This window comes from Coregonus lavaretus, assembly GCF_964263955.1.
Source record: "Coregonus lavaretus genome assembly, chromosome: 19".
Lineage (NCBI taxonomy): Eukaryota > Metazoa > Chordata > Actinopteri > Salmoniformes > Salmonidae > Coregonus > Coregonus lavaretus.
In genome coordinates this window covers 37,381,501-37,525,679 of record NC_140006.1, presented here as the reverse complement: position 1 = coordinate 37,525,679, position 144,179 = coordinate 37,381,501, and the positions used below count along the sequence as shown (strand labels likewise).

Genomic DNA, 144,179 nt, shown 5'->3' with positions numbered 1-144,179 from the left:
GCTCCATTCCTTTAGTGGTAACTAAAATGCTAATATTGGAAATGTAATTTAAGTTATTGTGCATGCATTATGTTATGAGCATGAGTTTCAAATGTGGGCTAAACTATGCAACACAGACATAAATGAATAGTATATTGCAGAAAAATGGTTTGCTTTATCCACATATACAACTTTTATATATTATCTCAATCCGACAGGTGCGCATATTTGTAAACCAGCTGTATGGTCCTTCCAACATCTGTGCCGGAGTGAATCCAGATTACCGCAGTGATCTAATGGCCATTCGCTTCGCCTCGTTTAACCCCATTCTGGACCCCTGGGTCTACATCCTTTGTCGGAAGAACCTGTTGGTCAAGGGCTGTGAGAGGCTAAAGAAGACAGTTGGACAAGTCAAGGCGGGTCGCGGGCGTAATTTAGGCTGGGTTGGCACTAGCAGTCATCATTCACTCCCGTCGTTTGAACACAGCAACGAGACCAGTTACGCGTCATTACGCACGACCAACTACAGAAACGACTCGGAGAACCAGGTTACCACCAAAAGTAAATCGTTTACAGACTTTACCATGCAACAAGCCTGGAACCTTGACACGGCGCGGGCCAACTTTCATCCGTTTAGTGTCGACAAGACTACTGTGCTCGGTTTCGAGGCGGAGATAGCCACGGTGTCCAAACCGGCCATGATGGCGTCACAGCTCGGACGCAGCTCGCCATCATGGCCGGGACGCGCTTCAGGCGATGTGCTCACCAGCAGGTCTTCATAGCCATGTCAGTAAAGTGGACATAGTCACTTGTACCTTTAGCACACTTAGCTCCTGTCAGTCGGAGAAGTGCCTCTGATCAACTGTTTCCCAACCAATGTAAATGTGTTCATATAGACTTTTACAGCAAATGTCTGAGATGCTGAACACCGACAGCCAGATAGACACAGGTCATTTACCTTGATGTAGCCTACAGGTCAGATTACAAAGACTGGGCTTCTGCACACAGAGGAGATTTTACAAAATGGACCCATTTGGACATTTTAAGATGCACTTTATGAATCTGTAACGTGATTGTATTATGATCATACTCTAAGGGGACCATAGAAACCTACTTGCCTTCACAACAGCATTCTCTTAATGCTTTTTGAATTCAATGAATTTAAGAATTACGTTTTTACACAGTGGTCCATTTTATTTGATCTTCTCGATATATTCAGATATCAGTCTTTGATTGATACAAATATGTATTTTCTTCTGTAAAAGGATGCTCACAACTTAATGCAGACAGACAATAATTCACTGGCTTAATCAAGTATTGGAAATGCTGCTTCTTTCTGTGCCATACCAGTATTGCATGCAGGGAATAGTAACTGAATGTACCAACATGTCAAACTTAGTTTTGTACTGTTTAATATTTTTGATAACATAACTGTGAGTGATGATCAACTTTACTATTTAAATGTATTTTAAAGCTATTGGAAAATTAAGTTCATTAGTCATTACATCATTAGTGTTGTGCGTTTTTGTATTAATGGGGAATTAAAGCAGCTGAACAGCACACCTTGTTTCCTGAAAGATGTTTAACTACATGCACTTAATGAGTCGTGTGTGAATGACATAACAAGCAGGTTGCGGAAAGCACACATTTAAAGCTGATCAAGCGCAAACAGAATCGGTTCCGACAACAGTTCCGAGTCATGGCGATATCAAGTGACTTGTCATCAAGTTTTATGGTCTAATTTATTAAATGAAGCATGGCGCCATATATGTTTTTGCTGTTGTTTATTGCCTTGTTATTTTCCTGAGAACAACATCAATGAACACTTGTGTTGAGAGATTGTCAACCTGATAATGGTCACACACTCTGGGACCATTGATGAAAAGTGTGAAGGAGTGCGATGCCCTCTTGAGACGAATAGTGTGAACTGAACACCTTTCGCTCCATTTTGCTGTATTTATGTATCCAACCTGTAGGGGGAACTATAACACAAGGATGAGTACCTGTAAAACCGCTCTCACTGAAAAGGACCGTCTCCATGGGTACATTTACAATAGTCTTAATTTGCAACTCTCGCCTGTGGACAAGCGAAATCAAAATCCCACTTTCTTTTGTTTTCTTTCCTGTTTCAGGTCAATGCAGATGAAGGATTGAAATGCACCCCTATGATGGTGAGATATAGGACTCCCAACTTGCAACCCAGCAGAGGTGAAGTGAGGGTTAGGGGGTCAACCTTAGAAAGAATAAGAAATCCATTGTATATTTAGAAATACTTTATTCCTACACAGAATAATGCCATTGTACAAAAATAAAGGAAACCATTTAAATAATGATAATAATAATAATAATAACATTAATAATATTGACTGTAATATTGCTCTGAAATACTGAAACAACAATGAAAAAAACTAAACTAAGCTTGTAACCTGGTAAAATCTTCCACCACTGGACTATTAACTTCCTTTGTGTGAAATGAGACATACTGTATGTTGAAGTCAGGATTGGCTAGGTTACTTTCTAAATGTAGTCTGTTACAGTTAGTAGTTACCTGTCCACAATTGTAATAAGTAAGGTAACTTTAGGATTACCCCAACTCAGTAAAGTAATCTGATTACTTTCAGTTACTTTTAGTTTACTTTCCCCTTAAGTGGCATTAGAAGAAGACAAAAAATGAATATTACCAATTGAATGACATCTATTGGAGGATAAATCAATGTTGGAGTTACATAGCTGGCCATAAATGGATGTTGGATTTTACTTTATGGGTTGGTTATGTAGGCTTCTTCTAAGCCATTTCTTTCTACTTTAATACACATAATAATAGGATTAGGCTAAATCTTTACATTTAAAACCAAAGTTTGTCAGATTTTCAGTAATTCCAATTATCTTAATACCTCAAGAATAGGACTTGGATATATGGAAATATAGATTAGCCAAATAGTTTTACCTGAGCATAACCCCAAAACTAAGGATTTATTAACCTACTCTGTTGTTTATGATTTTGTTGTCATGGAGGACTGATTGGGCTCGTTGCTTCGAGTTGAAAAAGGAATGCTGCTCTCATGGAATCGCATGCTTTGAGCACTACCGAAAAATGCTATTTGCACATGAAAAATGAATGCCATATGCTGCATTTATAGGCCTATTGTTTACGTTTTTGTTGGTGACACTTTGATATTTCGAAGCTGTTTAATTAAGTCTATCAAAAGTGCGCTAGTTTGAGCATATGTCCATTAGGCCTACTGAGATTATTTTTTACTCAGCACGAATTATATTGTGCAATAAAATCCCCACTTGTGATGTCATTAAATTCAACTAGTTTTGACAGTATGGAGCACAATACCATAGAGGAGTTTAGAAGGGAGGAACTCCTTTAAACGTTTATTCCATAGGCTGGAATTGCAAGAGCGCATTTTTCAATGGCTGTCTACTGGTCGCAAAAACAATGATTGATAGTCAGCATAAGACTTCTTCAATTCCACCATTATTGGGTTAAAATACACATATACATTTGTGAACAGACATCCACAACAACCATAATCCGTAAGGCGCAAATAGCTAAATGAGAGAGAAGCAGTGTGATTCACATGAATGCGCTATGTAGATATCAATAATAAGTGATATCCGTATCCCCGTAGACTACACCACTGCTGTCTTCCATACCGCTAAGCGCTTATTTAAATTTGATAATCTTTGGATGCCGACAGCAGTCGCACCATTGGAAGACGTAGCTTGCTTGCACTGTAGCATACAAAAGCCTATTCCTGCTCTTTTACCGAGATCCATCTAATACATTTGGTGTGTCATCATAGTGGTCTCTGACCCGCGTGTGTGTATGTCTGTCATAGGTGTGTGTACACGTGTGTTTGTGAATGAGTTAGAGAAAGAGGAAGAATGCTGTAGCATGCCTCAATCTCATTTGATTTGCATTGGATTTGCTTACAATGTATAATCTACTGTGTGTGAGTGTATGTGGATTTCTTTAGATATAGTTTATATATATATATATATATATATATATATATTGACCCAGACAATTATTAAGATTTGAACATGTTTAAGAACTAAGAAATAGAGAAAACTGATGAAATGACTCCATTGAATTTGTTTATACTGCATACTCTAGGTGTGTGTGTGTGTGTGTGTGTGTGTGTGGATTTATTTATATATTGTTCTTAGATTTATATATTGGTCCAGACAATCTATATACCAAACATTATTATGATCTGATCATTTGAACATTCACATGACTTGACCAAAGAGGAACTATAGTACGATACAGAAACGGCTGTAGTTTACAAACGACAATGAGTTGAATCATATATTTGGGCTTAGAACAGGTCAAATAACAATACTATATGCTTTTAAACAATTTAATTCTGAAATGTATTTCAAAATACATATGCTGAAGTCATATTAATGACTTTTCCACATTTTCTCAAAATCCCAATTTTGATTGTCATTATCTATCATACTTCCAATGTCAATCTTAAAATGTCAATGTGGCCTGTCTAGACACTTGTAGTAAATATGTTGACACCAGATTTCATGCATTTACACCAAACTGAATTTGTTCAATGGCGCATTTTGATATTGTACTAAATATAGTACAAGGACATGAATGGGGTAAAAGTAACCCTAGAAATAATCATTTAGTTTTTTCAAAAGTATCTGGAATCTGATAACAATATTTGAGCTGGTAACATAACGGATTACAGTTAACAGTGTTTGTAATCAATTACATGTAATGGATTACATGTAACACGCTACTCCCCAACCCTGGTTGAGGTTCTTTCCACTTGTTCTGATCTTTTTGATGTTTCAAAACAACATCAAACACAATTCAATGACAAAGGACCCAGCAACATAAAGCCCCGAGCAACACAAACCCCCGGGATATGTGATCATGACAATAAATATACATCTACAGTCCATCTCATATGAAACAATAATAAATAAATAAGTCATTTGTAATAAATATGTTGGCTATAATACAGTAATTCAAAGAGATGCATGGCATCTATTTGGTAGAGTTCAAGTGAACATTGAAAAATGCAATTATGGTATGGAATATCCCTGTTTTGAAGGAATTGACATACTGTATGTTGACATTGTCAAAAGTGGTTTGAGCTTGTCTACCTGTGGTCAAATGCAATGAGATATGGTCCTCTTTTAGACCTTTGAGTCAATATTTTCAGCAGTACTCCAGGTCAGTCTTATACATATCCCAACTGCTGTGAATATTCAAATCCCACATTTACATTTACATTTTAGTCATTTAGCAGACGCTCTTATCCAGAGCGACTTACAGGAGCAATTAGGGTTAAGTGCCTTGCTTAAGGGCACATCGACAGATTTTTCACCTAGTCGGCTCGGGGATTAGAACCAGCGACCTTTCGGTTACTGGCACAACGCTCTTACCCACTAAGCTACCTGCCGCCCTACCCACCATTGTGTGGTCACTGTCTTGCCATTCGCTCATGACAGTTTCCCATTGCCAACAAATCCACTTATCCTCAACAGGAAATGGGCAACAGGAAGAGGCGTGGCCTCGCTCCACCATCATAGACACTCTACAGAATCTCCATCCTGCTTTGTACTGGGGACCAGCCCTATTGCATACTTTTCGGAGCAACCACTTCTGCCCTCCCAGAACCCAGATGCTCTCCCTAGACCCAGCCTCAATGGCGAGCCACCATTTGTATATTCTCAGGCAGAGGTGAGTGACAGCCAGTTGCCACCCTCCCCTATTCTTCCTCCTCCAGGCTGGCTCTCTCAGCCCATACACATGCAGCTGGCTGCCGACAGCGACTGGATGGTCTGCCACGTGGTGTGGGCGTCCATGAAGGACACAGGCTCGTAGCGGTCGGGCCGGCAGCAGGGGTGGGCGCTGACTCGCCGGGAGGTCCTCCGCGGCAGGGACCCGTTCTCCATCAGGGCCCTTAGAGCCAGGTCGTAGTTGGTCCTGGACGACTGGCAGGAGCCCACGCAAAACTTGAAGAGGACGATCTCGTCCGAGTCGAATCCCAGGCCCAAGTCCCGCACCTTCATCTCTCGTTTCTCCACCCTGCAGTCTGGGCTGCTGTGCTGGGGCCGCCTGACCTTTCCTTTGGCCTTTTTATCCCTCTCTTTCTCTCTCTCTTTCTCTTTCTCTTTCTTCTTCCTCTTCTTCTTTTTCTTGGCCGAGCCTTTTGGTTCGGCGTCTGAGGGGTCTGAGTTGCGAGGGGAACGTCCCCCCCACCGGCCACTGGGGTGGTCGTCCGCTTCGTCCATCACAGATGGGTCTGAGAGAGAGAGGGAGACAGATTTTGTTGTTTTATTTAGCCTATTTTTTTTATTATTTTTTTTAAAATCTTATTTTAATACAATTTATTGACTGAAGATTAGACAATACAACAGCAAGAGTGTTGTACTTGCATACATGATTATATGTATTATTATTACTACTGAATTGTATTTCATTTCCTCATTGCAGTTTACTTACTTTACTGAAATGCTGTACAATTGCTTTGGCAATATCTACAAATTGTACTTCATGCCAATAAAGCAATCTGAATTTGAGAGCGCGAGAGACAGAGAAAGTTAAGATCAGTGGCTTATACTCTAGAATCGTGTTGCACACCCATCGTTTACTCTTCCCTATTCATGGAGAACATCATGCCTGATTAACAAGTGCAAGGCTTAAATTGAGGGTACTGTTGAACATTGAGAAAATGTCGATCTACAGGGCACTTTATAGTTCCACTCTTACCATAGAGGCCATGCCAAGGGGAGTACGGGTCACTCTCCTCCTCTTGTTCCTCATCCACCTCAGGTAGAGTGTCTGGGAGCTGCCGTTCCCTCATCCCTCCCAGCAGTCCCACAGCCTGGACAGAGTCTTCCCCCAAACCAGCGCCAATATGAGCCCCCTCCACCAGGGGCAGCAGAGAGACAACCACCCACAGCAGCACCTACAGGAGAGGACAGTTCATGACAATTGGTCCACAGAGTAGAGGAACAACACAGGTAACAATATGACAACTATAAATAAGGAGGATGATAAACATGATGATTATGGATGATGAAGTAAATCATGATGAAGTTAGTGGTGATTATGATGATGTTAAAGCTAATAAGCCCCTCACCTTCAAGTTCCTCAGGTGGTAAGGTGTGCCTGCTGACGGTCTGGCGGTCACCCCTGGTCTGTCCCTCCTCCTCGTCCTCCATCTTGGCCCACCTGGAGAGAAAGCAGAACAAGGCCTCGCTCTGTCAATTGTCCCGACCTCAAGAAGCACTCTTACAAGAATAACATAAACTAACTGCACAACATGATGCGTGCGGGCTGCTAGTGTCAGCTTGTCGGTACATACAGGCACAGAACAGCTCCTGTCCAGATAAAGGCTACCTTCAGTCAGATACCTGTCAAAGACGTATTTAGGAGGAGCTAGCGCTGGTTCTGTTAAAGGGGAACACGGTGGACCACATAAAGCGGTGATGCTTCACGGAGATCTCAGAGGAAACCACAGAGATGAGGAGGTGGTGATAAGGGGTTTGAGCGTAGATTAAATGTAGAATGTTTATATAAGAGGGGTACGACCGGGTCTGTGACCGGGTCTGCTGTATGTCAATGATAGCACCGCACGTCTCACCACTGTTACTGTAAAGAACCCTCAAAGGCTCAAACACAAATTTGACTGCCGTTCAGCACATCAGCTAAAGGTCCCTGGTTGGACCCCGGGTTTCGGCACCAACTTTGAGGTGAATGGTAAAGGTAAACGAACAAGTAAATAGCACCGATAGTGCAGATTCACACTCACTGAACTTCAAGACAGATGATGCTAAAAAACCAATGGGTGTTTGTTCCACTTCATTTGTTAAGACAGTCAAGCACCTTTTGCTAGAACAGCAGAGTATTACATTCATAAATTGAGCTCAGAAACGCAACAGAAACCAGTGATATCACCTTTGCATCTCTCTCCAAAGAGCTGAGGTGTCACTTTAGATTCATGTATCCAGCATCCAGCAATACGCTCATCTCCCATCCTACTGGTTCTCTCTGTCCTCTCAGCTTTCCATATATATCTCAGCTGATGTGCCATTTAAGTAAAACCATATGGAACGTTCAGATGTGGAGGGATTGACTAGAAACAACTCGTTCTCGAGATAATCATTATTCGATCTCCTCTAGAAATCTCAAAGCCCATTTAAGTTGAGAGCAGACAAAATTGGTTGATTTCGACATCATCAACAGATGGTATGGCGAAACGAAATTCAGCTCAGAGAGACCAAAAACATTGACACATAACATACCATGATTCTGTGAAAACAACCATAGGCCTATCTATATAAGATGCACCAACAGTAATCTATCATCCACCAGATAGAAGCGATAGCCTGGTAGCTGAACTAGACCGGGTCGTGAAGATCCATGGTCAGGTATGTAAACTCTGCTGCTTCTCAATGTTTCTAAATACAACCCTCAGGGTGCGTCCCCAGTGGCACACTATCCCCTTTATAGTGCACTACTTTTGGCCAAGGCCCATAGGGCTCTGATCAAAATTGGGCTCTGGTCAAACGAAGTGCACTATAAAGGGAATAGTGTGTCACTGGGGACGTACCCTCAGTCTAAATTCCTAGACAATCATCACAATGCTATCTTTACTCAGGACGATGGAATACTGACAAGATAACAGTACAAAGGCTACGACAGGGTCTGTGTGTGCATCTCCAACCTGCTTCAGAAGATTACAGAGGCTTGACTATATCAACATAGTTACTGAGAAACAGTAAGTCAAATCAGGGCCAGGGAGAAAGCAGACGTCAGTCTCTTACACAATGGAACCTGAAAAGCAGAGGGAAATGTGTGTGTGTTTGTGTGTGTGTTTGTGTGTGTGGTGCTTGCGTGTGTGTGCGGAGTAGAGAGCCCTAGAGAGACTGCAATCCAACTCCCTCTCCCCTAACCTGATTTATAAGCTGGCCATTGGGAGAGAGAGAGAGGCTAAAGGGGATTTTTCAACAGATCCCCTCTCGGTCCTTTGAGAGGCCTTGTTTTGAGTCCTTAATGCCACAGCTGGGAGCGTTTAGCCTCCTTTAGCCCTGTATGCTGGGTGTATGTGGGCCTGTCTGCCCGGCTCATTTCAACCCATCGCTCTGGAGCTGTTTACAGCCCAACGCCTCCAGCCCCTCAGGGGGTAGAAGGTGGAGGTGGGCTAGCTGAGTCCTGAAGACCTCCAGAACTCCAGAGCTTCAGAGCCTGTGCTCATGGTGTGTGTGTGTGAAGTGTGTGTATGTGTGTGTGTCTGTGTGTGTGTCTGTGTTTGATGGGCCTCACTGGTCTGATTAAAGGCTTTGGTTTGGTCAGCAGCCTCTTCATTCGATTGCTTGTCACCTTATATTTGTGTTGTTGGTACAGTTTCCTCCCCTTACTGTATACAGTGGGGGAAAAAGTATTTAGTCAGCCACCAATTGTGCAAGTTCTCCCACTTAAAAAGATGAGAGAGGCCTGTAATTTTCATCATAGGTACACGTCAACTATGACAGACAAATTGAGAATTTTTTTCTCCAGAAAATCACATTGTAGGATTTTTAATGAATTTATTTGCAAATTATGGTGGAAAATAAGTATTTGGTCACCTACAAACAAGCAAGATTTCTGGCTCTCACAGGCCTGTAACTTCTTCTTTAAGAGGCTCCTCCACTCGTTATCTGTATTAATGGCACCTGTTTGAACTTGTTATCAGTATAAAAGACACCTGTCCACAACCTCAAACAGTCACACTCCAAACTCCACTATGGCCAAGACCAAAGAGCTGTCAAAGGACACCAGAAACAAAATTGTAGACCTGCACCAGGCTGGGAAGACTGAATCTGCAATAGGTAAGCAGCTTGGTTTGAAGAAATCAACTGTGGGAGCAAGTATTAGGAAATGGAAGACATACAAGACCACTGATAATCTCCCTCGATCTGGGGCTCCACGCAAGATCTCACCCCGTGGGGTCAAAATGATCACAAGAACGGTGAGCAAAAATCCCAGAACCACACGGGGGGACCTAGTGAATGACCTGCAGAGAGCTGGGACCAAAGTAACAAAGCCTACCATCAGTAACACACTACGCCGCCAGGGACTCAAATCCTGCAGTGCCAGACGTGTCCCCCTGCTTAATGTCCAGGCCCATCTGAAGTTTGCTAGAGTGCATTTGGATGATCCAGAAGAGGATTGGGAGAATGTCATATGGTCAGATGAACCAAAATAGAACTGTTTGGTAAAAACTCAACTCGTCGTGTTTGGAGGACAAAGAATGCTGAGTTGCATCCAAAGAACACCATACCTACTGTGAAGCATGGGGGTGGAAACATCATGCTTTGGGGCTGTTTTTCTGCAAAGGGACCAGGATGACTGATTCGTGTAAAGGAAAGAATGAATGGGGCCATGTATCGTGAGATTTTGAGTGAAAACCTCCTTCCATCAGCAAGGGCATTGAAGATGAATGATAGCCAGTCTCCAGATCTCAACCCCATAGAAAATCTTTGGAGGGAGTTGAAAGTCCGTGTTGCCCAGCGACATCCCCAAAACATCACTGCTCTAGAGGAGATCTGCATGGAGGAATGGGCCAAAATTCCAGCAACAGTGTGTGAAAACCTTGTGAAGACTTACAGAAAACGTTTGACCTGTGTCATTGCCAACAAAGGGTATATAACAAAGTATTGAGAAACTTTTGTTATTGACCAAATACTTATTTTCCACCATAATTTGCAAATAAATTCATTAAAAATCCTACAATGTGATTTTCTGGATTTTCTTTTCTCATTTTGTCTGTCATAGTTGACGTGTACCTATGATTAAAATTACAGGCCTCTCTCATCTTTTTAAGTGGGAGAACTTGCACAATTGGTGGCTGACTAAATACTTTTTCCCCCCACTGTACATACGTATACATTGAATTGTAAATTTGCTCGGAGTAAGGTTAGGTTTGCAATGAGATGGGGAGAACAATGTAAGCTATACTTACTGATGAGGGCGGCAGGTAGCCTAGCAGTTAAGAGCTTCGGGCAAGTAACCGAAAGGTTGCTGGTTCGGACCCCGAGCCGACTAGGTGAACAAAACCTGTCGATATGCCCTTGAGCAAGGCACTTAACCTTAATTGCTTCTGTAAGTTTCTCTGGATAAGAGCATCTGCTAAATGACTAAAATGTAAGTGTACAGATATTGTATTAAATAATGACATATATATTTTTAGTTTTTTCCCCCAATTTCGTAATATCCAGTTGATAGTTCAGTCTTGACCCATCGCTGCAACTCCCGGAAGGACTCGGGAGAGGCGAAGGTCGAGAGCCAAGTGTCCTCCGAAACACAACCCTGCCAAGCCGCACTGCTTCTTGACACACTGCTCGCTTAACCCAGAAGCCAGCCACACCAATGTGTCGGAGGAAATACTGTACACCTTGCGACCCTGTCAGCATGCATGTGCCCGGCCCGCCACAGGAGTCGCTAGAGCGCGATGGGACAAGGACATCCTGGCTGGCCAAACCCTCCCCTAACGCGGACGACGCTGGGCCAATTGTGCGCCGCCTCATGGGTCTCCCGGTTGCGGCCAGCTGCGACAGCCCGGGATTGAACCCGGGTCTGTAGTGACGCCTCTAGCACTGTGATGCAGAGCCTTAAACCGCTGCGTCACTTGGGAGGCCTGAATAATTACATATTCATTGTAAATAAACTAAGTTGATATTTGCTCAGGGCTAGCGTGTGTTCCGCCCATGACTAATATATGGACAAATTATATTGCTTGAACATAAACGTGTTTCACATTATCATCACTGAGTTGGGTAGCTAGCTATATGGTTAAATCACTTTGTATTCCTCCTCCGTGAAAGATCTCATACAGCGTAGAGCTAGCTAGGAAGGGCTTCCCTCCTGTGTTCTGTCTCACTTTGAAGGGGAAGTCCAGGGTTTTACAACTTGATGTTAGATGGTTTCTCACCCTAAAAGTAGTCTATGGGCCAGGAGAAACTATAATCCATCACTACTTTAGAATTTTAGTTAGCGGTGGCTGAAGTTAGCTGAAGTTTGTAGTGGCTGAAGAAAACCAAACCATGGATTACAGTTTCTCCAGGTCAATAGACTACTTTCAAGGTGAGGAATCATCTAACATCAAGTTGTAAAATCCTGAACTTCCCCTTTAACAGCTCAGATCCAATCTCTCCAGAACAGAACCCTCTCCCATAATGAAGGCCATTAGAGGTGTTCTATCCTCCAGCTTTACCTGTCACAGACAGAGCTCTAGAGCAAGGGGAACGGACCTCACTAAATCCCCAACACAATAAAAGACACCTGGTGAGAAAGAGGAGATTCAGTCTACTAGCCACTGTCGGCTCTTCGCCTGATCATTACCAGAACACTTATCTGGGTACAGAATCTTCCATAACACCTATGATGATATACACAGCATGCATGTTCTCTATTTCTTCTGGTTCCTGTGCAAACCTGTTCTAATATGTCCAGTCCATCCAGTCAGAACAGACTATTTGTACACCTGGCGGTTTACTACTTGTTGGTTTGCTTTTCAGTTTCTGTACATTTCTGGTAGCAAACACACACACCCATAATCTCCACAGTCCCATACTGTGTGTTCTTATATGTTAAAGTGGCGGGTTCGGGTTCGATTCCCCCCTACTACTCAGACCACACTGACCACAATGCGCCAGATATGCCCTTCTAACTGCCGTTAGACTAAACTGCAGTCAGCAGCGACAGAACCAGAGGATCTGATTACGCTGCATAATCCCCTAATGCCTTCCAGGCTGGAAAGGAGAGGAGGTAATTGCTTGTTAGTGCCAGTTTCCACTCTTTAGCTCAGCTGTCGCCGGTGGAAAACCCACAGAACGCTGCCTAAAATGAGAAACAGATAGCTGGCGATGTTTGCGGCTCACATAACCCTGGTCAGATGCAGGCAATCAGAAGGTGTGTACAACACTTCCCTGGGCTGGTTATCCCTGGAGGAGATGGTAGCTAGAGTATCCGGATAGACAATGTCAGTGGGTTTCTTGCATTGAAGGGTTCCTTGAAAGTTAGTCTCTCGTGAGCAAGATATGGTTTTGGGTTCTACTTACTGGAGACGTTTCTGCTGTATGTAACCATCTTGACATAGTCTTAGGTAAGAGGGCTGTATTTCTCAGGTATGTCACACGAAGATACACAACAGAAGAGCCATTACATATCAGATCAAAGACGGCTAATGAGATATTACTGATCTGTGCTTTCATTCATACTAAGAGATTAGTATCAAAAGTGCTTCATCAAGCTGAACAGCCCCAGCCTGGTCCCAGATCTGTTTATGCCGTCTTGCCAACTCCTAAGGAAAGTGTCACACCACATTGTCACATTTATTTTCATGCTAGGCATTGGCAAGACAGCACAAACAGATCTGAGATCTGGCTATACCAGCGCAGGGTCATTGTTAAGAAGACCATGAGGACTGAAGACTAAGGTAGAGAGAACCAGGGCCAATGTCATTGTTTTTGGCATAGTGGCTCTGGATGGGAGAGAGAGCAGTACAACTGAACCTCAATCGGTCCTTAAAGCTGAGAGCCGCATAAGGTGAAACAGCGCCACTGGTCGCCCCAGGCACATTTGATATTGTTTTTGTTTTGTTTTTGAAAAGGAGGAGATGAGTACCCAGCATCGTAGTAAATACTCTGCTGTTCTATCGCGCATGCAATGATGTGCAATGATGTCTGAGGGGAAAAAACAGTATTGGTTGTTTGAAGTAACCTCTTTGTTGTTGTAATATGCCAAACAGACGTGGCAGTTTCACCACTACGGCTGCAATCAGTGGTGCTGCTCGGAACCAAACAAAGTGGTTGTCTGATGATAAAACTAAACCTAAGGGCTGAATCCTAACTTGAGATGTGTGCTCTTAACTTGTATTTCGCATTAATCATGCATTGATGTTCGGATTGGGGTTTACTGTAAGTGAGCAGTGATTTACCTCTATGGCCCTGAGGTTAGCATCCTCTCTTTAACACCATAGAAGAAAGGTCCAGAAAGGTCCAGAGAAACCCAGGTAATGGTGTTTTTACTGAGAAACCAAAGTGTTTGAAGTAGTATGGCTGGATTAGTACCCTCACCCTCTCAGGCCTAAACCAATGTCCCTCTCAGAGATGCTGTGGAGAGTGAAAGCAGCCCCTCCAACCCATTTACTTTAGGGATCATGGTCCAGGGGTGGGCGTTAGAATGAATCCTCCAGAGGACATTAGCCCCACCCCTAACCTTAACCTTCACCTCAATGGGACTAAGCCACGCCCACAACTTTTCTGATTGGTTTGTTTGTTTATTTGGATCCCAATTAGCTTTTTCAGAGGCAGCAGCTATTCTTCCTGGGGTCCACAAAAAACACAAAAACATGACAAGTAACTAAACACTTATACACTGATAGACAAGGACAGTCACACAAATTTAAAATACAACGATATACAAAAAATATAAATAAATAATAATAATAATACAAACAATACAACTAAACAAATAATGTGTGCTTAGAGTGTGTCTGTGTGTACGTGTGTTTGTGTGTCCCTTCACAGTCCACACCATTCCATGAGAGGTTGTTTAATCTTTTTAAAAAGTAATTTAGTAATTTTTCTGTTTGCTTGAGTAATTGGAGATGGGAGTTCCATGCGATCATGGCTCTTTCTAATACTGTGTGTTGCTGTGAATTCCTTTTGGACTTGAGGACTGTGAAGAGACCCCTGGTGGCATGTATTGTGGGGTATGTATGGGTGTCTGAGCTGAATGTTATTTGATTATGCAGACAATCTAGAATTTTCATTACAGTAATACTTCTCATAAAAACTAGAAGAGAAGCAGTTAATCTCTCGTCAACCAGGAAAGACTGGCATGCATGTTATTGATGTTAGTTCTGTATGTGCAGTTAAGGGTAAGGTGTGCTGCTCTGTTTTGAGCCAGCTGCAGCTTTGCTAGGTCTTTCTTTGCTGCACCTGACCATATTACCAGACAGTAATCAAGATGGACAAGACCAGAGCCTGAACAACTAGTACAGTTGATTGTGTAAAAAACTCAGAACTTATTTTTTATAACAGACATACCCCTTTCCATCTTCACAACAACTTTGTCAATATGACTTGACCATAATAACTGGCCATCCAATGTTATACCTAGGAGTTTAGCTTCCTCAACTTGCTCAATGGTCACACCCTTTATAAACAACTCCAGTTGAGGTTTAGGTCTTTGAGAATGTTTTCAACTAAATACAATGCTTTTAGTTTTAGATGTACAGTGCCTTCGGAATATATTCAGACCCCTTGATTTTTTCCACATTTTGTTACGTCACAGCCTTATTCTAAAATGGATTTTTTTTTCAATAATCCTCAGCAATCTACACACAATGCCCCATAATGACAAAGTGAAAACAGGTTTGTAGAAATTATTGCAAATGTATTACAAGTAAAAAACTGAAATACTTTATTTACATAAGTATTCAGACCCTTTGCTATGAGACTCGAAATTGAGCTCAGGTGCATCCTGTTTGCATTGATCATCCTTGAGATGTTTCTACAACTTGATTGGAGTCCACCTGTGGTAAATTCAATTGATTGGACATGATTTGGAAAGGCACACACCTGACTATATAAGGTCCCACGGTTGACAGTGCATGTCAGAGCAAAAACCAAGCCATGAGGTCGAAGGAATTGTCCATAGAGCTCCGAGACAGGATTGTGTCGAGGCACAGATCTGGGGAAGGGTATCAAAAAAATTATGCGGCATTGAAGGTCCCCAAGAACACAGTGGCCTCCATCATTCTTAAATGGAAGAAGTTTGGAACCACCAAGACTCTTCCTAGAGCTGGCTGCCCGGCCAAACTGAGCAATCGGGGGAGAAGGGCCTTGGTCAGGGAGGTGACCAAGAGCCCGATGGTCACTCTGAGAGAGCTCCAGAGTTCCTCTGTGGAGATGGGAGAAACTTCCAGAAGGACAACCATCTCTGCAGCACTCCACTAATCAGGCCTTTATGGTAGAGCGGCCAGACGGAAGCCACTCCTCAGTAAAAGGCACATGACAGCCTGCTTGGAGTTTGCCAAAAGGCACCTAAAGACTCTCAGACCATGAGAAACAAGATTCTCTGGTCTGATGAAACCAAGATTGAACTCTTTGGCCTGAATGCCAAGCGTCATGTCTGGAGGAAACCTGGCACCATCCCTACGGTGAAGCATGGTAGTGGCAGCATCATGCTGTGGGGATGTTTTTCAGTGGCAGGGACTGGGAGACTAGTCAGAATCGAGGGAAAGATGAACGGAGCAAAGTATAGAGAGATCCTTGATGAAAACCTGCTCCAGAGCGCTCAGGACCTCAGACTGGGGCGAAGGTTCACCTTCCAACAGGACAACAACCCTAAGCACACAGTCAAGACAACGCAGGAGTGGCTTGGGGACAAGTCTCTGAATGTCTGAGTGGCCCAGCCAGAGCCCAGACTTGAACCCGATTAAGCGACGCTCTCCATCCAACCTGACAGAGCTTTTATTTGTATTTATTTTATCTCACCAGGTAAGCCAGTTGAGAACAAGTTTTCATTTACAACTGCGACCTGGCCAAGGTAAAGCAAAGCAGTGCGATAAAAACAACAACTACACAGAGTTACATGTGGGGTAAAACAAAACATACAGTCAAAAACACAATAGAAAAATAGAAAATCTATATACAGTGTGTGCAAATGTAGTAAGTTATGGAGGTAAGGCAATAAATAGGCCATAGTGCAAAATAATTACAATTTAGTATTAACACTGGAATGATAGATGTGTAGAAGATGATGTGCAAATAGAGATACTGGGGTGCAAATGAGCAAAATAAATAACAATATGGGGATGAGGTAGTTGAGTGGGCTAATTACAGATGGGCTGTGTACAGGTGCAGTGATCGGTAAGCTGCTCTGACAACTGATGCTTAAAGTTAGTGAGGGAGATAAGAGTCTCCAGCTTCAGAGATTTTTGCAGTTTGAGCTTGAGGGAATCTGCAGAGAAGAATGGGAGAAACTCCCCAAATACAGGTGTGCCAAGCTTGTAGTGTCATACCCAAGAAGATTTGATGCTGTAATCGCTGAAAAAGGTGCTTCAACAAAGTACTGAGTAAAGGGTCTGAATACTTATGTAAATGTGATATTTCAGTTTTTTTTTAATTATAAATTAGCAACATTTTCTAAAAACCTGTTTTTGCTTTGTCATTATGGGGTATTGTGTGGAGATTGATGAGGGACATTTTTTTCTCTCATCAATTTTTTCCGAAGGCACTGTATTTAAGACCAGTTTATTATTAATCACCCATTCTGATACTGACTGTAACTCCTTATTTAGAATTTCAGTGAGCTCACTGGCTTTGGGTGTTGACATGTAGAGTGTGGAATCATCTGCATACATAGGCAGCAAACTGATTGGGCAGCTGTTAGAGCCAGCAAAGGGTGCTTTACTATTTTTAGGCAGTGGAATTACTTTAGCCTTCTTCCACACCTGTGGACACACTCCTTTAGCCTTCTTCCACACCTGTGGACACACACCTTTAGCCTTCTTCCACACCTGTGGACACACTCCTTTAGCCTTCTTCCACACCTGTGGACACACTCCTTTAGCCTTCTTCCACACCTGTGGACACACTCCTTTAGCCTTCTTCCACACCTGTGGACACACTCCTTTAGCCTTCTTCCACACCTGTGGACACACTCCTTTAGCCTTCTTCCACACCTGTGGACACACTCCTTTAGCCTTCTTCCACACCTGTGGACACACTCCTTTAGGCTTTGGTTAAAGATACAGCAAATAGGGGTGGCAATACAGTCTGCTACCATTCTCAATAGTTTCCCATCAAGATTGTCTATACCTTGTGGCTTATCATTAATTGATGGAGAACAATAGTTTTCCCACCTCTCCCACACTAACTTGACCAAATTCAAAAAAGCAATCATTCTCTTTCATTATTAGATATTTTATACAAAAATATGATGGTTCACTGTTCAATGTTGTCATTTAATTTCTGAGTTTTTCCACTTTACTAACTTCAATGAATGATGGAGATGAATTGGGTTTTCTGCCCATGACATCATTTAAGGTTCTCCAAAGTCTTTTTCCATTGTGTTTTATGTCATTTATCTTAGTTTGGTAATATAGTTTTGTTGGTCCTTAGGCCAGTTCGCTAGGCCCTATTCTAACCGATCAAACAAATGATTCATTTAGGGGATTTCAGCGTGAAAAGCAATGCATGATTTACTTTCTACTAAGTAGGCCACAGGGTCATCGCAAAGTTCAAATGATTTGAACTGTGGTTTGTGTGAATGGAAACAACTGGCTTTACAGACAGTTTTCTGGAGGTATCTCATCGCAACTAGTTATGGACTACCACTTTATTTGACCAAGACACTGCATGTAACGATTCTGTCTTTGTTCCTTGTTAGCTCACTTCCTTGTCCCTATAAGAACCCAAATTCCAAGCGGATTATTGCCATTTAAGAGGGAGTCGCAGAAAAAGAATACTTCGGTGAACCTCACCTTAAATGGGAACTCATTAAGTTGTGTTATGGCAGCGATAGAGGATGACAGGTTTAGTGAGCACTACAATCTGCTGGTTACATAAGCAAGTAAGAGAGGGAGAGTGAGAGAGGGAGAAGGAGAGGGAGAGAGGGAGAGATAGAGAGGGAGAGATAGAGAGGGAGAGAGGGAGAGAGTGAGAGTAAGAAAGGGAGAGTGAGAAATGGAGAGAGAGAGGGAGAGTGAGAAAGGGAGAGAGAGAGGGAGAGAGGGAGAGTGAGGGAGAGTGAGAAAGGGAGAGGGAGAGAGGGAGAGGGAGAGGGAGATAGAGAGGGAGATAGAGAGGGAGAGAGAGAGAGGGAGAGAGGGAGAGTTAGAGGGGGGGGGAGAGGGAGCGAGGGAGAGTGAGAAAGGGAGAGAGGGAGAGTGAGAGAGGGAGAGAGGGAGAGTAAGAAAGGGAGAGTGAGAGAGGGAGAGTGAGGGAGAGAGCGAGCGAGAGGGAGAGAGGGAGAGGGAGAGTGAGAAAGGGAGAGTGAGAGAGGGAGATAGAGAGAGTGAGAGTGAGAAAGGGAGAGAGGGAGAGTGAGAGAGTGAGAGTGAGAAAGGGCGAGCGAGAGAGAGAGGGAGAGAGGGAGAGTGAGAAAGGGAGATAGAGAGGGAGATAGAGAGGGGGAGAGTGAGAGAGGGAGAAAGGGAGAGTGAGAGAGGGAGAGAGTGAGAGTGAGAGAGTAAGAGTGAGAAAGGGAGAGAGGGAGAGTGAGAGTGAGAGAGTGAGAGAGTGAGAGTGAGAAAGGGCGAGAGAGAGAGAGAGAGGGATAGAGGGAGAGTGAGAAAGGGAGATAGAGAGGGAGATAGAGAGGGAGAGAGTGAGAGAGGGAGAGTTAGAGGGGGAGATAGAGAGGGAGAGAGGGAGGGAGAGAGGGAGAGAGGGAGCGTTAGAGGGGGAGAGAGAGGGAGAGAGAGAGGGAGAGTGAGAGTGAGAAAGGGAGAGAGAGGGAGAGAGGGAGAGTGAGAAAGGGAGAGAGTGAGAGAGAAAGGGTGAGAGAGGGAGAGAGCGAGTGAGAAAGGGAGATAGAGAGGGAGATAGAGAGGGAAATAGAGAGGGAGAGAGTAAGAGAGGGAGAGAGGGAGAGTTAGAGGGGGAGAGAGAGAGAGGGAGAGAGGGAGATAGGGAGAGAGGGAGAGTTAGAGGGGGAGAGAGAGAGGGAGAGAGGGAGGGTGAGAAAGGGAGAGGGAGAGTGAGAAAGGGAGAGTGAGAGAGGGAGAGTGAGAGAGGGAGAGTGAGAAAGGGAGAGATGGAGATAGAGAGGGAGAGAGTGAGAGAGGAGATAGAGAGGTAGAGAGGGAGAGTTAGAGGGGGAGAGAGGGGGAGAGAGGGAGAGAGGGAGAGTGAGAAAGGGAGCGTGAGAGAGGGAGAGAGGGAGAGTGAGAGGTGGAGGGAGAGTGAGAAAGGGAGAGTGAGAAAGGGAGAGTGAGAGAGGGAGAGAGTGCGAGAGGGAGAGAGCGAGAGGGAGATTGAGAGAGGGAGAGTGAGAAAGGGAGAGTGAGAGATCGAGAGAGGGAGAGTGAGAGAGTGAGAGAGTGAGAGATTGAGAGTGAGAGAGTGAGAGTGAGAAAGGGAGCGAGAGAGAGGGAGAGAGGGAGAGAGAGAGAGAGTGAGAAAGGGAGATAGAGAGGGAGAGAGTGAGAGAGGGAGAGAGTGAGAGAGGGAGAGTTAGAGGGAGAGAGAGAGAGGGAGAGAGGGAGAGTTAGAGGGGGAGAGAGAGAAAGGGAGAGTGAGAGAGGGAGAGTGAGAGAGGGAGTGTGAGAAAGGGAGATAGAGAGGGAGATAGAGAGGGAAAGAGTGAGGGAGTGAGGGAGCGAGGGAGAGAGGGAGAGTTAGAGGGGGAGAGAGAGGGAGAGAGGGAGAGTGAGATGGGGAGAGAGGGAGAGTGAGAAAGGGAGAGTGGGAGAGAGGGAGAGAGAGGGAGAGTGAGAAATCACACACACACAAACACACACACACACAATCCCTGTCATCACCCCCCCCTCCCCATGTCTAATTTCTTTAAATTCAGTTCAGTGTGGGAAAGCTGACCATTAGTGCGTCTGGATGAACAAACGCCCTGCAAAGCGTTTCCGTGTCGCCCGCTTGTCTTGAGCCCCTCTCGTAATGACCTGCTGGCCCGGTAGTTCAAAGCAGCCCATGACACCATGATGAATGGAGCTGACCCAGCAATTTCAGAAGAATACAGCTGTGGTAACTATCGCTTTGTTCTAAATGTAAGTCTGTTAAATCGGCAATAGACATTAAGAGCAATAATAAATGTATAATTCTGGTATACTTAGCAGTTTGTGTCAACTGCAAGAACGTAAGACACAAATGGAATGGATGGAATTGAAATTCCTTTTAGTCAGATCATGCCCCCTTCACTTCACCCCAAAATACGTATTGTGGCTCAGTGAGTTCGCTAAACAATTCCAGATTGAGGTTGAGGTTGCCCTGTGGCACGCTGGGTTGCATAATCTATCACTCATTACTTATTCTCCTCCATCTCATCTTAAAGGCTCAATCAGAGTGACATTACCCAGTAACGTCAGTCACACTCTCACAGACAAGGCAAGCCAGACAAACCTTCCCTACGTAGCCTTCTACATATACATCTATTAAAGTGGATTTCTAGACTTTACAGAAAGTCATATGTAAAACCAGCAGTTGATACCAATTTTTTTATGATCTAATATTTGCTCACCACTAGGGGGAGAGGCTAGAACTTTAATAACACTTGAGCTTAGTTACTAGCAAGTTAATAACAAATATATAACATATTGATGCCTTTTTTACGTTGCACTGGAACCAACTGCCTATCAGAGGCAATACAGGTGGATATTAAGATGCAATGAGCAATGAAAGAGGAGTGAAGAAGAACCATCAGAGTGTAGAGATATACACCTCCAAACCAAACAGCACCCTTTCATTCCCATAAACTACAAGCTTCTTTAAACAAACCATGCAGGCCAGAGGGAGGTTGTAGTGAAAGGGAAAAGGAGTGTCCAGTTGATCTGACCACTAACCGGGCTGCAGACCTCCATGACCTTTGACCCGAGGAAGTGGAACCAGTGGAGGCTCAGTCCCATTCAAAATCCTATTTTCCCTAACACCTAACCCTAACCCTAACTCCTAACCCTAATTCTAACGTTAACCATAAACCCCCTAAAAATAGCATTTGACATGGTGGGGACCAACAAAATGTCCACAGTTGGTCAAATTGTTATTTGTTTACTATTCTTGTAGGGACTTCTGGTCCCCACAAATGTAGTTAAACACGTCCACACACACACACACACACCACTACCTGGGAGTGAGGTATTCAGTGCCTCACATCAGACATGCATGCACATATTTTTTGGGGGGTATAAAAGCAGAGCTTCGTATTGGAGGATGGACAATCTCATCTTTCTGCTCTTTTGATGATTACTGGTTCCCTTTCTGCAACCCTGATGGACTGACATCTCCTGTGTTTCATTCTGTGGGGACTTTTTTCCCTATACTTCAGAGTAGCTGACTGTGCAGTGGTAAGCCACATTGAGTTTGAAAGTTAGGTTCAAACTCATCCACTTCAGCCCAGTTCCCTGACCTCCCCAATCTACACTGTACTGCTAGGATACTGGATGTCCAGTAAGTGCCTGACTGAACGCTGAGTCTAAAGCCGCCACTGCATCAGCACGTAGCCTTCCCATTAGAGGTGAGTATGAGGTCAACTAACAGAACAGACCAATAGTCGGATAGCATGAAGAGAAAAATGTACGGCACAGGGTTCTGACGACACAGGGTTCTGACGACAGTCCTGAGAGCACCAGAGCATCTGTGTCAATGTGAAGCAGCATAAAAAGGCAATGGAGCGTTTTGCATGTCTGTGTTTGCTTATTGATTATCAATAAGATAGCATGGTCAGATTGAAAGGTGTTTGCCAATCGGACAGGTACAAGCAGCTGAGCACCATGCAGGTAACCCTGAGGAGATAGTGGTGAGAGACTACCTGAAAGAGACCAGCCAAGGCCAAAACACAGTTCTCTAGCACCTGGGGAGGCAATGGAAATCAGGGGAAATGGATACTCCTGTGTGTGAGGTAGTATGCACGCTATGAGGGGGACACACACTGAACATTAGCAGGTGTGTGTGAACGACGCTTTGATATTCAGATTGCAGCCCACCGCTGGAGAGGGTCGCTCACTAAGACTTACTGGCCGCCACTATTTCCTCAAAATAAGAGATGACCTGGCCCTACTAGGGAATCGGCACAAGAACAAAGGTCAAGGATAACATATATTGTAGCCAATCTCGCCTACACTGGGCAGGGCCATTTTCAATTAACACACAGAATTAGCTTTTCAAAGCTCATTTGAAACACAAAGATGAAAGGGCTGTATTAATAATATAAAGGTAGTTAGTGTTCAATAAGTTTACAGATACACAATCAGTAGAGGGTATAATAGATCAACATTTCTGACAAAAATACCAATAGGCCTGCATAAAACATCTGGTGACTCAACAAGTCAGGGCAAAATAGGTGGCAGCTGTGAGCAGAGGGCTTTATATTACAAAAACAGCTGATGTGAAAAGAATGCCTTTGACATCAAACCAGCTATTTAATTGTTGTCAAAGCAAACACTAAGACAAGGGAAATGACGAATGACAGGCAAGGACTGTAGCTTTCATGGCAACCATGTACCATTACACACAAGTAATCGAATAGGAATGTAATATATTTAACCTATATCACAGTTTTAAATGTGTTATATGCCTAGTGTAGTCGTAATGCATTATTTCCTACTCAAACAAATATTACAATTTGTAGAATTCAATAATAAATTGTGCGTTACTTTACCTGCTATCCAATGCGTATTGGTCCAGTCTGCGTGCGCGCCAGAGAGGTCAGACACTTTTCCCCAGCAAGCTCCTGGTCGGCTGTGGAGCATGGCTTGGCGGTGAAAATTCACACAACGATGTCCTTTAAAGGTACATAATTCTCATGCGTCCAACTTTTCAGGGTATGTCCTCTTTGCCTGAAGAAAAAAAAGAAAAACAAAAAACATCTTCAAAGGCTTTGGTTTCAGGAGAGCGCGAAAGGCGCCACCCTCTATGGGGCCAAACCTTTCTGCCCCCACCCTCCCAAAAAAAAATCCTTTCAGTTTCACCCTGCATAGGAACAGAATGAATATAATTCTAATTACATCAAAAGTTGAATTGTACACATAAATACGCACATTACCAAAATATTTATGCTGCAGTCTTGTGAGATAATTCCGTTAATTGTTTCATGTTGGGCACATCTGTGGACATGTCAAACAATGCTTTATCAATTCAAACAAACAATTACATGAACACACTTTATTTTCTGTGTGTGTGTGTGTGTGTGTGTGTGAGAGAGAGAGAGAGAGAGAGAGAAGGGGGGAGTCATAAACATATAATGGAGAAGAGAGGCTTTGGGTCATGTATGATGAGTTACAGGTGACTCAACGTCTCATGTTTCATGCATTGTTAGTGACATGTATTTCCCTCCTCTAAACAAATAGGCCTAAGGCAATATAAGGTTTATTAGGCTATATGTAAAGTTTCTTCCCACAGACTAGGACTTGCTCAGTCTTGCCTCCAAACATTGATTTAAAAAAAGAGTAAACAAAGCGACAGGAACGCGCATAACCTTAAGGCTTTTCCAGGATTATTCCACAATAAAATGTAAAAACAAAAAATGTCCAAGATAGACGTTATGTTTTCGATATAGAACCGCAGCCCGGCTATGTCCTTGGTATGTAAACGTTGCGTCTCTCATTCAGACAGTGTCCATCGATGGCGTTCTTGCCTTCAGAACAGTTTTTTTTTTGTCTTTGGTACCTGTTATTTTTCACAGGTATAGTTCAGGTTAAAAAACTCTTGATGTGACCTCCGCACGTCAAAATCTACTTCACCGCAACTGACGATAAAGTATTTTCAATATTGCATCTCCATGCGTCATGCCATTACGCGGTGGCAGTGCAGCTATTATCAAATCTTCAAATCATATACTGTAGGCTATCCCATCGATCTTTGTTGAGTGGGTATCCGTCACTAAAAGGTATCCAATGTTCTGCGACTTTGCAGCTCTTTGTGTATTTGGGTGCACACTACAGAGATACTATACAATACACAAGCACTGGAGGCGATATGTTCACCACGCTGCTCTGCCTGTCAAAAGCCTTGTGAAACCGGAGCGCACGGATGCTCTTGGGAGTGCCGTGATTTTCCCTGCCGCTCCGCATAGTTGAAATATATTTTTGTTCATGGGGAGGGCACACTGGAATTGTCATATCTGAAAGGGTTTGGATATGGATAAGTAGGTCTGTGTGTAGGTATTGACAACAACAAGGTTCCTAGCAAAAACAAAAACAGGAGGCCTACATATACAGTGAGGGAAAAAAGTATTTGATCCCCTGTTGATTTTGTACGTTTGCCCACTGACAAAGAAATGATCAGCTATAATTTTAATGGTAGGTTTATTTGAACAGTGAGAGACAGAATAACAACTAAAAAATCCAGAAAAATGCATGTCAAAAATGATATAAAATTAATTTGCATTTTAATGAGGGAAATAAGTATTTGACCCCCTCTCAATCAGAAAGATTTCTGGCTCCCAGGTGTCTTTTATACAGGTAACAAGCTGAGATTAGGAGCACACTCTTAAAGGGAGTGCGCCTAATCTCAGCTTGTTACCTGTATAAAAGACACCTGTCCACAGAAGCAATCAATCAATCAGATTCCAAACTCTCCACCATGGCCAAGACCAAAGATCTCTCCAAGGATGTCAGGGAGAAGATTGTAGACCTACACAAGGCTGGAATGGGCTACAAGACCATTGCCAAGCAGCTTGGTGAGAAGGTGACAACAGTTGGTGCGATTATTCACAAATGGAAGAAACACAAAATAACTGTCAATCTCCCCCGGCCTGGGGCTCCATGCAAGATCTCACCTCGTGGAGTTGCAATGATCATGAGAACGGTGAGGAATCAGCCCAGAACTACACGGGAGGATCTTGTCAATGATCTCAAGGCAGCTGGGACCATAGTCACCAAGAAAGCAATTGGTAACACACTACGCCGTGAAGGACTGAAATCCTGCAGCACCTGCAAGGTCCCCCTGCTCAAGAAAGCACATATACAGGCCCGTCTGAAGTTTGCCAATGAACATCTGAATAATTCAGAGGAGAACTGGGTGAAAGTGTTGTGGTCAGATGAGACCAAAATCGAGCTCTTTGGCATCAACTCAACTCACCGTGTTTGGAGGAGGAGGAATGCTGCCTATGACCCAAAGAACACCATCCCCACCATCAAACATGAAGGTGGAAACATTATGCTTTGGGGGTGTTTTTTCTGCTAAGAGGACAGGACAACTTCACCGCATCAAAGGGACAAGGGACGGGGCCATGTACCGTCAAATCTTGGGTGAGAACCTCCTTCCCTCTGCCAGGGCATTGAAAATGGGTCGTGGATGGGTATTCCAGCATGACAATGACCCAAAACACACGGCCAAGGCAACAAAGGAGTGGCTCAAGAAGAAGCACATTAAGGTCCTGGAGTGGCCTAGTCAGTCTCCAGATCCTAATCCCATAGAAAATCTGTGGAGGGAGCTGAAGGTTCGAGTTGCCAAACGTCAGCCTCGAAACCTTAATGACTTGGAGAAGATCTGCAAAGAGGAGTGGAACAAAATCCCTCCTGAGATGTGTGCAAACCTGGTGGCCAACTACAAGAAACATCTGACCTCTGTGATTGCCAACAAGGGTTTTGCCACCAAGTACTAAGTCATGTTTTGCAGAGGGGTCAAATACTTATTTCCCTCATTAAAATGCAAATCAATTTATAACATTTTTGACATGCGTTTTTCTGGATTTTTTTGTTGTTATTCTGTCTCTCACTGTTCAAATAAACCTACCATTAAAATTATAGACTGATCATGTCTTTGTCAGTGGGCAAACGTACAAAATCAGCAGGGGATCAAATACTTTTTTCCCTCACTGTACTTTGAGGAAATGTACTTTCTTCTAATTCACATATCACCCACCCACTGGGCACAGATGTCAATTCAACGTCTATTCCACGTTGGTTCAATGTAATTTCATTGAAATTACGTGGAAACAACATTTATTCAACCAGTGTGTGCCCAGTGGGCATGGACTGACTCCCAAGTTGTTTATGCTCTCTGTCCCATACACTTGAGTGATTTTACTGCATTCTTACATTCTTCATGAACTAACAAAGGATCTAGTACACACACACACACACACACACACACACACACACACACTCGTTTGTTTGCCACCCTCCTCTCAATGTTTGCATAATCACGGCATGGCCTCCCTTACAGACTGTCACCAAGTCTGCTGTAACCCACAGAGAGAGGGATTGATGGAGGGCAGAGAGAGAGAGAGATGGAGGGAGGGCAGAGGGTGCAGAGAGAGATGGAGGGAGGGCAGAGGGTGGAGAGATGGAGGGAGGGCAGAGGGTGCAGAGAGAGATGGAGGGAGTGCAGAGGGTGCAGAGAGAGATGGAGGGAGGGCAGAGGGTGCAGAGAGAGATGGAGGGAGGGCAGAGGGTGGAGAGATGGAGGGAGGGCAGAGGGTGGAGAGATGGAGGGAGGGCAGAGGGTGCAGAGATGGAGGGAGGGCAGAGGGTGGAGAGATGGAGGGAGGGCAGAGGGTGCAGAGATGGAGGGAGGGCAGAGGGTGCAGAGATGGAGGGAGGGCAGAGGGTGGAGAGAGAGATGGAGGGAGGGCAGAGGGTGGAGAGAGAGATGGAGGGAGGGCAGAGGGTGGAGAGATGGAGGGAGGGCAGAGGGTGCAGAGAGAGATGGAGGGAGTGCAGAGGGTGGAGAGAGAGACGGAGGGGGAGGGCAGAGGGTCCAGAGAGAGATGGAGGGAGGGCACTGGGTGGAGAGATGGAGGGAGGGCAGAGGGTGCAGAGAGAGATGGAGGGAGGGCAGAGGGTGGAGAGAGAGATGGAGGGAGGGCAGAGGGTGGAGAGATGGAGGGAGGGCAGAGGGTGCAGAGAGAGATGGAGGGAGTGCAGAGGGTGGAGAGAGAGACGGAGGGGGAGGGCAGAGGGTGGAGAGATGGAGGGAGGGCAGAGGGTGCAGAGAGATGGAGGGAGTGCAGAGGGTGCAGAGAGAGATGGAGGGAAGGCAGAGGGTGCAGAGAGAGATGGAGGGAGGGCAGAGGGTGGAGAGAGAGATGGAGGGAGGGCAGAGGGTGCAGAGAGAGACGGAGGGAGGGCAGAGGGTGGAGAGAGAGATGGAGGGAGGGCAGAGGGTGCAGAGAGAGATGGAGGGAGGGCAGAGGGTGGAGAGAGAGATGGAGGGAGGGCAGAGGGTGGAGAGAGAGATGGAGGGAGGGCAGAGGGTGGAGAGAGAGACGGAGGGGGAGGGCAGAGGGTGGAGAGATGGAGGGAGGGCAGAGGGTGCAGAGAGAGATGGAGGGGAGGGCAGAGGGTGGAGAGAGAGATGGAGGGAGGGCAGAGGGTGCAGAGAGAGATGGAGGGAGGGCAGAGGGTGGAGAGAGAGATGGAGGGAGGGCAGAGGGTGGAGAGAGAGATGGAGGGAGGGCAGAGGGTGGAGAGAGAGACGGAGGGGGAGGGCAGAGGGTGGAGAGATGGAGGGAGGGCAGAGGGTGCAGAGAGAGATGGAGGGAGGGCAGAGGGTGGAGAGAGAGATGGAGGGAGGGCAGAGGGTCCAGAGAGAGATGGAGGGAGGGCACTGGGTGGAGAGATGGAGGGAGGGCAGAGGGTGCAGAGAGAGATGGAGGGAGGGCAGAGGGTGGAGAGAGAGATGGAGGGAGGGCAGAGGGTGGAGAGATGGAGGGAGGGCAGAGGGTGCAGAGAGAGATGGAGGGAGTGCAGAGGGTGGAGAGAGAGACGGAGGGGGAGGGCAGAGGGTGGAGAGATGGAGGGAGGGCAGAGGGTGCAGAGAGAGATGGAGGGAGTGCAGAGGGTGCAGAGAGAGATGGAGGGAGGGCAGAGGGTGCAGAGAGAGATGGAGGGAGGGCAGAGGGTGGAGAGATGGAGGGAGGGCAGAGGGTGGAGAGATGGAGGGAGGGCAGAGGGTGGAGAGATGGAGGGAGGGCAGAGGGTGGAGAGATGGAGGGAGGGCAGAGGGTGGAGAGATGGAGGGAGGGCAGAGGGTGGAGAGATGGAGGGAGTGCAGAGGGTGCAGAGAGAGATGGAGGGAGGGCAGAGGGTGCAGAGAGAGCTGGAGGGAGGGCAGAGTGTGGAGAGATGGAGGGAGGGCAGAGGGTGCAGAGAGAGATGGAGGGAGGGCAGAGGGTGCAGAGAGAGATGGAGGGAGGGCAGAGGGTGGAGAGAGAGATGGAGGGAGGGCAGAGGGTGGAGAGAGAGATGGAGGGAGGGCAGAGGGTGGAGAGAGAGATGGAGGGAGGGCAGAGGGTGCAGAGAGAGATGGAGGGAGGGCAGAGGGTGGAGAGAGAGATGGAGGGAGGGCAGAGGGTGGAGAGAGAGATGGAGGGAGGGCAGAGGGTGGAGAGAGAGATGGAGGGAGGGCAGAGGGTGGAGAGAGAGATGGAGGGGGAGGGCAGAGGGTCCAGAGAGAGATGGAGGGAGGGCACTGGGTGGAGAGATGGAGGGAGGGCAGAGGGTGCAGAGAGAGATGGAGGGAGGGCAGAGGGTGCAGAGAGAGATGGAGGGAGGGCACTGGGTGGAGAGAGAGACGGAGGGGGAGGGCAGAGGGTGGAGAGATGGAGGGAGGGCAGAGGGTGGAGAGAGAGACGGAGGAAGGGGGATTCCTTCCAGAAAGGGCCTGCCTGACATACTTCAGATTCAGGCTTATGACTGCGCTGTACGGCACACACCTTCCCTCCACAAACCACCCCACCTTCCACCCCCTCTACCAGGCCAGCTCCAGCACTCCCTCCAGGGCAAACATTGGGCCCGCAGAGCACAAAGCCTGGGCAAACAGCACCTCGCTCGCCCAGCTCTCCTCTCTACCACACACAAGGCAGAGACAAACGCAAGGGAGGATCCCTGCCCCGCGATCCCTATTAATAGAACCCGGGTAACTATACACACACAGCTGAGCATGGCAGGTTCAACAACATAGTGGAACCTGTGGACCTATGCCAGAGAGGGACCCTAAGGCAAGGGGACACCTGGGTAAGGTGAGACAGATGGGAGGATTACACAATACATGTTTAGTACATTTCTCCGGATGACTCTCTCATACAGTCAGAGACGGGATTGTGAAAGCATACATATAAAGCCGTATCAATGCAGAAGAGCGATATTGAACCATAAGAACAAGGAAACTAATGAATGACAGTTTCAAAGCTTTTTGAAAAGGAGCTTGACAGGGTCTTCTGAGAACATGCCTCTGGCAACAGGCACCATATAGATGCTGCCTACGTATATATGTTTTCTCACGGGCAATTTTACTTTACAGCCGTGACATCAGTGCTTCGGCATTGTCACTTAATAAGAAGAATGTGCTTTGATATGCATGGCTTCATGACAAGAGCCATGAGCAGTATCCTCTGTGACTGAGTGCCAAGCCATCACACTGACAGATGATAACAAACTTGTACGGCATTGTGTGCGGCTTCGCAGCTTTGTGTGTACACCCATTGCTAAGCCCCATGAGCACAAGGACAACACACTCAGGCACCCAAAACACACACACTCAAACACATGCACGTCTTAAGCTGTGCCAACAAGCAGAACGCAGTCACTGAACATAACTTTGGGCAAATGTCACCTCGCTACTGTCATCCACCCTGTAACTCTGAGCCCTGCGTCCTCCAGTTCTCCCAAGAGTAGCCGAGTCAGAAAAATGTAGTTAACTAAGGTTTTGGATAAATGAGACTGCCAAACTGTTATATAAACACTAATTACTCCTTATCGCTCATGAATATGACATACTGACTCAACCTGCAATGACAGACATTCCATACCCATACTTTGTACTACACTAAATCTGATACTTCACATACAGTATAACATGTTTCCCCAACTGACGGCCCGTGGGTGGTTTTATTTGGCCCCCCAAGTTTTCTGAGCAAAACAAATAATTAATAACAATTTTCATTGTTGGACATAAAAGGCTAAAAACACCAGGAAATCAGCTCCAATTGATTTTAATTTTGGAAATCTGTTCCCAAGTATTCCCACGCATAATACAGAGACACGTGATCGTATACAAATGTAAGCAAGGTTTGAAATGATTATGTTTTAGTCAAATATTACATCTGTTTGGGATTCTTGCAGTCAATTTGCAGTCTACAAATGATTTGTAATTATGTTCCGGCCCCCTGACCGTCCGCTCAAGAAAAAAATCGGCCCAACATGCAACAATTTCAAATATTTTACTGAGTTACAGTCCATAAGGAAATTAGTCAATTTAAATACATTTATTCTGCCCTAATCTATGGATTAAACATGACTGGGAATACAGATATGCATCTGTTGGTCACAGATACCTTTAAAAAGGTGTGACCACCATTTGCCTCATGCAGCACGACACATCTCCTTCGCATAGAGTTGATCAGGCTGTTGACTGTGGCCTGTGGAATGTTGCCCCACTCCTCTTCAATGGCTGTGCGAAATTGCTGGATATTGGCGGGATTGAACCCGGGTCTGTAGTGACGCCTCTAGCACTGCGATGCAGTGCCTTAGACCGCCGCGCCACTCGGGAGGCCCATGATCATGCTGTTTAATCAGCTTCTTGATATGCCACACCTGTCAGGTGGATGGATTATCTTGACAAAGGAGAAATTCTCACTAACAGCGATGTAAACAAATGTGTGCACAAAATTTGAGAAATAAGCTTTCTGTGCGTATGGAACATTTCTGGGATATTTTATTTCAGCTCATGAAACATGGGACCAACACTTTACATGTTGCGTTTATATTTTGTATTCAGTATAGTTGATGATCCCTGCAGTATAACATGCCCATTCCCATTCTATAGCCTACTTATACTTTGAAACACATTTATTCATCACACTTTGCATTAAATGTTGCAGATAGTCACTTAAAAGAGAAAAGCCCCTGAGATGAAAAGCTGAATGATTTAACAGTATTGTAGTAATGAAACATCCTGCAAGTCACCGGCCAGCAGCAAGGCAAAGCCATTGTCCTGTTAAGATCCTGAGTGGCACAGTGGTCTAAGGCACTGCATCGCAGTGCTAACTGTGCCACTAGAGATCCTGGTTCGAATCCAGGCTCTGTCGCAGCCGGCCGTGACCGGGAGACTCATGGGCGGCGCACAATTGGCCCAGCGTCGTCCAGGGTAGGGGAGGGAATGGCCGGCAGGGATGTAGCTCAGTTGATAGAGCATGGCGTTTGCAACGCCAGGGTTGTGGGTTCAATTCCCACGGGGGCCAGTATAAAAAAAAAATATGTATTCACTAACTGTAAGTCGCTCTGGATAAGAGCGTCTGCTAAATGACTAAAATGTAAATGTAAATGTAAGATGGCTTCTCGCTCCAGCGCGCCGCCTTTGTGATACTCTTTGAACACAATCTACCCAATTTGTCTGCTGCTTATTTATTGAGTCGGCAAGTGTAAGGAAATTGGTTGGGAAGCTGGCAAAGCTCAGGCAACACGGGATGGGCTTACATTTTCAAAATATTATTCTCTAGGACTTTTAAAGGATTTGCCTTTTGAACATGTTTGGATGTAAGGAATAGATGATGATCATACTTCATTTGTACAGAAATGTTTCTGAGTTCAAGTCCCTGTACTGCTCAGCAGGGGGTTGTCCAGAGCAGTTTCCACGGTTACCGGATGGACGTCTGGGCCGTTGGACCTGACCGTGTCCCACCATGTTTCCAGACAGGATGGAGGGATGTTGAGAAGGATGGAGGGGGTTAGAAGAGGAGTGTAGTGCACCCTCCAGATGTGAGGGACAATTAAGAGAATTCGGTTCCCTTTGGGTTTCTCCAGTTTCATCTAATGCACAGGTCCGCTCACTGCCCCATCCTCCTCTATCCCAAGGTGCCTTTCCTCCTTGGGTCTTGTCCATCTGTCCTGTACAAGTTTGTTTTCTCTTTACAAGTGGGAACCTCCATCGAAGTCACTCAAAACAGTCCCAATTTAGGTCATTTCAGTTCTCGTCAATTTATGAAATGACTCTGGGTGTTTTCATTTCATGAATGGTATTTCAAGTGTGCAGTCTCAAGACTTATTATGGCAGTGTTTATGCAAACAGACAATAAAATACAGCCTACATACTGTATGGCTTTGTTAGCGAGGCTGTAATCCCACCATGATCATGAGCACTACTCGGAATTCTTTAAGGTTGGAAAAGCTAACAAACCAACCCTGTCACTTCCTCTTTCTATTTTATTTTCCCCCAAATACTATTAAGTTGTTTTTAAGGCATAAGCCTTGGTAGCACTTCAACCACTGCAATGGTAATTAGTGAATGTTCCAGTGTTGACAGAGGATACTAGAAGGCTACTATTCCAGATGTTTCTCTGTCTTTTTCTGAAGGGTTCCTGTTGTGGCCGTTTTAAATCGCTGAGGGATGGGGGGAAATTTAAGGAACTAACTCTTTGTGAAGTATTCCTTGAATACGGTTATATTGAGAGTACGGTATAATTGACAGCCCAAAAGTATGTGTGAATGTCAGTGGGGTGCCAATTACAGACAGTATTGGAGGGGAAAAAAGCTTTCCGGAGATCGTTAGTCACACGGTCGATCCAGTATTCACTAAAAAGTCCTAACCTTGACACTGATTAAGTATGTCACCATGGATCGAAGAGAGGGATGGGTACAAAGAGAGACAGCGCGGGTCAGAGAGAGAGAGGAGAGGACAGAAAGGCTGCTCTCCATCTCAGTTGACCCTCTCTAAAGTAAACAGAGTGAAAGACAGATGTTGTTCTCCCGTCTCTCTGCGCACGTTCTTTCCCTTCCAGCCCTCCCTGACTTTTACGAGGAGTTTAGGTTTCGGCCTAGGGGTCACGGCTTTCCCATTCCAAGCCCATGGAGAGGAGGCGGAGTGCAGAACCTGTCGCCAGGAATAAAAGGGGAGTCTGCTGAAGGGGTGCAGGCGCACTACAACTCGGGCGCCACTGGGAGGCGGAGCATCGTCATGGCTCGCCGGAGGGACAGTGAGGTCTGTTGAGTCAGAGTAGTCAGTGCAGTTTTGGTGGCCAGCAGCGCGACGGGCCGGGTGTTGCTGGCACCCTTTTAAACGGCAGGATGGAACAGCACCAAAGGCCCTTTAAAGAGCTCCAGCGTCCACCACCAGCAGCTGTGCACCAGTACTTTCTCACCCCCCCCCATTCTGTTTGCATATGTGTGTGTGTGTGTGTTGTTTAGGAGTATAACTGCAACAGTGTCTCTCTCCTGGTTTGGATGGGTCCCTCAGGGCCACTACAATGAAACTAGATCCTCATATGGGTTTGGCAGGTGAAGGAGAGCGAGAGCGAGAGACAGCGAGAGTGCTAGAAAGGAAGTAAGAGTGGATAGGGGATTGAAACATGATTTCTCCACTCTCAGCAGGTAGGAGGGAATCCGAGGAAATCCTTCTCCACGCTTAGACCCATCCTCTTTATCCTAACACTATGTTTCCTGTGGAGTCTATAAGCTCTAAAACAGAATAATGGACAGAGCTATAGTATGAGGGGTGCACAACAGGAAAGAACACCAGGGCCTTGTAACCCCATAAAGGCCTTACATTCGGCGCAGAGGGTTGCCGGCATACCACAGACCACACGTTGACAGTGCTTCGTGTGTGATAACATAAAACAAACAAAGAAATACACACACACCATCAGTCACCTTACAAAGCGACCAAGCGGTCAACGTATTTATTAACAAGTTGCAGATAGGACAATGTCTTGATATATATAATATATAAAAAGAAACTAACACTTGTGATTTGATCTGTAACGACCTTGCCAGTGATTGATTAGGTTAGGGCAAGGTGATGACTGATTTTGACCTCTCTCGTTGGATGATATGGTGAGGTTTCCTGTATGAGGTCATTGCAGTCTCCAGTTGTAATAATTACATTCTGCCTAGAGACCAGGTTGGGGTCAATTATGTTTTAATTCCTGTCCAATCCAGGATGCACATTATTTATTTTTATTAATAAAAAAATAATGATATAAAATGACTGACTATTTAATCTGTCTATATTTGATATGGAATCGAGTCCAACCCTGCTGAGAGAAGACGAGAGATAAACCTACCCCTGGGCAGATCACCTGCCCGCTGGATACCTCACTTGGTCTAACCTCTCTCTCTCTCTCCTGTATGAGAGGGCCAGTAAGGCTGCCTTTACACTGGCAGTCCAATTCGGATCTTTTTTTCACTAATTGGTCTTTTGACCAATCAGATCAGCTCTTTTCCTAATAATTGGGCAAAAGATCAGAATTGGACTGCCTGTGTAAACGCAGCCTGAGTGGGCCTCGCCAGGTGGTTAGTGCATTGGTGAGCTGTTCTTTGTACCCAAGCAGTGACAGTCTTATGCAGGGTCCCATTTCTGAAAGATTATCATCTAGGTTGGAGGGAAAGGATCAAAGGCTGCATTTACACAGGCAGCCAAATTCAGATAGTTTTCCACTAATTGGTCTTTTGACCAATCAAATCAGATCTTTTCACAAGACAAATTAGTGGAAAAAATATCAGAATTGGGCTGCCTGTGTAAACGCAGCCTAATTTCCCCTAACTAATTTGAAGGGCCTGGATAGGTATTGTAACACCAATATTGTAGGCTAGGTTAAGATTCCTCCATGTAGTTTTTTCCCCATTGAGAACAGAAGGGAGAACATTTTGTTGAGGGAGCCCAGCAAGAGAGAGCAGTGATGCCTCTCCGAAACTGGTTCGTGTTCATTAGAGCACACAAAGGAAAACTATTAAAAACCTTTCGCAATAAAACACAAACATTTGCAATTTGAAGTCCAGGCAGTCAACGTTTTAGTACGTTCTCTTCTATTTCTCGCCAAATGAACACAGCCCTAATTGATCTTACTGAATGACAGGAAGAGAAGTGGATACAGGAGTACAGTAAGTATGCACCTCCATGAAAGCAGTAAAAACACAGACAATATACATTTTTTGTGTGCAACAGCCAAAATGTCATCCAAAAAGATACAAAGAACTAAAAACTCACCATCACCTTATAAAGCTGATTAGCACAGTTTAAAAATAAACAAAATCAGACCCTTTTTGACATAGTTGAGTGTAGTTGCTGATGTTGAGGGAAGCAGCAAGGGAGGCTGTAACCATAGCGTGGTGTCTCATCTTGTAATACTGATCTGTTAGCGCTTGAACTGTAACAACTATCCAAATGGGCCTTTCACTGAGAAACTTGGGACCAGTAAGCTTTCACACTGTAATACCAGTCTGGGTTTAATATCACATTTACATCATTTAGCAGACGCTCTTATCCAGAGCGACTTACACGACCCAAACAGGATAAAACGGAAATATTGAAGTATGGTTTAACATTGTAATACAACTCCTGTGGATGATTTTCTGACTGAAATAATGGACATGTGGGGCCTAATATGATAATACTGACCCACTGAAGTATTGGACCACTTGGGTTTTTGTTGAAATACTGGACAAGTGGCAAATTATTCTGTAACACTTGGGTGTGAACGGGAACACTATTACCAGACCAGTGGGTCTCTCGCTCTGTTATACTGGGCCGTTAGGGCTTCATCTTGTGATACTTGACCACTTGGTCATGTTCATTACAGCACACAAAGGAAAACATTTTAAAAAACAATTTCGTAACACCACAAAAATTCAGGTTTGGAATTTGAAGTCCAGGCAGTCAATGTTTTAGTACGTTCTCTTCTATTTCTCGCCAAATGAACACAACCCTAATTGATCTTACTGAATGACAGGAAGAGAAGTGGATACAGGAGTACAGTAAGTATGCACCTCCATGAAAGCAGTAAAAACACAGACAATATTTTTTTTTTTGTGCAACAGCCAAAATGTCATCCAAAAAGATACAAAGAACTAAAAACTCACCATCACCTTATAAAGCTGATTAGCACAGTTTAAAAATAAACAAAATCAGACACTTTTTGACATAGTTGAGTGTAGTTGATGATGTTGAGGGAAGCAGCAAGGGAAGCTGTAACCATAGCGTGCTGTTGTAATACTGAGGCACCGGCGCAATACTTAATATCATGAACCAAACAGGATAAAACTGAAAAACTGAAGTATGGTTTAACATTGTAATATGACTCCTGTGGATGATTTCCTGCAATCTGACTGAAGTATTGGACAACTTGGGTTTATATTAAAGTCATATTGGAAATACTAGGGTCTCAGCCCAGGTTTGAGTGACATCCACTCAACAACCAATGACACCTCAGTGAGTCATTGAGGAAGCACGTTGTGGCGAACTGGAAGAAGGAAATGATAATGCAACAAAATAATCCAGGCCTCTTGTCTTTCTGGATATTAAAATCTGCAATGATAATCGCAAAATGCAGGGTGGCCTCAAAAAAGGCCTGCTGATATGGAAGCGATAAGGGGGAGAGAAAGGTTTAAAAAAAGGCCTGCTGATATGGAAGCGATAAGGGGGAGAGAAAGGTTTAAAAAAAGGCCTGCTGATATGGAAGCGATAAGGGGGAGAGAAAGGTTTAAAAAAAGGCCTGCTGATATGGAAGCGATAAGGGGGAGAGAAAGGTTTAAAAAAAGGCCTGCTGATATGGAAGCGATAAGGGGGAGAGAAAGGTTTAAAAAAAGGCCTGCTGATATGGAAGCGATAAGGGGGAGAGAAAGCTCAGTTGATAGAGCATGGCGTTTGTAACGCCAGGGTTGTGGGTTTGATTCCCACGTGGGGCCAGTATTTAAAAAATATGTATTCACTAACTGTAAGTCGCTCTGGATAAGAGCGTCTGCTAAATGACTAAAATGTAAATGTAAATGTAAAGGTTTTTAAAAAGGCCTGCTGATATGGAAGCGATAAGGGGGAGAGAAAGGTTTTAAAAAAGGCCTGCTGATATGGAAGCGATAAGGTGGAGAGAAAGGTTTAAAAAAAGGCCTGCTGATATGGAAGCGATAAGGGGGAGAGAAAGGTTTAAAAAAAGGCCTGCTGATATGGAAGCGATAAGGGGGAGAGAAAGGTTTAAAAAAAGGCCTGCTGATATGGAAGCGATAAGGGGGAGAGAAAGGTTTAAAAAAAGGCCTGCTGATATGGAAGCGATAAGGGGGAGAGAAAGGTTTAAAAAAAGGCCTTGTGTGGGTCTGAGGCGAGATATGTACTGTACGCCGATGCCTGGACGGAGGGAGGCTCGCCGGTGAAGGCAGTACTGAGAGAACAGGGGATGGGATGGGGGTCGCTGCAGCTTGTTAAAAAGCACGGTAATAATCTTTGATATTTACACTGTTAAAGTGAATACATTCAGGCAGTACAGGGAGAGGGCGTCTCCTCCCCCCTTTGTAACGAGGTACGTACGTTTGGCACTGCTGTAACTATCTGTCCCTCTGTCTCTTCTGTCCGTCAGGCCTTCCATCCATCCAGCCATCCGATTCATCATCCTCTTCCATATCACTTGTTCGTTCACGCGATTCTCGGGGGTATTGAAACGGTAAACGCGGTTGTCGGATCGTCCGTTGACTGTCCTGAAGACGTCTGATCCAGGCCTATGTCTCTCCTGGCTGTGTCAGACAGGAGCCTGGGTCAGAAGGCACGTATGTGGATCACTCCACTGAGCAGTCCGCTTAACTCTCCTCTTTATAAAAACTTAGGCAGTATGCAGACCACCAGGGTCTGGGTTCTAAGGGTCCCCCCCACCCACATCCAGGTTAATTCCCAGAATCCTCTGTTCTGTGGTTCTTTTGGGAAAAGGCAAACCTATGGGACAGTTAGACTCAAATCCCGTTGGTCAGGTCCGTGATGACGTTGGCCTTCACCAGCTTGCGGAGGAACTCCTTTTCCTTGGATATGTTGTGTGTCCAGGACTGTGGAGATGAAAGGGAACAAGATGAGAAACAAGAAGATTGTCAAAGATCAGTGGGGGGGCGGGGGTCAGGATCAAAGACAAGAAACGGTTCTCAACAACCTATGAAGGACATTTTGGGTTTTCTATTCTGCACAACACTGCATGAAAACAACCTTCTCCAACTCTTTGCGTCAAACCATTTTGACTTTCAATGGGTTTTAAGAGCCTTGTCATATGTAGTTATGTCTGCATTGTTTTCTTCTGGTGAATATGATGGAGTCAGAGTGAGTTTGTAGTGAGAGTGTGTGTGTGTTTGTGTGTGAGTGGAACCACATTGGGTCAATTTCATTCCCCACTATGCTCCGGGACCTCAGTCTGGTCTGCAGCGTGTGTAACAAGAGCCCGTGATTCCTGTGGGAGGCTCTGGGGCCTGAGAGTGGGAGGACCGGGCTGGTCTGGGTTGGGTTGGGCTGAACTGGACCCCAGAGCTCTGCCTGGGTCCAGGCTGTGGGGCCGAGCCTCTCCTGAGAGCCACTGGTCTGTCTGGGTCGGCCTGGCCCCGACTCTGTGACGGATCACACTTGCACACAGAACCACACGGATCCAGGGCTAGGGTTTCACTGCTTTACTACAGGGAGCAGGGCCGGGAGAGCCATGTGAGCAGTAACACCAGGGTGTGTGTGTGTCTTCAGGCCTTGCTGTCTGTGATTTAAGCTGAGAGTCCAGGGATGACGAGCTAGGTCAGAGAGAGGATGAGGCGGAAGCAACCTCCCCCTCTCTTTAACATGCTTGCATCTACAGAACACATACGAATGGTATGTACAGAAATACTGAACAGTGTGGTATTCTACATTCACTCCTGTTCAGTCCCTTCACACGAGCTACAGAAAGTTGAAAAACAAACTAAAGTGCACCTTGATCCATTCTGAGTTTAAGCTGAGTAGCCCTGTTTTAGGAGGGGACTAGTTTATGTTCGACAGAGAGTAAGGATACCACTGCATCTCATCGCTCCCTGAGAGGTGACCATAACACATTACCACCAGTGGAAGCACATGACAGTGTGTCTTTCAGTGTTCCAATGATGATGGACCTACTAGATGAGGTTTCCATTGATTACATGGCTCAACATGGTAAGAGTTCACTGGGAGTTTAGACCAAGATTATCATTCTGAGTTCATACGTCAGCTCCCCTCTGTGACATCTGGCATAATAGAACACTGAGGCAGTCGGGAGTGGAGGACTAAAAGGCTCCATCTTGGGGTCATTTACTTGGACGGGAGGAGGATGAGAGAGCTAATCAAAAAGACAGAAAATGGAACAAAACCCTCGTTAGCCTAATAGGTCTAGGAGGGGGAGCCAATATAGTCTCTCTAATCTGCACTTTTCTGAAAACAATATGGTGGATTTGTCTACTGAGAATGCATTTTCACCTTTCCAGTTCTTTCACGTGTGACTTAGTGTAGACAAGGAGAGGAAACATCACTCCAAGACCGATTTCCAGTGTATTTGAATGCAACAAAAACACGCACCTCTTTGATGGCGGACATCTTGACCGTCTCGTAGTAGTGCAAGGGCGCGTGGGGCGTGTTCATGTCGTAGCCGAAGCCGGCCACCGCCACCTCGTCACAGTTATGCAGGGCCATCGTTATGGCGACAGTCCCCAGGGTTGGAATGTTCTGAAGAGGGAAAAGCACAAAAAGGTGGCCATGTCACTTCTTTATAGTGTATCGTACAGGCAACTGCCAAAATAAAAGGAAAGTCTTGAGTAAATGAGGGATACAAAGTATATTGAAAACAGGTGCTTCCACACAGGTGTGGTTCCTGAGTTAACTAAGCAATTTTCATCCCATCATGCTTAGGGTCATGTATAAAAACACCCAGTTGCCCATTATTTTTGCTACCATTATTTGTGTGACTGTCCTTGTGTATCAGTGTTTTGTTACGAGTCATGTGTTGTATTGTGTTTTTTTGTGGATCCCAGGAAGAGAGGAACCAAATAAACAAACCATGGCTAGAAGAGATCACAGTGACTTTGAAATAGGGGTCTCAAAGGAGCATGGGGCGGGGTGCAACTCAATATCAGGAAAGTGTTCTTAATGTTTTGTACACTCAGTGTATATCCATGTCCTCGTTCACCCACGACTTTCAGAAACATAGGATATTAAAATTGTTCAGGTCCCGTTGATAGGATAGTCTCGAATGGAGCTCATCCAGTGATTGCACATTCGCCAATAGAACAGAGGGCAATGGCGGTCTATTTGCCACGTATGGAGGGTGTGCCGCAATTGCGGAGCCTCCGGAGGCATGCAGAGGCCAAATGCTGCACGGCCAATGCAGACGTCGGGATTGACCATGCAGCGACTTTCAGTCACCAGACCTCAACCCAATTGAACACGGGAAAACGGGAAATTCTGGAACGGCGCCTGAGACAGCGTTTTCCACCACCATCAACAAAACACAAAATTATGGAATTTCTCGTGGAAGAATGGTGTCGCATCCCTCCAATAGAGTTCCAGACACTTGTAGAATCTATGCCAAGGCACTTTCAAGCAGTTATGGCGGCTTGTGGTGGGCCAACGCCCTAAGACGCTTTATGTTGGTGTTTCCTTTATTTTGGCATTTACCTGTATATTGTATCTTATGTTTGGGTGCATTATGGGAACAAAGCATTATTAGAAGGGGGAATGAGAGTGTGTCAAGTAGCCAACACAATTTCCTCTAACAGCAGTAGGTAGTAAAAGCAACCATTGAAAATGTCTATATTAACTCCATCTTCCTTTACCACCACTATCCTTTACCACCACCACTAGTCTGTGACAGACATGGCACCACCATCCCTTCGATCCCTCTCCCTGTGCTCATGGCTTTGTTCTGGGCCAGTTGTTAACTCGTCCTGAGCTGAGCGTGATTAACAATTTGCTTAAACAGGCGCACCCGCACAATGACACAGCGGTTTGAGAGGGCAGACCTCCACTTCCTCAAACCCTAGGGCCTAATGGGGAGGAGATGGTGGTGGTGGGGGGGAGTGAGGAGGGCCTAATGGGGAGGAGATGGTGGTGGGGGGGGCTCTAAATCATTACCTTGATTTGGAGCCCTAAGGGTAGGTGTAGCTTAGCCCGCAAACACACACATCATACAAACACATCACACTAATCAGGGGAAAGACAGGCGGGCATTTTAGGGGAAGGATGTGTCAGGCTGTATCCCGCCTTGATCAGTATTATATGGGACAAGTCCCCCCAACACACACACACTGTCTGAGGGGGCACCAGGGCATCCCACATGTTCCACACATGTTCCTCCTGTACACCAAAGTTCAGCCAGGGGTGTCCTGGTGGCCGCCCCTTCAAGGCAGAAGGCTGTACACACTCCTCGTACCCCTTCCCATCCCTCTAATGCCTGTTGCAGCATGTTCCCTACCCCCTAACCCCTGCACTCCTCTGTAGAACTTCATCAGCCTCTCAAGCTAGTCTGCTGCACAGTTCCAGTCCTGGAGGGGTGACAGCATCTGCTGGTCTTTATCTAACCTATTCCCTTTGATCAGCCAGCCATGGTCTTGGTAAACTAGGTAAGTGGCCTCATGAAGCCAATCAATGCGTTTGATTGATTAGTTACGTGCCAAGGAGAGAAGAAAACCAGCAGAGCCTGTGGCAGTCCAGAATCTACAGTCTCATCTGATGCACCCCTCAAAACCAAAATGAGAACAAAATACATCTATGAGGAGTTAATGAGGTAATACGTCTGAAGCTTCATTTTCCCTCCATAAATCTTTCCCTTTCATCAAGAGCAGGGGTCTGCAACGCGTGTCTCTGGAGTCTTATGTGGCCTTTTAACTACCCCTTTGTGGCTCCATGATGAACTATTCAACACAATTATGTTTTGTTTAGTTTGAAATGCAGTCAGGTGCACCCAATGTCTCTCTCTCTCTGAATCATGAGGTTCATCCATTGCAGCTACTAGAGCGCTAGGTTTTTGTGAAAATTCACTTGGGTTCCTGACCCTTGATCTAGAGAGATGTTTGCAGTTGTTTTAACGGTTTAATTTCCTGTGATGGCATGGCAAGTTGCTGCCTTGCTGTGGTTGTCATAGGAACAGGGGTTCTACTGGCAGCGAGGTTTGAGTTTGGGGCCTGAAGTGTGTCAAACACACTTTGGTTATGAACGTGCGGTCGGTCATCAACTCCCGGGCTGCCTATGGGTTGTGTACCGTTTCGTAGCATGTGTGAGAGAGTGTTAATGTTTGAAAGAGGGATTGTGCCTCTGTCAGGGTGTGCCTGTGTGTATTCTTAAACTTAAAATACATGGGCGTGAGTGAGTAAGAGTCTATGCACTCTTGTACTGCATGCGTGAATGTATGTCTGCATATGCGTTTGCGTGCAGACTGCAAACCGGGCTGAATCTTATCCACCTTAAATCCAGGTGACGTCTACATAGCACCATACATGGTTTCTGCGAACATTCTGAGGGTTCATCTCAGAACATTCCAATGCATAAATTGTTCGATACATTTCTATCGAACTAGAGCGGGTTTCTGTCAGTGTCACTCACCCCTTTCCCCATGAGGCCGTTGTTGAGTGGCAGGCCGATGAACTGGAAGGCAGCCTCCTGGATGAAGTAGGGGTTGAGGATGCGCATCTCTGTGGGCTCCCTGGGGACGTAAAAGGCCACTGACTTCCAGAAGCCCTCTGTACCACGCTAAGAGAGAGGGAAAAAAGAGAGAGGGGAGATTGTGAGTTTCGGGAGGCATTGAAAGTAACAATGTTCATCCAATTTATAATTTTGGGGGTAAAAAGGAGTACTTCTAAGTATGAGGTAGACAGAGGTTTAAACACAAAGAGATTATCTTCAATAACATTGACATAGAACCACAGGTCACATCAGCCTCTCAAAACTTACAGGAATCAAAAACCGTGGATTAATGGCAGCCTTGTTGGGAAACTGAAGGAGAAACATGCTGCTTATAAACACGGCAAGGTGACCAGGGACAATTGTATGGTTAAACAGCTCAAATACAACCTACGCAGATCGATCCAGGTGGCGAGACAAGTTTAGGGACAAAGTGGAGGAACAATTCAGCAGGTTGGACACGAGGCGTATGTGGCACGGCTTCTAAAGATCATGGATTACAGAAAGAAAGCCAGGCATGTCGGGGATACCAACGCCGCCCTACCGGACGAGCTAAACACCTTTTTCTCCCTGAGGACAACGAGGGCTACATGCTTACGGTCTCCACGGAGTACGTTTGTAACTCATTCAAACGTGTTAACCCTCGTAAGGCTGCCGGCCCAGATGGCATCCCTAGCCGCGCCATCACAGCATGTGAAGACCCGCTAGCTGTTGTGTAAAAATTAAATGTAATAAAAAATTAAATGTAAGTCGCTCTGGATAAGAGCGTCTGCTAAATGACTAAAATGTAAATGTAAAATGTGTTTTCTGACATTTTCAATCCCTCTCTAGCTCAGGCCGCTATCCCCACCTGCTTCAAGATATCCACTATCATCCCCGTGTCCAAGAAAGGGAAAGCAATTGAACCGAATGACTACCGGACCGTAGCACTCACGTCATCATGAAGTGCTTTGAGAGGCTAGTCAAAGAAGATCATCAAGGACCTCAGCCACGCGAGCCGGCCTGTTCTCCCCCTTCCATCACTTAGACGCGGGCAATATAGAAGCATCATGGTAAAAACGGACAGACTGGCCAATAGCTGGTAGCCTGGCGGGTAGGAGCATTGGGCCAGTAACCGAAAGGATGCTGGATCGAATCCCCGAGCCGACAAGGACAAAATCTGTCGTTCTGCCCCTAAGCATAGCAGTTAATCCCCAACAACAACCGTTTCCCAGGCGCTGATGTTGATTAAGGCAGTCCCCCACACTTCTCTGATTCAGAGGAGTTGGGTTAAATGCGGAAGACACATTTGAGTTGAATGCATTCAGTTGTGCAACTGACTAGGTATCCCCCTTTCACTTTATACCCCCAGAGCATCAGGCTGCTGAATATCCACCACTAGGCAGCTACCAAAACTTACCCGAATCAAAAACTGTGCATTGATTGCAGCCTTGTCGGGAAACTGAAGGAGAGAGATGCTACTTATACACACAGCAAGGTGACTGGGGACAACTTAAGAATTTAACTGTACCTTGCAAATACATCTGCGACCCTGTGCATGTGACTAATAAAATCCTCTATTGTCGACCATAATAACGACCACGGTAGCGCCCTGTCATCAGGCAGGAAGTGTTACAGGAAGTAAGCCAAATCACACCCTGAACTCAAGAGAGGGTTCTGGGAGCCCTCACACCCCTCTGGGTCCTCCTACTCCAATCACCACAGAGACCAGACTGACTCCACCACACCCGATGGTAAATTAGGCTGAAATCTAAGGGCACATACTTTGGCCCATTGTCTGACTTTATATGCTCCGGAATGCAAAAACATACTTCCCCGCATACTTTACTCAATACACATGGTAAATCTAAAAGCCAGAATATTAACATTCAAATCTGATTAGTAATTTTTCCCAAATATCTGCCAAATCTACAATAATATATTATAACGTTAGCCAAGTAGCTACGGCTAGCTGTAGTCCTCTGTATGTCAACATCCCTCATCAGGCGTATTACAGTAGCTTTCTGCCACAAACACTGGCTGACAGACTTGCCTGCCTGCTTGACTACTTGGCACACAGCCAAAGGGGTCAGCAGATGTAAATGGGAATCACCTGTTCAAATAGTCAGACGCCCGCCCTGCCGCCTTTGATATTGGGGGGGGGGGGGGGAATAATGGGAGGCGCAGTTGGGTGGCTTTGAGCGGCGTGTTTTCAACCAGGGGCCTCCGCCCCCTCAGCAAGCCGTGGCAGGAAAACCTAATCTCTCCTGTCAACATGCTGCTTGTGTTTGGGGATCTGTTTGGCAGGAAGCGCTGTAGAAGCTGTAAGCAATGCTTTTTATTGTGGAAAGCAGGGAAGGTGCCGACTCAAAGACATGGTACACAGACAAGAGTGTCATGTCTGACGTAGGAGCCAGACAAACAAGTAGTAAGAGAGAGTGTTGCAGAAAGGTACATCCAAGAGGACAGCTATTTAGCAGGTAACAGCATTGCTTTTAAATGAACACTGATCATTTCCAATGAAACTACCTAGGCCTATAACACCAAATGAGATACAGGTTTCCGTATCTAATGAAGTTATATCACTCAGAAGCCAGAGAACAGTCTCTGAAGAGGCCCCTGAGGGACAGGAGGTGATTTCCCCTGCGCTGTGACCCCTAGGCCAGTGAGTCAGGAGAAACTCAACTGATGGTCCGTTTGAAAAGATAAAACAGGAAGCTGCAGATTGATCCTGTCCTACTCGCTCACACGCCATGCTAAACCGGAGTCAACCATACTTATACACAGACGAATGCGTGTGCACATACACGCGCGAGCACACAGACTGGGGTGAGCAGGAGTGTGCATGGCTTGTTGGGCGATGGCAGTGTTGGGTTGTGGTTTAGCGTAGAGGAAATGGCTGTTTCCCTTCTCTCACGACAGGTTTATGGTTAAATTAGTCTGGATTATTAGATTGAAGTGTGTGCACGAGGCTGTGCCCTGACGCCGGCACCTGTTAAAACAGCCTTTAATTGGAGAGGTAATTGTTTGCATAGCAGGGAGAGAGAATAGGAGTACGTTTAAGATTTCTCATCCAGACAAGGGCCTCAGCTCTGGCCAAACTACCTCAGTTCCACCAGTGTTGACATTGGCTTACCTGGTGAACATTTTTCAATGCCTAACAGAGGCTCATCAATGAGATAAAATACAGATGTCGCCTTTTGGATATAATTATATTAGTTGTAGAAAAAGGTGAATGACTCAACTAGACCTGGGAGCTCTGGGTGAGTCACCGGCCAACACAGTAATGAAACGTATAACATACCTGAAGACTGCAAACCCACAAAACGGAAAGACATTAACATCATTATATTACATGTCCATCTAAGCTACTATACAGTGTTTAATGAGTCAATACTACATGCCATAATCTCAGTGACATCAATGCTTACATTCCTCTTCCACAGCAGCCACAAGTGTACGTGCTCATTGTGGTGTTTGTTAGGGCTGTATTGCAAAACAATTTCCATGGCAAAAATGAAAACACAAAGCAGACCAAACTCTTCGGGCCAAGGGTATTATAGTTGTGTTTTTCTATTAGTTTTTATTTATATTAGGTTTTCAGATTTTTATTTGAAATTCAGTTTGTTAGTTTTCAGACTTGATTTAGTAGTTTTTATTCAGTTTCAGTAAAACAAATGTTTTGTATATTATTTAGGTTCAGTTTTCGTTTTAAGTGTTAGGGACGGAATGTATGGAGGCATAGGTGGCTAGGAATGATTTACACTACATTACCAAAAGTATATGGACACCTGCTCGTCGAACATCTCATTTCAAAATCCTGGATATTAATATGAAGTTGGTCCCCCCTTTGCTGCTATAACAACGTACACTCTTCTGGGAAGGCTTTCCACTAGATGTTGGAACATTGCTGCAGGGACTTGCTTCCATTCAGCCACAAGAGCATTAGTGAGGTCGGGCACTGATGTTGGGCAATTAGGCCTGGTTCACAGTCGGCGTTCCAATTCATCCCAAAGGTATTCGATGGGTTTGAGGTCAGGGCTCTGAGGCCAGTCAAGTTATTCCACACCGAGCTTTACAAGCCATTTTGTATGGACCTAGCTTTGTGCACGGGGGCATTGTCATGCTGAAACAGGAAACGGCCTTCCCCAAACTGTTGCCACAAAGTTGGAAGTACAGAATTGTCTAGAATGTCACTTTATGCTGTAGCGTTAAGATTTCTCATCACTGGAACTAAGGGGCCTAGCCCAAACCATGAAAAACAGCCCCTGACCATTATTCCTCCTCCACCAAACTTTACAGTTGACACTATGCATTCGGGCAGGTCGCGTTCTCCTGGCATCCGCTAAACCTAGATTCGTACGTTGGACTGCCAGATGGTGAAGCGTGATTCATCACTCCAGAGAACGCATTTCCGCTGCTCCAGAGTCCAATGGCGGGGCGGTGAGCTTTACACCACTCCAGCTGACGCTTGGCACTGTGCATGGTGATCTCAGGCTTGTGTGCGGCTGCTCGGCCATGGAAACCCATTTCATGAAGCTCCCAACGAACAGTTCTTGTGCTGACGTTGCTTCCAGAGGCAGTATGGAACTCGGTAGTGAGTGTTGCAACAGAGGACAGATTATTTTTACACGCTACGCACTTCAGCACTCGGCGGTCCCGTTCTGTGAGCTTGTGTGGCCTACCACTTTGCGGCTGAGCCGTTGTTGCTCTTAGACGATTCCACTTCACAATAACAGCACTTACAGTTGAACCGGGGCACGAACTGACTTGTTGGAAAGGTGGCATCCAATGACGGTGCCACGTTGAAAGTCACCGACCTCTTCAGTACGGGCCATTCTACTGCCAATGTTTGTCTATGGAGATTGCGTGAGTGTGTGCTCGATTTTATACACCTGTCAGCAACAGGTGTGGCTGAAATAGCCGAATCCACTAATTTGAAGGGTTGTCCGCATACTTTTGGCCACGTAGTGTATACGTTGTAGGTTTATAGCAGTGGTACTCAAGTGCTATTTGAGATGGTCGAGTCACACAAATGTCCTAGGTGGCAAAGGTCCAGATGGATATAGTCATTTATCGGCGTAGTAACAAACCCCCATTTCGCAACCCATGTGACCCAAACTGTTTACACCCTTCTTGTTGGCAGAGTTTTAAAGCAAATTTTCTGCAGTTGTTCACATTATGCCATCGAGTGGAGAAAATGTAGTAATTTTTAAGCAAATTTCCTGAAATTCTTCAAATTTTCCACGTCTTATGTGTGTTCATATGATACCAGGAGATGAATCCTGACCGAATTCCAAACATAAAATAATAGCAGTCTCACCTCGTCTTTATCCTGAAATTCTTTGTGGGTGCGATTCAGATGTGTTTTCCCCTTTTGTCTCTGTTCCACACACGCTACCATCTTCTGACAGTACAATAAATTAGCTTTTGTCCTTTCCAGCAATGTACTCAAAATAATCCCATACAGGGCTTTGCCTTTTCAAATCTAATCAAATTGTATGTCACATGCGCCGAATATAACAGGTGTAGAATTTACCGTGAAATGCTTACTTACGAGCACTTTCCCAACAATGCAGAGTTAAAAAGAACGAAATATTGGCTACAAATAAAGGAAATGGTAACAAAAGAATAACGAGACTATATACAAGGAGTACCGGTAAGAAATATGTACATCGCGGCAGGTAGCATAGCGGTTAAGAACATTGGGCTAGTAACTGAAAAGTCGTTGGTTCGAATCCCTGTGCCGACTAGGTGAAAAATCTGTCGATGTGCCCTTGGGCAAGGCACTTAACCCTATTTGCTCCTGTAAGTTGCTCTGGATAAGAGCTTCTGCTAAATAACAAAAATGTAAATGTAGGTATGGGTAAAAGTGACTAGGCAATCAGGATAGATAAACAGAGTAGCAGCAGCCTATGTGAAGTGTGAAAGTGTGTGTGGCGTCAATTACGCATGTGTGTGTTTAACGTGTCTACTGTAGGAACACCTTCCTAAAATTTAGTTGCACCCCCTCTCCATGCTCCCCACAGTTGTGTCAAGTTGGCTGGATGTCCTTTGGGTGGTGGACTATTCTTGATACACTGGGGAAACGGTTGAGCGTGAAAAACCCAGATGTGCAAAGCTGATACAGACATACCCAAGACGACTCAAAGCTGTAATTGCCGCTAAAGGTGATTCTACAAAGTATTGACTCAGGGATGTGAATACTTACGTAAATTATATATTTCTGTATTTCATTTTTAAAACATTTGCAAAAAATTCTAAAAACATATGTTTTCACTGTCATTATGGGGTATTGTGTGTAGATGGATGGGGGAAAAATCTATTTAATCGATCTTGAATTCAGGCTGTAACAACAAAATCTGGAATAAGTCAAGGTATGAATATTTTCTGAAGGCACTGTAGCTGTGACCATCTGGCTACTATCAACAAGGGTTTCTACAAAATAGCAACATTAGCGCAGATAGCTTGGAATCTAGACCATAAGCAATATGCACAGATATGCATTGCCAAACAACGCTACTGCCACCTTCTGGTTTGGAGTATTTTAACAAGGTTGAGTGGCTGATTACTTCTAAGGTCCTTGCTGTGTGAACACAAAAGAGCTGACACTCTGTTCAGAGGTGCTAAGTAATGTCGGCAGGCAAACGTTTGACAATCCTACCGGTGTGTCTGAGCTTTAATTTCTTGGCCTCTCCCTCAATGTAGCCGCTTTGACTCAGTCTCTAAAATCTTCCCACTTCAGCAGTCTCAGTGCAAAAATAAAATAAAAGAGTGCTTAGTTGAACAAATCTGAGTAACAAAACAAATAGATGGCGTTTGGAAAGTCATTTCATATCTACTCTAACTGCCAACTGGTCAACAACAATCTTAAAACAGGTGCAAGCCTTGGTAAGGTAAACACTTTTCTCCATGATTAACAACAGGTTTGTCTGTGGAAGACAGAATGTGTGTATAGATGGTAAACACCATTGAGCCTGAGGAGATACATTCCCAGAAATGCTCCCATTTTATAAAATTATGTTGAGGAGACCTAACAAACATCAAAATGTCAAGTGGTGTGTTTTTTTTCTGGAGACTAACTAGGAATGTCTAGATGCTGTTTGTATTTGCACGAATAGTCTAATACTTGAAAAACATTGACTGCCTCACAAATCACCTGTTGAACGCACTACAACAGAGGCTCTGGTAAGTGGCTCCGTCTAGGAAAAAGATAAACCTACACGAGAGAGTCAAGGGCAGGATTAGAGCAAGACAATGCCAGACCCGGGGAGAATAAGATGTACAGAGAACAGGGGATCAATCTGAGTGGAAGAAATTATGGCAACCAACAGTCTGATGAAAGTGGTGTTTGAGGCTAGGTGTGTTGAAAATACTAAAATGGCACAAACCCCAAACAAGATATCGAAATCCCTCACTGGAAAAAGCGGTGGCGGATCATAAGTATCTAAACACCTGAAGTGTATGGAAGATTTCCTCAAAAAGGTCTGTACATTTCTGACTGATTTGTAATCGCAGCGATAACCCTTCCAACCTCTACGGCCCACACATCCCTCCAGAGAACATATGTGACCTGTTACAGAAAGCTGGGCATATGACGGACGTCACTACTTCACAGGAGAGTCATTTGAAGAAATTCCTTTTTGAAAATGTGAACTTTCATGTCCCTTAATAACAAACTTCTGTCTCCTGTACTCCCTGTTCACCCATGACTGCATGGCCAGGCACGACTCCAACACCATCATTAAGTTTGCCGATGACACAACAGTGGTAGGCCTGATCACCGACAACGATGAGACAGCCTATAGGGCGGAGGTCAGAGACCTGGCCGTGTGGTGCCAGGATAACAACCTCTCCCTCAACGTGACCAAGACAAAAGGAGATGATTGTGGACTACAGAAAAAAAAAGAGGACTGAGCACGCCCCCATTCTCATCGACGGGGCTGTAGTGGAACAGGTTGAGAGCTTCAAGTTCCTTGGTGTCCACTTCACCAACAAACTATTATGGTCCAAACACACCAAGACAGTCGTGAAGAGAGCACGACAAAGCCTATTCCCCCTCAGGAGACTGAAAAGATTTGGCACGGGTCCTCAGATCCTCAAAAAGTTCTACAGCTGCACCATCGAGAGCATCCTGACTGGTTGCATCACCGCCTGGTATGGCAACTGCTCGGCCTCCGACCGCAAGGCACTACAGAGGGTAGTGCGTACGGCCCAGTACATCACTGGGGCCAAGTTTCCTGCCATCCAGGACCTCTATACCAAGCGGTGTCAGAGGAAGGCCCTCAAAATGGTCAAAGACTCCAGCCACCCTAGTCATAGACCATTCTCTCTGCTACTGCACGGCAAGCAGTACCAGAGCGCCAAGTCTAGGTCCAAAAGGATTCTCAACAGCTTCTACCCCCAACCATAAGACTCCTGAACAGCTAATCATGGCTACCCGGACTATTTGCACTGCTCCCCCACCACATCTTTTTACGCTGCTGCTACTCTGTTAATTATTTATGCATAGTCACTTTAACTCTACCCACATGTACATACAGTGGGGGAAAAAAGTATTTATCAGCCACCAATTGTGCAAGTTCTCCCACTTAAAAAGATGAGAGAGGCCTGTAATTTTCATCATAGGTACACGTCAGTATGACAGACAAAATGAGAAAAAAAATCCAGAAAAACACATTGTAGGATTTTTTATGAATTTATTTGCAAATGATGGTGGAAAATAAGTATTTGGTCAATAACAAAAGTTTCTCAATACTTTGTTATATACCCTTTGTTGGCAATGACACAGGTCAAACGTTTTCTGTAAGTCTTCACAAGGTTTTCACACACTGTTGCTGGTATTTTGGCCCATTCCTCCATGCAGATCTCCTCTAGAGCAGTGATGTTTTGGGGCTGTCGCTGGGCAACACGGACTTTCAACTCCCTCCAAAGATTTTCTATGGGGTTGAGATCTGGAGACTGGCTAGGCCACTTCAGGACCTTGAAATGCTTCTTATGAAGCCACTCCTTCGTTGCCTGGGCGGTGTGTTTGGGATCATTGTCATGCTGAAAGACCCAGCCACGTTTCATCTTCAATGCCCTTGCTGATGGAAGGAGGTTTTCACTCAAAATCTCATGATACATGGCCCCATTCATTCTTTCCTTTACACGGATCAGTCGTCCTGGTCCCTTTGCAGAAAAACAGCCCCAAAGCATGATGTTTCCACCCCCATGCTTCATAGTAGGTATGGTGTTCTTTGGATGCAACTCAGCATTCTTTGTCCTCCAAACACGACGAGTTGAGTTTTTACCAAAAAGTTATATTTTGGTTTCATCTGACCATATGACATTCTCCCAATCCTCTTCTGGATCATCCAAATGCACTCTAGCAAACTTCAGACGGGCCTGGACATGTACTGGCTTAAGCAGGGGGACACGTCTGGCACTGCAGGATTTGAGTCCCTGGCGGCGTAGTGTGTTACTGATGGTAGGCTTTGTTACTTTGGTCCCAGCTCTCTGCAGGTCATTCACTAGGTCCCCCCGTGTGGTTCTGGGATTTTTGCTCACCGTTCTTGTGATCATTTTGACCCCACGAGGTGAGATCTTGCGTGGAGCCCCAGATCGAGGGAGATTATCAGTGGTCTTGTATGTCTTCCAATTCCTAATAATTGCTCCCACAGTTTTCTTCAAACCAAGCTGCTTACCTATTGCAGATTCAGTCTTCCCAGCCTGGTGCAGGTCTATAATTTTGTTGCTGGTGTCCTTTGACAGCTCTTTGGTCTTGGCCATAGTGGAGTTTGGAGTGTGACTGTTTGAGGTTGTGGACAGGTGTCTTTTATACTGATAACAAGTTCAAACAGGTGCCATTAATACAGGTAACGAGTGGAGGACAGAGGAGCCTCTTAAAGAAGAAGTTACAGGTCTGTGAGAGCCAAAAATCTTGCTTGTTTGTAGGTGACCAAATACTTATTTTCCACCATAATTTGCAAATAAATTCATTAAAAATCCTACAATGTGATTTTCTGGAAATTTTTTCCTCAATTTGTCTGTCATAGTTGACGTGTACCTATGATGAAAATTACAGGCCTCTCATCTTTTTAAGTGGGAGAACTTGCACAATTGGTGGCTGACTAAATACTTTTTTCCCCCACTGTATTACCTCAACTAGCCGGTGCCCCCGCACATTGACTCTGCACCGGTACCCCCCTGTAGATAGCCTCCCTACTGTTATTTTATTTTACTTCTGCTCTTTTTTTCAACACTTTTGTTGTTGTTGTTTTATTTTACTTTTTTTATTGAAAAATAAATGCATTGTTGGTTAAGGGCTATAAGTAAGCATTTCACGGTAATGTCTACACCTGTTGTATTCGGCGCATGTGGATAATACAATTTGATTTGAAATATTACTAAAATTGTTAAATTACGAGCCTAGTTGGTTTAGCCACGGAAAAAGACAGGGACCTTTCCGCTAGCTTCTATCTATAACATGGCAAAACCGGTGCCCCCGCACATTGACTCGGTACCAGTCCCCCTGTATATAGCCTCGCTATTGTTATTTTTATTGCTGCTCTTTAATTGTTTGTTACTTTTATTTCGTATGATTTCATATTGTATTTTTTTGTGATTTTTGGGGGTATTCTTTCTTAAAACGGCATTGTTGGTTAAGGGTTTGTAAGTAAGAATTTCACTGTAAGGTCTACTCCTGTTGTATTCGGCGCATGTGACAAATAAAAATTGATTTGATTTGAACATGAGCTGCTCAGATAATCCTTGCTACCAGGGGTTTTTGAAAGATATAGCCATGAAGAACTGCAAAAGTGTTGCTACCGCTCTCAACATTGCTGCCCTGTATTTAGCAGGCGGTATCGACAAAGATCAGTTGGAAAAAGTTGTGATGGACTACTTTCTGGAGGACGATCATGCCATGCTGACTCTCTCTGACTCTGAAAATGAATCAGACAATGAGGAAATCCCTGACTTAAGTAAAAATCATTTTAATTGAACCAGACATTGTAGTCTTCCGATGACAGTGATGGGGAAGAAACGGAGAGCAACAGTGTTGTCACAGAAGAAGTTCACCGAGTTTTGAAATCAGTGGAATGCCCGGTGGAAGCGGAGTATGAGAACGAGAAAATTCTGACGTTTGATTGCAAATGCGGAAGGAGTCAAAAAGAGAACACAGAAGGCTGTTGTATAAAACACCTATCTCCAGATTACATCTTCAAACTAAAGCCAACCATGTCTGTGAAGCATTCATCCATGTATACGGGTAAGAGTCCAGCTACCTTTTCAGATATTATAAGTTTCTAATTTAGTCAGAAAGTCATTTTCATTGCAAGTTAAAGCATACTGCTACCTAGCTAATGTTTAGCTGGCTGGCTCGCTAGCTACGGTATGATCTGTGTAGTAATATTATTAATATCTCAGAAATCCGTTTGCATTGCTAGTTATAGCCTACTGTTAGCTAGCTAGCTAACATTGAACCTAGTTGGTTAGCTTTAGTTACCTGCAGATTCATACTACATCATTTCATGCATGGTGGCTAGCCATGACAATCCGTTTGTATTTCTACTGTACAGGTTGGGATTATGGTTAACTGTTTAGCGATCTCGCTAGCTATAGGTCTAAACAAAAGACTCCACTTCGCCAGATGATTACATGACCCATCAACTTAGCCAGGTGTCTGGGGGTGATTACGGCCATATATTGTATTTCATGAACATGTGAACAGGTATAGATAATAGAGATCCATCCACTTAGCTAGATGTATCTTGGGGGTGGTTAGAGCCGGTCTTTCACATGACCCATCAATTTAGACAAGTGTGTCTGGGTAAGCCTAGACTAAGAATGATGAAAATATTTTTATCTGGAATTTGTCTTTCAGCATCAGCAGAACACACCTGACTCTCCTTCACCAGTCATACAAGGAGAATGGTCTAATGCCTCCCATCAAAAAGAGAGCCGGCCCAAGCAAGCATAGGTTACACCTGAAGCATGAGGACTTGCAGCTTGTTGTGAACTTCATCAATAACTGTGCAGAGGATAATGCAATAGTAGTACTAGGACGCCACCCATGACACAAACACTTTGGTGGAAAGCTGCTGCCATCTCATGTGACAAAAGCAGGGGTGTGGTGTCTCTATAAGGAATCGATGACAACACTTGGTATGTAAAGCATAACCAACATACTTTGATTATTTCATTTACCACCAACATGATTTGCACAACTTTTATTGGATCTTACATTATTTTTAAAGTGTATTTTTACCTGGAGTTGTTCCCTTACTTTAGGCTACTACTTTCACCACTTTTAGTCTTGAAATCTTTGGTTGATTACTACACTACCTTATTCACTCTGTTTAGCACATGGCTTTACATGTGAATCCTTAAAGAGATGGGTGGGGCTAAGGCTTAAGAGGTTGTGAACGATGCTGAATGGGTGTGTGAACAAAGAAGTGTAAAAACTGAACTCAAACTTTTCAAGGGCCATTTCTCAAAAGTGGGGTTACAAGTTTATCAACTTTCAAAGCAGAATTACTTTCCCATTGTTCCTCCAATTGCAGTGTGTGATATACCATTTTGAAGCTGAGTCTTTATCCAATGTCAAAAACACAATTTCAAATTTTGGAACATAAGACCGATCTCTAAAGCATATAAAAATATCATTAAAACCCCTAATAGTAGCTCCAGGTGCTTCGCAGGAAATGACTTAACTCTCAGGGTGGACATCCATGTAAACACAATGATATAACATACTGGGCATTCCCTCCATAGATGTGCAATTGACGATAAGCCACTCAAGTTATGCTTTTCTTCTCAATTGGATGAAGGCGACCCCAGACTAGAACACCCTGGAGATGTCTAGCCTATATGGTGTCCTGTTTGCATTTCAGTTCATGTATAGCAGGAACACACTGTTAAAGTGAAATGAGCCGTTTTTATACGGTGCGTGTTCTAGTTAACTAGTCATTGCCATTGCTTGAGGGGCGGGAGGGAGGGAAGGAGAAAAGGTCAACGGGAGAAAGGGAGAGAGGGGCAAGCGAGTTAAGAGCGTTCACATCTGCAGGCCATACACAGATGGTCCCTGTGCAAATTAAAACAAACACGCTTCACCCTGCACCCAGCCACAAGCAGCCAGCCGAGACCGTCAGTCCAAGTTGGACAGGGTAACAGCAAACCAGAGAGAAGCAGGGAGAGGGACACTGCCTCCCTGTCTAATAAACCCCCCATACCCCGTCCCAGTAGCCCTACTCCTTGGGTGTTCTGAAGGTCTGGAGGGCCCAGCTACACCGTAGGTGTACTGTAAGTAATAGCTGTTGGGGTTTCAATGGGCTTAGGAGCGCTTCCGCCATATTGCTTACACCATTCAGGTTCCTTCCCATCTGCAATTACTGAATGGGTAGTAGTCATGACTTTTTTTCTGGACCAGGCTTGAGCAGACCACAGGGATACATAACTAAACCTAAAGGTCTAAATGGCAGCACCAAGCTACAAACAAACCCAATTAAGGTTGTATGGAGGTCATTAGCACTGTGTACACGTTTGACTCAGCGTTTACGAGGTTCAGTGTCTCGCCACAATTTGCCACAGGGAAGGAACTTCTTGAGAAAGATGTACGGAAAGGGGGGGGGGGGGCTTTTGAGGAGCACTCGCCCAGAGAATATCAGGTTGGCAAGACTGAGACCAACGTTCCAGTTACCAAAGATCTAAAGAGTCCAAACTTGGGAGGTACTTTGATGCATATTATTCCCTTTTTTGGGGGAGGAATCTTAAGCATTTGCCAATTTGCTTTTGCTTTTCTTGACGCACACTACGACCTCTGCCCTCTCTGAGGGTCATGGCGGTTTCTCTTCTCTCAGTCTCTCTGGGGTTATCCAGTGTGTGAAACCCGTGCTTCGCACTCCCATGATGGCAAACAGGGAAAACAACGGGAACACTTGACAGCATTCCGACCCCAAGGAGGACTTGTGTGAACTTCTTGGCCGCAGGGCGTCTGAAACGACCTCTGTTCTACTTGCCTACACTGGCAGGGTCTGGAGCTGTTTACTTACAGCGAACCGACTACAACAGTCCCCTGATCCTCAAAGCTGTTCAATGATTAGCCAACTATCTTTTCAAAATAATATTAAGAAGCGCCATCAAGATACTCAATAACCCAGTTTAATGTCAAAACCAGGGAATTAAACGCTAGCTTACATCTGAAGTTGTATCAAAGTTAGCTGGCTAAGTTATTGATTCTGCTTTGTATAAAATAATCTGGATGCTAGTCAGGATTTGACTACTTGCATTTCCGCAGATACCGCTTGGTTGTTTACTGGTATGTACATGTTTGTGAGTATGTATGCGTGCTACTTTTGGTTCCTTTACAGATGTTTTACTGGTCGTCAGAAAGATACATATAGATACTATTTCTGTCCCAGGCTTGTGTCCTCAGCTATGGAGTTACATTAAGGCTATGGAGCATCTACTGCTGATCTGCACAATATATAAGCTATGATATAACGCAGTCTCTAAACCCCTCAAGAGTAAGCCGAGGTAAAACTCCCTAGAAAGGAAGAAACCTTGAGAGCAGCCAAACTGTCTTGGGGACAGAGCGCTGCCTTGTAACTGGCTCTGCAGACAGATTTCCACACATGGCTGTTCCCTTTAGGAGAACAGTTTTTGTGAGTAGCTATTTTTAGACTTAGGCTATATTCATATTTAGATCTTTTTTTATTTGTCTATTTTAGCCATTCCTTGAAGCTTCACATTTAAACCGAGCCGTGGTCTTCCCAGACAGAGCTCTCGTGAGTGTATCCTTCAGAAAGCAGCGTGAGCTCCTGTAAACAAAAAAAGGAAAGAACACCACAGGCCCACCTTTAGTCGCCACGTTTAACACTGGGTGTATATCCTACATGGGCCCTGTTTGAAAAGCTCCCCATATATACAAACACACAGACCCAAAAGGCAGGATTGTGCAGGTGTCGGTGTGTGTCACTAAGAAATCAGAATTACACCAACAAAAAAACGATCATTATGCTTGAGTATATCGGCAAACATCAACAAACTATGGAATCAAGCTCATTACTATGCATCACTTTGGGTAGGAGAGGTGGTGGTCTGCCTTTAAAATAGAGTGACATGTTATAATACCACTCTTAAGCATGTAGGGCTGAAATAATTAGGGTTTAAGGTATGGAGACAGGAAGCCATGGATTAAAACCAGATTGAGCCTCGTGGTGTGGGTCCCGTTTCTACTGAATGACAGCGGCGGATGTAATGTTAAGAAGCTGTCACAGTGTGTGTGTGAGTGTTTGTCCAGTGGGAAGCTGCAAGTCCCTCTCGACCCCTCTCTAAGGGCTAGTTGACTTCACTGGGAAGTTACACTACATGGCCAAAAGTATGTGAACACAGCTTCAAATTAATGGATTCGGCTATTTCAGCCACACCCAATGCTGACAGGTGTATACAATCGAGCACACAGCCATGCAATCTCCATAGACAAACACTGGCAGGAGAATGGCCTTACTGAAGAGCTCAGTAACGTTCAACGTGGCACCGTCATAGGATGCCACCTTCTCAATAAGTCTGTTCTTCAAATTTCTGCCCTGCTAGAGCTGCCCCAGTCAACTGTAAGTGCTGTTATTGTGAAGTGGAAACTTCTAGGACAGTGGAAACGCATTCTCTGGAGTGATGAATCACGCTTCACCATCTGGCAGTCCGACAGATGAATCTGGGTTTGGCGGATGCCAGGATAAAGCTACCTGTCCGACTGCATAGTGCCAACTAATGGTCTGGGGCTGTTTTTCATTGTTCGGGCTAGGCCCCTTAGTTCCAGTGAAGCGAAATCTTAATGCTACAGCATCCAATTACATTCTAGACTATTCTGTGCTTCCAACTTTGTGGCAACAGTTTGGGGAAGGCCCTTTCCTGTTTCAGCATGGCAATGCCCCCGTGCACAAAGCGAGGTCCATACAGAAATGGTTTGTCGACATCTGTGTGGAAGAACTTAACTGGCCTGCACAGAGCCCTGACCTCAAACCCATCGAACACATTTGGGATGAATTGGAACGCCGACTGCGAGCCAGGCCTAATCGCCCAACATCAGTGCCCGACCTCACTAATACTCGTGGCTGAATGGAAGCAAGTCCCCGCAGCAATGTTCCAACATCTAGTGGAAAGCCTTCCCAGAAGAGTGGAGGCTGTTATAGCAGCGAAGGGGAGACCAACTCCATATTAATGCCCATGATTTTGGAGTGAGATGTTGGACGAGCAAGTGTCCACATACTTTTGTTTGTAGTGTATTCCACAGCTTTCATTTTAATTCCTTCACTTTACTCCATTTCTTACTGCATCGTCAAACTTCCTGACTTCTCATGGGTCGTCTCTAAATGACAGTTCACTGAATAACATAATTGCAAATTATTATGGCATTTTCAAATCCCTCTGTGCAATAAAGGTTACTACTCTTCAACCTTTGTGATGTCTTTTAGTAACAAGGTTTCAGTCAGTTACTCATCCAAACACTTCTGCCAGGAGAGGGGGGAAATGGGCGGCCATGACAGGTGAGCCACTTTAATTAGCATTATTACGAAAGCGCACCTCCCACCCACCTTAAAGAAGCAACGAGAAACCTTCCCTTTCAAACCTGGTGAGAGATGGGCATCCTGAAAGGGCCTCGCATTCCTTTCACCTGCGAGTGGCCACACCACACAAAGGACATCAAAGCTCCCACAGAGCAACTGTTCAAAGTTAAATATAAAGGTGGGAGGGGGGAGAGGCTGTGTGTAGGGATTAGTATACTGGGAGTCCAAAAACATGATATTTCTAAAGCTCGTGGTCTTTGTATAGTTGCTCATGCTCTGGTATTAAAGAGGTGAAAATGTGAGGGGTTAAAAACATGACAGCACAATGGGGCTTGCTAGCCGCAGTTGCTGAAGATACACACACACACATCATGTTTGTTATGTTTCCATTGCAATAGTTTAGGCCACTTATGATGCAGATACTCCAGTAGCAATGAAGCTACGCTAACAGTCAGTCACAACAAGATTACTTGTCTTCTGATGAGGGTTTCCAAAATGACTAAAAAGCAGATACAGTTAAACAGTTTCCAGTCAACAGATATGACTGCCTACACTGTTACCAAGGTAACTGGTTGTTTATTGAGAGAATTAATCATGTTTCACATCTCATTACTCATTTCCCCCAAATCACTCATAGGGATATACTGTATCTACTCAGGTTAATTGAGTGAATGTAAATACCTGATATTAGTTGAATGTCTGGTTGAACATGTAAACGCCATTCCTTTTTATTTACCCGTCAAAGAATAAACACGTCCAAAGTTAAACAGGCTGAGAAACTGGTTGCGGCAACAGATGGAATGTGTGTGTGAGTGTGTACAATGCTAATCTATCTCTAGGAGTGAACAGAGAATCTAGGATCATTTTTCATCAGCAGGAATTCACAATGATGGGCCTCATTTGTCAAGTGACAAAACACTTAAAAAGACACTTCAAACATGATACACTTACTACATACACGCACGGACGTATTGAAGTGGACTAGGACTCGCTCTAAATACGGTGTAAAACTGCAGCTGTCCAGGTCTGTGTGTGTCAGTAGACATGATGAACAGTTAGAAGTACAACGTCTCAGCAGTCAGCACCATTTCTTTTAAAACTTAATTTCTTTACAAAGTATTCACTTAAGGCAAATTATCTTTGGTAACTAGTGTAATATTGTTGTCTCTACCTTCTTGCCTTTGTGCTGTTGTCTGTGCCCAATAATGTTTGTAACATGTTTTGTGCTGCTACCATGTGCTGCTGCCATGTTGTGTTGCTACCATGTTGTTGTCATGTGGTGTTGCTACCATGCAGTGTTGTCATGTGTTGCTGCCATGCTATGTTGTTGTCTTAGGTCTCTCCTTATGTAGTGTTGTCCTATATTTTTAATCCCAGCCCCCGCAGGAGGCCTTTTGCCTTTTGGTAGGCTGTCATTGTAAATAAGAATTTGTTCTTAACTGACTTGCCTAGTTAAATAAAGGTTAAATAAATACAATAAAAAGTATGCCTTGCATTGTTCTCAGAGCCCTATTATGGTTGTCAGTGATTTCTGCAGTTTCAATAAAAGTCCAGCTTCTAAATTCACATACATTTCCATAGTTTAGTCTATATTTACATTAATGGCAGTGTAAAATAATTGACCATTACATTTAGTTAATTACACCCGAAATAGTTGGTGTGACTATGAGTTCAGTGAAATAGTGAGTTGGTGTGACTATGAGTTCAGTGAAATAGTGAGTTGGTGTGACTATGAGTTCAGTGAAATAGTGAGTTGGTGTGACTAGGAGTTCAGTGAAATAGTGAGTTGGTGTGACTATGAGTTCAGTGAAATAGTGAGTTGGTGTGACTATGAGTTCAGTGAAATAGTGAGTTGGTGTGACTATGAGTTCAGTGAAATAGTGAGTTGGTGTGACTATGAGTTCAGTGAAATAGTGAGTTGGTGTGACTATGAGTTCAGTGAAATAGTGAGTTGGTGTGACTATGAGTTCAGTGAAATAGTGAGTTGGTGTGACTATGAGTTCAGTGCGTGCGCGCCATCACAACTACAATGCTGTCATGGAAAAGAGACGGTACTTTTGACCAGCGATTTATTTCATGAGAACAATTCTTCCTTCCCCTGCAGATCAAAGGCTGATCTGTCAGGAGACAGAGGCCAGATCAATTATCTCTGTCCACCATTTCCACTGTCCCGCTATTTACCAGCTGATTATGTCCAGACAAATCTGCCCAATTCAAAAGGCTAAGGGGCCATCAAGCAGCCAACTATTTCCCTCTTTCTCACTTACTCGTACCCCCCTCTCTCTAACCCTCATTTTACCCCCTCCTTCTCTCTCCCTACTCCTAAGCCCTCACTCCCTCCTCCTAACCCCTCCATCTCTCCAGAAGCTTGTATTTTGACAAATGTCACCCAGTAAAAATTCCTGCTGGCCGCTGGTCCCTGAAAGTCAAACAGCTGCGCTGGATAGGAAGCGGGTTCCCAAGACGCTGGCTTGCCAGATTTGCAAGAAGAATCCCTACAGAAAATGAGCAGGAAGCCCCCTATATGGAGAAACTCAACCCGGCCAAGATTGAAGTTCAAAGGCAGGCACCGTTTTCACTCCTTCGGGAATGTCCTTGAATTGAGCACACCCTACCCTGACTGTGATGGAGTGACTACAGACAAGCGAGAGTGCTTGTGCGAGCTCTTTCAGTGATAACAGATTGAGAGAGGACACAGAGTCATTAAAATGTCTGCCATCCTTCCTGGCAGAGATAAGGAAAGACCCATTCAGTCGGCCAGAGCCTCTGATTAAGAGGCCAATTCGCCGGCTGTCACTCAAGCGTGGCAGTCAGTGGCTTGTCAAAGGGTCCTTAAATGGGAAAATTGTTTTAGGTCATGGCAGAATGAAAAGCGGAGGGAACAGAGTTCAGAAAGTTTTTTTCTATAAACCACAATTTATACTGTGATTTTCATATTCGTGAGAAAATGGGAAAGCATTGTGAGAATCCACAACCACATCTATTGAATGTCACAGGACGAGCAAATGACCGCGACAGAAGAAAGACACACTGTCTGTTTACGACCAAAATGGCTTAAACAAACAAACAAAAAATACAATTAAAAATCACTCAGCGCCACAGAAAGCACTCAAACTATCCAAAACATCCAGTGGGATTAATGTGCATGTGGTCGCTTCAATGTTATGAAGCAATGGAAGACCTAGAAAGGAGGTGGGACTGGACATTTTGCAGAATAAAGAATTATACTCTTTTAGAGCAGTGGAAGTGCACACAACCTCTAATTAACATGACCAACTAACTGTGTGTGATGAATTTCTTAGTGGTCCCAACGAATAATGGTAACATAAGTCAGGCTTGAGGTACGCCTCACCAGCTTCTCTCTGAAGACCATCTGTCTGAGCCACTTGAAGTCCAGCGGTTTGAAGGCGGAGAAGATGAAGAGCGAGTCCTTCTCGTATCGCTCAGGCCTCTGGATGGCCCCCTCGGGGTAGGTGATGCGCATGGTGGTCTTGGTGCCCACGTCCTTGCCGAAACCAGTCACTGGAGCCTCGTTCAACCTGCGGTTGGAGAAGAAACGCTATGTGGGCGAATAGAGTACCACAGTATGAGTCATAATACCCATAAAACCTAGCGGTCAAACAAGGAAATGGTTCCAATCGTTTTTCCACAATTCATTTTTCTTATAGGGGATTTTAGAAACACTTAAAATAAGGGCTGTGTTTCGTGTAGGCTTACCCTGGTGTAACGTTTTGAGAACTGTGTAAATCTCTCTAGGACAAGGTGACTTTTATCAATATAATTTGCCTGTATTTATCCCCCAAAAATGAAATGCTAATTAGCTGCTAATGTGGCTATCATAAAGATCAACAAATACCATGATGATCTTGACAAGACTGCCCAATCGAGGCAAAGGTAAGAATCTCTGGATTAACCATCTAATAGCTACATTTAGTAATGAATAACTTGGCTAGATTTCTTTAAATTTACAATTCTGTGAACTGTCTTGTGCAAGTTTTAAAATGACACAATACACCTGTTAGCAAAGATGACGTGTGGGAGCTTGCAGGGATTTGTAGTCTTGAATGATGTCTACCTTGATGCTAATTAGCATTTTCGAATCAGAGTAAACAGAGCCGAATATATTGATAAGTCACCTAGTCAAAACGTCACACCAGGGTAAGCCTACACGAAACACAGCCCTTATTTTAAGTGTTTCTAAAATTCCCTATGGGAAAAATGAATGGTGGAAAAACGGTTGGAACCATTTCCCTGTTTGACCGCTAGGTTTTATGGGTATTATGACACCTCCACTGTGGGGCTCTATACGTTGTGTGTTGACATCACAGCATGACTGGGGACTTTACATAGCCTAGGTGCCAGCCTGAGAATTTAATTTCACTCCTCTCAAATATGACAACAATTTTTGCCAATCGAAACAATAACTGGTAATTTAGTTTCTATTTAGTTTCTTTCTGATACGGGGCTTGCCAACAAATGCCCAGTACCCTTCATACTGATAAAACAGTAAGTTTACACTCATGCAGGGAAATGTATCAATCTAAGCCCTAACCTAAGTCAATTAACATTAACAAGAGTTCAGGAGGAACTCACATTAAGCAGGACTTCATCCTTTTTTACCCCAGGAACTGGCACTATGTTGCCCTTGCATTGGAAGTAAAGACTCACCTCACCACAATGTCGTAATCATCTATTCGGGAGCCCAGAGACTTGTTAGCCAGGATACCACCGTTGCCCACGATAATGCATCTTTTACAACTTAAACTGGAAGAGAAGAATGTCTGGCCAGTTAGAATGTTTGAAAAGAGAAAGTGTGTGTGTGTAAGTGCTAGTATGTACAGTTGAAGTCGGAAGTTTACACACACTTAGGTTGGAGTCACTAAAACTCGTTTTTCAACCACTCCACAAATTTCTTGTTATCAAACTATCGTTTTGGCAAGTTGGTTAGGACATCTACTTTGTGCATGACACAAGTAATTTTTCCAACAATTGTTTAGAGACAGATTTCACTTATAATTCACTATATCACAATTCCAGGTGGTCAGAAGTTTACATACACTAAGTTGACTGTGCCTTTAAACAGCTTGGAAAATTCCAGAAAATTATGTCATGGCTTTAGAAGCTTCTGATAGGCTAATTGACATAATTTGAGTCAATTGGAGGTGTACCTGTGGATATATTTCAAGGCCTACCTTCAAACGCAGTGCCTCTTTGCTTGACATCATGGGAAAATCAAAAGAAATCAGCCAAGACCTCAGAAAAAAAAAAATGGTAGACCTGGCTCATCCTTGGGAGCAATTTCCAAATGACTGAAGGTACCACGTTCATCTGTACAAACAATAGTATGCAAGTATAAACACCATGGGACCACGCAGCCGTCATACCGCTCAGGAAGGAGACGCGTTCTGTCTCCTAGAGATGAACGTACTTTGGTGCGAAAAGTGCAAATCAATCCCAGAACAGCAGCAAAGGACCTTGTGAAGATGCTGGAGGAAACAGGTACAAAAGTATCTATATCCACAGTAAAACGAGTCCTATATCGACATAACCTGAAAGGACGCTCAGCAAGGAAGAAGCCACTGCTCCAAAACCGCCATAAAAAAGTCAGACTAAGGTTTGCAACTGCACAAGGGGACAAAGATCGTACTTTTTGGAGAAATGTCGTCTGGTCTGATGAAACAAAAATAGAACTGTTTGGCCATAATGACCATCATTTGGTTTGGAGGAAAAAGGGGAAGGCTTGCAAGCCGAAGAACACCATCCCAACCGTGAAGCACGGGGGAAGCAGCATCATGCTGTGGGGGTGCTTTGCTGCAGGATGGACTGGTGCAGTTCACAAAATAGATGGCATCATGAGGAAGGAAAATTATGTGGATATATTGAAGCAACATCTCAAGACATCAGTCAGGAAGTTAAAGCTTGGTCGCAAATGGGTCTTCCAAATGGACACTGACCCCAAGCATACTTCCAAAGTTGTGGCAAAATGGCTTAAGGACAACAAAGTCAAGGTATTGGAGTGGCCATCACAAAGCCCTGACCTCAAGCCTTTAGAAAATGTGTGGGCAGAACTGAAAAAGCGTGTGCGAGCAAGGAGGCCTACAAACCTGACTCAGTTACACCGGCTCTATCAGGAGGAATGGGCCAAAATTCACCCAACTTATTGTGGGAAGCTTGTGGAAGGCTACCTGAAACGTTTGACCCAAGTTAAACAATATAAAGGCAATGCTACCAAATACTAATTGAGTGTATGTAAACTTCTGACCCACTGGGAATGTGATGAAAGAAATAAAAGCTGAAATAAATCACTCTACTATTATTCTGACAATTCACATTCTTAAAATAAAGTGGTGATCCTAACTGACCTAAAACAGGGAAGTTTTACTAGGATTAAATGTCAGGAATTGTGAAAATCTGAGTTTAAATGTATTTGGCTAAGGTGTATGTAAACTTCCGACTTCAACTGTATGTGTGAGAGTGTGTTACTTAATTCCCGTGGCAATTACCTGTCAAGGTCTTGACCCAGCCCATAGTTTTTTGTGGCAGTTAGAATAATGTCTATGATTCTTTCTGGGGAAAAAATAAGACAGACAGTTTAGATATCAACTACAATGAATTATTATTGCTAGTTCACAGACAAACCCCTCATGAAAAGGATTAATAGCTCCTCTTCAATAACCAACAGTCGAGGACTTCAATGCCCAGAAAACGCTGTAGCAGGCTAGGTGGTCCTTGGGAGAGCTGGAGGTCTGGAGGAGAGAACATCCCTCCACGTAGATAAGGATAAGCCACGGACCCGGTGACAATAACATTGGAAAACCGGCAGTGCTTTTAGGACGGATGAATCCGGGTGAAACAGGGCTTTGTAAAAAAGCACTGCCCATAAAACCACTCAGTGAGGAACGCTGTTTTCAAACAAGCACATTCTCCCAGTTGAAGTGTGCTGTGCTAGGGCTCTCTCACCAGGAGGACACAGAGCTGGGTCTGGTGGTGTAAGATACAGGGCTGTTTAGCCATAGCGTGCGTTCCTGCCATGCTCCAGAGGGTATTCTGGAGGAATCATGACTCTGGTGTTTAAGACAAATTTGTCTTCGCCCCCACAGCCCACTAGCACCTCTCGACTCTTTCCTTCTCATCTTAGTCATATAGATCTACCATAGCCAAATTATTGGGAGATTTATATCTAGAATCACTCACTTGCATGTACACTACATGACCAAAAGTATGTGGACACCTGCTCGTCAAACATCTCACTCCAAAATCATGGGCATTAATATGGAGTTGGTCCCCCCTATGCTGCTATAACAGCCTCCACTCTTCTGGGAAGGCTTTCCACTAGATGTTGGAACATTGCTGCGGGGACTTGCTTCCATTCAGCCACAAGAGCATTATTGAGGTCGGGCACTGATGTTGAGCGATGTTGCAGTCGGCGTTCCAATTCATCCCAAAGGTGTTCGATGGGGAGGAAGTCAGGGCTTTGAGGCCAGTCAAGTTCTTCCACACCGATCTCGACAAACCATTTCTGTATGGACCTCGCTTTGTGCACAGAGGCATTGTCATGCTGAAACAGGAATGGGCCTTTCCCAAACTGTTGCCATAAAGTTGGAAAAACAGAATCGTCTAGAATGTCATTGTATGCTATAGCGTTAAGATTTCCCTTCACTGGAACTAAGGGGCCTAGCCCGAACCAACAAATACAGCCCCAGACCATTACTCCTCCTCCACCAAACTTTACAGTTGGCACTATGCATTGGAGCAGGTAGCATTCTCCTGGCATCCGCCAAACCCAGATTCGTCCGTTGGACTGCCAGATGGTGAAGGGTGATTCATCACTCCAGAGAATGCGTTTCCACTGCTCCAGAGTCCAATGGCGGCAAGCTTTACACCACTCCAGCCGACGCTTGGCATTACGCATAGTGATCTTAGACTTGTGTGCGGCTGCTCTGCCATGGAAACCCATTTCATGAAGCACCAGAATAACAGTTTTTGTGCTGATGTTGCTTCCAGAGGCAATTTGGAACTCTGTAGTGAGTGTTGCAATTTAGGACAGATGATTTTTAAGCACTTGGCGGTCCCGTTCTGTGAGCTTGTGTGGCCTACCACTTCGCGGCTGAGCCGTTGTTGCGCCTAGACGTTATCACTTCACAATAACAGCACTTACAGTTGACCCGGGGCAGCTCTAGCAGGGCAGAAATTTGACGAAATGACTTGTTGGAAAGGTGGCATCCTATGACAGTGTCACGTTGAAAGTCACTGAGCTCTTCAGTAAGGCCATTCTACTGCCAATGTTTGTCTATGGAGACTGCATGGCTGTGTGCAACAGGTGTGGCTGAAATAGCCAAATCCACTAATTTGAAGGGGTGTCCACATATATTTGTATGTATAGTGTATAATCACATTTCAGTTGAGTGCTGAATGTATTTGTTAAACAGCTGATATTAAATGCTGTTAGGGTCACCACAACCCCATGTAAGTATCTACGTGGGTCTCTTGCTAGAGTAATGCATTAGGCTTACAGCTTTATCCCCTCTAATGATTAAAAAGCAGAAAAAGAGCAGCGGCCCATTGTTTGGACAAGGGGTCGATGTCTGGCATCAAGCATCACCCCGGGCAGCATAAACAGAGGACCACACCTGAATCGAGGGGGGGAGAAATCGCAGCAGGGAAGGTTTCATCAAAGGGGGAGACATGGCGGCTAATTGTTATTAGCGACCAGGATAAACACCTCAGCCAAGTATGTCTGGGCAGAAGCTCAGACAAATGGCCATCGCCTTGACGTACACGGTTCTGGCGAGGAAAATCTTCAGCTGAAATATGGAGGAGGGATTGGATGTGTCGCTAAACACGCTCTCCGATTGTTCTGCTACAGCGTGCTGCTATAGAGCAGAGTATACACAAGGTAAAGGGAAACACCTGAGACTGGTAAGTCTAACATTGATAAATATACAATGCTTATGAATCACTAGGGATTGGCAAAGAGCATAATTGTATCCAGGACAGAAATATCTCAACATTATCAAACTATCTATTCTAGGTGCATTGTGGTATGTGCCCTTGAGCAAGGCACTTAACCCTAATTGCTCCTGTAAGTCGCTCTGGATAAGAGCGTCTGCTAAATGACTAAAAATGTTTAAAAAAATGTAAATGGTCAGTTGGTCTAGGCCAGCAGTCCCCGGCCCGGTGGTTGGGAAACCCTGGTCTAGGCCAAAAGCTTAGCTCCATGGCACATGGGGATATCCTTGGTTTGTCTATATAACAGTCAGATGCTTAGACATGACCAGCTAAAGTCAAGGAGTACAAAATGGAGAATAATTAAATTGGACTTTGCTTTGAATGGGATGTTATCTTAAACAATGGGTGACTCTGTAGCAATAACTGAGCTATTTCCATTATGCAACTAAATTGATACTTAAATGTATATAAATAATAACATTTGAACATATTAGTAACATTTGAAAAAAAATCTGGCCTAGGTTTTATTTGACCTTTATCCAGCCTTATTATCATGAATGAACTAGGCCTATCCAAAAGATGTCATGAGTCATGTTAACCTCTACGGGATCGGCGTCCCGTATACGGGACGGTTGAGCTAACGTGCGCTAATGTGATTAGCATGACTGTTGTAAGTAACTTTCCAGGACATAGACATGTCTTATATGGGCAGAAAGCTTAAACTATTGTTAATCTAACTGCACTGTCCAATTTACAGTAGCTATTACAGTGAAAAAATACCATGCTATTGTTTGAGGAGAGTGCACAACAAAAAACATATCACGGCAACTGGTTTGATACATTCACCTCTGAAGGTAAATAATGTACTTACATTCAGTGATCTTGCTCTGATTTGTCATCCTAAGGGTCCCAGAGATAAAATGTAGCATAGTTTTGTTTGATAAAATCAACTTTTATATTAAAATGTAGGAACTGGGTTCTACAGTTTGAACCCCTGCTGTCTCTGGCTCCACACCCACCCCGCCATCTAGATGTGTGAAAGTTGTATAAGCTAATGATCCATCATGTATGACATTCCTGGGAGTGTGTAAACTTACATTTTGTATTACCATATCATTTATGTATGTTCTCTATAGTTATGTACTTGAAAAATTATAAATTGACCAATTCGGCACATTTGGGCAGACTTGATACAAAATAGTCCAGTATTGCAATGCTTCACTGGATCAATCTGCAACTTTGCACAAACTGCTGTCTTCTAGTGGCCAAAATCTAAATTGCGCATAAACTGCAATATTATATTGTGGCCTTTCTCTTGCATTTCAATGATGATGGAACAAAACAAAAAATTGAAAACGCATGTTTTTTGGTTTGTATTATCTTTTACCAGATCTAATGTGTTATATTCTCCTACATTAAATTCACATTTACCAAACTTCAAAGTACCTCCTTTCAAATGATATCAAGAATATGCATATCCTTGCTTCAGGTCCTGAGCTACAGGCAGTTAGATTTGGGTATGTCATTTTAGTCAAAAAATGTTTTTAAGGGTCTGATCCTTAAGAGGTTAATATGTAACATTGCAGGAAATTAGCTTAAAAACAGACATTTCCCTAAACAGAAAAAGCTAAACGAATTAATAATTAATTGGGCGTTGGGGGAGGGCATGAAATAGGAGTCCCTGAAATGTGTGGGTCATGAAATAGGGGTCCCTGGGGGAAAATGGTTGGGTACCCCTTGCTTTAGGTGTTAAAAAAGGTCCCTGTAAAAAATGCTTTCATGTTTGCTTATAGTAGGATGGAGTGGTAAAAACTGCATAAAGTCTAGCGAACAAGACTGTTTCAAGTAAACCTCCATGGCAGCTTGGCTGCAAAACAAGCAAAAATAAACGTTTATTGTCATGCTTTACATTTTTGGGGTTTCTAATTTGGAATCCTTTGTGGAGTGCTATTCAAGATCCACACATACTACCTCTCCATACAGCTAAAAGGGAAACCCCACTGCAGTCACCATCCGTGGAAAAAACAGAATCCAGGTGTAGTGTGCACACAAGTTGCTCGCCTTTGAAAACCAGCGCGTGAGAGCGGGGCAGAGGGCCCTTGCCAGAGCACATAGGTAACATTCAGTGTACCTTTACATTAACTTTGTTCATAAGTATTGGAAAATATGTGAGAGAGCATGCATTCAGGCCACACCCTTTTTTACCTCATCTTTCCAATTCTGATAGCATGATGTTCTCAAGTTTGATTCGTGAAATGCATAGATTCTTGTCGGTCTTGTCGCAGTCAGTGAGCTACCTAACCCCGTATTGAGACGTGACTACTTCACAGTCGAGGAAAGAACGGTAGGTAGCCTAGCGGTTAAGAGCGTCAGGCCAGTAACCGAAAGGTTGCTGGTTCGAATCCCGAGCCAACTAGGTGAAAAATCTGTCAATGTGCCTTTGAGCAAGGCACGTAACCCTAATTGCTCCTGTAAGTTGCTCTGTATAAGAGAGTCTCTGCTAAATGATTAATATATAATATGTTAAGTAGTTTGATGCATTTCGCCATACATTTAGGATGGGTGTTGAAGTTGGAAAATGCCGTAGAAGTTTGTAGAAGTTCAGAGAAACTGAAAAGTGCTGTTTCGCTATCCAGATGTTGCTGTAGCAAGAAATGTCCTGTAATATTAATGCATCCCATTCTCACCCTCTACCCTGCTCCCCACCCCAGGCAATGGCACGGTCAGAGGCAGTGTGTGGAGACATCAGTGAGCATGACAGGAGCAGAATTAGATCAACCCAAGCAGGCCAGGAGGGCTGTTCTGCCAGCTCTATCACCAAGCGCTAACTGACGCGTGGTGATAAGGATGGTACAACCCTGGCACCCTCTTCTCTTTAGCTTACCTATCCAGCCCAAACCACCATCCATACACAGTTCTAAAACCACCATGACAAGTTACTCTATCAATGAGATACATGGACGGGGGCATAATCCAATTTGTGCACGTGTTAGACACGCAATGCGTCTTACCTTGTGTTTTGAATCCAAATGGAGGTAAGTAACTGTTGACTTTGGCCAGACGCTTGAAGTTCCGGTCGAGAAACATGGGAGCTGGCTTCATGAACCTGTCAGAAGAACAGCAGAGAGAAGAACGGGAGAGATTAATATATTTTAGAGAAGGACTTCAGATTGTCTGTTCACCCATGAACAGTCCAGGAGGACTAAAGTTAAACAAAATAGGCCTACTTTGTGTTGTGTTGACTTCTTAGTCGTGCACTCTCATTTCCAGATACATAGTTCAAAAGCCAGCCAAACCCTTGTCCTATTCCAGATAGCTTGCTATGAGAGATCCACCACAGATAGCGTGCTGTGTTAATCAAGTTGGATTGACACTTGTCAATGAGCAATGGAGTTTACCTGAACACCCATGCACGGGTGAGTGATCAAGCGGAGAATGTGTGTCTGGGGGTACACAACCCCAATGTCTCGCTGGACACTAAATTAGAAGTTGACCGTTTTTTTTCTAAAAGCGTTTCTTCTCCCTTTCTCCCTGAAAAGGACGTGGCCCCCACTCATCTCTGCCGTGACCCCTGGGGCTCTGGTGTGAATGTCCTGCCAGGAGTTAAAGACACTGGGCCGTAAGAGGAGACGCTTGTTCCACTCATCAATCTAACAACGTTCCCCAAACCAATCCTGCACACACAGAGAGAGCAAAATGGGTTGACTCAAGGAAGGAAAATAAATAACACAGGGGAGAAAGAGAGAACAAGCCTCCTGCATGTACCCTTATTGACAACGTTTTTTTCCCCAGGAAAAGGTCTAAATCATTCTTGACGCATAGTTTGGGTATACGTGTCCTGACGATGTATTGACATCAGTGTTTTTCTGTCCAAGATGATTTGGGGCCTGGCCATTTAGAGGAAGGGGCCTGGCCGTCTTACTTAAGAGGGCAGTGTTGATTGGTAATGTGTGCAGAAACAGTTGGCGCACCAACAAAGTACTCCGACACCAACCTAGTTACTTACAGGTATACAGACAGGGGTTTGATGTACAGAAACGAAGCAAACAACAAAATATATTCCTTTGAAGATCTTAAAACATTTTTAGACTACAGGAAAATGTGCCATGACAGTATAAACCCACTTTCCCCTGCCCTCGGTGGCTTCAAATAAAAACAAATCTCGTTTGTCATACTCAAAGAAGCTGTGACTGTTAAGGGTACACAGTACATTTAAAATGTCTCCCTGGCTGTGCGACCCCCCCCCCCCCCCCCCCTTTGATAAAGCACTCCCCTCAAATCAGAAGGAGCCACTTCCCCCAGTCAGGCCAGAGCTGTACGTGCTGCTTCTGGAAGTGTGGCCGGACGATGGATGTCTGTTTTTATGACCCGCTGTCTCGCTGGGGAGAGCACAGGGGTTCTCGTTTAACAAGCCTGCAGCTCCAATGATCCACTTTTACAGCTCGCAGTGAAGGTTTTCACAACAAGCTTGCAGACTGGCATTTAAACAGAGGGGGATAACAAGGACATTACTGGTCCTAGGACGGTTTATGTCTCTACAACACAGGCAGCTTCTCAGTTTACGCTGACAGTAACAACAACTCACACAGGCCCGGGGCGCAAACCACAACAGGTCCTCCACAACATCTGAAGGAGGAACTCAGGGTGCCATGGGCCATTTTAACCAACCACTAGTTATGCCTGCCCACAGTTTACAGTTTAGTAATTTAGCAGACACCCTTATCCCAAGCGATTTACAGGAGCAATTAGGGTTAAGTGCTTTGCTCAAGGGCACAGACACAGACAAATAATAATAATAATAATACGCCATTTAGCAGACGCTTTTATCCAAAGCGACTTACAGTCATGCGTGCATACATTTTTTTTTTGTGTATGGGTGGTCCCGGGGATCGAACCCACTACCTTGGCGTTACAAGCGCCGTGCTCTACCAGCTGAGCTACAGAGGACCACAAATGTATCACCTAGTCTGCTCGGGGATTTGAACCAGCGACATTTCGGTTTCTGCCCCAACGATCGTAACCGCTAGGCTACCTGCCGCCAGTTAAGTGCGACAAGTCAAGCGGAAGATGGCTACTAACACCAAAGGAATCCGAGTCCGCTATCAGATTACCAGACTTCACTTCCTACTAAGTGTGTCTGAAATCAATGACCAAACATGTTTTAGAGGAGCCGCTTTTCAACTTCCCAAAATGTTGTGCCTCCCCCAAACTCCTTAATGTGGTGCCTCCCCCAAACTCCTTAATGTGGTGCCTCCCCCAAACTCCTTAATGTTGTGCCTCCCCCAAACTCCTTAATGTTGTGCCTCCCCCAAACTCCTTAATGTTGTGCCTCCCCCAAACTCCTTAATGTTGTGCCTCCCCCAAACTCCTTAATGTTGTGCCTCCCCCAAACTCCTCAATGTTGTGCCTCCCCCAAACTCCTTAATGTTGTGCCTTCCCCAAACTCCTTAATGTGGTGCCTCCCCCAAACTCCTTAATTGCACTTGAGGCACAAGTTGTACCACAGTGTCATAAGGGGGGGGGAGTAAGTAATGTCTGGCTCTCCCGCTCCATCTCTCTCTCCTCACATCACCTGACAAAGAAGTAGACCCTTGCCAAAACAAACCGCGATTCATCAACATGTGGCTTCAGGGACCCAGCCGCATTATATATAACTGGGACAGTCAAGAGTCTCCTAGCCCATGAACGGATGGACAGACAGGGATCTGGTCTGCTTGTCTTAAAGAGACAGGGCTCCCAAAACAGGAGGCCGGGGCACAGAGTGCTCATTTCCTTTCACTGGAGGTCATATTTTCATAACCGCTCCACTCAAGTTCACCGCCAACACTTGATTTAGGGCTCCAATACAAACAGTTTGGCGTGAGGGGAGGTGTTGGAAATAAATTGTATTCCGTGGGGCAGGGCCTTTTGAGAGAATGCCAAGTGTGCAAAGCTGTCATCAAGGCAAAGGGTGGCTATTTGAAGAATCTCAAATATATTTTGATTTGTTTAACACTTTTTTGGTTACTACATGATTCCATGTGTTATTTCATAGTTTTGATGTCTTCACTATTATTCTACAATGTAAAACATAGTAAAAATAGAGAAAAACCCTTGAATGAGTAGTGTATATATGACTGGTAATGTATATATGGAGACTGTTTAGTGCCAAAAATAAGGGGTTAAATACATATAAATAAATAAAATGTTTCCTGATCTTTCTATCTGTTATAGAGAAACCCCCTCTCCCTCAATCTCCTGAAGTGAAGTCTCTTCCCCCCCCACCCACCCCCCGGCTTGCACAGGGCTTAGAGTCTTATGGGTCAAGGTGGAGGGACCTCACTTCATGAGGGGGAGGGAGTTTCTATGGCCAAGTTGACTGTCAGTGTATATACTTTGTTTCTACTACAGATTAAATAACTCATGCTGAATTCAGTTTGCCAAGAAAATGTAGGCCATGTCTTTACGTGAATCATCAACTTATTTCGTTGTGAGTGTTAGACCAAGAAAGGGATTTAGATCTGTCATACAGAGCTGGGGATGCCACTCCTCTATGTGAGTGGGCTGACAGGGAAGCAAAAGTGGCCAAAAAGAGGTAGCAGTTTGAATATTTAGATTTGACATCTGTAGTTGTACATGTCATGCATGACCAAACCGGACATTTTGCTTTTTCACACATGGCACTCATCAGACTCTAGGACATCTAACAGACACACATAACTGTCACTATAAGCCATTAATTGTACTAACTGAATTGTGTGTTACTGAAGTGAATGTGGTAGTAATCAATGCTGTCCCAGAAGGGGCTGTTTTGTAGGGTACTTTGATCCGACACGTGTGGCTGATTAGAGGAAGTCGTTGGGAGACATCGTTAACACATAGCCTCGTAGTAGTTGGAAGGGCCTGAAAACCGCCTGAAAACCAGACTGCTTTTTCTTTAACGACTGCTGTAATTTAGCAGCGCCCCAACGTAGCTCTCCCAAAGTTAGGCCTTTTCTCTTGAGTTAGATAATAATCATAAGACTATTTGTGTAACACGCCATGACGACGTGTTACACAACCCTTTTGGTTTCGGTATGAGAGTCATATTTATCCAAATATGTTGTTTCAGAAAGAATAAGAAACACAAAATACAATAAATATCATGTCATTGCTGGTCTTTAACGACTGCCACTAGAGATCCTGGTTCGAATCCAGGCTCTGTCGTAGCCGGCCGCGACCGGGAGACCCATGGGGCGGCGCACAATTGGCCCAGCGTCGTCCAGGGTAGGGGAGGGAATGGCCGGCAGGGATGTAGCTCAGTTGGTAGAGCATGGCGTTTGCAACGGCAGGGTTGTGGGTTCGATTCCCACGGTGGGCCAGTATGAAAAAAAAAAATGTATGCACTCAAGTCGCTCTGACTAAAATGTAAAAATGTCTTGTTTGTCATTCAAAACAGTCAGCCAATTTAAGCATTGTGAGCCACTATTAGCCGTCATTTTGCAGACCACGGATCAACACAGCATCATCGTACAGTATGTTAAGATGGAGTCGCCATTTTCCACATTTACAGGCAGCTGAGTAAAAATGCCTCGGGCCATTGTTCTGCTATGTGGAAAATGCCCCTTTATTAGCCAGAGCTGTTGAGCACTCATGAGACACTAACTCATGGCTGGAGAGGAGATGCAGGGATGGCATCAAAGGCCCAGTGGCATCACGGAGGGCCGTCGAGTGTTCCGTGGATCGTGTTCGGAGGACAAGTGATGAGTAATGCCCTCCTGGACAGGAAGTCGTTGCCCCTCCAACAAAAAGCCTCAGCGGCGGCTCATTTCTGGCATCCATTTAAAATGGAGTTGGATGGGGGCTACATTCTCCCAACAGAGATGCTTTTGTGTTCGGAGGGCTGATGAGGACATGGTGTAGTGCACAGTTCCCCAGCTGGCAACCCGCTTTTATTTGTCCCCCCAAGTTTTCTGAACATTTTAAAATTGTTTTATTTTTGGATATAATACTAAAAACACCAGGAAATCAGCTCCAATTGATTAACATTTTTTGAAATCTGTTCCCAAGTATTCCCACGCATAATAGAGAAATATCTGTGATCATATACAAATGTAAGCAAGGCCTGAAATTATTATGTTTTAGTCAAATATTATATCCATTTGGGCTTCTTGCAGTCAATTTGCAGACTACAAATTATTTGTAATTATGTTCCAGCCCCCTTACCATCTGCTCAAGAAAAAAAATAGCCTGCGGCAGAATCTAGTTGATGATCCTAGTATAGTGTTTGTGGTAAGGATATGAATGAATTACTAAAAGATTGTGTGGGAATGTGGGGGCTTTTATGTTCTGAGTCGATCCCCATAGGCCATGCTGGCTTGAGTAATGTCATAACGTCTCTAGGGGTTCGTCTCAATAGCTTAGAGTTCCTGCCTCTCCTTATCTCCTCTCCTTCATCTGCACTAAACTGAAATTAATTTGCCTTCACCTGACCAGTATTTTCAGCAGTACAAAGTACAAAGGAGTGGAGACAAAGAGAGGAATCCTCTTAAGACTCAACATGCACTCAAGGACTCTAATCAAACCCTGAAGAGAGTTTTGCTCACTTTGGATAGATGGCGGTCATCTTGGCAGCTGCGTAGCCCGGCTTGCACACTCCTTCGCTGAGGTTGCCATACTTGTACACCAATTCTGCTGGCCTGCAAATGTCACCAAGAGGGAAGGATAACAACATGACCAGATAACAAGCAGTGTTTGCACTTCCACACAATCCAATTTAAACAAAGATCTCCCAGGAAGAAAGAACTGAAAATAGTTTGAGATGAAGCTGAGAGGAGAAAATATAATTCAAATAATAATCAACATGATCCCTTTAGCCCATCCTATGCTGGTCCTTTCCCATTTAGAGGTAAAGTAGGGACTAAAGAGGTCAAGTTCTACCGCATCCAACAGCCCCTTGTACCTCCTCCTCATTGCTATCATACTCATTAATTACCTGCTATATGGCACGCGACTAGTTCAAATAAACAGGGGGGAGAGAGGAGACGGGGCCAGCGCTATGGGAGGCCTATCTGTCACACACAGGGAGTGTTGATGAGATGGGGGCATGGCAGGGTGAAGGGGGTGCGTGGATGGACAGGCTATAGCTGGAGTGGAATGGGCTGGAGTCTCTTGCTAACGTGCCATATTTTCTAGGTCAGAGGAAGTGATCAGAGCTGTTGACCACTGCTGTAGGCAGTTGTATTAGCAGGTCCAGATGAGAACTAGCATTGAAACGCTCTCCTGAAGTTGTGCCTATAGTGTGTGTATGGTCAGAACAGATTCAGTGCCTTCAGAAAGTATTCACATCCCTTCACTTTTTCCACATTAATTTTGAAAGACTATCTCATCTCTGTATCCCACACAAACAATTATCTGTAAGGTCCCTCAGTCGAGCAGTGAATTTCAAACACATATTCAACCACAAAGACCAGGGAGGTTTTCCAATGCCCAACAAAGAAGGGCACCTATTGGAAAAAAAATTAAAAATTACACTGGATATCCCTTTGAGCATGGTGAAGTTATTAATTACACTTTGGATGGTGTATCAACAGACCCAGTCACTACAAAGGCACAGGCATCCTTCCTAACTCAGTTGCAGGAGAGGAAGGAAACCACTCAGGGATTTCACGATGAGGTCAAAGGTGACTTTAAAACAGTTAAGAGTTTAATGGCTGTGATAGGAGAAAACTGAGGATGGATCAACAACATTGTAGTTACTCCACAATACTAACCTAATAGACAGAGAGAAAATAAGGAATCCTGTACAGAATAAAAAATATTCCAAAACATGCATCCTGTTTGCAACAAGGCACAAAAGTAATACTGCAATAAATGTGGTAAAGCAATTCACTTTTTGCCCTGAATACAAAGTGTTATGTTTGGGGCAAATCTAATACAACACATTACTGAGTACCACTCTCCATACTTTCAAGCATAGGGGTGGTTGCATCAAGTTATAATTGTGGAGGACTGGGGAAATTTTCAGGATAAAAATAAATGGAATGGAGCTAAGCACAGGCAAATTCCTAGAGAAAAACCTGGTTCAGTCTGCTTTCCACCAGACACTGGGAGATGAATTCACCTTTCAGCAGGACAATAACCTAAAACACAAGGCCAAATCTACACTGGAGTTGCTTACCAAGAAGACAGTGAATGTTCCTGAGTGGCGGAGTTACAGTTTACTTAAATGTATTTAAAAATCTATGGCAAGACCTGAAAATGGTTGTCTAGCAATGATCAACAATCAATTTGAGAGAGCTTTAAGAATTTTGAAAAGAATAAATGGGCAAATGTTGGTGCTTCTACAAAGTATTGACTTACGTAAATGTAAATACTCATGTAGTGGTGGAGTGGTGATGAGAATGAAAGTTTACAGTGGGAGCGTCAACACACACATACATACGCTCTCACGCCAACAAAATACAATTACTCAAGTTTGCATATAAGCCATACCCAACACACAAACACAGCTCAACATGTATTAGTCACATAGGGATTGGTGTGTGGTTATAACAATTAGACCCAGCACAATTGCTTGGTGTAAAGTTGGCTAAAATAATTCCAATGAATGATGGCATGTTTATTGAATTGACTAGTGATGCAAATTAGATTAATAGGTCACAATACTAATATTCAGGAAACTAGTTCCAGTTCAGTTTCTGATTAGTTTAAACTGAATATAGCCCGTTCTTAAGATCAGACAACTAGCATCTGCTAAATTAGCATATGCTACAACAATCAATTGGAGATGAGAAAGATGTGGCCCTTTGGCTTTAAAATGACGTTTTACTTCACAAAATGTAGTTTTACTTACAACTTTCCATCCAGCTTCAGCAGAAAGCCCTGCTTATCATACACTATAAAGAAAGAAAGAGACAGAAAATGGGTAAGAAAACTGAAATTAACAAACAGGATTCAAAACGGCTTGTGAACCAAGACAGAGTGATCATCCATCCTCATCTTGAACATAGTCAACTATTGGCGTCGTAGCCATAGTCGTACATCTCTCGCCAAGTAAACAGCCTGTGGACTTTCATAAAGAAAAGAAACCAAAGTAAAACACTCTGTTGAAAGCATTAGGGTTAGAGAGATTTTTGCGGCCGGTCAAACAAGCGGGGGTTAGGGAAAGCCAGCCAAAAACATTCCGCCGAGATTCAAGTCCAAATGATAAGTTAAAAACAGCAGTTATGATTCACCTATGGAGGAGGACCGTACGGGGTCGGTCCATAGGTGCCGTTTCAAGCGTCATCGGCGTTTAGGCTTTTTTAGTAGCGAAGGGGAAAGAAGCACAAGCCAAATTTGTCTTCAAAAAGATCTACCTGCTTTTTCTGCTCGGACAAGAGAAAACAGTTAACAGCTTAGTAATAGTGTCCTTCAACACGGAAATCAATTCCGAAAGACAGTTATTTGAATTCCACTTCAGTCCGTTTGTGTACACATGTATCCATCACTGTGACCTGGACGAGACTCGGCTTGACGCCAATACACTACGAGGCATGCTGACTTAGTTCATATATCATTCTGTCAAACCGTTAGGTCAACAGAATGCCCCAGGTCTCTGGAACCTACTGCTACTGAAGTATTTACACTTCGCCATTTATCTGTGAATCACAGTGAAGACGTGTTACTAGCGAATCTCTACAAGCTACTACAGCTTGAAACTATCCAGATCTTTACCATTACTCACAACTGAACAGCATCTTCTGACGAAGCCAGTAAATACTGTTTATCTGTGATTGAATAAACATGAAAAGGACAGCAATTACATAAATGACCCCTTATCAAGATAATACAATAAGCAATTGGGGAGAAAGGGTGAAAGTGGAAGCAGTTCTCAGCACTCCTGAGGCTGCACTACGTCTTCAGAGGGATGCTAGATGAGAGAAGTAGAAGAGGAGGAGAGCGGGGCCTTGAAAGATGAGCCATGGGTTTTAATGCAGCAGCTATGAGAGTGTGTGTGTATGGTGTGGATATTATGTGTGTGGTAGGAAGCCAGAGCTGAGCAGAGGAAGCAGCAGGACCCTGCCTGTATTATAAACCTTGGCCACTGAAACCACCTAGAACCAGACACCCTCCAGACTCTGTGTCGCTGCCTAACCTTTAACTTTATGCCCCTTTTAAAAAGGCTGATACAGAGCTGCTTTTCTATGCTCAACAACAGAGGGAGCTGTTGCATCATTTAATAGAGTGACATGGATGATTCAACTGTGCTTTATTTGCTCTGTCCACATTCGGTTTGGGATATGTGGTCGAAGTCAATAGGAGTTTACGTGCAGCTCACAGTCGTGATCTCTCCGGATCAGGCCAACTGAAACTCCCCCACGGACACCAGTGCCATCCAATGTCTGGGACTGGGGTGTGTGTGGTGGTTGACTTGGTTCAAAAGGTTGAAGAAAAACAGAGCCACATTTGCCTGTCACACTCATTTCTCTCTAGCCATGCCAATGGGACACCTTTTAAAAAAACAGTTTGTGAGTTTGTCCAGTAGCCCTTTCCAGGGAAAGGGAGCCAAGCATGGGACCTTCGTAAAATCAGTAGTCAGCGACACAGCCTTGCAGGGAGTCTGGCCAGGCACCATGTTGGGAGACAACACAGTTCAATAACAATGAACAGCGACTCCCACCCTGTAGTACTAGCTATCTGTCAAAGATCCGATTTACTGATACAGTTTCATCATAAATTACACCTTGAGCCTTTGAAGACATTATAACTTCTAATTGGGACGACGTCGACTGCAGAGAAGCTCTCTCTGCAAGAAACAAAATAGCGTACGATTATCTTTGTGAGAAGCGTGAACTTCTTAGAGATGAGGAACCCCCCCAACATGGCCGCTGAGGTGTGATGTGTTCCAGGAGGCACTTGGAGCTGTATTATTAAAGAGGGGTGGAGAGGGAGGGGGAAAGGTTTGTACCTGAGCCTACTATTCGTCCCACGGTGAGAGCAACGTCCGCTTCCAACTCTGAAACACAAAAAGGGTCAGTTAGGCCCGGTCCGGTGGGGGTAACCACGGCAACCGGTGTCCGCAGCCCGATAGGCTTAGCAAGGGCATGTGCACAAGACACAAACTTCTAATACCACAGAGGCCAAGGAGGAAGAGAGGTTAGTGACGTTAGTACCCCAAGGTCCAATTAAAAACCAAGAGTCTGGATCCCCCAAATCAAGATGCCTTCCCATTGTGCTGGTAATCATCTACGAAATGCACATTTCCGATTATTATTGTGTTTGTTGTTGTAGTTTCTGAAAGGTACCAGCAAAGACCACAGTACATGAGTGAATGAGTACACTCTGGTCAGAAAACAAGAGGAGAGGATCAAATGCAAGGCTTTTGTTGTAGTGTTAGTGGAGAGTTGTTGTTATTCCAAAGTGAGCCCCTAAGCAGCCCGGTTTCACCACTTTCCCACCATCACTCAATATAAAGGGGGCTAGCGCCTCGGCACCTCAGTCTACCTGTGGTGCTTTGACCTTTAGTCGGGACTATGAGAGTGGACTCCGAATCAATCTCTGCAAACAGAAGGGGTTAGAGAGGACATCAGATGAGACAGAATGGCCGCTCAGCAACTGAGACCGAGAGGGCTGGACAGGAAAAGGAAGAGCAGACAAGGACAAACAAGCACAAACAGACAGTCAGATAGAAAACAAATGAACAGAGACGCACCTTATTGATCATATTGTTTCTTTGCCCAACAAAATATTTTCAAGACAGAGGCAGCTACATCTACAATCTATTAGACTTTTAGGCAGGTAGAACTGGCCCATTACAGAGGGCTTTTAAATGCAACTGTTGCCCATCAGGCGCGTAAAACCATTTTTATGGCTTTAAGGCACTGCGGACCCACCCTGACCTGTGAATCCCCCTGCCCCGTTTACGAATGTTGTTTGTTATCTTTATCAGTTGGCAACAGGTCCACATTTCCTTTCCACTTCCCCTTACAGATTTGTCTTCTTCATTTGTATTTCAAAGAGATAAAAACTGAACTCTTGCATAACGAGGCTCAGGTTCAAACAGAACCATCCCAGGTATTCAAAAAGCAACAAAATGTTCCTCTATCAAAATAAGCAGAGGACAGCTGTCGTGTTCTTTTGTCTAACTGCTGATGATTAAGCACAACCAACAGGCCTCTGCTTAACAATGAGAAAGGAGACCCACTGCTGTCTGTATGAACATGAAAGCAGAGCAGGGGGCACGGGATTCTAGGCCGGCAAACACTGGGTTGTTTGTTGAGACTGCACTAAAACTGCCATATACTGGCATTTTAACCACACTTAAAACTATCCCTCAAATGGTGCAACAAGTCGGTGTTAACACATTAAATACCCAATTAGGAAGTTATCTAATTGTAACCGTATAGGAAGAGTGAAGCGTCAACAATCTCAACACCAATCTCAACGTCAACAGTGACGAGGCGACTCCGGGATGCTGACCTTCTAGGCAGAGTTGCATTCAAAAGCCATTCTCAGACTGGCCAATAAAAAGAAAAGATTAAAGATGGGCAGTCTGAGATATGGCTTTTTCTTTGCAACTCTGCCTAGAAGATCAGCATCCCAGAGTCGCCTCTTCACGGTTGACATTGAGACTGGTGTTTTGCGGGTACTATTTAATGAAGCTGCCAGTTGAGGACCTGTGAAGCGTCTGTTTCTCAAACTAGACACTAATGTATTTGTCCTCCTGCTCAGTTGTGCACCGGGGCCACCCACTCCTCTTTCTATTCTGGTTAGAGCCTATTTGCGCTGTTCTGTGAAGGGAGTAGTACACAGCGTTGTACAAAATCTTCAGTTTCTTGGCAATTTCTCGCATGGAATAGCCTTCATTTCTCAGAACAAGAATAGACTGACGAGTTTCAGAAGAGTTCTTTGTTTCTGGCCATTTTGAGCCTGTAATTGAACCCACAATTGCTGATGCTCCAGATACTCAACTAGTCTCAAGAAGGCCAATTTTATTGCTTCTTTAAAATCAGCACAACCGTTTTCAGCTGTGCTAACATAATTGCAAAAGGGTTTTCTAATGATCAATTAGCCTTTTAAAATGATAAACCTGGATTAGCAAACACAACGTGCCATTGGAACACAGGACTGATGGTTGCTGATAATGGGTCTCTGTACACCTATGTAGATATTCCATTAAAAATCAGCCATTTCCAGCTACAATAGCCATTTACAACATTAACAATGTCTACACTGTATTTCTGATCAATTTTATGTTATTTTAATGGACAAAAAAATTGCTTTCCTTTTGAAAACAAGGACATTTCTAAGTGACCCCAAACTTTTGAACGGTAGTGTAAGTCAAAACTGTAACTAGGCCACTCAGGAACATTTGATGTTCCTGAGTGGAACAACTTCAATGTACAGTACCTGTCAAAAGTTTGGACACACCTACTCATTCAAGGGTTTTTCTTTATTTTTACTCATTTCTACATTGTAGAATAATAGTGAAGACATCAAAACTATGAAATAACACATATGGAATCATGTAAACAACAAAAAAAGCATTAAACAAATCAAAATATATTTGAGATTTTAGATTCTTCAAAGTAGCCACCCTTTGCCTTGATGACAGCTTTGCACACTCTGAAAAGGTCCTGCTGAAAGGTGAATTTGTCAACAACAACAAAATCTTAATTTTAGTCATTTAGCAGACTCACTTATACAGAACGACTTACAGAAGTGAGTGCATACGTTTTAAATACTTTTTTTGTACTCGTCCCCCGTGGGAATCGAACAACCCTGGCATTGCATGCGCCATGCTCTACGAACTGAGCCACACAGGACAAGTGTCTTTTGGAAAGCAGACAACCAAGTTCTCGGATTTTGCCTGTGCTTCGCTCTATTCCGTTTCTTTGTATCCTAAAAAACTCCCTAATCCTTGCCAATGACAAGCATACCCATAACATGATGCAACCACCACCATGCTTGAAAATATGAAAAATGCTACTCAGTGATTTGATGTGTTGGATTTGCCCCAAACCTAACACTTTGTATTCAGGACAAAGTTAATTTCTATGGCACTTTAGTGCCTTATTGTAAACAGGATGCATGTTTTGGAATATTTGTATTCTGTACAGACTTCCTTCTTTTCACTCTGTCATTTTGGTTAGTTGATCCATCCTCAATTTTCTCCTATCACAGCCATTAAACTCTGTAACTGTTTTAAAGTCACCATTGGCCTCATCGTGAAATCCCGGAGCGGTTTCCTTCCTCTCAGGCAACTGTTTTTCGGTTTTCAAATCAATTTAATTGGCTATTTTGGTTTATGGCCTTGGTGCCCTGGCAGATTGGGCAACTCTTGAAGGCCAAATGGCTTTGCCCCTAAAATCACAAAGTTCCAGGCCTGCCCACCACCTAAACCCCTTATTTTACATAGTGTATAATTTATTCATTCTGAACACATTTCTGTTGGCGTGGCTACACGTGGTCTGCGGTTGTGAGGCCGATTGGACGTACTGCCAAATTCTCTAAAACGACGTTGGAGGCGGCTTATGGTAGAGAAATTAACATTCAAATATCTGACAACCGCTCTGGTGGACATTCCTGCAGTCAGCATGCCAATTGCACGCTCCCTCAAAACTTGAGACATCTGTGGCTTGTGTTGTGTGACAAAACTGCACATTTTAGAGATGCCTTTTATCGTCCCCAGCACAAGGTGCACCTGTGTAATGATCACGCTGTTTAATCAGCTTCTTGATATGCCACACCTGTCAGGTGGATAGATTATCTTGGCAAAGGATAAATGCTCACTAACATGGATGTAAACAAATTTGTGCACTACATTTGAGAGAAATAAGCTTTTTGTGCATATGGAACATTTCTGGGATTTTTTTTTTTTTTTCAGCTCATGAAACCAACACTTTACATGTTCCGTTTATGTTTTTGTTCAGTATGCATTCCTTTGCTGTGATTATTTATTTTATTCATTCTTGTCTTTCACTTTTGTCTCACAACCTATTTAGCGCTCCTGTGTCCTGCTCCCAAAGATCAACCAAGTGCTATTCACCAAGCATAGGCTGATTCAGTCACCTGTGAGGAGAACCATCCTACTGCAGTTTGAACTAGCCATGCTGTGCATTTGCCTGTTGTCTTTTCTTCGTGGGTTTTGTCTTACACAGTCTAGTCCATTTTAGAGTTGAAGAACAACAACTACAGATACACGTGCTTGTTTGAGCATCTCCAAGACAAAATTCAATGTAGAATCAGTATAACAGGTGACATACTTTTACTATTGTAACATGCAGTGGGGAGAATTCTATTGTCCCCGTCAGGAGCCCAGGCTTTTGCCATAGATGGTAGAGTTCTCGTCTCTGGACCACACAAGCTTCAGATTGCATTCTACTAAGGCACTTGTCTCTCTCTACATCAGTCATCTACATTAGTGACTAGGGTGGGATCCTTTCGATAAGCCTATGGGGCCTGGGCACACAAATACTCCTAGAGAGAAGGGGGAATACTGAAGCATGTGTTGTTGACAGTTCAACAGTCTCCATCAGAGGCCCAGGCTTTTGGCATAGATGGTGAGGCTCATTTCTGGACTGCAACATTGTAAGATTGTGGCCTCCACGGCACTTGATATACATTGATTGGTAAGTTACACTATATTTAGATATTTCAAATACTGCCACCTTTGCTATTTGTCTCCGTACTCAATAAATGGTGAAACACTATTTGTGTTGGTGTTCTTTGTTTGAATGTATATGCGTGAAACGTACATTATGGAAAACGTCTCACACTCAGTCATAGCAGAATAATGAATGTATTGGCAAGACTTTGCACCAACAACTTTTAGAAGGTTAGTAGGAAAGTTAAATCAATTAAACCACGTAAATATACTCAAATTCTCGGAACATTTAGTATTTTGAAACTCCAACATTCATTTCCCAACTGCTTTCTCGATAACCCTACAGGCTCTTTATCATTCTCCATACCTTATAGTCCAATGCATCCAACATTATGCATGCTCAGCATGGTATTGGGCAGCCGCTATTTGAGAACTCATCTGGTTATCTTATTGCAGAGCACATTGTACAGTTGTTTATAGAGAAGATTGTATTGCAAGGTATGCTATATGTGTAGGCTGTAGGATATACAATTAAATAGAGTCTTGCACACTCTATATACAGGCTCCCAGTCATTTATTTGGTAAACCACCAACATTTCGGCATCACTGTGCCTTCAGGCTATGCCATATGTATTGGCTAATATGCATATGCAGCTGTCGCTTTTAAAACCTCCATTCTAGGATACATGACACACACATCTTTCTATCTATCTACATGCTTTTATTTGGGTTTCTATGCAAAGTATATGATTAAATGTTTCTTTAAGCTGCAGCAAGTTGCTTGAAATGAGACATAATCATGCCAAAACATGATCCAACAATTGAATTCACTGACAGAGATAGCTAATGAAACACAAATATACATTTACAGTAGCTGGCTAGTCTAGTCTAACATTGGCTAGCTTTCAATAAATTGGCTAAATGGTCAACGGAGTCACCTCTTCATATGATCAAGACAATTTGTATTGCATGCTGCATATTTCAAGTACATTCGAAAACAGATATTTATCTTACTTCAGTCTGGGAGCTAGCTAGCTATATCTGTTCCTCTTCATCAGACAGCAGCTCGCATTTTCACAAGAGGCTGTGTTTACATCACAGATAGAAGCAGGCCATTGGCTGCCTTCATTACGAGGGGTATGTACGGGAGTTCTGATTGGTTCAAAGTTTAGAAATTCGACACGTTTGCCTGAGTGGCCAGTGTTGAATTATCCTTTTTATTAGAAAAAGTGCAAGAATTGAAGGTGCCAACAAAAGTTATAGTCATTGTAAGAATGTTTTACTGTCATATACAAAAAAAAGAATCAGCTCCTCCCTTGAAGGGGATCGATCAACTTTAAGTTAAGTCTTCGGCCCACCACCACCTAAGTGCCTTGCAAAAGTATTCAGACCCCTTAGATTTCTGTATTTTGTGTAGACTGTTGACAAAAAAATTATGAAATCCATTTTAATCCCACTTTGTAACACAATAAAATGTGAAGAAATCCAAGGGGTCTGAATACTTTTGTAAGGCACTGTATAGGCCTCCAGAGGCTATGATATCAAACTGACAGTCACTCACTGACTGAAGCACTCACTCAAATCCATCTTTATGAGAAAGTTCCCATAGTCAGTGGTCATTTAGATTTGGGAGAAGGGGCTCCGTCTACTGACACTACAACCAGGCTTTATGGGCCATCATCACTGCTCTAGTCCTGAAATTAGAGGGGGAAACCAGGGACCCGAAATATTGACAGTGTAAAGGCAATGCACACAGGGTTCTTGTCAAGGAAACTTCAGAAGTGTCAAAACATCCTCTCGAGTTGCCGCAGCGGGAATAAAAACATCCATATGAACTTGTTTGAAGTTCGAGGTGCCAGGTAGGTAATGTCCAAATGCAAAGAAATAGCCTATCGGGGTTCAAACATGACTCAGCCCTGCAGCCTAGCTACTCTGTTGACCATTTGTGACACACCAGTTCAGTGCTTTACATTGTAAAACATGAAGTAAATTCACTGGTGGTCATTGAGTTAACATTAGCCTATTCACTGTAGGGATAAATATTTACATAACAGTAGTTACACAACACAATGCCCTGAACGGTGATTCAAAGACTCCCAGAGTAGAATACCTCAAAAGTGTAGAAAAGGGATTATTCGGTTTGATCCTCTGTGGTGAAATAACAGATAACAAAGTCAGAGTTGGGGAGAGTACACAAAAGGGATGTCAACATGCTCCCTGTCCTCTTGGACAAACAGACCTCGGGACCTTAACATCTGGCAGCAGTGTGCAAAAAGCCACAACTCCCAAATCCAGTGTTTTTCTGGACTATATAATTGGAAACAGACTTCAGAATCATCTATGAATAAATCAAAAGGACACATTAATACTTTTTGAATAATTAAAATGACCAAAAAAACTTGAGGCAAATAAAAAAATATTCAAATGAGTTACTTTGAAGGGGCACGCGTATCTAAAATTACAATGTTTACTGGGAATGTAATGGGGGGCGTGTACAGAGTAACAGACACCGTAACTGGAGCCTCTGATAACTTGAGGAAGCTGGGCCTCCCCTCTCGGATGCCAGTCTCACAGCGGTATTACAACACCCTCCAGTGGACAAGACCCTAAACTTTGATATTCTTCCAAAATGTCCCTTTTAGCTTCTCAAGCTTCCTTCAATGTCTCAGGCTACAAGTTACTCAGAGGCAACCACAGTCTAAAGCACAAACCTTCAACTTCCATTCAAACCCTTCCTCTGAAAAGTACATATACAGTGTTTCCTGCTGATATGAAACAAACCTCTGTCAGCCAATTCTAAAAGTTCTGGGGTGTGTTTATGGGAAATCTTTTAGCCCCCTCTGCTGGTTACAAAGAAATGTTTCAGTGACCCCCAGCAGTGAAACATCACCCAACCATCCACGCCCTGGGAGAGTCAGGTTTTCCAACATTACATAGCCCTCTTCAATACCAACACTGATTCATAACCAACCAACAGCCAAAACATGCCAGGCGGGTACGGAGCTGACCACAGGGCTCACACAGCCTTCAGTCTGTAGTTGTATCCTCCAGCTGGAACTCTTAGTCCTCATCAACTACAGGAAATGAATGAGAGAAATGGGCTTCGGCTACCTAGGGAATGGTAATACACATGTATAGTTTCAAGTTTTATTAGTCGTATGTATGGAATTCGCATGGTATACATCGTCCAACGAAACCTTACTTGCAGGTTCCCTCTCGACACTGCAACAACAATAAGAAAAGATAAGAACACAAACAAAGTAAATGTTTCAGTAGAATACAATAAACATTTTAGCGTAAGTATAATACAGGAAGGAACAATTTATAGTCAAAGATTTACACTTGTATTGGGGGCAGTGTATAAATTGAGCAGTATAATAAGTCTGGTAGCAGCAGTTGTGATGTGTGTGTAGCATGAATCTATACGTGTGTACGTGTGTGTGTGTGTGTGTGTGTGTGTGTGTCTACAGTACCTTCAGAAATGTAATTCAAAATGGATTAATATAATAATAATTTCACCCATCTACACACACAATACCCCAAAATGACAAAGTGAAAACATGCACATTTATTGAAAATGAAATACAGCAATGTGTCATTTACATAAGTAATCACACTCCTGAGTCAATACATGTTAGAATCACCTTTGGCAGCGATTACAGCTGCAGTCTTCCTAGGTAAGTCTCTAAGAGCTTTGCACACCTGGATTGTACAATATTTGCACATTATTCTTTTTAGAATTCTTCAAGCTCTGTCATGTTGGCTGTTGATCACTGCTAGATAACCATTTTCAAGTCTAGCCATTGATTTTCAAGCCGATTTTAGTCAAAACTGTAGCTACTCCATTCAGGAACATTCAATGCCGTCTTGGAAAGCCACTCCAGTGTATATTTGGTTATTGTCCTGCTGAAAGGTGAATTCCTCTCCTAGTCTCTGGTGTAATGCAGACTGAAGTAAGTTTTCCTCTAGGATTTTGCCTGTGCTTAGCTCTATTCGGTTTATTTTTATCCTAAAAAAACTCCTTAGTCCTTGCCGATGACAAGCATACACATAACATTCTGCAACCACCACCATGCTTGAAAATATGAAGAGTGGTACTCAGTGATGTGTTGAGTTTGCCCCAAACATAACGCTTTGTATTCAGGATATAAAGTTCATTTTTATGCTACATTTTATGCAGTTTTACTTTAGTGCCTTCTTTTCACTCTGTCATTTAGGTTAGTAGTGTGGAGTAACTACAATGTAGTTAATCCATCCTCAGTTTTCTATCACAGCAATTAAACTAACTGTTTTAAAGTCACCAATGGCCTCATGCTGAAATCCCGGAGCAGTTTCGCTCCTCTACGGCAACTGATCTATGAAGGACGCCTGTATCTTTGTAGTGACTGGGTGTATTGATACACCATCCAAAGTGTAATTAATAACTTCACCATGCTCAAAGGGATATCCAATGTCTGCTTTTAACCATCTACTAATACGTGCTCTTTTTTTTAAGGAATTGGAAAACCTGCCTTGCCTTTGTGATTGAATCTGTTTGAAATTCACTGCTCAACTGAGGGACATTACAGATAATTGTATGTGTGGGGTACAGAGATGAGGTAGTCATTGAAAAATCATGTTAAACACTATTATTGCACACAGAGTGAGTCAATGCAACTTATTATGTGACTTAAGCACATTTTTACTCCTGACCTTATTTAGGCTTGCCATAACAAAGGGGTTGAATACTTATTGACTCATAACATTTCAGCTTTTCATTTTTATTAATTTGTAAAAAACAAAAATAAATCCACTGACATTATTGGGGTATTGTGTGTAGACCAGTGACACAGATCTTGACTGACAAGCAAACAGAAACAGAAAGACAGGAGTAATCAACAGGCTGAAAATCATATCGAGAGAGAGAGAGAGGAGACTGACCAGCAGTCTAACAAACAGACAGTTAGATAGACAAATAGATGGATGGATGGATGGATGAGTGGATGGACGAGTGGATGGATGGATGGATGGATGAGTGGAGAGAGGCGTAGGCTTTCTAGCGTAACTCACGTGGCTTCTGGCCCCATATGTGCAGGTGTAGCTTCCCAGAGGAGTAGTAGATGAAGCCCAGGACCAGCATGGGGCACAGGATGAACAGCAGCTTGTGTGACGACTTCATGGTGGTTCTCAGTCATTCACATGGCACCATCCGGCACATCACCTACAAGGATACTGGAGATGCAGAGGAGAGGAGGGAAAAGGGAGTTCAGGAGGAGTCAGTAATGTGTGCAAATAGGCTGGCTGGCTGTAACAAACGGCTTAGGCTGTTTCACCTTTCCCAATCTACTCTCTTTAATGACAACTGATCGAAGACTAGCTTACCCAGTGAGGTGATTACACAATGAGGTGGGTCACCAAACCAAGCTATTAGTTTCAGCTGTCCATTACGCCAAGATCAGTGCTCATCAAGGGAGGGAGAAGATGAAAAGTCAGTGTGTTGCAACAGGTGGAGCACACTGCTCGTCGGCGGCTTAAGAAACTGCAATTGTTGAAATTGGTCAACAATGTCTAGTAAAACAGAACGTTTCCTGCTGAGCAAACATCCAACTAGGCTGAGCGACAGACGTTTTTTTAAATTTCCAAAAACTCTCCATGACTGAGGTAATATGATCCAACTGGCCTCCCCTACCATCGGTTCCCATAGTTTCCACCTTGACAAAGGAAGAGGCACTATGCCTGCTCAGTCGTGCCCTGAGATTGGAATGCAGCACCGATGAGTGAAGAGATAGTGGTCATATCTGGGTTATGAACCCATTCTCTTAATCCCATTCATTTAGCACTTCTGTGTGATTTACAAATCACCCCGACCCGGATGTCTATTGTATAAACAAATGTAATCCAACACCAACGCAATTTTGTCACACCTGCAAATTCCATTGATCTTCATTAACTGTTATTACGCACACAATAGTGTCACGATACCGTCGATACCTGGTTTTGTATCACGATATCACAACAAATAAAAAAAGAAAGCATATTAGCCAAAGTCACAGAATGGCACTTGATCCAGACAGATAAACTCAGCTACTACTCGGGGACCAGTTCTAACGATGAACCGGTCCGACCCCAATGGTTCTAACGGTGAACCGGTCCGACCCCAATGGTTCTAACGATGAACCGGTCCGACCCCAATGGTTCTAACAATGAACCGGTCCGACCCCAATGGTTCTAACGATGAACCGGTCCGACCCCAATGGTTCTAACGATGAACCGGTCCGACCCCAATGGTTCTAACGATGAACCGGTCCGACCCCAATGGTTCTAACGATGAACCGGTCCGACCCCAATGGTTCTAACAATGAACCGGTCCGACCCCAATGGTTCTAACAAACTTAGCCTTAAGATCGTTGGGAATCTTTTGAGCTCAATATTATTACATTTGAACATACGGTCTATTTTTTTTAGAGACATCCATATATGCATTAAATGAATCAATTATACAATCAATTTGACTTTGTTTTTAACCAATCTAACTTTCCTTGCTAACTTACAGCTGAATTCACTACCCTCGTACTTTGTTTGTGATGCAAAACATAACGCAAAATATGCTTATTTCATAAAAATGTAATCATTTATTTGAATGGTAAATCTATTGATAAACTAGGTAAATCAAGACGTAGCCTAGGTCTATTCACAGCGTAGCCTAGGTCTATTCACAGCGTAGCCTAGGTCTATTCACAGCGTAGCCTAGGTCTATTCACAGCGTAGCCTAGGTCTATTCACAGCGTAGCCTAGGTCTATTCACAGCGTAGCCTAGGTCTATTCACAGCGTAGCCTAGGTCTATTCACAGCGTAGCCTAGGTCTATTCACAGCGTAGCCTAGGTCTATTCACAGCGCATGCATTGACTTGACCTTGTTTTAGCTCATTTCATGGGGCTACAGATGACAAAAAAAAAAATCCATTTAGAACTTATTTTATTGGCAACTGCTAGGGGAACATTATGGTACTGTACTGATCAAAACCATTTGCATAGTAGGACTATTCATAGTAGGCTCCTCATATAGCAGCACCTATTCATAAAGAAACTACTAATAACACAACCCTCTCGGTCTTGCTCATAGCATATGTTCAATAAACGGTGTAAACTGAGTCAGACACCGCTTTGGGTTGTTTCTCACAGACAGACAGAGTCAAAACAGAACATTCCAGCCAGTGTGCACATCAGCGTTCTCTAATCAAGGTTACTCAACACAAACACTCAATCTCCTGAAAACCTGCCAGATATGATTGCCACCGCCCCAACTGATTGACACCTGTGGAGAAGCTGGTCACCCCACAGTGTAGTCTTGGCCTAGACTTTAGCCCTGAATAGGTCTGTAAAGGAAATACTGAGGTCTTAGGCAAGAAAGTAGGCATAAAACATGGGCACATCATTTAGAGCTAAATATACAGTCCCTAGTGAAAGTCTACAAACGCTTTGGAAACTCACCACCTCTTGGAAAGCCATTCTGGTGTGTCTTTGGCATAAAAACATGTGCGTAATTGTCCCGCTGAAAAATAAAACTAGGGTTAGGTTTTCAGAAGACTACGGCAGGGTTGGGCAGTATCCAGATTTTCATACGTCATACTGTTTCTGTACCGTATACAGTATTACCGGAAGTGCATACACACACAATCAAATTGGCGTGATAATAAGTTAAAATAAATTCAATTGTATTGTGAGCTCCACAAAACATGAATTATTAGTATTTTAAATTATTTTAATCTTAATAATAAAACAGGGCTAGATCATGGACCTAATTGTTTTAGCAATTTTCTATAGGTAGGCCTAAAGGTTTTTAGGCAAAATAACCCATCAAAAACGGAAAGCTCCTTGAAAGAGGTGAAATGTCAGGCCTATTGGGCCAAGACCGATGAAAGCCTAATGCAGGGTTTGTCAACTAGGTTCGGTCTTGGGCCAAATTTTTATTGAGCTAATAGTCGGTGGGCCACAACTTAATTAGTATGTAATATTAGCACAATTAATTGTCCTACACTACAAATTGAAAAACATGTTTAACACATCTGATTAGTAGGCTACATAATAAATTCAGTGACAATAACATAATAATTTCGATCTGATTACACTCATAAAATCACCATGTCTCTATTCAAATATTATTTGATCTATTTCTCTGTGCGTTCAGAACAATTAGCTTGATAGCAAGAGAAAATGTCGCTCTCAAAAAGTATAAAAAGAAAGGTGGATAATGAAAATCGAAGTTTCAGGGAAGTACAGAGAGATGCGTTCATCTTACCATATTTTCCCAATGCCAAGCCAGTGTGTCTTATTTGCAATGAAAATGTCGCTGTTTACAAAGAATTCAATCTCAGACGTCATTATGAATCAATGCATGGAACTTTCAAAGTGGCTTTCCCGCCCCAGACAGAGGACCGACACAGAAACATTGAAGCATTAACTGCAAGCTACACACACTGCTTTTTTGGCTGACATATTCTGTCACTTAAACGGGTTAAATCGGCAGTTACAAGGAAGAGGGAAAACAGTCGTGGACATGGTGGAAAAACTTGAGGCCTTTACTAGGAAGCTTGAGTTGTTCGATTTGGACATGTCATCTGGAAGGCTACTGCACTTCAGCACATCATGGATGCAATCAGGAGTGCCGAATCCTTGTGCGTTTTGGGTGGCATGCTCAGAGGAATACAGCACAATAAAGAAACTTGCATTTTATGTGCTAACAATGTTCAGATCGACTTACACCTGCAAGTCCTCATTTTCCTCTATGAACACAATTTAGATTCAAGACAGGAACCGGCTTTCACATAAGTCATGAGGCCTGCCTGCGCATCAAAATCACACCCATGTCACGCGACATCCAAAAGATTGCGTCCGAGAGGAAATGGAACTTTTCCCATTGAGTAAGTCACTTAGTGGCCTATATGACTATATTTAGTAAATACTAACATTATTGTGAGTGCTTATCCAGGGATATTTAGGTTTCAAGCTGACAGTATTTTCTGTTTGTTCTGTCGTTAAAGAGCAGGCTATCCCGATACAGACATTCAGACACCGTCTTTTTTTCTTTAAATTATTGTTTTATGTAAGATGCTACATTTTTGGTCAGTTGTAATTGTAAGTAGGCCTAATAAAATAAAAAATCCCACTTCTATTAGGCCATGTATTTGTTTCATTGTGAAAGATGCTGTTAAGTCTCAGCCTACCTCAGCCAGTTAAGTTATTTTATATAGGCCTAGGCTCGGAAGAAATCGTCTCCAATTTAGCCCTCTTGTTGTTTGTAAAGTCAAATTAAAATGAAGATTATTGTTGAAATGAATTATTCGACTTGTGTAGGGTTTCTCCATCTGTTGCTGTGCAACACTTGCATAACAAGTTAGCTATATTTTCAGCACCAGGCGCTGTTCACCGCCTATTGATTGCGCTGCGGTTGCAGCTTTACGTTTCAGCACCACGAAATGGTCCGCTGCCTGCTTTTTTAGTTGACTGTCTCCTGCATTCCCTCTCCTCATGAATGAAGTTCAAATGTAACGTTTACATTATTTAGGTAGGGTAACTTCCTTCTTGGCACATTGCATTTGGGAGTTTTTGCATGTCGGGTCCGATACTTTTTTAATCAATTTTTTATTTTTCGAAAATAATATTCATAATTAATTTATTTGGGGGCCATTGGGTGGGCAAATAATATTGCTGGCGGGCCAGATTTGGCCCACGGGCCGCCAGTTGGTGAACCCTGGCCTAATGTATAGATAATCGAACGAAAATGAAAACTTTTAATAGATCAGATTTATGTACGCATAAATACTTTGCTACAATGACACAGCTAGCTACCCACCTCATTCCTTTCTGTTAGCATGTGCACACAATCATGCTTTCGGGATACATCTTTTCAGATTCCATATTCTTTAGTTGTGGATACTACATCACCTCACTCCCTCTCTTGCTGTTGGTCCTCCTCATCTTTGTAAGTCACCTTGATTTTGCACCTGTGTGTTTTATCAGTTTCTTCATGGAAATATTTGGCAGTAGTTAAAGCAATACGGATCTTGATCCAGAAGGTGATTGAATATCTGTAGTCTGCGTAGAAGTCTTTTTAAGTTAACATTTCACTCCTTGGCACACCATGTCATTGCCAAAGAGACTGGCCTTTCGGCAATCTCAACGTTCAATATGCAGCTGAATATACGGCGGAGTTGCTCATTGGAGCCTCATAATTAGAATTATAACAACATTTTAAAAAACATTTAGCTGTTAGCTAGGCAAGTTGTATTCTGAGGCTTAAAATCTAAGCAAATAGGTTTTGTGGTTGGAATTGCAGTATGTATTTAGTTTGAGAATTTTGATGTGAGCTAGCAACTTTTGACAGACTGGTTTCATCTGGACGAACAAAAAACGGTTGCTTAGGAGGGGGAAAAAGTGAGAGTCCCAGTACTTGGATAATCATTGTGATTGGAGGATATCTGTGAGGGTTATCGAATCAGGATCAACTCCTCTGTTCTCCATGAGCTCATTAATGATTTTCTTTTAACTTTTTACCTGTGCTTTGCTCCTGTCATATTGATTTTGATCATGACAAACTCCAGTCCCTGCCGGTGACAAGCATTCCCATAACATGATGCTGCCACCACAATACTTGAATCAAGAACATTGCATTCACTCCACATTAATGGCCTGTATGACAAAGTGAAAAGAAGAAAGCCTGTGTTAAAAGAATCCCCTCCAAATCTTATCTTCTGTTTGCAACAAGGCCGTTAAGTAATACTGGAAGACACCAAAGAAATTAACTTTTTGGCCTAAATTAAAAACTACAGTTTTGGGTCAAATCCAATATAACACAAAGTGAAACCCCCTGTATTTTCAAGTATTGTGGTGGCAGCATTCTCTTATGGGCAAGGCGACTGTGCACAGCTGAATTCGTGTAGAAATATGATTACATTACCTCTCTTTACAGCGACCATTATAACAGATGGAGCAGCATAAAATGCAAAGAGCAACAGATGTTCTCCAGGGGTTAAAAGCAAAAGGCATACTGTATCCTGATTCTATAGCTATGACTTGAAGATTATATAGGACAGGACTATTCATAGCAGGATTAGGCTCCTCATATATCATCATGCGTTCATAAAAAATAAAACAAAAAAATAAAAAATAAAAGCATACCTTCAATAAAAGCAGTAAACTGACTCAGACACCGCTTTGGGTTGTTTCTCACAGACAAACAGTCGAGTCAAAACAGAACATTCCAGCCAGTGTGCACATCAGCATACTCTAATCAAGGTTACTCAACACAAACACTTTTGACAGGGAGTCATGCAGAGACCAAGGTGTCTTTTACAGATGAGACCTATAGTAAAAATATACACAACAATACGAAGAGCAAAACAGAGGTAAAACACACAATCTTAGAAAACAAACACATTCTTCAGAAAAAAGGTCCTCAAATCAGCCGTCTCAATTGCCCTAGAGGCACCAAATAAGGTGCAAAAAAACAAATCGCTGATTTACCAAACTCAGAGACTAAAGGAATTTCCAGAGTTAGCCATCCCTGAGAACAGGTATGGTAACTCGTATGTACAGTGAGGGAATAAAGTATTTGATCCCCTGCTGATTTTGTACGTTTGCCCACTGACAAAGAAATGATCAGTCTATAATTTTAATGGTAGGTTTATTTGAACAGTGAGAGACAGAATGACAACAACAAAAATCCAGAAAAACGCATGTCAAAAATATTATAAATTGATTTGCATTTTAAATGAGGGAAATAAGTATTTGACCCCCTCTCAATCAGAAAGATTTCTGGCTCCCAGGTGTCTTTTATACAGGTAACGAGCTGAGATTAAGAGCACACTCTTAAAGGGAGTGCTCCTAATCTCAGCGTGTTACCTGTATAAAAGACACCTGTCCACAGAAGCAATCAATCAGATTCCAAACTCTCCACCATGGCCAAGACCAAAGAGCTCTCCAAGGATGTCAGGGAGAAGATTGTAGACCTACACAAGGCTGGAATGGGCTACAAGACCATCGCCAAGCAGCTTGGTGAGAAGGTGACAACAGTTGGTGCGATTATTCGCAAATGGAAGAAACACAAAATAACTGTCAATCTCCCTTGGCCTGGGGCTCCATGCAAGATCTCACCTCGTGGAGTTGCAATGATCATGAGAACGGTGAGGAATCAGCCCAGAACTACACGGGAGGATCTTGTCAATGATCTCAAGGCAGCTGGGACCATAGTCACCAAGAAAACAATTGGTAACACTACGCCGTGAAGGACTGAAATCCTGCAGCGCCCGCAAGGTCCCCCTGCTCAAGAAAGCACATATATAGGGCCGTCTGAAGTTTGCCAATGAACATCTGAATGATTCAGAGGAGAACTGGGTGAAAGTGTTGTGGTCAGATGAGACCAAAATGGAGCTCTTTGGCATCAACTCAACTCGCCGTGTTTGGAGGAGGAGGAATGCTGCCTATGACCCCAAGAACACCATCCCCACCGTCAAACATGGAGGTGGAAACATTATGCTTTGGGGGTGTTTTTCTGCTAAGGGGACAGGACAACTTCACCGCATCAAAGGGACGATGGACGGGGCCATGTACCGTCAAATCTTGGGTGAGAACCTCCTTCCCTCAACATTGAAAATGGGTCGTGGATGGGTATTCCAGCATGACAATGACCCAAAACACACGGCCAAGGCAACAAAGGAGTGGCTCAAGAAGAAGCACATTAAGGTCCTGGAGTGGCCTAGCCAGTCTCCAGACCTTCATACCATAGAAAATATGGAGGGAGCTGAAGGTTCGAGTTGCCAAACGTCAGCCTCGAAACCTTAATGACTTGGAGAAGATCTGCAAAGAGGAGTGGGACAAAATCCCTCCTGAGATGTGTGCAAACCTGGTGGCCAACTACAAGAAACATCTGACCTCTGATTGCCAACAAGGGTTTTGCCACCAAGTCATGTTTTGCAGAGGGGTCAAATACTTATTTCCCTCATTAAAATGCAAATCAATTTATAACATTTTTGACATGCGTTTTTCTGGATTTTTTTGTTGTTATTCTGTCTCTCACTGTTCAAATAAACCTACCATTAAAATGATAGACTGATCATGTCTATGTCAGTGGGCAAACGTACAAAATCAGCAGGGGATCAAATACTTTTTTCCCCCTCACTGTATATTAATGACGTTAGGTACAGTAGGAGTTTTGGTAAAACAGCTTTATAAATGTAACACTGAACCATGTAAGAGAGCACCAGCTGTTCCGGACGACTGATCGCCCTCTCCCCGTAGCCGTTGCGAGTAAGACCTTTAAAACAGGTTAACATTCGCAAGGCCGCGGGCCACACGGAATACCAGGACGCGTACTCAGAGCATCTTTACTGATATTTTCAACCTCTCCCTGACGAGTCTGTAATACTAACCTGTTTCAAGTAGACCACCATAGTCCATGTGCCCAAGAATGCCAAGGTAACCTGCCTAAATGACTATCGCCCCGTAGCACTCACATCTATAGCCATGGAATCCTTTGAAAGGCTGGTCATGGCTCACAACACCATCATCCCAGACACCTTGGACCCACTCCAATTCGCATACCATCCCAACAGATGATGCAATTTCTATTGCACTTCACACTGCCCTCACTGAACCGGGCCGGGTTTCCTGATAGCAATGGAATTTAGGCTTATGAGTGTTTTAACGATGCATCTTTCCTACAACGGCCGAAGATGTAACATGCGTTTCCCAAAACACAGCGCAAAGAGAACAGTCGCTAAGTGCATCGTTGGAGCATGTGTCGATACTGAGAGGATCGAAAAAAAGGAAGCTGCTCAGCTTTCTCAATTGAAATCTTACCTTAACATTTGAAATATTTTACAATACTGACGACTGATAAACCTCCACATTTTTATATGTCGCTTGTTTGAATGAATTGCGAAGACATTGTCAACTTTGTCCTTGTAGTCAACTTTGTTTTGAAGTTATCGGCGGTCACAAAGGAGATAAACCATGTGATTCAATGTTCAGCGGAGATCTTGTGTATAAAGTGACACATAAGGGCAAAAAAGCATCTAACGACGCACTTAGCTGTTCTACGAGTGGTCTGATGCAGGCGTTAGCTTCCAAGCATTTTCAAGTGCATGTTAATAACTACGGTTTTGGGAAACAGCTCGGAGATTTAATGATGCTCCTACGAAGGTTCTAACGATGAACTTAGCCTTAAAATGCTTTTGGGAAACCAGGCCCTGAACAAAACAAATACCTATATAAGAATGCTGTTCATTGTCTACAGCTCAGCATTGAGTACCGTAGTCCCCTCCAAGCTCATCACTAAGCTCAGAACCCTGGGACTGAACACCTTCCTCTGCAACTGGATCCTGGACTTCCTGACAGGCCCCCCCAAGCAGTGAGGGTAGGCAACAACACATCCGCCACGCTGACCATCAACACGGTTCACCCATGAGTGCGTGGCCGTGCACAACTCCAACATCAAGTTTGCACACACACATTACATACGCCCACACACACATAACATGCATACTGACGCCACACACACGCTTCTGCTACAGCTCAGTCTATTATCTATACTGTTGCCCACATGGCTCTATGCTGACCTTTTTTACAAGGAACACGTGTACGCCTAAGTTGAAAAATGTAGGCGCACACAAATAAATTTAGGAGCACAATGAAAAATATTTGAGGTATTAAAGCTAGAATAAAAATATGTAGGCGCATAGACCTCAAAAAGCTCTAAATCACTTAGCACTATCATCCCAGGAAAATGGGGTAAAAATCCAACTAATCGATTGATTACCAATGGAAACGTTAAAGATGCACTAGCCAGAAATCGCTCCTCCATTACCTGGTTGCAACATTTTTAATAGTTCGCCTAATTTCAGTTTATGTGCCAAAACAAGCAAGGATAGTGTAGAAAATGACTACCATCTAAACCGCTCTAAAATATATTTTCCATAACCAAATATATTGTATTTTTAGCTGATGTACAAAACCAAAAGACACAAAAACGAAATGAAAGAATTGGAAGCATAGAAATAGGCACATAGAACAGAACATATCTACCACTTCTTATAATTGCTTTCAATGAGAATGACAGCTCTATAACACATTTCTATGCGAATTTGGTCGGGTCGCCCAAAAAGTGACATTAAAGCTATAATACAGGGAGTAGCTACTGGATAATGTAAGGAGGGAGACCTACAGGGAGTGGATCGTCACCCAACCTTTGATAAAGTACCAGATGATTAACGTTAGTTACTATGATTCTTGACTGCCAGTTACAATACTCTTAACGTCAGAGCCATGTAATTCGCTAGCTGCCTGGTTTGTTGGCTAGTTAGCTTAGCTAGCTAGCAAGCAAGCATCCCATTTCGCTATACAGAATGTAGCCGTTTTGCAATTCAAACATCAATGCAGATAGTTAGCCAACTTAGCTAGCTAGTTGGACAAATTATCTTTCCCTGGCAGTCGGGTTGTTGAGACAATTCAAAACGTTTGTATCCACCTAAACCCACAAAAAAAGATATGAAGAAGTTCGCTATCCGTCGTCTTATCTAGTTACTGTAGCTAAGTTAACAGTAACAGTGGCTGGTTACATTGGCACTCTTGCTAACCTGGAAATTGCCGTTGGGTTTTGTGAGGTTTCTATACCGTCAGACATAGCTAGTTATCGCAATCACCACAACCAAGGGTTAGGAACGACGACTGGAAACAAGATTAAGTAATTTACAAAAACATAGCTAACTACCTAGATTAGCTACTTTAGATAGCTAGCTAGACGACAATGAGATGGATTGGAAACAATGCAAGATATCCAGGTTGTTATTGTAGACAACCGCTAACTAGCTAGCTAACGTTACGTAGCTAGCCAGACAACATTCACCACAACGTCGTATAAAAACAGGACGTCCTCAAAACGTAAAGCACGCTACAAGAAAACAGATTTAATGTTTATGGTAGTTACCTTATCGTCCCTTTTTCAGAACTGCCTGTTGTAGAAAATGCTAGACGTCGCTAGCGCTAGTTTAAAAAACGAAAAGGTCGCAACCATATTCCCCCTACTTTTCCGAACATTCTTCATGACATGAGAACTACTAGCAGAAGATGTTCGAGAATCACCCTCCCCTATTGCTCGCGCCCCCTCTCTTCTCTCCAAACCACTCCAGCTCAATGGCAGGTCTGTCATATGGTTCTGTTGCGTTTGCGATTATCTCCAGTACTTCAATTGAGTTGAATGCACCTTTTCATTTGTTCAAACCTTCACGTGGCACTCTCCCAGTCAGCTTTTACATTATATTCGGCTGTTGCGTGTGCAATGTTTGCAGTTTGCCTTTATGTACCCGATGGTAGCATCAAAATCCCTTCATTGTCCCCATCGTCCTTTCAACATTTTAGCTATCTAACTGGATGGTTCACGTGCAACAATAGAGATTAATGTATTTGTTGCATTGTCGCCTACACTATATCTATAGGTTTTGCTTGACATGCACATATTTTGTTACCATACACATGATCAATTATAAACATATCTGTTCTGGCAGTTGTTTACTAAATGTCTAATGGCAAATAATGTTGTATTGCCATTTATTGCCTTTCACATTAAATTGACCATCAACTACAGGGAGGGTAAGCCTGTGATTTTTAAGAGATAGGCTAGAGATGGCCTAGTTGCTTTCCTAGTGAATAAAAACAATTTATATCCGCTTTCACATTGTGGTTTCCTGCTCACACAGCTTACTTCTTGAGATAGAATTTGCGAAGTCTCATGTCAAAACCTTTTCAAGAAATACCAACAGACAGAGTTCTATGCATTACTGTAGCTAAGGGCCACAGTGTAGGCTATTTGACCAAATGTTGCTGCTGGCACAGATTGTTGGAGCTCAGCAGATCTATCCTCTCACCTGCTCGGATTACACTCTTAATTCGGTTATCCTCTGAGCAGCCAAGTGATGTATGTGACATTTATAGGCCCCATCCTATATTGGGCTCAGGGCCAGGATGAAAAAGGCATCTGCTCTGCCCTATGATGTATAGTAATATCGCACACTGATCTATGAATATTGAATCAATCAGGAAACACAATCCGGACACCCAGTGTTTTCCATCAGGGCCAGACAGATTAGTGAGAAGATTAAGTATTTATACCGGAACACAAAGGCACTTGTGTCCAACAACATGTTAACATATCAGAGCTGCCCTCATGGGAGTCTTCTCTGGTGGCAGGCAGATAGTGCCCTCTACTACTGCTCAGTTACCTCAACATCATCCATCTCCATCCATAGAACATGAAATGTTTGCTGAACAGGGCTTACGTGAAATTTCCCCAATTGAAGGTGGTTTGCAACAAGTTTACTATAACATCACCTACCTGTTAATGTTCATTGAGAATGCGCCGCATGTAGCCTACATTATACATGTACAATAGTTAATTTCCATGCTAAAATTAAATTTCATCAATCAAATATCTCTTCAAAAAGGCAAGATGGTCCTAGATGTGACCACAGGGCAAGCATTGAGACGGCCAATGGCAGTCCATTTAAGTGTGAGCAGGTTCATCTTAATTTATAAGCAACCATATGCAAGCCGCTGTATAATATAACTATACAATGCATCCTAGAAGGAATGTATGCTCATGTTCCCTAACCCTACTTTTCATCACATGATCTTGGGAGAGCATCATCAATGTTCTTCAATGTATTTGTTTTACTCTCAATTAGCCTATAGGCTTTCTTTTTAGGCTGGCCTGTAATTGTGACATATAGTCGTCCTGAGTGGTGGATCCCTGTCTCTTGACGAGAGATATATATGAGTATACATAAACCCCTCCTCTGTGAGGATTGCCTATCTGAGCGATAGCAGCGATGTTATCTATTTCATGGGTGGGATTAGCTTTTTATCTGACAGTATAGTCACACAGTTTACATGCTTAAGTATAAGCCACTCCAGGGGCTTAAAAGCATAAGGGGATAATTTGGTTTACTTTCTTTCCAGTTTAAAGGTTCTTAAATTCAGTCTCATGTGTTACTATTATTAGTTGTGTGGGCTTACTTATATCTAATCCTCAATGCTGTGGTTTAGTTTTCTATGGCTTCTAGATGTCCCTCCCTGTCCCTCAGGCTTAACAAACGCTCTCTGGTTTTACACCCAAATGATGCCGTTGAAAATATTACCACTCTTGCAAGAAATGCATTACTCATGAAAAAGAGGCTTGCAGGAGTGTTAACTACTTGATGGTATCAAAATAATGTCCTTTAGCAATGGTTTGCTGCAATAAATTATTTACTTTTCCTCCCACTTCAAAAAATGACATGATATAACTTACCCCCCAAGACTACAACACAGATCTTGGCTCCTTTAAAAATCTAGAACGGCAACATAGTAGTTTAAAATGTATAAATGAAATGTGGAGCTAATCTTACAAATATATTTTAAATATTAATAGATCTTTAAAAGGTTTAATTTCTTACCTTTGATATTTTTTCAGATAAAATATGTAATATGTGCAGATAGCCCAGTAGCAAAACTTGTACAGCACCACCAACTCGCAACCATCTATTCAGTAGACCCCTGGGAAGATGTTCAGAGAGTGTATAAAAAAGCTATGTGTTTTCTCCCAAATCTGAGTGAACAAAAAGCTTTTTCTCTCTAGCTGCTGTCTCTTGACATTTGGGCCAAGTTCTCTCAGCATGATAGACATTTGTCCCAGGGCTTTCATTGGGTTTGAGAGTGCCTTCTTTAACTGTATAATACCCCCTTATGTTTCCTACAATCAACATCTCACAAGACGTGAGGTTCTTTGGACTCTGCTGTTTATGAAAGCGGTTACATCATTTTGAGGTTTAATTGAGGTCTTTGACCGACCGACCATCTGTTGACAAGCTATACTCTCTACACAACAGACTCCCTAAAAGAGATTCTCCGATACTTTTTAATACTTTTTAGGCAGTAGTTCTGCGCTCACGAGCCAAAAGTTGGCCCCGAAAATTGAGTGGGAGGTTTAAAAAAAGACTTAGTAGTCGCCAACATTCCGGAGCATATCTTTAAAGAAATACAGTATATATGGCTGCCCTTACTACTTGAGCTTCACCTACCAGTCTCTTTAGACCAAGTCTGTTATTAGCTAGGAATCTGTGTGATAGGCGATCCAAATAGGTCTTAGAGCACAGGAGCAGCAAATACTTTATTTATTTTTGATGACAAATGACTTAGAAAAACAATATAGAATATTCATACTGGAGCACACCTCACATTTATTTTAATGAAAAGAGACAGGTCAAACAACTGCATCTTCCTCAGAGCCCCAGATACAGCATTTGTTATTCAATAATCACTATGAGGTGAGTTAAGCCTTTGAAGTTGATTGACATCAATTACACTCTGGCTGAGTGATCTTTCACCATAACAAACTTGAACCAGTCAGACACAACAAGGAACCCCTAGATGTCTGATCTGGGGAAATGGTCGGCCAGATGACCACCCCTGCTTTGATGGCAATGGGGTTGATGGGGAAGGAGGATCACATGCTGGCAGACACAGATTGCGCAAACAATTATTGGCTGGATCATTCATCATGTGACGACTTTGTGCCTTGGGGGCTTATTTTACGCTGCTGCAGTCTGATGCTTAATTGGCTGGTAAAACAACAGAGGAGCAACACTATGAGAAAAATAGCACAGAGAAAGACCATGACACAACACCACAAAAGACTACAAGGAAATAGGACAAGTCCAAAGTGATGGAATTCAAAATGATGCAATGAAATTAGAGAATAACCAACCTTCTGAATAGGCCGGGTTTTAGATAAGAACACAACAAATGCAACAATGGAGAAGCACAGAGCAATATAGCACGCAACGACAACACACTGTGTTTATCTGTGGGAGAGAGAGACGACAGGGAGGACAGGCTCAGCTTGTGAGGTAATCAGCCTTAACAGTGGTCTTCCACTGGTGTGTTAGTAGGTATACTGAAATAGGCAAAGACTGGCCACAGCCCTGCATGCTCCCTCTTTGTGTATCTGTCTCTCTCTTTAGGGAAAGGGGGATACCTAGTCAGTTACACAACTGAATGCATTCAACTGAAATGTGTCTTCCGCATTTAACCCAACCCCTCTGAATCAGAGAGGTGCGGCGGGGCTGCCTTAATCGACATCCACGTCATCGGCACCCGGGTAACAGCGGGTTAACTGCCTTGCTCAGAGGCAGAACGACAGATTTTTATTGTGTCAGCTCGGAGATTCAGCAACCTTTCGGTTACTGGCCCACCACTCCTACCTGCCGGTTTGATCTGTACCCTCGCCTCGCAAACATTCAAACACGCTAACTTTGCACACAGTGTACCTATTCAGAGGCGCTGTGTAGGATGACAGGATGTCAGCAAAGCGTGTCATGTGTCAAACTGTCGGGTAGGAAGTGAAGGAGGCGAAAAGCCAACGTCAGGCAGATCCAACACGTGGTTAAGGGTGCAACTGTTACTCTAGCAACTTGTCAACCAGTGCAACCACAGCTGTAACTCTAACTTGGTTGATGTCTTTACATGTACCACATAACCATCTAGAAATGAAGAGTGACACCACAGCTGTCTTTTAGGTATTTTATGTAGATCTGCAATTATATTATTAAAAGACAGGAAAGGAACACATCAGTCTTCAATGTAACATCTGACAAGTTGTTCTCTCTCTCGGTGTGTGTAATCACGAACTCCACAATCATTTATACAATTTATACATATAGCCACAATGTATAGAATAAAATAATAAACAGTTTTCAATACAAAGATCATAAAGTGGTAATTCTTCGATAATATAACCATACCTGCAATGATATTATGAAAAGACAGGTCAGGAACACAGTCTTTAATTCACCATCTGACAAGTTGTTCTATAGAGGACCATAAAGAAAAGTAAAACACATTTCCTGTCTCACATCTCTACAATGTGGTCTCAGGGCAATTCGAATGATTCTGTAAGTAAATCTGTGAAACTCCATTTACTATGATATATGTTACGTTACAGTACATTTTGAATGGAATAGCGATCGTACAATATCATACGAATTAGAGGATGCATCTTACCATACATCTTGGAGGATGTATAGTATTGCATATCGTTATCTGAGACCATGTTGCTTGTTGAACCATAACAACAAAGGAGAATTACTGGGATAATTTACATATCAGGTAAGGTGAATTGGATTACGTTTAGAATTAGGGTTAGCTAAAATGCTACTCGAACATGCAATCTTTGAATTGCTAGACTGTCGCAGATTACGTCCACCCAAAGTCCTTATTTTCATTTTTGTCTCAAGTAACTAGACCATTAGTAGGTATCAGTGTTATGTCCGAGACCACCTAAAGCGAGACCGATTCAAGACCAGATCGAATCGAGTCCGAGTCAAGACCAAGACTGGAGGGAATTGCGGGCTGCAGTTTCACACTATTGAATAGAAACACTAAAAAATACAGGCGTATATATTGATAAAAGTCACCTTGTCCTAGAGAGATTTACATGGTTATCAAAATGTCACGTTAGGGTAAGCCTACATGAAACACAGCCCTTATTTTAAGTGTTTCTAAAAATCCCCTATGGAAAAAATGAAATGGTGGAAAAACTATTGGAACCATTTCCCTGTTTGACCGCTAGGTTTTATGGGTATTGTGACTCATACTGTGGTACTCTATTGAAGCTGATAATTACAGTATGAGTTTTTTACTCCGCTGGTCTCTCAAAGAAATGACGAGTCCTCACTGTCCAAGACTGAGTAAACATGTATCAGACACAGGGTTGCCAGGTCTAGCTAAAATGTATAGCCCAATGACCTCTGAAAACCTGCCCACAAGGGCTGAAAACTATCCCCCCAAAAAATGTGCAGCAAGAGATGAGTTACCACATTTATCCAATAAACCTTTTTAGTCGTGGTATATTGGCCATATACTACAAAGAACAGCCCTTAGCCGTGGTATATTGGCCATATACCACAAACCCCTGAGTTGCCTTATTGCTATTATAAACTGGTTACCAACGTAATTAGAACAGTAAAAAGTAAGTTGTCCTCTTTCCCTTGGTACATCTCTGATATACCATGGCTTTCAACCAATCAGCATTCAGAGCTCAAACCACCCAGTTTATAATTGTAAACAAATCACGTTTGCGCATGTGCATAACTATAGATAAATACGACAGGAGAGTTTGAGTGATGAAAGTTGGACAGAGGATCTCAAAATCTCTGTGCAAGAAACACTTGGATGAACTTCAAAAAATAAATGTTAAGCTATTTTCTGGCAATTGTGCCGTTATGTGACTGATGTTAAGACTACAACCTGTTATAAAGGGCCTATTTGCGAGAATGACTTGTTATTGCAATAGGCATAGGCTACTGACAAAAATCTGGGTTTATAATTGCAATTACATTTTGCTGAATTAGATGCAGGTAGCCTATAGTCCTTGATAGGCCAACATCTCATTTCAGGAGAAAATCCACAATGAAACTGACATTAAATGTGGAGAATGATACATTTGCAATAGAGCTGTGACCATGATCACAATTGCTAACTTCCAATTTAATTAACTAAACATGGCCATTAATACTTTCATAATAACACAAGGCTACATGAACAAACTGAGTTATAGGCTATTTATTAAATCCGTTTGCCAGCTCCAGGTAGGCTACACAAGTGCCACCAATTGATTTGCAATGACTCAAGTGATATCGTCATTTCAACATACTGTATTTATTGTATCAAATGGTAGGCTACAGTAGCCTATAATAGCCTATAAATTAATAGCCTGCTAATAGCTAACAGCTGCAAATGTAGCCCATCATTCTCCACATTTAAAGTAATTTTCATTGTGGACTTGTTCCCCATAACACAAGCATGCAAGGGAGTTGCATAACTTCCATTTCAAATTTCCACTTGCGCAGCGCACCAGACCCTAGAACTGAGCATAAGTAAAACCCTTCGTTTGATATGGTTATCCATAAGAAAAGTCGACATTAGAATGCAGTTTACTTTAAACCACCTCTGAGCGAACTTATCTAAAGAACTCTAGTGCACCTAAAGTCGTTTTCCAATGTTTTGTCGCCGTTATATCAGTTCTAACGCGTTAATATGTTACACATGCTACCCAGACCGTCCGCGTACGACATCGCGCGCAAGTTGATTTTGTCCCCCACACCAGACGCGATCAGGACATGCAGGTTGAAATATCAAAATAAACTCTGAACCAATTAAATTAATTTGGGGACAGGTCGAAAAGCATTAAACATTTATGGCAATTTAGCTAGCTAGCTTGCTGTTGCTAGCTACTTTGTCCTGGGATATAAACATTGGGTTGTTATTTTACCTGAAATGCACAAGGTCCTCTACTCCGACAATTAATCCACAGATAAAACGGTAAACATTTGTTTTCTAGTAATCTCTTCTCCTTCAGGCTTCTTCTTCTTCTTCTTCTTTGGACTTTATATTGCGTTGGCAACCAACTTTAAAAGGTGCATTAACACCAACTGGAGTGTGTCTTTCAATCGCCCACGTGGTAGATGCTCCTAAAAACCAATGAGGAGATGGAAGAGGCGGGACTTGCAGCGCGTTGAGCGTCACAAATAGAACCGAGTTCTATTTTATCGCCTGGCCACGCAGAAGCTCGTTGATGAGCGCGAGCAGTGTGGGTGCAATGATTGAATAACATATTTTGCAACGCTCGCGCATGCGACGCGTGCGGTGTGGGTAGCATGTTATGGAAAAAGGGTGTCTCGTTAATGACCAATCTAAATCTCTGTTTGTTCTCAATCATGATCAATGATGTTTACTCTCAGGTACAGCCGGATATAGGGAGGTCGTTATTTGCATATGATGGTGCCTTATGGAAGAGGGGAAGAAATGTGCCATACATTTCTCTGCAACGGTACCCCCCTGTATATATAGCCTCCCTACTGTCACTTTATTTTACTTCTGCTCTTTTTTTCTCAACACTTTTTTTGTTGTTGTTTTATTCTTACTTTTTTTGTTTAAAATAAATGCACTGTTGGTTAAGGGCTGTAAGTAAGCATTTCACTGTAATGTCTGCACCTGTTGTATTCGGCGCATGTGACCAATAAAATTTGATTTGATTTGATTTGATTTACATAGTCAGGAAGGTACAGGAAGCAATTGATGAGGTAGAGCGGTGGGCATTAATGTGGGGTTCAGGTTCAGGTTCTCTGTAGAGAAAACTCAAACAGTGTTCTTTACCAGGAGGAAGGTGGGGGATGAGGTATGCTTGAGGTTATATGGGAGAAACTTGGAGAGGGTGGGGGCCTTCAGGTTCCTGGGGGTATACTTTGATACTAGACTGACCTGGGCAGAAAACATTGAGAGAGGGGTGGGAAAGTGTAAGAAGGTGCTAAATGTGATGCGCTGTCTGACGGGGAAGGAGTGGGGGGCTGGGCGTTCCTCATTGTATGTTGCATTGATCCGATCTGTAATAGACTATTTACATTTTAGCAGACGCTTTTATCCAGATCGACTTACAGTTGGTTAGTGCATACATTTTTTGTCATACTGGCCCCCCGTGGGAATCGAACCCACAACCCTGGCATTGCAAACGCCATGCTCTACCAACTGAGCTACACGGGACCTACAAGGACATGGGGTGTCTCATCCTGCGAAGGGGATTTTACAGGCATGCTGGGAACATGAGCGAAGACCGAACACAAGCTTTGGGTGGGTGGGTAATACCCAGGCGAAGGAGATGGGACTGTATGGAAGGGAGTTTAGTCCAACGGTAGTTATTCCTCTAAATCCACCATGGTTACTCCCGTCTCCAGTAGTTGATCTAGAAGTGTTGGAGAGACTACAGAAAGATAGGGAGGGTGTTGATCCAGCTGATTTCTTTAAGAGATGTCTGGAAACTGTGTATGAGGATTTTGTGCCCATTTACACAGATAGTTCAAAAGATCCAAGGACAGGACGTACTGGGTCAGCATTTGTAGTGCAGGAATGTGGGGTGGAAGTCAGGAAACGTATTTCAAATCATCTGGCTGTATATACAGCGGAGCTGATGGCCATACTGTTGGCCTTGCAGTGGGTGGAGGAAGTTAAGCTAGACAGAGTAGTTATTTGCTCTGATTTATGTGCAGTGTTAATGAGTCTCCAGTCCTTTAGCTCACGTAGCAGACAAGACCTGCTTTATGAGGTGCTACAAACCCATGGCAGGATTAAACAGATGGGTTTTCAGATGAGATTTACTTGGGTTCCAGCCCATGTGGGGGTGGAGGGGAACGAGGCAGTAGATGCACAGGCTAAACAAGCACTTAGTAGTGGGGATGTTGATGTTGAAGTGTCAATGAGCAAGGCAGAGGCAAAAATACTGATATATACAGTGATGGTGAAGAGATGGCAGGAGCAGTGGCTATTTTTACAAGATTAAGGGTGGGACACAGCCAGTTGAATAAGACATTAAACGTGATAGGAAAGCATCCATCAGGAAAGTGTGATTATTGTCAGAAAATAGAGACTGTGGAGCATGTATTGCTACAGTGTGGGCAGTATCAGAGGGAAAGAGAGAGGATGAGATTTAGTATGAGGGAGAAGGGGATACAGGAAATTAGTTTAAAGAGTATATTGAGTAGAGCGTCATTAGATATAGTCTCAAATATTTTGTTATCTTTTTTAAGAGAAACGGGGTTGGCAGGTAGTATTTAGTTTATCCCTGTCTCTGGCCCACACTCCAGTACGGTAGGTGGCGGTAATGCACCATAACGTTGGATGCCAACCGCCGGTAAACCCCACTGAAGAAGAAGAAGAAGAAGACCAATCTAAATAGCCTACCAACACCTGGTAAAAAAGTTGCCACGACGTGCTCGCGTTTTCCCCTGACTCATTTTCCTCTTGCTGCAACACTCTCTCAATTAGTGCTCTCAACGCACACACACCCCTCCGGCCCTCCCCCATTCAATCAGTAACAGCCTGCCCACTGCCTGATAGCAGCAGGTCAAAGTGAAATCTATATTTTTTCCAAGAGAAATGCCATGGCGGCCGCGGTGCAATTTAGAAGTAGCCCAATAACCCGCCACCAATTTTCACCCGCAACATCGTTTTCAAAGTTGCCCAATTTGGAGAAAAAAACACGAACATGGCAACACTGATCAGACACCAAAACAAGACCGAGACACTCAATATGTGGTCACAGGTCTCGAGTAGGTCTCGAGTACTACAACACTGGTAGGTATCATACGTCTTGGAGATATTTCGTATAGCTCTGAGGCCAGGCTTATCTATAATAGATTGCTAGGTGCTCTAAGTGTTGATCGTATTAAAATACAACAACTAATGTACAAAAACACTGTATTATAAACAAGCTACAATGTAAAGTCACATTTTTCCTATTCAGACCTAACGGGAGCTTTCTAAACCCAGAGGCACAACATCGCGAGACTTCTAGGAACGCTTTCGAAACAGACCAAGCAGACCAGGCCGGGGTTTGAGAAGTGAAAAATTATTCGTTAGTTGTTCATTTTCTCGAAATCTAAAGGCACAACCTAGATTTGAGCCAATGTCTTAAGTAGTTGAACATGTTATTACTCAAACCTCGTGAAAGTGACAAACTGACATGTTTTCATTTTCGTCAAAAACAACTTTATACCGAAGGAGTGCCTTTGAGTCGACGGCCTGCACATGCGCAGTTTGTCGTGAGGCGACAGTTAGACCGCAGATTAAAGTCAGATGTTTCACCGGATGTATAGATCTGAAGCATCCGGTTGGCGTTTCCACTCACCACCAAATATAGTGATGAGAGGAATCCCAGTGGCCTGCAGTGGGAGAAGATGAGCGAGATGGATTGTGGCAGACATTCTGCAAATTTTCTCCTTGATGAAACATTTGACCTTAATACAGGTTTCTGTTCCAAGAACGAAAATCTGTTACAAACAGAGTGTACAAAGTTTTGTAGACTTTACCAAAGTTGTAAAAAAAATGGCGTTGTTTGGAAGGAGTGCAAGGGCGAATTGAGTTATTGCACACGCGCATTTCACAGAGTAGGCGCTCCCTAATGGAAATATGCAAATGTTTGCTAGAACGCGCCAATAGGATCTTGCTAGCTTGTGCTTGGCTCTGCCCACCTCCTTGCTTGTTCTGCACACTGACTCATTTGTTCCCATTGGAAACGACAGGCTGTGGTCTTTCTTGGGTTAGTTATAAAATTCTTTGGTTAGACACGATGACGTGTTTCTGCACATGAGCTTAGCTAGCCAATGTCACTGACTTCGCCTACAAGCGTTATCTGGGATTTCTATTGGATAAGCAGTTTCTGCCTATCTTCACACTGTACTGTCTTTGACTACATATCCGATAATGCCGCGCAAGCATACAGCGGCAGCCCAGCTAGCCATCGGCAGCACATATACATGCTAGTTAGCAACAGCAATACTTTTTGGAACTCAGTAAAACTATCAATAAAAACGAAAGTTACATATTTCAATAGTTTCACACTCCCTGATAAGGATGCACATACAGTTTTTAAGTCTGAAGTTTACATACACTTAGGTTGGAGTCATTATAACACATTTTTCAACCACTCCACATATTTCTTGTTAACAAACTATAGTTTTGGCAAGTCGGTTAAGACATCTACTTTGTGCATGACACAAGTAATTTTTCCAACAATTGTTTACAGACAGATTATTTCACTTATAATTCACTGTAGCAAAATTCCAGTGGGTCAGAAGTTTACATACACTAAGTTGACTGTGCCTTTAAACAGCTTGGAAAATTCCAGAAAATGATGTCATGGCTTTAGAAGCTTCTGATAGGCTAATTGACATAATTTGAGTCAATTGTAGGTGTTCCTGTGGATGTATTTCAAGGTCTACCTTCAAACTCAGTGCCTCTTTGCTTGACATCATGGGAAAATCAAAAGAAATCAGCCAAGACCTCAGGAAACATTTTTATTGACCTCCACAAGTCTGGCTCATCCTTGGGAGCAATTTCCAAACGCCTGAAGGTACCGCGTTCATCTGTACAAACAATAGTACGCAAGTATAAACACCATGGGACCACGCAGCCGTCAAACTGCTCAGGAAGGAGACACGTTCTGTCTCCTAGAGATGAACGTACTTTGGTGCGAAAAGTGCAAATCACTCCCAGAACAACAGCAAAGGACCTTGTGAAGATTGTAACGGTTTTGACTTGAGGTATTATTAGGGGTGCCAGGTAGGTTGTGCCTACCAGAGAAAGCATGGGTTTCTCCTTTTAGTTCGGGAGGGAATGAGTCCCATCTGGTCCGTCAAGTCACACCAATACAAAGGACTTATGTAAAAGTCAAGATGGAAATATACTTTTCATAAACCCCTTAAAACCTTGGAAAGAACTTCAAACAAGTGTATTCTTTTGCTTGGTTGTATTCACAACATAAATGATCACACCCACCCACACACAACAATATAACAAATCAATGCACTTATGTTCATTTAGAAATGTCCTGTACCTCGGGCATAAAAAGAGTCCAGCCCGGTAAATAAGTTCCGTGGCTCAAGTGCCCTTAGTCCCGCAACGCTTGTCCGTAGCATAAACCCAGTATATTCATACACTCAAAATAACACTTATTTTGTAACACAACTATAAAGCGTATCAAAGACTACCCAAAGAATAATACGTCCTCACAACTACATAAATCACAGTATACATCACCCCAAACAAATGAAATACCGTATACAAAAAGTTGTAGTCAGTCGGTCAGTCAGACAATCTGCCAACAGCCCTCCAGCGGAGGAAAGGCCACGAAAACCAACGGAGAGTTGTAGTCCACAGACGCACAGAGTGGATCCAATCCTGGGTAAACTCGCTTTAAGGCCACAAAACACACTGTAAGGCAACAAAACAAACGTAATCGCGAAGCTTCATGAACTGAAGGTAGTACACATCCTCATTCAGGTCTCAATCACCACTCCCTTTTTGCGCAGCTGATGCTGGCTATTTAATGGGGAATTAAAGGGGAAGCGCCCTATTAGAAGGAGAAGCCTTGAGACGGTTCAGAAATATTCAGGGCCGTCACACACCCCCTCCCCTGGAAAAAGCCGACCATTGCCCGGGAAGGCAGATCTTGGTCGGGGAAACCGAGAAAGGTCTCCTCATCACTTTCCTTTTCAAAGATCTCCAGGACCTTGCGGCGCTCCATCTCCTCCAATTCCTCAGCCGAGGGGTAACAGGCCTTAAGGCGTGAGACATGGACAACGCGCATATCTTCACCTGTGTCCTCTTTCACCACTCGGTAGTTCAAAGGGCCCACCTGCTCCACAATCCTATATGGTCCTTGCCATTTAGGAGCGAGCTTGGCCGAGAAGAATTGTTCAGCTTTCGAGTAAGGATGAGAGCGAAGCCACACCCGATCACGAAGCTGGAACTGCAGGTCTCGTCTGTTCTTATCATAATTTCTCTTCTGCTTGAGTCGAGCCTGGATCATGTTCCTTGAGACAAGAGCTCTCAAGTCGTGGAGATGGACTACCTGGTCATAGCAAGCAGCGTCTGGAGTAAGCTGCTGGGGCTGTAGCACCATATCCAAGGGTCCTCGGAGGAGACGACTTAGGTTCAGCTCTGCAGGTGTGACTCCAGTGGACTCTTGCACAGCAGAATTCAGGGCAAATCGAAACTCGTGAAGGTGCTTGTCCCAGTGTTTGTGCTGGGTCCCTACATAGGAAGCAACCATGGTCTTCAAGGTTCGATTTACTCTCTCAGTGAGGTTGGTCTGTGGGTGATAGGCTGTGGTCAACTTCTGTCTCAGGTTCCCTCTTTGGCAGGTCTCTCCAAAGAGATCAGAGACAAATTGGGAACCTCGATCAGACAGAATGTAATCAGGCACTCCCCAGCGAGTCAGGATCTCTCTCGTAAGGATGTTAGAGACGGTCCTCGCTGTGGCCTGACGCAGGGCAAAGAGCTCAACCCACTTGGAATAGTAATCAACAAAAACAAGCATGTACACATTCTGATTGGAGCTTCTAGGAAATGGACCCATCAAATCCACTCCTAACATTTCCCAAGGTCGGGTAACCACAGTTTGCTGCAACTTGCCAGCAGGTTTTCTACCTTCTGGTTTGTACATTTGACAAACCTGACATTTTCGGATATGTGATTTCACATCCATGCTCAGATGTGGCCAGTACAGTAATGCTTGCAAACGTTTGTAGGTTTTGAACCTGCCCAAATGACCAGCTAATGGGTCTTCATGGAAATGTTGAAGCAGTTGAAGGCGTAGAGTTTCAGGTATGTACATTTGGTAGAGTGTTCTGTGAGGTAGTTGTACAACTCGGTAGACTTTGTCTTCAATGATGGTCAGCTTTGTGGTAGGGTTGACCATCTTTTCTTCATCTTCCAGGATAGTCTGGTACAAAGCCTGTACTTCGGGATCATCCTGTTGGGCTTTCCAAATGACCTCATCAGAGATGGGAAAGTCAGTTTTGGGTGAGTCTCGACTGCTAGACAGGACAGTAGCACATGTAAGATGAGGGCCACCATTACCACAAGCAGGAGCTCTGGATAAGGCATCTGGAACAGTGTTGTATTTTCCTTTCCTGTATTCTACTGCAAAGGTGAACTCTTGCAACCGTAGAGCCCATCTGATGAGCCTGGTGCTTGGTTTGTTGGTCTTGAACACCCACACAAGGGAGGAATGGTCAGTGACCACAGTGAAGTGTCTTCCCTCCAGGTAGTACCTCCACTTTTCCAAAGCCCAGACCACTGCAAGGCACTCTTGCTCGGTTGTGGAGTAGTTCCGTTCTGCTCCATTCAATGTCCGACTGGCGAACGCTAGCACTTCTTCAGTACCAAGTCCAGTCTGTTGGACTAGGACAGCACCAAGTCCAACATCACTTGCATCAGTGTAAACAACAAAAGGGAAATCAAAGTTGGGATGACCCAAAATGGGAGGGGTGACGAGGTGTCGTTTCAGGGTTTCAAAGGAGTTCTGGCACTCTGCCGTCCATCGGAATTTCGCTCCTTTTCGCTTCAACCCGTTGAGGGGTTCTGCCACCTGGGAGAAGTTCCACACAAACCGATGGTACCATCCAGCCATCCCAAGGAACCGTTGAAGGGCCTTGAGTGTGGTTGGCACAGGGAAGTCTTGTACAGCCTTGGTCTTTTCAGGATCCACATGAATCCCATCACAAGACACAATATGGCCAAGGAACTTCAGGGAGGTTTGGCAGAAGTTGCTCTTCTTCATGTTCACTGTCAGACCAGCTTCTCTTAGCTTGTCCAACACTGCTTGAAGGTCTTGAAAGTGTTGCTCTCTGTTCTGGGAGTAGATAATTATATCGTCCAGGTAGACGAAACATATCTTCCCTTTGAGCCCACCTAACGCAATCTCCATGAGTCTTTGGAAAGTGGCAGGTGCATTCTTTAATCCAAAAGGCATCACCTTAAAGGAAAACAAGCCCTCAGCACAGACAAAAGCAGTCTTGTCCTTGCTTTCCTGGTCCATCTCAACCTGCCAATAGCCACTATTGAGGTCAAGGGTAGTGAACACAACCGCGCCAGACAATGACTCCAGGATCTCGTGGATGGTGGGAAGAGGATAGGCATCAGTCTGGGAAACATTGTTGGTCTTCCTATAGTCCACACAAAATCTAAGACCACCGGTCTTTTTTGGAATGAGGACAACAGGAGCAGCCCAGGGAGAGGAGGAACGTTCTATTATATCTTGTGTCAACATATCATTAATGAGTTCCTTTTGGATGATTAGCTTCGCTGGGGACAAACGATATGGCTTTTGCTTGATCGGCATTTCCTGTGTAAGGAATATTTTGTGCTTCAGGAGTCCGGTGCGTCCTAACTTTGAAGTACACACATCGGCATTATTCTGCAACTGTTCCAACAGCCTTAACTCCTCTGGCTGTTCCAGCTGAGCTCTTCTTACAGCCTGTAAAAGGAGATCCTCAGAAGGATTATCCAGGGTTAGTGGTACCGTAGCAACGGCAGAGAAGACTGCCACATTTAGACCCCAATCATGTAACTTTGTAACTTCTGATTGGAAGAAATGCTTCTTGCTCGGATTGTTTGGAAACCAGTAGCAATTGTGTGCGATATCAATCTGGACACCACTGAAGTACATGAAATCAATTCCCAACACGACAGGAAAAGCAAGGTTCTTGGTTTGTAGGATAACCGAAGGAATCATATAGGAGCGGTTACACAGGCGGAACTCCACCTCACTCCATCCAAGTGGTCGTTTAGCCGCACCGTCAGCCAGATACAGTGGACCTTCTGTCCACGGCTTCAAGTTGTATTTTGGACCTTCAACCTCCTTCCACAGTTTCTCATTGAGCAGTGTGTAGGATGACCCGGTGTCCAGGATGGCTCTTCCTGTCCATGGGCCTATGGACAGGGGTAACACCAGCTGGTGTGGTATTAACTGAAAGGAAGGGGATGTCGGCGGGGGGGCGTAGGCAGTGACTCTTGAGGTTTCAGCTCTGGTCAAAGCACCCAGAGTAGGATGGTCGTTCCTGCGAAGTGTGTTAGGGGTGTTGGCCTGTTGTGATTTGTGGTTTCTGGAAGGGTTTACTTGATACGGTCTTGGACATGTAGCTGAAGAATGTCCCTTTTGGCTACATCTCCAACAGAACATGGGAGGGGTCTTGGCTGGAGACTCTGGCTGTGGTTGATGATCTGGCTTGGGTAACTGTCTGGGTGTCTGTTTCTTTCTCTGTTCATATTGCTGTTGGCATTCTCTGTCCTTCTCGAACTGCTGTCCCAGGCGAACCAGTCCATCGACAGTGGTGACTCTTTCTCTGAGTTGACTGGCTAGTAGTGGGTTGATGTTCTTCAAGATCAACTTAATGACCTCTTCCTCCTCAATGCCAGGTTTCCACCTTCTGCACAGGGAGTGGTAACCGTATGCAAAGTCACGGATATTCTCATTCTCCCTTTGCACTCGATTCCTGACTCTGTCTGCCAGCTCATCTGTGTAGTCCTCAGACAGAAATGCAGAGGAAAACTTGGCCTCAAAGTCAGCCCAGGAGGTAGTGGTGAGACGTGCCACATCCCACCAGTCTCGAGCTGTCCCATGCAACACATTCCTCAATGTGGCAAGGAGTTCTTCGTCAGCCAGGGGATTGAGGGCAAGAAAGTCATGACATCTTTCCAGATACATTAGCGGATCAGGACTGTCATCCTTTTTCCCAAAGGTGGGAAATTGCAATTTAATGGGCATCGCTCCCACATGACGTCTACTCAAATCACCATGAACAAAAGAGCTAGGAGGGATTGAGGAAGTAGAGGGTGAGGGAGTTATGGGACCATGAAAATGAACACCAGGATGCATGGTGGATTGCATCCTGCAAGGGGTGGCTTCAGCATGGCCTTGTCTTGGCTGTTCTGAGGTGCCCGCTTGGCCCTCAGTGGTCTGAACAGAAGTGGACACAAGAGAAGCTCTGTGCAAGGAGTTGTGCCTAATGGAGGCCATGTCAACAGACACATCATCCAACATTTTAACACAATTAGAGAGCGCTGTCTGCAAGTGGTCTACAGTGTTAACCAGGGGAGAAAATACAGAATTGACGTCCTTGAGGACCTCAGTGTGATGATGTTGCAGGCGCCACTGGAGAGTGGCAGTGAGTTGGCTTTGTTGGTAGTCAAACTGCCTGTCCATGGCACCAGTAATTTCCTGTCTTCCACTCTCACTGAGCTCTGTCAGAGTGTGAGTTAGAGTACTCAGTGAGTTTCTGAATTCCATGGCACTCTGTTGTTGCTCTACACTCAGACATTTGAATTTATGATGGATTAGAGTTTGGAGATGTTGTTGAGTCTTACGAATATCAAGGATGTCACCTTGAAGTTGTAAGACTACAACCTCTGGAGATAAACCAGACAATGGAGGAAGATTGGGCGTCAGAGGGAGGGCTAGCTCAGTACCTTCACACAGATCCATGTCAATAAGTGAGTTACTAGTTAGACCTGTGGCCTGTGGTCCAGACTGAGCATTTAGATTCCCAGGGCTCTGGCCCACATCAACTCCATTATTTCCATTCACATTATGATTTGTATTGTTGGCTCGGTAGTCAGAATGGCCCTGTGTATTCCCATTGACAGGTAGGCTATGGATGAGCACATTTTCTTGTAGTGAATCCATTATTTTAATTCCACTCAAAAGATTTGCTTTGGTTAGTTCTCAATGTTGAGGTCCCATCTGGGGTGCCATTTTTTATGTAACGGTTTTGACTTGAGGTATTATTAGGGGTGCCAGGTAGGTTGTGCCTACCAGAGAAAGCATGGGTTTCTCCTTTTAGTTCGGGAGGGAATGAGTCCCATCTGGTCCGTCAAGTCACACCAATACAAAGGACTTATGTAAAAGTCAAGATGGAAATATACTTTTCATAAGTATTATTAGGGGTGCCAGGTAGGTTGTGCCTACCAGAGAAAGCATGGGTTTCTCCTTTTAGTTCGGGAGGGAATGAGTCCCATCTGGTCCGTCAAGTCACACCAATACAAAGGACTTATGTAAAAGTCAAGATGGAAATATACTTTTCATAAGTATTATTAGGGGTGCCAGGTAGGTTGTGCCTACCAGAGAAAGCATGGGTTTCTCCTTTTAGTTCGGGAGGGAATGAGTCCCATCTGGTCCGTCAAGTCACACCAATACAAAGGACTTATGTAAAAGTCAAGATGGAAATATACTTTTCATAAACCCCTTAAAACCTTGGAAAGAACTTCAAACAAGTGTATTCTTTTGCTTGGTTGTATTCACAACATAAATGATCACACCCACCCACACACAACAATATAACAAATCAATGCACTTATGTTCATTTAGAAATGTCCTGTACCTCGGGCATAAAAAGAGTCCAGCCCGGTAAATAAGTTCCGTGGCTCAAGTGCCCTTAGTCCCGCAACGCTTGTCCGTAGCATAAACCCAGTATATTCATACACTCAAAATAACACTTATTTTGTAACACAACTATAAAGCGTATCAAAGACTACCCAAAGAATAATACGTCCTCACAACTACATAAATCACAGTATACATCACCCCAAACAAATGAAATACCGTATACAAAAAGTTGTAGTCAGTCGGTCAGTCAGACAATCCGCCAACAGCCCTCCAGCGGAGGAAAGGCCACGAAAACCAACGGAGAGTTGTAGTCCACAGACGCACAGAGTGGATCCAATCCTGGGTAAACTCGCTTTAAGGCCACAAAACACACTCAGAAGTTTACATACACTAAGTTGACTGTGCCTTTAAACAGCTTGGAAAATTCCAGAAAATGATGTCATGGCTTTTGAAGCTTCTGATAGGCTAATTGACATAATTTGAGTCAATTGTAGGTGTTCCTGTGGATGTATTTCAAGGTCTACCTTCAAACTCAGTGCCTCTTTGCTTGACATCATGGGAAAATCAAAAGAAATCAGCCAAGACCTCAGGAAACATTTTTATTGACCTCCACAAGTCTGGCTCATCCTTGGGAGCAATTTCCAAACGCCTGAAGGTACCGCGTTCATCTGTACAAACAATAGTACGCAAGTATAAACACCATGGGACCACGCAGCCGTCAAACTGCTCAGGAAGGAGACACGTTCTGTCTCCTAGAGATGAACGTACTTTGGTGCGAAAAGTGCAAATCACTCCCAGAACAACAGCAAAGGACCTTGTGAAGATGCTGGAGGAAACAGGTACACAAGTATCTATATCCACAGTAAAACGAGTCCTATATCGACATAACCTGAAAGGCCGCTCAGCAAGGAAGAAGCCACTGCCATAAAAAAGCCAGACTACAGTTTTCAACTGCACATGGGGACAAAGATCGTACTTTTTGGAGAAATGTCCTCTGGTCTGATGAAACAAAAATAGATCTGTTTGGCCATAATGACCATCATTATGTTTGGAGGAAAAAGGGGGATCCTTGCAAGCCGAAGAACACCATCCCAACCGTGAAGCATGGGGGTGGCAGCATCATGCTGTGGGGGTGCTTTGCTGCAGGAGGGACTGGTGCACTTCACAAAATAAATGGCATCATGAGGAAGGAAAATTATGTGGATATATTGAAGCAACATCTCAAGACATCAGTCAGGAAGTTAAAGCTTGGTCGCAAATGGGTCTTCCAAATGGACAATGACCCCAAGCATACTTCCAAAGTTGTGGCAAAATGGCTTAAAGACAACAAAGTCAAGGTATTGGAGTGGCCATCACAAAGCCCTGACCACAATCCTATAGAAAATGTGTGGGCAGAACTGAAAAAGCGTTTGCGAGCAAGGAGGCCTAAAAACCTGACTCAGTTATACCAGCTCTGTCAGGAGGAATGGGCCAAAATTCACCCAACTTTTTGTGGGAAGCTTGTGGAAGGCTAGCCGACATGTTTAACCCAAGTTAAACCATTTAAAGGCAATGCTACCAAATACTAATTGAGTGTATGTAAACTTCTGACCCACTGGGAATGTGATTAAAGAAATAAAAGCTGAAATAAATAATTCTCTCTACTATTATTCTGTCATTTCACATTCTTAAAATAAAGTGGTGATCCTAACTGATCTAAGACAGGGAATTTTTACTAGGATTAAATGTCAGGAATTGTGAAAAACAGAGTTTAAATGTGATTGGCTAAGGTGTATGTAAACTTCCGACTTCAACTGTAGCATGAACCTTGGGACGCTTCATATAGGAACTTTATGGACTTATACACAGAAGTGATTTGCGACACATACCTTTCTCACTCAGATTTGCAACACATACAGTACCTTCTCCACCTCCGCATCATTTGGCAATTATGTTTACAAGGGTGGATCCCAAAAACAAATGTGTAAATTGCTCAAAACAAATGAAATTAGTTGTGCAAGACATTTTATAGATAAAACAAGTAGCATATTGTTTTTAAATGTGTGCATGTTTTTCTCTGACAAAACAAAAGCTGATTTAAAGGGGGTGTGGCAACTTTCAAAACTCTTCCGTGGTAGGAGTATCCTCGATGAAAGGTCGCTATCGAGGAGGGGAGGACACTCTTCTGTTTGCCTACTAATGAATTGACACACTCCTCGACCACTCCCATGTCACAGAGGAGAGAGGATGGAGGACAGTCTTTTTCCCAAATGAGAAAACCCCAAGGACTGTATATGGTGTGCTTGTGTACGGGGTTTTGACAAGGTGGTATACAGCTACTACTGGAAGTGACTTTTTCGTAGCAGGTTAGGAGAATTTACGCAGCAGGTTAGGAGAATTAGGTTAAGGTTAGCTAAAATGCTCTCCTAACCTGCTATCAAAAGTCACTACCGGTCGTAGCTGTACTCCTAGTCACAACCAGTGTACTGGGAAGGTGTTGTGGGAGATGCACCCTCCCACCCCCCCTTTCGTTAACTAACACTCACACTTGACTCCCCCCCCCGACTTTGCTGATATCTACTTTGAGGAAAAATCTACTTACTATGACTGTGATATGTGGTTATTAGCTATCTTAAGATGAATGCACTAACTGTAAGTCGCTCTGGATAAGAGCATCTGCTAAATGACTAAAATGTGAAAATGTCAAATGTAGATTAAGCTGATTAAGCCAATGCCTATGCGTATGGATATTCTCCCGGCTCTCTGTATTGGCTAACTAAGGCCACGTTTGACGTATCGGTCCATCAGACTCTTCACGCATTTGGGAATAATGCATCACTTTGTTGGGTGAAGTTAATTGAACTTAGCCACAGCCAAACTCTCCACTTCAAAAGAGAGAGCGGTTGAGATAATGCCAAGAGTGTGCAAAGCTGTCATCAAGGCAAAGGGTGGCTATTTGAAGAATCTCAAATATAATATTTGTTTAACACTTTTTTGGTTACTATATGATTCCATATGTGTTATTTCATAGTTTTGATGTCTTCACTATTATTCTACAATGTAGCTCTACCACCTGACCACCATGTGATTGGCACATGGCCCCCAAGCAACTAATACCCCTCTGAGATAAAGGAGAGCACTGGGAATGAGAGAGAGAGAGAGAGAGAGAGAGAGAGAGAGAGGGAGAGACACAGAGAGAGAGAGGGAGAGACAGAGAGGGAGAGAGAGAGACAGAGAGACAGAGAGAGAGAGAGAGACAGAGAGAGAGAGACAGAGAGGGAGAGACAGAGAGAGAGAGACAGAGAGGGAGACAGAGAGAGAGACGGAGAGAGAGGGAGAGACAGAGCGAGAGAGAGAGAGAGAGAGAGACCGAGAGAGACCGAGAGAGAGAGCAGAAGGAGGGAAAATAGGGCATAAGGAGGAAAAAGAGGGATTATGTAAAATATGGAGTGGGGGTGAGAAAATGGGGGTTTGGAAGAAGAGAATGGTGGATGAAAATAAAGAGGCTTAATGTATGTGATTTTCCGCATATCCAATAGTTTACTGTTAGTGGAGAAAGCCATCACATCCTTGGTGGTATGAAATGCGAGACCCCTCTGACTACTGTTGACTTCTGTCACCTTTCATTTAGAAACTGTCACACCTCTCACACATTCCCCATTGCCTTGCCCCCATTACCGATCTCCCACACTTTCACATTGGCTGTATTAAATCACATTATTCTTAGTGACCCACTTCAGCGCTTCAGTCTTGGTTTGTCATTGGGTAATTCATAGCCTCAGTATGGCTCACCTATTCATTGTGGGGCCTGAGGACATATCCAACATACTCACATGCTTTGACACCTGGCAGCCAATCACAGTGGAACTACAGAACCAATGAAGCCAAATGAACCGCTTGGTTTTCACCAGAGCCTAATATGGCCTTTGAGGTTTCAACCGAAACTATTATATACTGTATGGCTCTGATTTCTCTGTTATACTTTGTTATGAGCAAAGGTCCTTTGATTAAAAACATTTATTTCAGAAATACAGGGTATTGCATTTATTGTAAATCATACAAATAGGCGCGAAACTGGCCGTTAAAGGTAATAGGAAATTGTTTTATGATGCATTTTTACATTTTCACATTTTAGTCATTTAGCAGATGCTCTTATCCAGAGTGACTTACAATTAGTGCACTGATCTTAAGATGGCTAAGTGAGACAACAACACATCACAATCAAGTACATTTTCCCTCAACAAAGCATTTATCAGCAAAGTCAGTGCTAGTGGGAAAAGAGAAGTGCATTTCTTCCCTTTGATAGATGATAGATCACTTCATCAATGACTGGTTTATGTTTTGTATTACTGAACGTAAGTAGTGTTATAAATAACACATGCATGTTGACACCTATCAACTATTTACATTTTACATTTTTAGTCATTTAGCAGACTATCTTATCCAGAGCGACTTACATGAGCAATTAGGGTTAAGTGCCTTGCTCAAGGGCACATCGACAGATTTTTCACCTAGTCGGCTCGGGGATTAGAACCAGCGACCTTTCGGTTACTGGCACAACGCTCTTAACCCCTAAGATACCTGCCGCCCCATTTTTTCAGTGGGATTGAGCAAAAAAACAAGAAATTGAAAAAGGAAGAAGAAAATCACAAAAATACGAACAGAATAACATAAAGATGCATATAGCCGACAGTATCAGTAGAAAACATACACTTAGCAACTTGCCCTACTTGTTATCCTCATTGCAACAATATTTCAGAATAAAATGTGTCACAGTTCAAAACGTTTTCCAGTAAAACATGATGTGTATTTTGGGATGATGCCTAAATTACAACTCCACTTTGGTGTGGGAGCAGTGAGTAACCTCCTCTCTTCCCAGAGTTCGACAAGCACTGCTGCTCAGGCACAGGATATTACACACTTTTTTACAGACCGCCGGTTCTGAGTAACATTTCGCACCACATTGGCATCACTATTAGAGATGAACTACATTGATAACCTGGGGAACAGAGACAGTTTGATGATATCTATTGTCTGTTTCCTCTAGTCTCCAAAAGGACTTTGTGACTTTGAGTAAATAAAACGTTTGTTTGCGGTGTACTGTCAACTCTGAATCACCTAAAAAACCTTGCCTAAGGGAATACAGGAAAGTTACTATCAATATGTCACATATAAAACTTGCTTTCATGCAAGTGTAGGCTCAAGTCATAACACATTTTCAAGTCACACAACATTTTTGGGGAGTTTTGATATGAATTCAACTGAAATATAATAATTAAATTCAAACATAATTTAGTTAGAAAAGTATTTTCATGTGGACATACAGTATTGTGGTTTGCCTAATTTTTTAATTCTCAGACACAGGTGATCTTACGATAAATCCTTATTTAATTTTTTTGTCGGTAACTGTTGATTTCTCCATCTGGCAGAGGCACATGGAAAAGGCAAACAAAGCTGCTCAGTTCAAGGCTTGGTATTTCTGCCTGTCCGTCAGCAGATGTTGATATGATCCTCTGCCGCGGCCTGGGAGGGGTGGGGAGCGAGGGCACGTAGCCCAGCGGCAATGCTCATCAGCCAGTCGTGTGGCTGCAGGTGGCTCCCTTTCAGTCTCCCAGGCCCCTGGGGGAAAGCAGAGCTGAACAGAGTCGATGAACCAACCCTGCCACCTGAACACAGGCACTCTCCTCACAGCAAGTCTCTCTCTGCCCTAAAGGGACAGAAACCTGGCAGAACTCTCTCTGGGGTTTTGAGTTGGTTTATGCAATGCCTGTACATGTCATGCAATGTTTCCTGGGGGCAGGCAGAGCACAATGGCCTAGTGTGGTGAGCTCAGGAAGTATGGTGCATGGGCTCATGGCACGACGACTAGGGTAGAACTAGAACGAGTAGAGCCCACACTACCTGGGAAACAGTCAGAGGCCGACCCAGGACATGAATCAATATTAGGGCATATGTTATGTCACTCTCTCAACACAATGTACATAATGACATGTAATGAATATGATTACTACATATCCTTTAGCATCCCCTGCTTCTAGAAGGACCCACTGAATAAACCAATTACAGAACGATTCCAGTGATGTACACTACCAGTCAAGGGTTTTTCTTTATTTTTACATTGTAGAATATTAATGAAGACATCAAAACTATGAAATAACACATATGGAATCATGTAGTAGCCAAAAAAAGGGTTAAACAAATCAAAATATATTTTATATTTGCGATTCTTCAAATAGCCACCCTTTGCCTTGATGACAGCTTTGCACACTCTTTGACATTATGGGGTATTGTGTTTAGGTCAGTGACACAAAATCTCAATTCAATCAATTTAAAATTCAGGCTGTAACACAACAAAATATGGAAAAAGTCAATGGGTGTGAATACTTTCTGAAGGCACCTTATGTACTGATCATCGAACATGACGAGAAACGTTGCAGAAAATAGCACCTTAGAACATTGTGGTCTTTGAGTAAGTCTCCCGAGTGGCGCAGTGGTGTGCCACTAGAGATCCTGGTTCGAATCCAGGCTCTGTCGTAGCCGGCCGCGACCGGGAGACCCATGGGGCGGCGCACAACCGGCTCAGTTTTTCACAATTCCTGACATTTAATCCTAGTAGAAATTCCCTGTCTTAGGTCAGTTAGGATCACCACTTTATTTTAAGAATGTGAAATGTCAGAATAATAGTAGAGAGAATGATTTATTTCAGCTTTTATTTCTTTCATCACATTCCCAGTGGGTCAGAAGCTTACATACACTCAATTAGTATTTGGTAGCATTGCCTTTAAATTGTTTAACTTGGGTCAAATGTTTCGGGTAGCCTTCCACAAGCTTCCCACAATAAGTTGGGTGAATTTTGGCCCATTCCTCCGGACAGAGCTGGTGTAACTGAGTCAGGTTTTTAGGCCTCCTTGCTCGCACACGCTTTTTCAGTTCTGCCCACACATTTTCTATAGGATTGTGGTCAGGGCTTTGTGATGGCCACTCCAATACCTTGACTTTGTTGTCCTTAAGCCATTTTGCCACAACTTTGGAAGTATGCTTGGGGTCATTGTCCGTTTGGAAGACCCATTTGCGACCAAGCTTTAACTTCCTGACTGATGTCTTAAGATGTTGCTTCAATATATCCACATAGTTTTCCTTCCTCATGATGCCATCTATTTTGTGAAATGTACAAGTCCCTCCTGCCGCAAAGCACCCCCACAGCATGATGCTGCCACCCACGTGCTTCACGGTTGGGATGGTGTTCTTCGGCTTGCAAGGATCCCCCTTTTTCCTCCAAACATAACGATGTTCATTATGGCCAAACAGTTCTATTTTTGTTTCATCAGACCAGACGACATTTCTCCAAAAAGTACGATCTTTGTCCCCATGTGCAGTTGCAAACCGTAGTCTGGCTTTATTATGGCGGTTTTGGAGCAGTGGCTTCTTCCTTGCTGAGCGGCCTTTCAGGTTATGTCGATATAGGACTCGTTTTACTGTGGATATAGATACTTTTGTACCTGTTTCCTCCAGCATCTTTACAAGGTCCTTTGCTGTTGTTCTGGGATTGATTTGCACTTTTCGCACCAAAGTACGTTCATCTCTAGGAGACAGAACGCGTCTCCTTCCTGAGCGGTATGATGGCTGCGTGGTCCCATGGTGTTTATACTTGCATACTATTGTTTTTACAGATGAACGTGGTACCTTCAGGCGTTTGGAAATTGCTCCCAAGGATGAGCCAGACTTGTGGAGGTCTACAATCTTTTTTCTGAGGTCTTGGCTGATTTCTTTAGATTTTCCCATGATGTCAAGCAAAGAGGCACTGAGTTTGAAGGTAGGCCTTGAAATACTTCCCACAGGTACACCTCCAATTGACTCAAATAATGTCAATTAGCCTATCAGAAGCTTCTAAAGCCATGACATAATTTTCAGGAATTTTCCAAGCTGTTTAAAGGCACAGTCAACTTAGTGTATGTAAACTTCTGACTACCTGGAATTGTGATACAGTGAATTATAAGTGAAATAATCTGTCTGTAAACAATTGTTGGAAAAATTACTTGTGTCATGCCCAAAGTAGATTGCCAAAACTACAGTTTGTTAAAAAGAAATTTGTGGAGTGGTTGAAAAACAAGTTTTAATGACTCCAACATATGTAAACTTCCGACTTCAACTGTAGATATGCCATAGTAACATAGATATGCCATAGTAACATAGATATGCCATAGTAACATAGATATGCCATAGTAACATAGATATGCCATAGTAACATAGATATGCCATAGTAACATAGATATGCCATAGTAACATAGATATGCCATAGTAACATAGATATGCCATAGTAACATAGATATGCCAAACACGGTCCTTGTAGTAACACTGCCCACTGGACACAGACATACAATCAAATTAAATTGTATTAGTCACATGCGCCGAAAACAACAGGTGTAGACCTTACCGTGAAATGCTTACTTACAAGCCCTTAACCAACAATGCAGTTCAAGAAATAGAGTTAAGAAAATATTTACTAAATAAACTAAAGTAAAAAAAATCAAATCAAAAGGTAACAAGAAAATTACATAACAATAACAAAAATAAAAAATAAATACCCAGTCTTTACATTTACATTTACGTCATTTAGCAGACGCTCTTATCCAGAGCGACTTACAAATTGGTGCATTCACCCTATAGCCAGTGGGATAACCACTTTACATTTTTTTTTTTTTTTTTTTTTTTTGCGGGGGGGGGGGGGGGTAGAAGGATTACTTTATCCTATCCCAGGTATTCCTTAAAGAGGTGGGGTTTCAAATGTCTCCGGAAGGTGGTGAGTGACTCCGCTGTCCTGGCGTTGTGAGGGAGCTTGTTCCACCATTGGGGTGCCAGAGCAGCGAACAGTTTTGACTGGGCTGAGCGGGAACTATGCTTCCGCAGAGGAAGGGGAGCCAGCAGGCCAGAGGTGGATGAACGCAATGCCCTCGTTTGGGTGTAGGGACTGATCAGAGCCTGAAGGTATGGAGGTGCCGTTCCCCTCACAGCTCCATAGGCAAGCACCATGGTCTTGTAACGGATGCGAGCTTCAACTGGAAGCCAGTGGAGTGTGCGGAGGAGGGGGGTGACGTGAGAGAACTTGGGAAGGTTGAACACCAGACGGGCTGCGGCATTCTGGATGAGTTGTAGGGGTTTAATGGCACAGGCAGGGAGCCCAGCCAACAGTGAGTTGCAGTAATCCAGACGGGAGATGACAAGTGCCTGGATTAGGACCTGTGCCGCTTCCTGTGTAAGGCAGGGTCGTACTCTCCGAATGTTGTAGAGCATGAACCTGCAGGATCGGGTCACCGCCTTGATGTTAGCGGAGAACGACAGGGTGTTGTCCAGGGTCACGCCAAGGCTCTTCGCACTCTGGGAGGAGGACACAACGGAGTTGTCAACCGTGATGGCGAGATCATGGAACGGGCAGTCCTTACCCGGGAGGAAGAGCAGCTCCGTCTTGCCAGGGTTCAGCTTGAGGTGGTGATCCGTCATCCATACTGATATGTCTGCCAGACATGCAGAGATGCGATTCGCCACCTGGTTATCAGAAGGGGGAAAGGAGAAGATTAGTTGTGTATCGTCAGCGTAGCAATGATAGGAGAGGCCATGTGAGGATATGACAGAGCCAAGTGACTTGGTGTATAGGGAGAAAAGGAGAGGGCCTAGAACTGAGCCCTGGGGGACACCAGTGGTGAGAGCACGTGGTGCGGAGACAGCTTCTCGCCACGCCACTTGGTAGGAGCGACCGGTCAGGTAGGACGCAATCCAGGAGTGAGCCGCGCCGGAGATGCCCAGCTCGGAGAGGGTGGAGAGGAGGATCTGATGGTTCACAGTATCAAAGGCAGCAGACAGGTCTAGAAGGACAAGAGCAGAGGAGAGAGAGTTAGCTTTAGCAGTGCGGAGAGCCTCCGTGACACAGAGAAGAGCAGTCTCAGTTGAATGACCAGTCCTGAAACCTGACTGGTTTGGATCAAGAAGGTCATTCTGAGAGAGATAGCAAGAGAGTTGGCTAAAGACGGCACGCTCAATAGTTTTGGAAAGAAAATAAAGAAGGGATACTGGTCTGTAGTTGTTGACATCAGTGGGATCGAGTGTTGGTTTTTTGAGAAGGGGTGCAACTCTCGCTCTCTTGAAGACGGAAGGGACATAGCCAGCGGTCAAGGATGAGTTGATCAGCGAGGTGAGGTAGGGGAGAAGGTCACCGGAGATGGTCTGGAGAAGAGAGGAGGGGATGGGGTCAAGCGGGCAGGTTGTTGGGCGGCCTGCAGTCACAAGTCGCAAGATTTTATCTGGAGAGAGAGGGGAGAAAGAAGTCAAAGCATAGGGTAGGGCAGTGTGAGCAGGACCAGCAGTGTCATTAGACTTAACAAACGAGGATCGGATGTCGTCAACCTTCTTTTCAAAGTGGTTGACGAAGTCATCCACAGAGAGGGAGGAGGGGGGGGGGTGGGGGGGAGGATTCAGCAGTGAGGAGAATGTGGCAAAGAGCTTCCTAGGGTTAGAGGCAGATGCTTGGAATTTAGAGTGGTAGAAAGTGGCCTTAGCAGCAGAAACAGATGAAGAAAATGTAGAGAGGAGGGAGTGAAAAGATGCCATGTCGGCAGGGAGTTTAGTTTTCTTCCATTTCCGCTCAGCTGCCCGGAGCTCTGTTCTGTGAGCTCGCAATGAGTCATCAAGCCACGGAGCTGGAGGGGAGGACCGAGCCGGCCGGGAGGATAGGGGACACAGGGAGTCAAAGGATGCAGAAAGGGAGGAGAGGAGGGTTGAGGAGGCAGAATCAGGAGATTGGAGGGAGAAGGATTGAGCAGAGGGAAGAGATGATAGGATGGAAGAGGAGAGAGTAGTGGGAGAGAGAGAGCGAAGGTTGCGGCGGCACGTTACCATCTGTGTAGGGGCAGAGTGAGTAGTGTTGGAGGAGAGCGAGAGAGAAAAGGATACAAAGTAGTGGTCGGAGACTTGGAGGGGAGTTGCAGTGAGATTAGTAGAAGAACAGCATCTAGTAAAGATGAGGTCAAGCGTATTGCCTGCCTTGTGAGTAGGGGGGGACGGTGAGAGGGTGAGGTCAAAAGAGGAGAGGAGTGGAAAGAAGGAGGCAGAGAGAAATGAGTCAAATGTAGACGTAGGGAGGTTGAAATCCCCCAAAACTGTGAGGGGTGAGCCATCCTCAGGAAAGGAACTTATCAAGGCGTCAAGCTCATTGATGAACTCTCCAAGGGAACCTGGAGGGCGATAGATGACAAGGATATTAAGCTTAAATGGGCTAGTGACTGTGACAGCATGGAATTCAAATGAGGAGATAGACAGATGGGTTAGGGGAAAAATTGAGAATGACCACTTGGGAGAGATGAGGATTCCTGTGCCACCACCCCTCTGACCAGATGCTCTCGGGGTATGCGAGAACACATGGTCAGACGAGGAGAGAGCAGTAGGAGTCGCAGTGTTTTCAGTGGTAATCCATGTTTCCGTCAGCGCCAGGAAGTCGAGGGACTGGAGGGTAGCATAGGCTGGGATGAAGTCAGCCTTGTTAGCAGCAGAACGGCAGTTCCAGAGGCTGCCTGAGACCTGGAACTCCAGGTGTGTGGTGCGTGCAGGGACCACCAGGTTAGAGAGGCAGCAGCCACGCGGTGTGAGGCGTTTGTGTAGCCTGTGCGGAGAGGAGAGAACAGGGATAGGCAGAGGCATAGTTGACAGGCTGTAGCAGATGGCTACAATAATGCAGAGGAGATCGGAATGAAATGAACTAAACATCTGGGAAAGGAGAGAGCAGGGCCTCCCTCACCAAAAAAATATAACTCTCCCAACTTCCACCTCAGAAACTATAATTGTTTCACTGAACCACCCGAATAAAACTCTCCCAACTTCCACTTTAGAAATTAGAATTGTTGTAAACTACAGCGGTTCAATGTTTCAAGGAATAGACTCAACTTACTTTATTCAGCTAACTAACTATGACGCCATAGCTAACTAGCATGCTAGCATCCAATAACACACAGTTTAGCACCAATACTTGGTTACAACAAACTACCAATAGTGTGTTAACACACTAAACAGATCATTCGTGTCCGTGTCTAGTTCTTTCATAACGCAGCAATAAATAAACGTTGGCTAGCTAGCACAAAGATATTGTATTTAGCTACTACAGTACAGCTAGCTGGCAGTGTTGGCTAGCTAGCAATGGCCGCTGTGCTGACCCTGCTTGAAAAACGGCGTCGCTGCGAACGAACGTAGCTGGCCAAAAGGACACCGTACCTAGTTGCTACCGTTGCTAATAGCTACTCGCCAGCCAGTCAGGAGGTGAGTTAGCCAGCTAGCTTCGTGCCACACCCGGCACCGCCGAATACAGAAGTAACCTACAATAACTACATACAACAACTACCCACAACAACCCACGATGCCCAGCTACAATACCCAACTACAATCCAAATACATAGTTTAAGCCCTACTCGACAAAGCCCAAGCTATGCATAAAGCCAAACTTACCCGACGCCAGCTGTCTGGGTGGTTTTCTGCAATCAGTAGCTGTAATTAAATACACTAGCTACTAACTACCTAACGTTAATGCTTCAGATAATGAGGTTAGAAAAAGAGCTGAATGGTAGGTAGCTAGCTGGCTTAATTACAGGTACTCTTAAGCGTGAAATAACATTGGAAACAACTATCCACCGTTGCTAAAAGTTACCAGTAGCTACCCGCTAGCTAGCTAGCTCTATCGGTTAATGCTTCAGATAATGAGGTTAGAAAAACAGCTGAATGGTAGGTAGCTAGCTGGCTTAATTACAGGTACTTTAATAGCCCAGTGCATGTTCCATGTACTTAATTGTTACCCAGAAATGATTTGATATTGAGATAGAAATGTTTTGGCTGCATTGGACCTTTAAATTGTGGTGACTTGTTACAGCCATGTTATTGCCTTTCAGTATAGCCAACATGTCTCCATGTACAGTAGGCCTATTTTGTGTTAATGATTGTCATCATCTAGTTACTAACTATTCTGTTATGGTAGGAAATGCAACTACATTTTCTCTGTGCAAGCTTCCCATAGACCTGTAAAAATGTCTTATTGACTATTGATTTTCATTATCCATCATTGAATCCAATGTCACATACTTTCGATCCAAAGAGCATTGTTAACAAACTCCATGAATACAACTGGCCTTCTCCTCTGACAACCTCAGCGAACTGATAAACCCATATATCCAATGGTCCCCAGTCATAACTCTCATTCACATTCATCTTCTCTTTGTGTCAGACTGGGTTCAAATGCCGTCTATTTCATTTTTCTGTATTTACACTACCAGTCAAAAGTTTGGACACACCTACTCATTCAAGAGTTTTTCTTTATTTGTACTATTTTCTACATTGTAGAATAATAGTGAAGACATCAAAACTATGAAATAACACATATGGAATCATGTAGTAGCAAAGAAAGTGTTAAACAAATCAAAATATATTTTAGATTTTAGACTCTTCAAAGTAGCCACCCTTTGCCTTGATGACAGCTTTGCACACTCTTGGCATTCTCTCAACCAGCTTCATGAGGTAGTCACCTGGAATGCATTAACAGGTGTGCCTTGTTAAAAATTAATTTGTGGAATTTCTTTCCTTCTTAATGCGTTGAGCCAATCAGTTGTGTTGTGACAAGGTAGGATTGGTATACAGAAGATAGGCCTATTTGGTAAAAGACCAAGTCCATATTATAGAAAGAACAGCTCAAATAAGCAAAGAGAAATGACAGTCCATCATTACTTTAAGACATGAAGGTCAGTCAATCCGGAAATATTCAAGAACTTTGAAAGTTTCTTCAAGTGCAGTCGCAAAAACCATCAAGCGCTATGATGAAACTGTCTCTCATGAGGACCGCCACAGGATTAAATAGTTTTTTCCCCCCCCTCATCAATCTACACACAATACCTCATACTGACAAAGCAAAACCAGGTTTTTAGAAACTTTAGCAAATATATTCGAAATGAAAAACAGAAATAGCTTATTTACATAAGTATTCAGACCCTTCACTATGAGACTCGAAATTGAGCTCAGATGCATCCTGTTTCCATTAATCATCCTTGAGATGTTTCTACAACTTGATTGGAGTCACCTGTGGTAAATTCAATTGATTGGACATGATTTAGAAAGGCACACAGCTGTCTATATAAGGTTCCACAGTGCATGTCAGAGCAAAAAACAAGCCATGAGGTCGAAGGATTTGTCCGTAGAGCTCCGAGACAGGATTGTGTCGAAGTACAGATCTGGGGAAGGGTACCAAGAAAATTTTGCAGCAATGAAGTTCCACAAGAACACAGTGGCCTCAATCATTCTTAAATGGAAGAAGTTTGGAACCACCAAGACTCTTCCTAGAGCTGGCCGCCCGGCCAAACTGAGCAATCGGGGGAGAAGGGCCTTGGTCAGCGAGGTGACCAAGAACATGATGGTCACTCTGACAGAGCTCCAGAGTTCCTCTGTGGAGATGGGAGAACCTTCCAGAAGGACAACCATTTTTGCAGCACTCCACCAATCTGGTCTTTATGGTGGAGTGGCCAGATGGAAGCCACTCTTCAGTAAAAGGCACATGACAGCCCGTTTGGAGTTTGCCAAAAGGCACCTAAAGGACTCTCAGACCATAAGAAACAAGATTCTCTGGTCTGATGAAACCGAGATTGAACTCTTTGGCCTGAATGTCAAGCGTCACGTCTGGAGGAAACCTGGCCCCATCTCTACGGTGAAGCGTGCTGTGGGGCTGTTTTTCAGCAGCAGGGACTGGGAGACTAGTCAGAATCGACAGAAAGATGAACAGAGCAAAGTACAGAGAGATCCTTGACGAAAACCTGCTCCAGAGCGCTCAGGACCTCAGACTGGGGCGAATGTTCACCTTCCAACAGGACAATGACCCTAAGCACACAGCCATGACAACGCAGGAGTGGCTTCGGGACAAGTCTCTGAATGTCCTTGAGTGGCCCAGCCAGAGCACGGACTTGAACCCGATCGAACATCTCTGGAGAGACCTGAAAATAGCTGTGCAGCAACGCTCCCCATCCAACCTGACAGAGCTTGAGAGGATCTGCAGAGAAGAATGGGAGAAACTCCCCAAATATTTACATTACATTTACATCATTTAGCAGACGCTCTTATCCAGAGCGACTTACAAATTGGTGCATTCAATTTATGATATTTTTTTTTATGGGGGGGGTGGGTAGAAGGATTACTTTTATACTATTCCAGGTATTCCTTAAAGAGGTAGAGTTTCAAGTGTCTCCGGAAGTTGGTCAGTGACTCCGCTGTCCTGGCATCGTGGGGGCGCTTGTTCCACCATTGGGGTGCCAGAGCAGCAATACAGATGTGCCAAGCTTGTAGCGTCATACCCAAGAAGACTCGAGGCTGTAATCGCTGCCAAAGGTTCTTCAACAAAGTACTGAGTAAAGGGTCTGAATACTTATGCACATTTGTTTTTTGTCTAAAACCTACTTTTGCTTTGTCATTATGGGGTATTGTGTAGATTGATGAGGGGAAAAAACTATTTAATCAATTTTAGAATAAGGCTGTAATGTAACAAAATGTGGAAATAGTTAAGGGTCTGAATACTTTCCAAATGCACTGTATTACATTTTAGTAATTTAGCAGACGCTCTTATCCAGAGCAACATACTGTTAGTGAGTGCATACATTTTTTGTCTTCATACTGGCCCCCCGTGGGAATCGAACCCACAACCCTGGCGTTGCAAATGCCATGCTCTACCAACTGAGCTACACGGGACTACAATATGTTACAATATGAACTTTTCCTCTCATTAAATCCCAATAATTGAATATAAGCTATAGCCTACTCTCCAACCAGGTACACTATGTGTGAAGATGGCCATGATCACCAGAATACAGGAATTTAGTTTCTGACTAGATGCCATTTCTGATTCATTCATTCATTCTGATGCCATTTGTTTCAGTCTTTGTCTGACCAGGAACTACAGAGAAAAAAGTCTGGCACTGTGAAATTGATGTTCATTGATGCTGCTGATGTTTTCATTATTCTTGCACAACGTTCATGTTATGAACTTAATGGGCAACCTCACCGCTTTTCAACCTCATTTTCATTATCTCCAGCACGATACCAGTGTTCAACGTATGTGAAAACTGCGCATTACTAAGTTTTGTAGAAGAAAATGAAGTTAAAACATTTCAAAAACGGTGATTTTCGAACACAGATTTGCAGTGACGGGTAGCAAGAAAAATAGAAACTCAATGCAGGTTTTAAAAATAACTGTTTTTTTTACTTTTAATCCAACCCTGTGATGTCACAGAGAAGCATTTTTTTAGGACCTTTGTCTTTTTAAGCACATCATAGAAACGCGCTGGTTTGGTGCTGGAGATGATGAATATGAGGTTGAAAAGTGGCAGAATTGACCTCCACGGGATCGGTGTCCCGTATACGGGACGGTTGAGCTAACATGCGCTAATGTGATTAGCATGACTGTTGTAAGTAACAGCAAACTTTCCAGGACATAGACATGTCTTATATGGGCAGAAAGCTTACATTCTTGTTAATCTAACTGCACTGTCCAATTTACAGTAGCTACAGTGGGGGAAAAAAGTATTTAGTCAGCCACCAAAGTTCTCCCACTTAAAAAGATGAGAGAGGCCTGTAATTTTCATCATACAGTGAGGGAAAAAAGTATTTGATCCCCTGCTGATTTTGTACGTTTGCCCACTGACAAAGAAATGATCAGTCTATAATTTTAATGGTAGGTTTATTTGAACAGTGAGAGACAGAATAACAACAACAAAAATCCAGATAAACACATGTCAAAAATGTTATAAATTGATTTGCATTTTAATGAGGGAAATAAGTATTTGACCCCCTCTCAATCAGAAAGATTTCTGGCTCCCAGGTGTCTTTTATACAGGTAACGAGCTGAGATTAGGAGCACACTCTTAAAGGGAGTACTCCTAATCTCAGCTTGTTACCTGTATAAAAGACACCTGTCCACAGAAGCAATCAATCAATCAGATTCCAAACTCTCCACCATGGCCAAGACCAAAGAGCTCTCCAAGGATGTCAGGGACAAGATTGTAGACCTACACAAGGCTGGAATAGGCTACAAGACCATCGCCAAGCAGCTTGGTGAGAAGGTGACAACAGTTGGTGCGATTATTCGCAAATGGAAGAAACACAAAATAACTGTCAATCTCCCTCGGCCTGGGGCTCCATGCAAGATCTCACCTCGTGGAGTTGCAATGATCATGAGAACGGTGTGGAATCAGCCCAGAACTACACGGGAGGATCTTGTAAATGATCTCAAGGCAGCTGGGACCATAGTCACCAAGAAAACAATTGGTGACACACTACGCCGTGAAGGACGGAAATCCTGCAGCGCCCGCAAGGTCCCCCTGCTCAAGAAAGCACATATATAGGGCCGTCTGAAGTTTGCCAATGAACATCTGAATGATTCAGAGGAGAACTGGGTGAAAGTGTTGTGGTCAGATGAGACCAAAATCGAGCTCTTTGGCATCAACTCAACTCGCCGTGTTTGGAGGAGGAGGAATGCTGCCTATGACCCCAAGAACACCATCCCCACCGTCAAACATGTGCTTTGGAAACATTATGCTGGAAACAGGTGGAAACATTATGCTTTGGGGGTGTTTTTCTGCTAAGGGGACAGGACAACTTCACCGCATCAAAGGGACGATGGACGGGGCCATGTACCGTCAAATCTTGGGTGAGAACCTCCTTCCCTCAGCCAGGGCATTGAAAATGGGTCGTGGATGGATACTCCAGCATGACAATGACCCAAAACTCACGGCCAAGGCAACAAAGAAGTGGCTCAAGAAGAAGCACATTAAGGTCCTGGAGTGGCCTAGCCAGTCTCCAGACCTTAATCCCATAGAAAATCTGTGGAGGGAGCTGAAGGTTCGAGTTGCCAAACGTCAGCCTCGAAACCTTAATGACTTGGAGAAGATCTGCAAAGAGGAGTGGGACAAAATCCCTTCTGAGATATGTGCAAACCTGGTGGCCAACTACAAGAAACATCTGACCTCTGTGATTGCCAACAAGGGTTTTGCCACCAAGTACTAAGTCATGTTTTGCAGAGGGGTCAAATACTTATTTCCCTCATTCAAATGCAAATCAATTTATAACATTTTTTACATGCGTTTTTCTGGATTTTTTTGTTGTTATTCTGTCTCTCACTGTTCAAATAAACCTACCATTGAAATTATAGACTGATCATGTCTTTGTCAGTGGGCAAACGTACAAAATCAGCAGGGGATCAAATACTTTTTTCCCTCACTGTAGGTACACGTCAACTATGACAGACAAATTGAGAATTTCTTCCCCAGAAAATCACATTGTAGGATTTTTAATGAATTTATTTGCAAATTATGGTGGAAAATAAGTATTTGGTCACCTACAAACAAGCAAGATTTCTGACTCTCACAGACCTGTAACTTCTTCTTTATTAGGCTCCTCTGTCCTCCACTCGTTACCTGTATTAATGGCACCTGTTTGAACTTGTTATCAGTATAAAAGACACCTGTCCACAACCTCAAACAGTCACACTCCAAACTCCACTATGGCCAAGACCAAAGAGCTGTCAAAGGACACCAGAAACAAAATTGTAGACCTGCACCAGGCTGGGAAGACTGCATCTGCAATAGGTAAGCAGCTTGGTTTGAAGAAATCAACTGTGGGAACAATTATTAGGAAATGGAAGACATACAAGACCACTGATAATCTCCCTCAATCTGGGGCTCCACGCAAGATCTCACCCCGTGGGGTCAAAATGATCACAAGAACGGTGAGCAAAAATCCCAGAACCACACGGGGGGACCTAGTGAATGACCTGCAGAGAGCTGGGACCATAGTAACAAAGCCTACCATCAGTAACACACTACGCCGCCAGGGACTCAAATCCTGCAGTGCCAGACGTGTCCCCCTGCTTAAACCAGTACCCGTCTGAAGTTTTCTAGAGTGCATTTGGATGATCCAGAAGAGGATTGGGAGAATGTCATATGGTCAGATGAAACCAAAATATAACTTTTTGGTAAAAACTCAACTCGTCGTGTTTGGAGGACAAAGAATGCTGAGTTGCATCCAAAGAACACCATACCTACTGTGAAGCATGGGGGTGGAAACATCATGCTTTGGGGCTGTTTTTCTGCAAAGGGACCAGGACGACTGATCCGTGTAAAGGAAAGAATGAATGGGGCCATGTATCGTGAGATTTTGAGTGAAAACCTCCTTCCATCAGCAAGGGCATTGAAGATGAAACGTGGCTGGGTCTTTCAGCATGACAATGATCCCAAACACACCGCCCGGGCAACGAAGGAGTGGCTTCATAAGAAGCATTTCAAGGTCCTGGAGTGGCCTAGCCAGTCTCCAGATCTCAACCCCATAGAAAATCTTTGGAGGGAGTTGAAAGTCCGTGTTGCCCAGCGACAGCCCCAAAACATCACTGCTCTAGAGGAGATCTGCATGGAGGAATGGGCCAAAATACCAGCAACAGTGTGTGAAAACCTTGTGAAGACTTACAGAAAACGTTTGACCTGTGTCATTGCCAACAAAGGGTATATAACAAAGTATTGAGAAACTTTTGTTATTGACCAAATACTTATTTTCCACCATAATTAGCAAATAAATTCATTAAAAATCCTACAATGTGATTTTCTGGATTTTTTTTTCTCATTTTGTCTGTCATAGTTGACGTGTACCTATGATGAAAATTACAGGCCTCTCTCATCTTTTTAAGTGGGAGAACTTGCACAATTGGTGGCTGACTAAATACTTTTTTCCCCCACTGTATTACAGTGAAAAAATACCATGCTATTGTTTGAGGAGAGTGCACAACAACAAAAAACTTATCACGGCAACTGGTTTGATACATTCACCTCTGAAGGTAAATAATGTACTTACATTCAGTAATCTTGCTCTGATTTGTCATTCTAAGGGTCCCAGAGATAAAATGTAGCATAGTTTTGTTTGATAAAATCCATTTTTATTTTCAAATGTAGGAACTGGGTTTTTTCATTTACATTTACGTCATTTAGCAGACGCTCTTATCCAGAGCGACTCACAAATTGGTGCATTCAATTTATGATAGCCAGTGGGACAACCACTTTTTTTTTTTTTTTTTTTAATGGGGGGGGTGGGGGAGGTAGAAGGATTACTTTTATACTATTCCAGGTATTCCTTAAAGAGGTAGGGTTTCAAGTGTCTCCGGAAGGTGGTCAGTGACTCCGATGTCCTGGCGTCGTGGGGGAGCTTGTTCCACCATTGGGGTGCCAGAGCAGTGAATAGCTTTGACTGGGCTGAGCGGGAACTGTGCTTGCGTAGAGGTAGGGGGGCTAGCAGGCGGAGCAGAGCCAGAGGTGGATGAACGTAGTGCCCTCGTTTGGATGTAGGGTCTGATCAGAGCCTGAAGGTAAGGAGGTGCCTTCCCCTTGGGAAGGTTGAACACCAGACGGGCTGCAGCGTTCTGGATAAGTTGTAGGGGTTTAATGGCACAGGCAGGGAGCCCAGCCAACAGCAAATTGCAGTAATCCAGACGGGAGATGACAAGTGCCTGGATTAGGACCTGTGCCGCTTTCTGTGTAAGGTAGGGTGGTACTCTTCGAATGTTGTAGAGCATGAACCTGCAGGATCGGGTCACCGTTTTGATGTTAGCGGAGAACGACAGGGTGATGTCCAGGGTCACGCCAAGGTTCTTTGCACTCTGGGAGGAGGAGACAATGGAGTTGTCAACCGTGATGGCGAGATCATGGAGCGGGCAGTCCTTCCCCGAGAGGAAGAGCAGCTCCGTCTTGCCGAGGTTCAGCTTGAGGTGGTGATCCGACATCCACACTGATATGTCTGCCAGACATGCAGAGATGCGATTCGCCACCTGGTTATCAGAAGGGGGAAAGGAGAAAATGTGTTGTGTGTCGTCTGCGTAGCAATGATAGGAGAGACCATGTGAGGATATGATAGAACAAAGTGACTTGGTGCATAGAGAGAATAGGAGAGGGCCTAGAACTGAGCCCTGGGGGACACCAGTGGTGAGAGCACGTGGTGCGGAGACAGATTCTCGCCACGCCACCTGGTAGGAGCGACCTGTCAGGTAGGACGCAATCCAAGAGTGAGCAGCGGCGGAGATGCCCAACTCGGAGAGGGTGGAGAGGAGGATCTGATGGTTCACAGTATCAAAGGCAGAGGATAGGTCTAGAAGGATAAGAGCAGAGAGTTAGCTTTAGCAGTGCGGAGAGCCTCCGTGACACAGAGAAGAGCAGTCTCAGTTGAATGACCAGTCTTGAAACCTGACTGGTTTGGATCAAGGTCATTCTGAGAGAGATAGCAGGAGAGTTGGCTAGAGACGGCACGCTCAAGAGTTTTGGAGAGAAATGAAAGAAGGGATACTGGTCTGTAGTTGTTGATATCGGAGGGATCAAGTGTAGGTTTTTTGAGGAGGGGTGCAACTCTCGCTCTATTGAAGACGGAAGAGACAGTTTGAACCCCTGCTGTCTCTGGCTCCACACCCACACCGCCCGGCCATCTAGATGTGTGAAAGTTAGTGTATAAGCTAATGATCCATCATGTATGACATTCCTGGGAGTGTGTAAACGTACATTTTGTATTACCATATAATTTTTGTATGTTCTGTATAGTTATGTACTTGAAAATGTATCAATTGACCAATTCAGCACATTTGGGCAGACTTGATACAAAATAGTCCAAACTTCAAAGTGTTTATTTTCAAATGGTATCAAGAATATGAATATCCTTGCTTCAGGTCCTGAGCTACACAGGCAGTTCGATTTGGGTATGTCATTTTAGGCGAAAAAAAAAAAAAAAGGGTCCGGTCCTTAAGAGGTTAAAGAAGAAGTTCACTATTTTACAACTTGACGTTTGATGGTTCCTTACCCTGAAAATAGTCTATGGACCAGGAGAAACTGTAATCCATAGTTCAGTTTTCTTTAAACAGCCATTACAAACTTCAGCTAACTTTAGCCACCGCAAGCAAAAAAAAATATGGAAGTGAAGGCTTGTGAGCATGTAAAAAAAAAAAAAAAGATATGTCTAAATCCCCTCAATTTTTGTTGGGACGTTACTTATTTGGCCATAAAAAATAATAAAAAACATGCTCACATTACTTCCATAGATTTTGGGCTAGCGGTGGCTAAAGTTTGTGATGGCTGTTTAAAGAAAACTGAACCATGGATTACAGTTTCTCCTGGCCCATACACTATTTTCAGGGTGAGAAACAATCTAACATCAAATTGTAAAATCGTGAACTTCTCCTTTAAAATGTATGACAAAACAAAACAGATTGATGCCCCTTCCTGAATTGCTATACAATGGAGCAAATAGGACACAGAAGAACATCATTATGTTATATACACTGCTTTTTCCATGGCATAGACTGACCCGGTGAATGCAGGTGAAAGCTATGATCCCTTATTGATGTCACCTGTTAACTCCACTTCAATCAGTGTAGATGAAGGGGAGGAGACTAGTTAAATAATGATTTTTAAGCCTTGAGACATGGAGGGTGAATGGGCAAGACAAATAATGTACAGTGGGGAAAAAAAGCATTTAGTCAGCCACCAATTGTGCAAGTTTTCCCACTTAAATAGATGAGAGAGGCCTGTAATTTTCATCATAGGTACACGTCAACTATGACAGACAAAATGAGAAAAAAAATCCAGAAAATCACATTGTAGGATTTTTTATGAATTTATTTGCAAATTATGGTGGAAAATAAGTATTTGGTCAATAACAAAAGTTTCTCAATACTTTGTTATATACCCTTTGTTGGCAATGACACAGGTCAAACGTTTTCTGTAAGTCTTCACAAGGTTTTCACACACTGTTGCTGGTATTTTGGCCCATTCCTCCATGCAGATCTCCTCTAGAGCAGTGATGTTTTGGGGCTGTCGCTGGGCAACACGGACTTTCAACTCCCTCCAAAGATTTTCTATGGGGTTGAGATCTGGAGACTGGTTAGGCCACTCCAGGACCTTGAAATGCTTCTTACGAAGCCACTCCTTCGTTGCCCGGGCGGTGTGTTTGGGATCATTGTCATGCTGAAAGACCCAGCCACGTTTCATCTTCAATGCCCTTGCTGATGGAAGGAGGTTTTCACTCAAAATCTCACGATACATGGCCCCATTCATTCTTTCCTTTACACGGATCAGTCGTCCTGGTCCCTTTGCAGAAAAACAGCCCCAAAGCATGATGTTTCCACCCCCATGCTTCACAGTAGGTATGGTGTTCTTTGGATGCAACTCAGCATTCTTTGTCCTCCAAACACGACGAGTTGAGTTTTTACCAAAAAGTTCTATTTTGGTTTCATCTGACCATATGACATTCTCCCAATCCTCTTCTGGATCAT

General features: G+C 43.7%; 2 protein-coding genes and 1 pseudogene across 5 annotated transcripts in view; 1 reads left to right on the top strand and 2 right to left on the bottom strand.

The window, feature by feature from the left end:
* LOC311146286 (prostaglandin E2 receptor EP4 subtype-like) overlaps nt 1-1,068 on the top strand; it is a 1,903-nt pseudogene extending 835 nt beyond the window's left edge. The window contains exons 1-2 of the transcript in view: nt 1-17; nt 198-1,068. The exon at nt 1-17 is cut by the window's left edge and continues 835 nt beyond it. The product of the transcript in view is annotated as a prostaglandin E2 receptor EP4 subtype-like (transcript). The remainder of the gene's footprint in view (nt 18-197) is intronic.
* A 4,385-nt stretch (nt 1,069-5,453) lies between these two features.
* LOC311146821 (uncharacterized protein) lies at nt 5,454-23,519 on the bottom strand. The gene is made up of 4 exons (XM_084183420.1): nt 23,348-23,519; nt 7,104-7,195; nt 6,731-6,929; nt 5,454-6,263 (listed from the first exon to the last, which is right to left on the bottom strand). The coding sequence occupies exons 1-4, from the start codon at nt 23,436-23,438 to the stop codon at nt 5,755-5,757; spliced, it is 891 nt and encodes a 296-aa protein (XP_084039546.1). The 5' UTR covers nt 23,439-23,519; the 3' UTR covers nt 5,454-5,754.
* Nucleotides 23,520-34,273: 10,754 nt separating this feature from the next.
* Nucleotides 34,274-109,494, bottom strand: LOC311146606 (CMP-N-acetylneuraminate-beta-1,4-galactoside alpha-2,3-sialyltransferase-like). 3 transcript variants are annotated; one of them, XM_084183132.1, is made up of 13 exons: nt 109,397-109,494; nt 91,108-91,269; nt 81,957-82,010; nt 81,421-81,468; nt 79,324-79,366; nt 77,075-77,167; nt 71,522-71,616; nt 66,065-66,128; nt 64,230-64,325; nt 62,914-63,100; nt 42,958-43,104; nt 39,940-40,086; nt 34,274-38,429 (listed from the first exon to the last, which is right to left on the bottom strand). In XM_084183132.1, the coding sequence occupies exons 2-13, from the start codon at nt 91,214-91,216 to the stop codon at nt 38,340-38,342; spliced, it is 1,173 nt and encodes a 390-aa protein (XP_084039258.1). In that variant the 5' UTR covers nt 91,217-91,269; nt 109,397-109,494; the 3' UTR covers nt 34,274-38,339. The 3 variants fall into 3 exon arrangements, with proteins under 3 accessions (XP_084039258.1, XP_084039260.1, XP_084039259.1); XM_084183134.1 differs by lacking the exon at nt 109,397-109,494 and adding an exon at nt 104,523-104,542; XM_084183133.1 differs by lacking the exon at nt 109,397-109,494 and adding an exon at nt 102,020-102,106.
* Between the last annotated feature and the right edge of the window lie 34,685 nt (nt 109,495-144,179).

Bases quoted from the DNA above. Each gene is read 5' to 3' on its own strand.
- LOC311146821 (XM_084183420.1), bottom strand. From the start codon at position 23,438: ATGCTCCACAGCCGACCAGGAGCTTGCTGGGGAAAAGTGTCTGACCTC. The intron at 6,930-7,103 runs GTGAGGGGCTTA...CCTCTCCTGTAG, and splicing joins ACCACCTGAGGAACTTGAAG to GTGCTGCTGTGGGTGGTTGT. The intron at 6,264-6,730 runs GTAAGAGTGGAA...TCTCTCTCTCAG, and splicing joins CCCTTGGCATGGCCTCTATG to ACCCATCTGTGATGGACGAA.
- LOC311146606 (XM_084183132.1), bottom strand. From the start codon at position 91,216: ATGAAGTCGTCACACAAGCTGCTGTTCATCCTGTGCCCCATGCTGGTC. The intron at 81,469-81,956 runs GTAGACTGAGGT...TTTGTGTTTCAG, and splicing joins TAAAGGTCAAAGCACCACAG to AGTTGGAAGCGGACGTTGCT. The intron at 66,129-71,521 runs GTAAGACGCATT...TTTTTTCCCCAG, and splicing joins ATTTGGATTCAAAACACAAG to AAAGAATCATAGACATTATT.